Source organism: Urocitellus parryii, chromosome 6, assembly GCF_045843805.1.
Source record: "Urocitellus parryii isolate mUroPar1 chromosome 6, mUroPar1.hap1, whole genome shotgun sequence".
Taxonomy (NCBI): domain Eukaryota; kingdom Metazoa; phylum Chordata; class Mammalia; order Rodentia; family Sciuridae; genus Urocitellus; species Urocitellus parryii.
This window is the reverse complement of record NC_135536.1, coordinates 31,766,606-31,895,441: the sequence shown is the minus strand read 5'-3', so window position 1 is coordinate 31,895,441 and position 128,836 is coordinate 31,766,606. Positions and strand designations below refer to the sequence as shown.

Sequence of the window (128,836 nt, the reverse complement as noted above, 5' to 3'; positions counted from 1 at the left end):
TACATGAAAAAATGCTCACCATCGCTAGCAGTCAGAGAAATGCAAATCAAAACTACCCTAAGATACCATCTCACTCCAGTAAGACTGGCAGCCATTAGGAAGTCAAACAACAATAAGTGCTGGAGAGGATGCGGGGAAAAGGGCACTCTTGTTCATTGCTGGTGGGACTGCAAATTGGTGCAGCCAATTTGGAAAGCAGTATGGAGATTTCTCGGAAAGCTGGGAATGGAACCACCATTTGACCCAGCTATTCCCCTTCTCCGTCTATTCCCTAAAGCCCTAACAAGAGCATGCTACAGGGACACTGCTACATCGATGTTCATAGCAGCTCAATTCACGATAGCAAGACTGTGGAACCAGCCTAGATGCCCTTCAATAGATGAATGGATAAAAAAAATGTGGCATTTATACACTATGGAGTATTACTCTGCATTAAAAAATGACAAAATTATAGAATTTGCAGGGAAATGGATGGCATTAGAGCAGATTATGCTAAGTGAAGCTAGTCAATCTTTAAAAAACAAATACCAAATGACTCCTTTGATATAAGGGGTGTAAACAAGGACAGGGTAGGGACGAAGAGCTTGAGAAGAATATTTACAGTAAACAGGGATGAGAGGTGGGAGGGAAAGGGAGTGAGAAGGGAAATTGCATGGAAATGGAAGGCGATCCTCAGGGTTATACAAAATGTCATATAAGAGGTAAGGAGGGGTAAGTCAAGAGAATACAAATGGAAGACATGATTTACAGTAGAAGGGGTAGAGAGAGAAAAGGGGAGGGGAGGGGAGGGGAGGGGAGGGGGGATAGTAGACAATAGGACAGACAGCAGAATACATCAGACACTAGAAAGGCAATATGTCAATCAATGGAAGGGTAACTGATGTGATTCAGCAATCTGTATACGGGGTAAAAGCGGGAGTTCATAATCCACTTGAATCAAACCGTGTAATATGATGTATTAAGAACTATGTAATGTTATGAACGACCAATAAAAAAAAAAAAAAAGAGAGAGAGAGACAGAGAGAGAGGGAATTTTTTAATATTTATTTTTTTAGTTTTTGGCGGACACAACATCTTTGTTTGTATGTGGTGCTGAGGATCAAACCCAGGCCGCACGCATGCCAGGCAAGCGCGCTACCGCTTGAGCCATATCTTCAGCCAGAGACTTGTTTCAAAATAAAAAATAAAAAGGGCTGAGGATGTGGCTCAGTGGTTAAGTATCCCTGGGTTCAATCCCCATTTAAAAAAAAAAAAATCACAGATATAAATCCCTACATCCATAATTCTTTTTCTTTCTTTTTTTTTAAAGATTTATTTTTTAGTTGTAATTGGACACAGTACCATTATTTATTTATTTATTTTTATGTAGTGCTAGGAATCAAACCCAGTGCCTCACAAGTATGAGGCAAGCATTCTACTGTTAAGCTACAATCCAGCTCCAAGAAGGTATTTTTTAATAGCAGAAAAGAGAAGGGGAGAGAAAATAGTTTCTATAGCTGCTGAGGCAGGAAGATGGCAAGTTGGTGACCAGCCTGGTCAACTTAGTGAGACCCTATCTCAAAAACAATTAGAAAGGTCTGGGTTGTAGCTTAGTGGTAGAGCACTTGTCTAGCATGTGCAAGCCCCTGACTCTAATCCCCAGTACCACACACATGAAAATGAAAGAAAGGAAGAAAGGGAGGGAGGAAGGGAGGGAGAAAGACTGAGTTAGGTCCTTAGGCCAAAGTAACTCCATTTTGAAAATCAGCACCTGTCCACCCAGGCATGACTTTCAGGTTAGGCCCACCCCCAAAGAGTCCCTAACTACTGAAACCACAATAGAGTAACAATCACAGGACCAGATGGGTTATTTTATTTTTATTTTTTTAAAGAGAGGGAGAGAGAGAGAGAGAGAATTTTAATATTTATTTTTTAGTTATCAGCGGACACAACATCTTTGTTTGTATGTGGTGCTGAGGATCGAACCCGGGTCGCATGCATGCCAGGTGAGCACGCTACCACTTGAGCCACATCCCCAGCCCAAGATGGGTTATTTTTTTAACTACTCCATTGTACATGACTATGTAGTTAAGAATTTTTTTTTCCAGCATGTTGCTGAGCCTTGCAGAAGGGCAGCCTGGCGGATATTCTCTGTCAATAAACTTTTTCTTGAACTCAGAGATGTGTCTCACATGGATAAAAGAAAGAAGAAAAGATAATTTTATGTGCTAAACCATGTTATCCAAAGTGGTAATAACTAGGCACATGTGGTTCCTGGATATTGAACATATAGCTAATTTGCAGAGTGGGATGGAGCATGCCTATAATTCCTGCAACTCTGAAAGCTGAGTCAGTAGGATCACAAGTTGGAAGCTGTTTTAGCAACCTACTGAAAATAAAAAATATGGGCTGGGGATGTGGCTCAAGCGGTAGCGCGCCCGTCTAGCATGCGTGCGGCCCGGGTTCGATCCTCAGCACCACATACCAACAAAGATGTTGTGTAAGCCGAGAACTGAAAAATAAATATTAAAAAAAAAAAAAAAAAAAAGAAAATAAAAAATAAAAAGGGGTGGGGATGTGGCTCAGTGGTATGACAAAAAAAAAAAAAGAAAAAACAAGAAGAAAAAGTAAAGAAAAAAAAGGGAAAAAAAAGCTAGTTTGACTAAGGGACTGAAATTTTAGAGTCATATCCTTTTTATTTCAATTAAAAAAAACTTTATTGAGTTATTGAGCTATATATTTAACCTCATTCATTATATCCATTTCAGATGTACAATTTTTTTAAAAAGTAACTTTACTATTACAACCATCACCAAAATCATTTTTAGTACATTTTAATCTCTCATTTTAATTCCTTTAAATTATTTAAATCTAAAAACAATATTGATTTAATCATTGGAAACATTTACTCACATTGGCTTAATAAAGCTTCCTTTTGTTTTTGAAGACTGAAAAGATGGGGCCTTAGTGACCTCTGCTCTAGTGCTTGAATGCCAAATAATTCCAATGTGCACTGCCATGCAGTTTAACTTTGTTTGTGATATTATTTTCTTTACATTCCCCATACTTGGTATTCTTTAACACCTATTATAATATCTTTACCACTCCCCCAAAGGGGTGGTAGTCAGAGCTCTTTGGACAATGAGAAAGTGAGCAGGGGAGTATTCTCTGGGGCCTGAGATCTGAATATAAATTGAGATGACAAGAAAGCAGTATGTGGGAGGGCTGTGGACTGATTAAAAATAGAGAATAAATCATCTTATTGGAAATCTTTCTCAGATGTTCAGCAAATTCTCCAAACCCTTTTAAAAAAGTCCTTATGTAAATTTTATAATGGTTAGTCACATGAAAGATAATTGCTTTGTAAAATATAATTTCATATTTGAAAAGATATGGGCCAAAGAGTTTGCAAAGTATTTTTATAACATTTAGATGTTTGCTCAAAAGGTCAGTCTCTAGCATAATAATAAAATAAGGTCTAATCATGAAATGTAAGATTCATCAACTAAAAAGCACTTTGCAAGCTATGAAAGAGTAGCTTAATGAAAAATTATCAGAGGATGAAATCTTGTACTTCAGAGCCAGAAGGAGAACAGATGGCAAATGTGTTAAAGAGGGCTTAGTCTACAAGAAGCCAGATTTAGGTCATTGCTGGGATGAAAAATAGAAGAAAAGCAAGGGAGACAAAGGAGAAGTTGGAGAAAAACTTTCAGTATGAAGGGAAAAAAAGAAATTAAGGAAATAAGAAATAAGAAGTCTTTTGAACAAAATCAGTTATTTTTCATACTTTTCCTTCTAAGAGGCTAGAAATTTATATTACATAGGTCTCAAAACACTCTATACTTATTTTTAGTAGGACTTACAATTTATTATAGATACTTACTCATTATTCAATTACTATTTGACTGTTTTGAAGAATGAGGACATGTCTGTTGTTCACTTTCACATACTTGTAGCCTGGCATGGTACGTAGCACAAACTTATTATATAAAGGATATACTTAATAAATCATTGTTAAATGAATAACTGGTAGAATTTTTCCACTTTGGCATAACTTATATAAGTATATATAACACATATACACAATAACAGTGTAGTTAGATGTACAAACTTTAGAATCAGATCTTCTAGGGTCAGATATACGGCTCCAGGGGCTGGGGATGTAGCTCAAGTGGTAGCGCGCTCGCCTGGCATGCTTGCGGCCCCGGTTCAATCCTCAGCACCATATACAAACAAAGATGTTGTGACCACCAAAAACTAAAAAATAAAGATTAAGGGCTGGGGATGTGGCTCAAGCGGTAGCGCGCTCGCCTGCCATGCGTGCGGCCCAGGTTCGATCCTCAGCACCACATACCAACAAAGATGTTGTGTCCGCCGAGAACTAAAAAAAAAATAAATATTAAAATTCTCTAAAAAAAAAAAATTAAGATTAAAAAATTCTCTCTCTTTCTCTCTCACTCTCTCTTTAAAAAAAAAAAAAAGAAATATGTCTCCATCAAAAACCAACTATGAGCTGCACTCAGTGGTACAAGCCTATAATCGAAGCTGCTCAGGAGGCTGAGGCAGGATGATCCCGAGTTGAAAGCCAGCCTCAGCAAAAGCAAAGCACTAAGCAATTCAGTGAGATCCTCTCTCTAAATAAAATACAAAAAAGGGGCTGGGAATATGGCTCAGTGGTCAAGTGCCCCTGAGTTCAATCCCTAGTACCAAAACAAAACAAAACTGTGGGGGCTGGGGCAGCAGGTGTTGTGTGAAGCACTGAATTCAATCCTCAGTAGCACCACATAAAAATAAATAAAGTAAAAGTATATGAAAAAAAAAAAAAAAACCTGTGGGATCTTAAGTAAACTTTTCTATGCTTTAGTTTCCTTATCTTTATAATGGGGCAATAAAATTACCAAATGAGTTAATTCATGTAAAACATTTAGAAAAATGCTTGACATATAGCATCTGCAGTAAATATTATCTATTATTTCTACTATTATTATAAGGGTAAGCATATAAAATATATCCAGCTGCTTGCTTGTTTTTTAATTTTCAAGCTCAGAGATTTCTGTTAAGAAATGATACTAGGCACAGTGATACATACCTGTAATCCCAGTGATTTGGGAGGCTGAGGCAGGAGGATTATAAATTCTAATCCAGCCTTAGCAATTTAGTGAGACCCCACCTGAACATAAGAAATTAAAAGGGATGTAGCTCAACAGTAGAGTTCCCCTTGGGTTAAATCTCCAGTACTACAAAAATTAACAAATAAACAAATAATATGCATATAAACAATATATACCTATAAATAATATATATTCATAAATTATATGTATATTCATTATGATCATTATACCTGAAAGTGGACAAACTTTACTATTCATTAGTAATTTTTTTTTTAAAGAGAGAGTGAGAGAGGAGAGAGAGAGAGAGAATTTTTAATATTTATTTTTTAGTTCTTGGCGGACACAACATCTTTGTTGGTATGTGGTGCTGAGGATCGAACCTGGGCCGCACGCATGCCAGGCAAGCGCGCTACCACTTGAGCCACATCCCCAGCCCCTCTATTTTGTATTTTATTTAGAAACAGGGTCTCACTGAGTTGCTTAGCACCTCGCTTTTGCTGAGGCTGGCTTTGAACTTGAGATCCTCCTGCCTCAGCCTCGAAAGCTGCTGGGATTACAGGTGTGTGCCACCATGCCCAGCCATATTTCAAAGTTTTACAATAATCATGTACTATTAGAAATAATCCAAATAGGTTATCTCCATTTAAGAAGCATTAAAATAATGGAGCAGGGGGCTAGGGATGTGGCTCAAGTGGTTGCGCGCTCACCTGGCATGCGTGCGGCCTGGGTTTGATCCTCAGCACCACATACAAACAAAGATGTTGTGTCTGCCAATAACTAAAAAATAAATATTAAAATTCTCTAAAATTCTCTCTCTGTCTCCCTCTCCCCCTCTCCCTCTCCCTCTCCCTCTCTCTTTAAAAAACAAAATAATGGAGCAGGTAGGGAGGGGGACATTGGAAGCCTTGACATGGTGCATAGTCAAAGGAGGTAACAATTTTATTAGCAGTGTATAAAATCTTATTTGGAGAAGTTTTATTCTCAAAGATAAAACATCAGTAATCTATTCGCTGGATGCTACATTCTAAACTCCTCATTATGAGTTTACCCATTATCAAAAGCTTTGGGATGAAAAGGAGCAATGGGTGTAATGAAATGCTTTGTCAGATAGCTATCAAATAATCAATCTATTAAATGTGCTTCACACACAAACACCAAGCACAAAATGGGGTTCAAAAGTAATTGGATTACAAAATAAACAGTGCCAGTCTATTATAAGGGAAACTGATTATGAAATGAGTTTGTGAAAGGATGCAAAGCTGGAGGACTAGGACTGTTGTCACAGTCTGGCTGGGCACAAATCAGGAGCCACTCAAGCAGGAACAAACTTTATTTTCGGAACTCCCACAAAAGCCACCCACATGGCCCTTCTCAGGAACTCTCGAAGCTCTCACCTGGCTCCACCCCAACTCTCTGGGAACCTGCAAGAACTCAGCTGGAACTCCAAAGTAGCGGGCAGCAGGAATCACCCTATTTCCAGAGCCACCCTATTCCTAGAGCCACCCTATTTCCGGACAGCAGGGGTCCATATACAACTCAATACACAGCCTGTCCCAATCCAGCATCATCCAGTCACAGCAATTATAATTTAATTATCATCATCTTAATGGCTCCCTAGCAGTCACCTCTTAACCACTCCTTCTGGTGCCATCCCGACTGGGCTGTGGCTCTCAGCAGACTGTTATATGTAGTTTGTGGTATATCTGATGTTTAGATCAGTATGTTGAATATAAAAAACACTTTCAGTTAAAACATATTTAAAAGCAAAGTTTTGGCTGATTGGATAAACATTTGAATAAATCATTATGTATCTTCAAAAAAGATATGTAATGATTTAATTATGTTTAATTATTTAATTAAAATTAATATATATATATATATATATATATATACATATATATATTAATTCAAAAAGAATTAATATGGCTGGGCATGGTGGCGCATACCTGTAATCCCAGCGGCTTGGGAGGCTGAGGCAGGAGGATCTCCAGTTCAAAGCCAGCCTCAGCAAAAGTAAGGCACTAAGAAACTCAGTGAGACCCTGCCTCTAAATAAAATATAAAAAAGGGGCTGGGAATATGGCTCAGTGGTCAAGTGCCCCTGAGTTCAATCCCCAGTACCCCCCCCCAAAAAAAAAAAAAGAATTAATTGGGACTCGAGTTAGGTATGTTGAAGTGTGGACAGTAGGGTCTTGGGGAAGGGATAAAATTGGTAGGTAAGGAGGAGAATAGTCAGAGACATAGCTATGAATGAGACAATAAAAACCTAGGACTGGGGCTGGGGTTGTAGCTCAGTGGCAGAGCATTTGCCTCACACATGTGAGGCACTGGATTTAATCCTCAGCACCACATAAAAATAAATTAACAAAATAAAAATATTGTGTCCATGTATAACTAAAAAAAACAAAAAAAACAGAAAACCTAGGACTGGTCCACTGTGCCACTGTGGTGGTACAGGCCTGTAGTCTCAGCAACTTGGGAAGCTGACAGCACAAGGATCAAAAGTTTGAGGCTAGCTGCAGCACCTTAGTAAGATTCTGTCTCAAGATAAAAAATAAAAAGGACTGGGGATATGGCTCGTGGTACCCCTGAACCCTTGATTCAATTTTCAGTACCTAGGGTCAGGGGGAAGCTTAGGACTGGAATAGAGAGTTATTATAGGACTTTAGAGTGGAAGTTGCACAGTAAAGGGAAATGTTTTCACATGATTGCCACGACAGCAGTTTGCAGGATCTGCATGGGGGCACACTTAATGTGGGAGAAATAGAATGCAGTAATTAAAGAATCTTGAAAGTGGAGGGTAATCCCTGCACATAGCAGATAGCTTGCAAACAGTCAAAAAGGTGTCTAAATTAAAAATAGTGCTGAATAAAATTATAAAACTGCAAAATTTTAAATGTGCTTTGTTTAGATTTACCCATGACCACTTTCTCACTTTCCAGTGAAAGATGCTTATGACGTCCTTGGAAGATGGAAGGTGCAGAGGAAGGAAGCAATGATAATTATACTAGAGAGCTCTATTTGGTTTAAAAAAATTTTTAATTGTCAGTGGACCTTTATTTTATTTATTTATTCATACAAAGTGCTGAGAACCGAACCCAGTGCTCTCATGTGCTAGGCAAGCGCTCCACTATTGAGCTATAGCCCCAGCCCCATTTGATCTGAATAAAATGGGGTGGATGATTAGATAGGCTGAAGTATTCAGAATGATAGATATCAAGGATGTTATTTAGTTAATATTTGTAAGATAAAAGGTAAACTAAACCGGGTACAGTGGCTCGTGCCTATAATCCCAGCAGCTCCAGAGGCTGAGACAGGAGGATTACAAATTCAAAGCCATCCTTAGCAAAAGCCAGGCATTAAGCAACTCAGTGAGACCCTGTTTCTAAATAAAATACAAAATATAGTTGGGGATGTGGCTCAGTGGTCGAGTGCCCCTGAGTTCAATTCCTGGTACCAAAAATAAATAAATAAATAAATAAATAAATAAATAAATAAATAAACTAGCCCTTCCATAACAGTAACTGCTTTGCTCTTCTCCTCCTCCTTCTTCTTTGGTATTTGGGATTGAACCCAGAGTTGCTTTACTACTGAGTTACATCCCTAGCCATTTTATTTATTTATTTGATATAGGTTCTGGCTAAGTTACTGAGGATGACCTGGCACTTGTGATCCTCTTTGCTTCAGTCTCCTAAGTTGCTAGGATTACAGGTGTATGCCACCATGCTTAGTTTATATGTCACCTTTTCTTTATTCATCTGACTGGCACATAGGCTGATTCCATATCTTAACCATTGGGCACATAAATGGGCCTACAGGAATCTCTTTGGCAGGTTGACTTCATTTCCTTTGTGTATCATATCCTTTACTTCTAAAAGAGAACAAGGAGTTGTCTAGAGGCAACTTCTTGAAAACATGAATGCTATCTCTTAAGTACTTATCTTGCAACAAATACAGTGCTGGTTAATAGGCAAGCCATGGCAAAGTTCATGCAGTAAAACTGCCTTTTTGCTTTTTGGTAAGGGGGATTGAAACCAGGGGTGCTTAACCACTGAGCCATATCCCCAACACTTTTTTTTTTTAATATTTATTTTTTACTTCTCGGTGGACACAACATCTTTGTTGGTATGTGGTGCTGAGGATCGAACCTGGGCCACACACATGCCAGGCGAGCGCACTACCGCTTGAGCCACATCCCCAGCCTTGCCCAACACTTTTTATTTTTTATTTTGAGGCAGGGTCTCACTAAGTTGCTGAGGCTAGCTTGAACTTGAGATCCTCCAACCTCTGCCTCTCAAGTCACTGGGAATGCAGGCTTGTGCCACCATGCCTCACACTAAAACTGTTTTCTGGTAAATGAAAACAGGTAGTTTTTATTAACATGTTATAAACATGTTTATTCTGTGAGAACAATGAGGAACAAATATACATCGGTGTTTTGTTTTGGCTTTCTTAGGTTAAGAATTATAGAATTACATGTCACCCATGCCTCCTAGCCCTGGGCCTGAATAAGTGCTATAAAAAGTACACAATGAATAAAGGACAAATTGGGGCTGGGGTTGTGGCTCAGTGGCAAAGCACTTGCCTAGCATGTGTGAGGCACTGGGATCCATCCTTAGCACCAGATAAAAATAAACAAATAAAATAAGAAAAGACAAGTCAGTTGTGTTGGTGCAGGCCTATAATCACAGTGATTCAGGAGGTTGGGGCAGGAGGATTGCAAATTCAAGACCCACCTCAGCAATTTAGGGAGATCCTGTCTCAAAATAAAAAGGGCTCATGGTGTGGCTCAATGGTAGTCATATACACACAAAAGGAAGAAAAAAGAAAAGAAAGAAAAACAAAAATAAAAAGAAAGGACAGTCTATTTGTCTCAGAAAAATAGAAATTTCCCCTGATAAATAGTTAAGGACTAATTATTTTTTTTCTTATATTTATTTATTAGTTGTAGTTGAGCACAGAATTTTTATTTTATTTACTTATATGTGGTGCTGAGGATTGAACCCAGGGCCTCGCATGTGCTAGGCGAGTGCTCTACCGCTGGGCCACAACTGCAGCCCCTGGGATTAATTAATTTAATACATATTTCAGGGCTTGAGAATAGTAGCTCAGTGGTAGAGCACTTATTCAGTATGTGTGAGATCTTGGGTTGGATACCAAGCACCAGAAATATAAGAAAACAAAACAAAACAGAACAACCTATTTCAGCCAGGCATAGTGTTGCATGTTTGTAATTCCGGCTGTTTGTGAGGCTGAGGCAGGGGGATTGCAAATTCCAGCCCAGCTTTAGCAACTTTGAAAGCCCATATCTCAAAAACAAACAAACAAACAAACAAATAAACAAACACCAAAAAAATTGGGCCAGGGATGTAACTCAGCAGTAAAGCACCTCTAGGTTCTGGTTCTGTCCCCAGTTTCACACACATACACACACACACAAAAAAAAAAAATCCAACAGATTTCTCACTATGTTTTCTTTTTTCTCTTTCTCTCCCACTCTTTTTTTTTTTTTTTTTTTGTGTGTGTGTGTGTGTGTGTGTGTGATTCTTGGGCTAGAACCCAGGGCCTTTCATATACTAGGCAAAAACTCTAAAACTCTACCACTGAGCCAATTTTTTTTTTTTTTTTTTTTTAAGTATGTTTCAGTATGCTGCCCAGGGTGATTTTGAACTCCTTGCCTCAAGTGATCCTCCATCTCAGCTTCCTAAGAATGAGGATTACAGGTTCAGGCCATCAAACCCAACTTTACTTTCTATTTAAGGCCCTATGCTAATATACCTAGCCTAGTTATCTCATTAGATCAGAAGCCAGCTTGTCACAAGTTATGAAGGATTCATTTCTGTTTTCTGTAAAAATATCAGGATGTCTGTATGGCCTGGCCATTAGTTGATGTTGTAAAGCTGATTGGAATGCCTGCCCGTGCCCTGAACTCACCCAGGTCCGGTTTTCCCTGACCATATAACAACCCTTTCCTAAACCTTAGTGATGCCTCATAAATTCTGGCCTTCCCTGGCCGGATAACGACCCTCTCTGAGTCTCTAAGATCTCCATAAATTCTGATGCTGGGGCCAGCAAAAATGTAAACTTGTGTTATGCTCTTCAGAGTGTTGTTATCTGTAACCCCCCTTTGTGTAACTTTTTGGGCTATAAAACTGGGCCACAAAGAAGCCTCGGGGCTGTCCTTGGCTCCCACGATTCTGAGGGGCAAGGCAGCCCGGCCGGTGGAAATAATAAGCTTGCTTTAATTTGATTTTAATTGGAGTCAGTGGTCTTTTCTTGCTTCGTGGTCCAACATATGCCAGGTAATAAGCAAGAGAAATATAGAGAGGAATAAGAATTAAACTCTACTATGAAAAAAAAAAACTTACTCTCCAGGAGAAGAGAAGAGTGTAAAATTAACCACAGTGTTGTTACAGAAGAGATCCCTGGAGGAGTTCCCAGAGAGAAGGAGGAATTTGACCCAGGGTATGTAGCACCGTTGGGTTACTTAACAGAAAAGAATTTCAGCATGCACTAGTAAGAGTCATAGTAGACTAATATTCAAGGGAAAACACAGACAATCTCAAGGGAGGGGTGTCTTTGGGGCTACAGCAAGAAATACACACATTAATGGGTAAATGCCAGCCTTCTCTAGAGTGACAGTTGCATTTTCTGTTTTCCTGGTTGTTCTTTTAAGGGGCAGGTATGGGAGAATATGTAGAAATAATAGTCTGGTGATGTCAATATGATTATGGTGGTAGGGTCAATCTCAGGATCTTTAGGCCAATGTGATCTCTATCATCTGAGCAATAGATAACACTGCAAATCCCCTAAATTATATATTTCTCAAAATTTTGTACCTCTCTTTACTTAATATATTTATTGGGGGTTAACTAACAGTTTACAGGTAGATTTACAGATTTCTGAGGAATTTGGGAGTTAAAGGTTGGTAGTCAGACTGGTGTTAGGAATGACAGGCCACCAGAAGTACAAACTTCTGAATTAGAATGTAGGTTTTTTTGGTCCTTTTTTAAAAATGTTTTTTAGTTATAGATGGACGCAATATCTTTATTTTGTTTATTTATTTTCATGTGGTGCTGAAGACCAAACCCAGTGCCTCACATGTATGAGACAGGCACTCTGCCACTAAGCCACAACCCTAGCCCTTTCTTGTCCTTCTTTTATGTCTCTACCTATTTTTTCCCTCTTCCTGCCTCATGCCAGTGTTATGAAGTTCTTTGAAATAAACTGCAATGTGGCAATTCAGATGAGGCTTTAAGCACTTGTCAGATGTTTCCCTACTGATTCAAAATAAATGATTAAGAAAATATAAAAAAGTGTGCGCGCACACTGTCATATGTCCAGCATAGTGGCTGGACAGCATAGTGGCTCCTGCCTGTGATCCCAGCTATTGGAGAGGCTGAGACAGAAGGACTGCAAATTCAAAGATAGCCTGGGAAACCCGGGACACTCCATCTCAAAAGAAAAAGAAAAAAAAAAAAAAAGAAAGAACAAACAAAAATCACATATAATAGCCCCATCAGGTGAAAACCACTCTTAAGCCTTTAGTATATTTTTTTCCTCCCATGTTAAGTCGAATCCTCCTGTCTCAGCCTTCAGAGTCGCTGGAATTACAGGCAAGGGGCACCACATCCGGCTCCTACCAAGTCTCTTGTTTTTACTTTTTAGTTTAACGCAATATAGGGGGCGGGGGCGGAATCCACATGGTATGGAAAGGGATACCAATGAAAAAGTTAAAAAGTTTCTCTCCCCCAGACTTAAGAGCTAGTCAGGTGTGGGGCTGCATGCCTGTAATCCCAGCGACTAAGGAGGTTGAGGCAGGAGGATCCCAAGTTCAGGGCAATTAGCAAGCAATTTAGCAAGACCCTAATCAGTTTAAGGAGAACCTGTCTCAAAAACAACAACAACAAAAACAACATACTGCGAATGTGACTCTGGTTAAATGCTCTGGGTTCATTCAATCCTTGCTTAAAGGGGAAAAAAGAAAAAGAAAAAAAAAAATAGAGCTAGCCTTCTTTCTCTGGAATTTAGAATTAATGCAAAACGAGCACATATAACTGCCTTCATATATGTACACATGTCTCTCAACTTAGAAAGACCCTGTCTCAAAATAACAAAAATAAAAAGGGAATGGGGATATGGCTCAGTGATTAGGCACCTGAGTTCAAATAGTGGGTTCAAAAAAGAAGCATACAAATGAAATTACACTACCCAGACAGTGCTTTGTATCTTACTGTATCTACTTAATAATAAATGAAATCTTCCCTAAGAGCAGCACACAAAAGGCTTCCTTTTCTGAGCAGAGCAGGAGCAAGTCCAATGTGTGCAAGCTTCCTAAAATATAACAAGAGGGACTGGCAGGAGAGAACAGAAAGCGGGTTAAGTGGGAGACAGCCCCATTTCAGGATGAGAATTAAGAGACCACGTTTGGAGAGGTAGGCCAAAATGGTTGGTTTGTATATTCATGAGTGAAACAAGTTAGACTAGATTAGGGGCTGGAGTTTGGGAGGCCAAACATTTTAAGAAGTCCAGGAGGCAGCTGAGTTTGGAAACGAGAAGGGATCTGGCATTGGAAAAACTGCAAGTCTGGTTAGTTTTCTCAATTTTAACACGGTCTAGTTATCAATGCTCCCTTTTGACTCCAAAGACAGTGTTTTTTTTTATCCACGCGGCATGGCGGAGGCCTCATTTGGCGCCTTTTCTTTTTCCTATGCCCGAGGCTAGGGCAGGTCCTTTTGCGCCCGGTACCTGGCTACACCCTAACCCTTCCCTGCCCCCGCGCCGCGGGAATTCTGAGATCTGGGCGGACCTTTTACTAGGAACTCTAAAAATCAGAGATAGGACAATGCGGCCGCCAGTCAGAGCTCCTGGATACCCGGATGCGAAGCGGTACGCTATACAAAGGCGAGTTTCCACCCGGCGCTTCGTCTGGTACAGTGGCCAATAAACATTCCTCAAGCACTAAATGACAGGAATAGTAGCCAGTTACAAACTAGTTTCTGTCACGCATGTGGAAATTCTCCGACTTGGACTAACCCACTTCTGATTGTGATTGGACAGAATTGTGAAAAGCGGTAGTACTGTCTATTTAGGAGCAGGAGCGAGAAGAGGAACAGCCAATAGGAAGGTTCTTGGGAGGGAGGCGGGGTTTAGGTCTTCGCCTCGGCGGCAGAGGAGACTCGGGGGCCATTTTGTGAAGAGACGAAGGCTGAGCGGTTGCGGCCGCCTTGCTGACCTCGAGCAGCGGTCGACTTCTTCATATAGAATCTGGGAGTAGGAGATTCAGAATCGAATCTCTTCTCCCTCCCCCTCCTGGTAAGTGGAGGGGGTGGACGCAGTGGGGGCGCTGGGTTTTTTAGGGAGACCGAAAGGGTGTGGGAGAAAAGACGAGGGAACCTTCCCCTCCGCAGAGTAACCAGGCCCGCATTTATTTTTTCTGCAATGGGGATTAGGTCTGGAGCGGGAGAGAGTTTACGGGCCTCAGCCTCTGCGTAGATTTAACCTAGTGTCCTTTAGGCTACTCTCGGCAAGAAAAATGTGCTTTTTTCGCTCTAGTGTGTTTAACGGCTTCTTTCCCTTTCATTTTCTACGACCGTCAGGACTCCCGAGATAACGAAAGTGAAGACCGAGAGGCTCATAATATAATTGCAGTTAATGTATAATTGGTGCTTTTTAATAACATTGCCTTAAATTTAAAAATTGGGCGGGGGGGGATGAGGACGGGTAGAGGTATGGCGAATTTTATAAATTCCGGAACATGCCACATGGCATAGGAATAATATTTTAACAATAGATTTAGTATTTTTACCGGTTACTTTTCATTTTTCGCTGAGCAAATGCTGGATCTCCAAGTATTTACTTATAACTGTTTGTTAAAGGAAATATTGTTTATATTTAACAGTAATAATTACAGCTGACTTTTTTATCTGCAGGTTACAAATCACTTGAAATATATAAGTTAGTGGATCTTTGCTGAGGTAGGTATTAATATCTTTCTCAGACAGGAACTGAGGCATTAAGAGTATTGGTTGACAGTATTATATTAAACCAGTAGCAGAACTACTAAGGAATTTGATGTTAGGTAGGTCAAGTAGTTTTACCTAGTTATTGGAACACTAGGTACTAAAACCCTATATTCTATTTTTTTTTTTTTTAAAGAGAGAGAGAGTGGGAGAGAGAGAGAGAATTTTTTAAGTGTTTATTGTTTAGTATTTGGCGGACACAACATCTTAGTTTGTATGTTTAGTTTTTGGCGGACACAATATCTTAGTTTGTATGTGGTGCTGAGGATCGAACTCGGGCCGCACGCATGCTAGGCGAGCGCGCTACCGCTTGAGCCACATCCCCAGCCCCAAAAACCCTATATTCTAATTCAGGAGAAACAGTTACAGAAACTCTTTGGTAACTGGAAATTCCTAAAACTCCTGGACTTGGGGGGAAAAAAAATTACCAGACTTTGGTTTGTTATTAATGTAACTTGCTATGACGACAGAATTAAAATTTGACCCTTCAAGATATTGTCCATTAATTCTGTACATTTGAACTTGGGCAGTAATGCACAGCTACTTTTTATTAAGCCAAGTATTGTAGTGCTTATTATCTGCCAAATGCTGAAACCTCATTGTAATATTGGCTAACATAAAAAGAATATGGGTCCCAGGTGTAGTTCAGTGGTAGAGCACATGCTTAACTTGTAGTACACCCTGGGTAAAGTCCTCAGCATCACCCTTTAAATAATAACTAAAGTAGTATCACATTGGCCTATCTGGGAAATCACATTTTAAAAAAATCCTTGCATATGATTTATCATTACTTTTTTTAAACAAAAACTAATATCATTAATCACAGTTTAAGCTAATACATTAATTTAAGGAAACAGTTTGATATGGGTAAGGGCGAAGACTTTTTGAAAGCCTAAACGTGTATTATTCGTGGGCTTAAAAATTTATCACTGCTGAATAGTCAGAAACCAAGGTAAGGTGTGGTCTTGCCTTCCTTTTACCCTGTCTACTGGGGAGGCTGAGATGGGAAGATCCAAGTCTGCACAACTTAGGAGAACCCTCTCAAAAAGGGCTGGGGATGTGGCTCAGTCTTAAAAGGGCTAGCCTATACATGTAAGGACTGGGTTCAATCTCTAGTGCTGCAAAAGAAGAGAAATGAGGTTAAGGGCTGTAATTGATTACCTATCAAAAATATTGGTAGATGTCAGAAATTAGAATGTAAGAAAGTTGCTGATAAAAATTGAAATTAATTCAAGGGTACTTTTCTTCCCTTGACTTGTTAGAAATGGATATTCACATGTAATCAAGGAAAAAAAAGTATATCAGGAGCTCTAGCCACAGACTATCGAACCATTCTAGATGTTTTCTCAACTAGGTAAGAATCTGATTGTACTCAGAGGAAGGGTTTAGGAAGGATGACAAGTTGTAGGTCTTCAGATCTTGTTATGCTTGAGTCATTCTTGGTAATAATTAATGGTGGTTGCTATTACTTCTGTAGAGAATTTAAATATTGCTTATGTTTGTAATTAGATCTCTAGAGGTTTTGACGTAATATGTGATATCATTTGAGATAAAATGACTGTTAGGAACAAGCAAGGAATAAATTCCGAAATAGCTAGTTGTAAAAGATCAGTAGTTAAATTGCCAGGTTCAGGGATGCACGTTTGAAATCCCAGAGGTTGAGGCAGGAGGATTGATTACAAGTTCAAGGCCAGCCTCAACAACTTAAGACACTGTCTCAAGAAAAAGAGAGGGGTGCAATTTAGTGGTAAAGTACTACAAAAAGAGGGGAAAATGAAGTGTTGATTGTGAGAGATTTTAACTAGGGAGTATAACAGTGGAAAGAATCCTGGCTTAGGGGTTTGGAGAACTGAATTTTATCTTGCTCATCGCATCTGTTATGTCAGGCATATCAGTGGAACTTCTAGATTTGAGTTTTATAGCTGTTAAATCAGGGGGCTTAGACTGTATTTTAATTTCTTCTTTTGGGGGGTACCAGAGATTGAACTCCCTGGCACTGGACCACTGAGCCACCTCCCCAGCCCTATTTTGCATTTTCTTTAGAGACAGAGTCTTAAGTTGCTTAGCACCTGGCTTTTGCTAAGGCTGGCTTTGAACCTACAATTCTCTGTGTGCCAAGGCGCCCAGCTCTTATTTTAATTTCTCTAATGCAAATCACCTTGTTTCCAGAAGACTGGAAAGTGGAAAAAGTTTTTATTAAAACCAGTTTTCTGGTTGGGTATAGTGGTATTCCCGAGGCTATCTTCAGCTGAGACTCTTAAAATTTAAAAAGGCTAGGGTTGAAGGTTGGTAAAGCACCCCTGGGTTCAATCCCCAGTACTGAAAAAATAAAAGCAATTTTCTAAATTAGTAATTAATATTAGCAACTGACCATAAAAACTGTATGTCAGTCTTCGAAATTTTATTAGGCCATTTTGGAGGGGGGTGACCTGGGATTGAACCCAGGGTACTTAGCCACTGAACTACAACCCCAGGGTTTTTAATGTTTTATTTTGAGACAGTTTTCCTAAGATGTTTAGACCTTCACTAAGTTGCTAAGGCTGACCTTGAAACTTTGTGATCCTCCTACCTCAGCCTCTGAGTATCTGGAATTCTGGTATCATTCCAGGCTAATATTTGTTTTTGGGAGCATTGTTTGTTCTTGCTTAATATTTATGTGTTCATTGTCATTGGAAACAGGAGGTTATAGTTTGCTTGCATGTATTAGATTTATTTTTCTGATTTGTGAAAACCAGAAATGTTAGGTATAGCATAACTGCAGGTACTGTTTTAGATGCTGAAATGTTTGCATTTATAAAAGGAAAAAAGATTACCATTGGGTTTTGACTCCTCTGGTATATTTACTGTGAAAGGAGGGTTACATTTTTGGGGGTTTGTTTATATTAGATCAGGAAAACATTTCAAGCATTGTGACAGTTGATACACTGGAAAGGTAAGGCACTTTAAGGAATTGATTAGGGGGTAAGGTTTCCTCAAATATTCACAATGAATCTCAAACACAGGATTAACTAGAAGACAAGTTGAAGACAAGTTGAACTGCTGGGTCTCCCACCAGTTTCTAATTAATTCAGATGGTGCCTTGTAATTTGCATTTCTAGTGAGTGCCAAGTGATGACATTCATGCTATTGGTTGGCATAAGTCACTTTGAGAATACCATTTTAGAAGAAGGAATCCAGACTTAATGGGTTTTGACTGATCTGTGATAACTCCTAATAGAAAAGCTTTGCAATAGATTTTCATGGTATGGTGTGGTGGTGTCTTGATTAACATATTAAAGGACGGTATTTTCTTGGCATTGAGAAATGTAAATGCTTTCTTTTCATGCTTTTTAAGGGTGTGTCTTGCAGTGTTTGTGGACAAGCCATAAATTTAACATTCTGACAAATTTTTTTACCAGGTTCAGAACATGATTCCACACAGGAGTGTTCCACAGTAATTTCAATACTGACTTGAAGGGGATAATATTCAAACGTACATTCTCTATAGTATTTAACATTTTCTATAGTATTTACATTTGTACACTATTACCCATTAAATATAAAAGTATGTCATATGTAAACATGTCTGCTTTTTAAAAATTTAGTTAAAAATCTGAATTTTATTACCTGTTCTGTTGCTGTAGTCTTTCATTACATATTTGGCTCAAGGAACACATTTTCAAAGGTCAGGTTAAAATTTTTATAGTTTACTCAAATTTAGGGAGAACAAGACCATATGACAGTATGGAAATATGACTGCAACCAATTCATGCTTACTCGTATTAGCTACAGTCCAATTCCTTTAACTGATGAAACACCCATTGTGTCATGTGTAATTTATTTTAGTATGGTATTATGTATCAAGAGTCTTCCAATTCACTATACTAGATAAAAAAAACACACAGAACCATTCTGTAAAGACCATAGTTTTATTTCACATGTTTTATTACATTAAATATTCAGTAGCCACAATAGTTAATTTTTTTTCCATCTGTATCGTTTTTCATTTGTCAGTGAGTGGACTAAATGGGCTCCTTATTTAAAAATACCTTTCCCCCTAACTGTAGAACCTCATTAGGCCTTTTGGTTTGATCACTCATTGGTTTTGAGAGTAGGTAACTCATCTTTAGTTCATATCTTCATGATAGACCATTCACATTCAGTCCATATTACTCAAGAAAAGTACATGAGTCTGCTTACCTTCATAACCTCAGTATTTGATATTTGCTCACTTTTTCATCTCCATTTGTTGGCCTACTTTTTTTTTGTATTTTTCGTGCCCAAACTGAAGATTATTGAGATGACTTGTTCATATGTATACTCTCTTCAGAGCCCCCTAAGGGGACTCTGACATGTATTTAGTTATTTGGCCATCTATTGATGTTGAACTGTAAATACAGTCACTGGTAGCAGTGATAATGCTTATCAAGGCTTACCCCATTCCAGTGAAATGTTAATGCTTACCAAAATGTGTTAGATGCAATAGACAGATGTTTCTGTCTTGGGGGTTTAGGGCACAACATTTCTGAGGAACTCTGACTCAATCTGTCCCTTCTCCTTTCACAGGGCAGCAAGGCGAACCCCATCCCTACTCACTGGAGCTCAGCTTTGATTTTTAACCTCCCTCCCCCACCCTTCCAGAACACACACATTCCCATTCCAAAATGATTTTATAAAGACATTTTAAACATAAGGATGCAACTTGGTGTGCACTACAGCAAATTTACAGGTGTTTTTTTTAAATTTCCAAAAACGGGACCTGGATTTCAGATGTAATTTTTAAAATTTCTATTTCTATTTTTTCTGCAGCAGTTGGGTTAGAGGAGGAGGAGCCTTTTAGCCTCTCATAAACTGACCTCTATACTTCCTCGCGTATTTTTAAGATTGATTGATGATGTGGAAAGGGCTTTGCTTGTCTGCTACTGAGAACATTACCCTTGCGGTTTTTGTGGAAACTGCTTTTGGAAAGAAAAAAAGAAATGAACTTTACTGACTTAACATTTTTGCACCTCCCGTTTTTCTAATCTGGGCTATTTTTATTTTTGTTTTTTTACAGTGAGATTTTTTTGATCTTCAGCTACAGTAAGTTATTCCAATTTTTTTTTTACATTTTTCCTGACTTTCCGCTGATTTCCTTTTTATTGTTGTTACTAGTTATTATTATTATTATTTATTATTATTATTATTATTATTATTATTATTATTATTATTATATACTTATGATGGTGATGATGATGATGATAATGACACTGATGATTTTTAACCGGATTAAAATCGAGTTTTTCTGAATGTTCATAAGAATTTCTTCGGCCTCCTGATTGACTTTGGAGTTTTGTATCTTGGGAGAGAGAGTGAAGGCATTAGCATTTTTAAGTGGATTGATCACATAAACCTTTTCTCTCCCAACCCCACCCTTGTCCTCAACCCCTTCCCCACACTGGAAATAATTTTACTGGCTGTTAAGTCTGTGACCTTATTTTTCCTGATCTTTAACTTAACTGTTTTAGAGCATCTCTGGACGTCTGTATTTTTAATTTTTTTTATTTTTGTTTTTTTATTTTTAATCTTTAATTTGTTAAATTTTTAAACTGTGCTGCAATAAAATGTGTGTGGTACTACTTAACACCTATAATGATGATGGCATTTTCCCAGAAAGCCATCTTCCTCCTCTTTCCCTTGAAATCCCATCCTGCTTTTCCTGTACACTACCCCTCACAAACCACAAGCTGCAGCAACATGGATGCCCAGCCTGGAGCAGCATCAGCCAGGATGACCTGGAGCCAGGGGGGCCTTCGGATCAGATGCACACCCTTCCTGGGTGATGGTAAGAGGTGTGAGGTCCACTTGGTTTCATGCAAAGAATAGGAAGTAGAGATTTAAATTTAGTGGATGTGGTGTAGGTCAGTGTCTCTGGAAGTGTTGGGATAAGCCCTTAGTGTGTATAGCTTGATATGACTCCCAATGGAGGCAGCCTAAGTTATTTGTAAAACTAATAGTTGAATAATGATGTATTCATAATTTGGGCTGATTGGAGAAATTTTTTTTAAAGAGAATTTTTTAATATTTATTTTTTAAGTTTTTGGTGGACACAACATCTTTATTTTTATGTGGTGCTGAGGATCGAACCCAGTGCCCTGCGCATGCCAGGCAAGCGCGCTACCGCTTGAGCCACATCCCCAGCCCAAGAATTTTTTGATAAATATGACAGCTGAAGTTTACCTGTAATTTACAATGAAAATGACTTGTTTTAATGATTAATAACAAGATGAGGACATTAGGCAGTCTTTTTCTTAGATAACTGCAAATTAGTGAGGACAGTCTGTCATTTAGAGCAATCTGGGTTTATGACAGTAATTTTGGACTGCATTATCTCATTTACATTTAACATGAATCAAACCACGAGATAAGCTCTAATGTTAGGAAGCTATCACTGAAAAGTTTTTAAGAATATGAGGAAAGGGGCCAGGTATGGTAATTCCAACACGCCTGGAATCCCAGCAGCTGGGGATTTTGAGGCATGAGGATCTCAAGTTCAAAGTCAGCCACAGCAACTTGGTGATACCCTGTCTCTAAAAGGGCTGGGGATGTGGCTCAGTGGTTAAGTGCCCTCGGGTTCAATGCCCAGTACCAAAAAAAGGATCTAGACTTCACCCCTTTTCCAGTGAGAATTGAGGCTCGGCAGGCTAGTGGGCAATCCAATGTGTTCCCTAATGTAATAGGAAGGGATGAATCCTGAGTATTTATAAGAATAACATTTAATAAAGACATGAATAATGGGAGTTACAACTTTTAAATCATTTGTAGTGGTACGCTTGTTAACACCAGTGACTGGGTAGAACAGCAAATTTGAAACCAGTTTGAGACAGACATTTTTCAAAAAGGGCTGAAGAGTCTTGTGTTGTGGCACATGCCTTTAATCCCGGTGAAATGGGAGGCTGAGGCAAGAGGATTGCAAGTTCAAAGCCAGTCTCTGCAATTTAGCAAAACCCTGTCTCAAAGAGTTGGATGTGGCTCAGTGGTTAAGTCCGTGGTACCAAAGAAACTGAAAAGGGCTAAAGTTGTATATGAGTGGTAGAGTTCTCTGGATTTAATCCCCAGTATGGGGAGAAAAAAAAGTTAATTGATGTGTTTTGCTGATTACAGCAAAATATTTTAATTTTTAGAGTTCTCACATATTTTGATGTGGAGGATAAGTAGAATGATATATTTTAAAGGACTATACAGTGCTGTGGTGCTAGGTCAAATTACATACTTGTTTCCTTTTTTACATACTTTTCCTTGTTTACATACTTGGACCTAAAGAGGAAAACAGGTATAAAGTGAATACATTATTAGATAGCCTCAAAGCAAAATAGAATGGGAGAAAGTCAAAGCAGAAGATCCTGAGGTAGGGAAGCAAAATGGAGTGTTTCTGTGTGGTGCTGGGGATTGGTCCCAGAGCCTTGAGTATGCTGGGCATACGCTCTGCTACTTTGCTACACACCCAGTTTGGAATTTTTTTTAGAGGTCCAAATTTTATTGATATTGTCCATTGTATTGAAGTTATCACTTCCTTCTGATGTGGCACACGATTACTATAGATTTGGTTTGATTTATTTCTTGTTAGCTTTACAAATGCATTCGTTTTTCCTGGTTTTAGAGATAAAAAAGTATAATTCCTGTTTTGGGATAGTCTTGTTAAGGGAGACACTTGAACTTAGTAGCAACATGAATAAGAATGAGCAATACATTGTGTAGAAGCATGTGAAAATGCATACCTGATAGAATATTAAGAGATCAGGGAATGCTCTTAGAGGAAGTTAAAGGAACCGAACTTTAAGGCCAGATCATAAAAATTTTAGTACATTGCCAGGAGTTTGTATTTTATCCAGTAGTGAGTCAGTGAAAAATTCTGAAATGGGAAGTCACATCAGGTTTTTATTTTCAGGAATGTAATTCTTTTTTTTTTATATATTTTTTTTTTTTAAAGAGAGAGAGAGGAGAGAGAGAGAGAGAGAATTTTTAATATTTATTTTTTAGTTCTCGGCGGACACAACATCTTTGGTATGTGGTGCTGAGGATCGAACCCGGGCTGCACGCATGCCAGGCGAGCGCTTGAGCCACATCCCCAGCCCTGTAATTCTTAAAGTAGTGTGGAGATGTGTTTTGAGGAAAATGAGGCTGAAACTCCTTGGTCCAAAGGGAAGCTCTTAAAATCCAAGAAAGCAGCTTATCACAGTGGCACAGGCTTGCATTGAGAGGCCAAGGAAAGGAGGATTACAAGTGGCCAAACACTGCAATTAAGTGAGACTATCTCAAAATAACAAAAAGGCTTTGGGATGTAGCTCATTAGTAAAATGCCCTGGGGTCAGTCTCCAGTACAGGGTGGGATTACCTGTTACCTGGCCTGGCATGTCAAAGGGATTAGATATCAGAGGGTTAACTGTGAAGTTTTGGTAGTGGATCTAATTGGAAAAGAAAAAGTAAAATTTGATATGACTGGGATTCTAACTTCCAATAAGGGGGTAGAGAAAGAAAACAAGGTGAGCAAGTTAGAATTACAATCAGCCCATGCCTGTAATCCCAGGAACTGGGTAGTTGAGGCAGGAGGATGGCAAGTTCAAGGCCAGCCTCCTCAATTTAGTGAGAACTTAGTTCAAAAAGCACAGGGCATGTGGCTCAGTATTAAGCACCTCTATGTTAAATCCCCTATTTGCCAACCCCCTCCCTCCCTCTAAAAAATAGGAAGGTGTGGAAAAGTCTAAAATCTTTTTTTTGTTGTTAATAAATTTGGGATACTGGGGATCCAGCCCAAGGGTGCTTTACTATTGAACTATATCCCCAGTCCTTTTATTTTGAGATAGTATTGTGCTAAGTTGCTGAGGCTGGTCTTGAACTTGGCATCCTTCTGCCTTAGCTTCTGAAGTCACTGGAATTACAAGTAATGTGCCACTTTGCCTGGCTGTCTAAAATAATTGATTTTGGGCGGGGTTGTTACTGGGGATTGAACTCCAGCACTAAACCATTGAGCTACAACCCCAGCCCTATTTTATTTAGAGATGGGGTCTCACTGAGTTGCTTAGGACCTGGCAGTTTCTGGCTTTGAACACAAGGTTTTCCTGTCTCAGCCTCCCAAGCCACTGGGATTATAGGCGGATGCTACCATGGCCTGCTGTTGGTTTTTTTTTTTTTAAATAATATCTGTCCCATAGTTATGTAGGTGGACACAATATCTTCATTTTTTATGTGGTGATGAGGATCAAACCCAGCAAGCACCCCATGTGTGCTAGATGATTTCTCCATCTCTGAGCCACACCCAAGTCCCTCTTCTTTTTTTTTTTAAGTATTCATGAGATATTAAAGTAGAAATGTTGATTCATGAAACAATTCAGAGTTTTTACACTGAAAATTGTTAGATTTGGGCATATAAGCAGCTGATTAAGCCTTTTCCTCTTGGAGATACAAACAATAATTATTGTAGTTTTGATCCATGGAGAGAGAAGAAAATATGCTATTTTTTTTTATTCTTTTTTTTTTTTTTTACTTCTCGGCGGACACAACATCTTTGGTATGTGGTGCTGAGGATCGAACCCAGGCCGCACGCATGGCAGGCAAGCGCGCTACCGCTTGAGCCACATCCCCAGCAGAAAATATGCTATTATGGATGAGAAAATAGAAAAACAAGTGTAGGTAACAGAAGTGGAGGGATGATGGTAAAGGAGCTAAGGGTGAAGCTTGAGGTCTGGAATATCATGAGAAGGCACAGATAATGGGGAGCAATAATTAATTCCTGAAAAATAGTAGCACACAGCTGCATGAGATCCCAGCTACTCTAGAGACTGAGGCATGAGGATGGCAAGTTCAAAACCTGTCAGAGTGACTTAATGAGACCTTGTCTCAATAAAAGGCCTGGCTGTGTAGCTCAATGTAGAGCATCTCTGGGATTAGTTTTTCAGTACCACAGAAGGAAGAAAATGCATAGAATAAGAGATGCAGGAATCAGATATTCATAATATAGGGCCTTGGAAGGTCAAGTTTCAGGTCTAGATTATCTGTCAAAAGAAGAATCAGGAGAGATTTTGGAGAAGAGAGATTTATTTGTCAGGAACTACATTCTGTCTATAGTCTGGGAGATGTTAGTCATGAGGACTAAGTGTAGATAGGCATGGTAGACATACAAAAGTAGGCAGTTTTAAACTTTTTATAAAAAAATTTACTTTGTTTTAGGTATTTTAATTTTACTTTTATATGGTGTTGAGGATTGAACCCAGTGTGTCACGCATGCCAGGCAAGCACTCTACCACTGAGCACAACCCCAGCCCTATTTTATTTTATTTATTTTTTATTTTTTTTTTTTAATATTTATTTTTTAGTTCTCGGCGGACACAACATCTTTGTTGGTATGTGGTGCTGAGGATCGAACCCGGGTCGCACGCATGCCAGGCGAGCACGCTACCGCTTGAGCCACATCCCCAGCCCCTTATTTTAAACTCTTGAAGAAAATAGGACTAAGCATACTGGGTGGTTTTTCTTCAGGTTTTTTTTTTTGTATTATCAGCAAATGTAATTAGTGATGGCAGAGAAGGTGACAGATGGACAACTGATAAGACATTAGGAGATTACTAGTTATTTTTGTAATACCCAATTAATTGCTTTCTGATTCAGGAGAACGGTAATAGAATATGCATTGCATCCTGAGGAAAGTAATAACAGGTTCAACATCCCTTTTCTTAAAACCTGAAAATCCAAAATTTGAAAAGTTTGAGCCTAACATGATGCTTAAGCTTTTGGATTTTCATATAAAGTGTACTGAATTGATGGTCTGTGCAAGAATTTAAAAACCCAAAATCTGAAGGTCCCAAACATCTTGGGTAAGGGATATTCACCCTGTAATTGAACACTTTATTGTATCTGTTACTACTAGCAATTTTTTTATTGGTTGTTCAAAACATTACAGAGCTCTTGACATCGAATTTCATACATTAGATTCAAGTGGGTTATGAACTCCCATTTTTACCCCAAATACAGATTGAAGAATCACATCGGTTACACATCCACATTTTTACAGCAATTTTTAAAAATATTTTTGTTTATTTTTTTAATGTGCTGAGGATGGAACCCAGGGTCTCACATGTGCGAGGTGAGCACTCTACCACTGAGCCACAACCCCAGCCCCACTATTAACAATTCTTAATTTTTGGTAACATAATTTTGATTTTATCCTTCATATTTTAGAATGTTGAAGTACAGAATTTAAATAATTTGCCCAAGATTTAGACATAATGAGTAACCCTAAGTGGAGCAGATTCAACCTAGACAGTAAGATTACAGATTGGATTACTTTTGACATGTTGAGTAGAAAACAGTCTTAATTAAAGGACCACAAAAACTGTTACTTTAGATTTTGCTTGCTATTTTTGTGGTGCTTGGGGACTTTTTTCTTTTTGGCACCTGGACAGGGTCATGACAGTATACTTCTGCTTTTGAAGAATTTGTAACTACCATATTCATAATGTTTGTCTTTAAATTTGCATCTTTTACAGTACTCCTGGGGATTGAACACAGGGCCATACATGCTAGATGAATGCTGAGCCATGTATCTAACCCTTTTTATTTTCATAGACAGGGTGTCAAGAAAGCTGTTCCTTCTGTGTCAGATTGCCCACACTGGCTTTGAACTCTGAGATCACCTTATTGTAGCCTACTGAGTTGCAGAGATTACAGGCAGTTGTACCTTGTTTGTCTCCATGAAATATTATTTTTGGTACCAAGGATTGAACTCAGGGCACTCAACCACTGAGCCACATCGCTAGCCCTTTAGGAGGCAGGGTCTCACTGAGTTGCTTAGCACCTTAATAAGTTGCTGAGGCTCACTTTGCACTTGCAGTCCTCCTGCAGCAGCCTCCAAAGCCACTGGGGTTACAGGTTTACACAACTGCACCCTGCTGACTGAATTTTTTTTTTATTGTTCTCCCAGATTGTTGTTTTTGTGGCTGTTCCTTTTTCTGTTTGAATGTCCTGTGGCTTAGTTCTATTTTTCTGTATAACTTCATTGGTTCTTATAATTTTATGTATTATATAAGCAGATGATCTCCAGACTTGTATCAACAGCCTGTACTTCTCGATTTATTTCTCTTTTTTTCCTTTTTTTAATATCATTATTTTAGTTGTAGATGGATAAAATACCTTTATTTTATTTGTTTTTATTTTTATGTGGTGCCGGCGCCTCTCGAATGCTGGACAAGCGCTCTACTACTGAGCCACAACCTGGGCCCCCTCTTGATTTATTTCTTAACGGAGTTACTTCCCTGACATCTCTTGAATACCAGATATATCAACCTAAAATTAAACTAGACTGTTGTTATATTCCTGAAGTTCCTTTTTCCTTTTTCAGTTAATGAATCTTTAATATCATGTTACTTAGGCCTAGTTAGTCATCTTTGACTCTTTTAATCAAGAGGCCTTTGGCCTTTTAGAATACCAGGCCAGCAGCTCTCTTGTTGGAATGGAATTAAAGCATGGCTTGGAGGTATACAACATTCATACCAGCAACTCCGGAGGCTGAGGCAGGAGGGTCACAGTTTAAAGCCAGTCTCCACAATAAAAGGGTCTTAAAGAGTGATGGGATGTAATTCTGCTAAAGTGCCACTGAAAATGCCATCACTTACTGCAATTTCAACCCACCATTGCCTCCTTTTTTTTTTGAGAGAGGCAGAGAGAGACAGAATTTTAATATTTATTTTTTAGTTATCGGCGGACACAACATCTTTTGTTTGTATGTGGTGCCGGGCCGCAGGCATGTCAGGCGAGCGCCCTCCCGCTTGAGCCACATCCCCAGCCCCCACCATTGTCTCTTGTGCTTTATTATCTTTTGCAGTAGGTTTATCTTTCTTTTGTTTGTTCTCAAAGTGGTGGCTAGATTGGTCATGTTAGGTTGTCATGTTAGAACCGCATGTCATATTGAAATAACATGTTTGTTTGAGTCTAATCCCATCAGGAAGCTGAGGCACAAGATTCACATATTGGTGTCCAGCCCAGTCAACGGTAATGAGGCCCTTCTCAAATTTTTTTAGAAGGAGGGTCTGACTGTGAATGTGGCTTAGTTGTAGAGTGCCACTGGAATTACTCCCCAGTACTGCCAAAACACTATTGGAGAAGAATGAATAAATGTTTTCTCCTTTCTCAGCCTTCATAGTACCTGGGTTATAGGTGTGCACCAGCACCCACAGCTCAAAAAAGTTTTTTCTTTTTTTTTAATGCCAGAATTATGTCATCAATTGTGTTTAAAGTTGCTGAGAGCCATTAGCCAAGTAGGTATGACAATTTCCTTGCCAGTGTACCCCATGTTGCTTAGAGGAAGGACGTTTGAAGTGATATTGCATGTATGAGAAAGGTGACCCTGCTCAAGGACCAGGGTGGATCCGGGTTTAAGGAGGATCCTACTGGATTAGGGCGGATCAGGTTTTAGGGAGTATGCTGCTCCTTGGGTTTAGGGCCGGTCCAGGTTTAAGGTTATTCCTGCTGGGAATAGGGCTTATCCTGCTGCTTGAGTTCAGAAAATATTTGGGATTCAAAGTATGGTGGAGTACCTGAATTTTGCAGCAGAACGTGGATTTCCCCAGAACGTGTTGTAGAGGGCCTGTGTGAGTTTGGGAATAAAGAGTTGCTCTTTGAATCTACAAGGTGTGTGGTGTTTTGTGCCCAGCCAGACTGCGGCATTAAGTTCTATTGAAATTAGAAGGGAAGTGTAAAATGCATGTGTATATACACGCATGCAGGTGTGTGTATATATTTGTATGGTAGGAAGTACCTCTGTTTTACTGCCAACAGTTTTTAGCTGGTTATGGTGGGGTACACTTGTAATTACAGTGACCGGAGACTGAGGCAGGAGGATGGATGACAAGTTTCAGGCCGGTCTCAGCAATTTAGGCCCCATTTGAAAATTTAAAAAGAGCTGAGGAGGTATTTCACTGGAAAGTGCTCCTGGGTTCAATTCCCAGTATCCCTTTCCCTGAAAAAGCAGTGTGTAAAAAGGTATTGCTTTGCTTGGTGTGATGACAAGTCAATTTCTTTAATCCCAGAGACTGAGGCAGGATGACTGCAAGTTCAGAGTCAGTCTCAGTAATTTGATGAGGCCTTAAGCAATTTAGTACAAGATGCAGTCTGAAAATAAAAAGTAAAAAGGACTTGGAATGTAGCTCAGTGGTTGTACTGCTGGTATAAATCTCTGGTATTTAAAAAAAAAATTGAAACTCACTGGGTGTGTGTTTTTATACTAAAGTCAGATTTTACTGGTTTTAGAAGACACAACCCTACATGATCTGTTGTGCACCTTCTACTTTACTGTTGGTATGCTGTATTCCAGTCAGCACTGGCTGGCTTTATGTATTTTAAAGACATGTTCATACATCAGCCTTTGTTTTTCTTCTTACTCATTTGCAAGGGTCCCCCACCCCCTTTGGTGGGTAGGTAGCCAGGGATCAACCCAGGTTAACACTTGAGCCACATCCCTAACCCTTTTTTGTTATTGAGAGTGAGTCCAAGTTAATTAGATCCTCAACAATTTTCTGAGATTAGCTTAGAACTTTCAATCATCCTGCTACAGCCTTTGCAGCCTTTTGGATTACAGGTGTGGGCCAACACATGTGGCTCTGTTCTTCAGGTTTTTACTCAAAGCCATCACCTTGGTGATTATCTTATTTAGTCCTTAAAGCTTCCTGATACTTTTTTTAAAAAAATTTTTTTAGGTGTAGATGGACATAATACAATGCCTTTATTAATTTATTTTTTTCTGTGGTGCTGAGGATCAAATCTGGGTCACTCCCATGCAGGTCGAGTGTTCTGAGCCACAATCCCAGCCCCAAAAGATTTTCTTTTAAAGGGGATATTATGCTCCAAACATTCTTTTATTTTTGTTTTTATGTGGTGCTGAGGACTGAACCCAGTGTCTCACATGTGGTAGGCAAGTGCACTACCACAGAGCTACAACCCCAGCCCATCTTCCTAATAACTTTTTAATGTGAATTACCAACCAGCTCACACCAATTACAGAGTTTATTTGTATGTAAAGGTATAGAGAGATTTCTAGAAAGATGGGTGGTAGATAATTAACATGGGCAAGAAAATAGGTTTTAAGAAGGATGAGGAAACATTTTGTGTAAGTACCTAAAGACTGAGTATTAAAATAAACAACATAGTATTGCTTCTAATTTAAAAACTTAAAACTTCCCTATTGTATATATGGTATATATGTATGTCACCTTTTGATTCTGTGTTGTATAAGTAGCATCTATGGTCTGCATAGGAGAGTTAGTAAAGAATCAGTGTTACTACTTGAAACGAATAGCCTTAAAATTTGATTTTGTTGAAGTTAGAATTTTCATATACATGCACTACAAATTTGGTCAAACCATGCTATTTTTGAAAAATTATTCGCCAGTGAGAAAGCATGGCTTTTTCCTTTTTAAATTTAATTTTTTTTTTTCTACTAGGAACTGAACCCAGGGACACTTAACCACTGAGCCACATCCTTGGCCCATTTTTTATTTTGAGGCAGAGCCTTGCTAATTTGCTAAGGCTCACTTTGAACTTCGTATCTTCCTACCTCAGCTTTCTGAGCTGCAGGTATTATGTGTGTGCCACCACACACAGCAAGAATGCCTATTTCTGGGCGGGGGATGTGGCTCAAGCACTAGCAGGCTCGCCTGGCATGCGTGCGGCCCGGGTTCGATCCTCAGCACCACATACCAACAAAGATGTTGTGTCCGCTGAGAACTAAAAAATAGATATTAAAAAAATTCTCTCTCTCTCTCTCTCTCTCTCTCTCCCCCCCCCTCTCTCACTCTCTTAAAAAAAAAGAATGCCTATTTCTTTTTAAAATTTTCTTCTGTTTGATCTAATTGGTTTGGCACATCATACATAAGTGAAGTAAAATTTCTCATTTATCTGCTTGTATATGGTATAGGGCTATACAGGTCAAAGCCTGCCTGTTTCTAAGAGGTAGCTGTTTAAGATTCAAGAACATCTTTTTTTTTTTTTTTAAAGAGAGAGTGAGAGAGGAGAGAGAGAGAGAATTTTTTAATATTTATTTTTTAGTTCTCGGCGGACACAACATCTTTGTTTGTATGTGGTGCTGAGGATCGAACCCGGGCTGCGTGCATGCCTCCTGGGGAAGGTGGTACACACCTGTAATCCCAGTAGCTCTGGGAGGCTGAGGCAGGAGGATCCTGAGTTCAGAGCCACTCTCAGCAGTGGTGAGGCACTTAGGAATTCAGTGTGACCCTGTCTCTAAATAAAATACAAAAGAATGTTTGGGATGTGGCTCAGTGGTTGAATGCCCCTGAGTTCAATCCCTGGTGAAAAAAAAAAATAAAAAAAATTTAATATAACTCTCAAGCCAGAGAGTCTTTTCTAGACATTCTTGAATAATATCTAGGAAGAGTTTTTTTTTTTAAATATTTTTTAAAAAATATTTATTTTTTAGTTTTCGGCAGACACAACATTTTTGTATATGGTGCATGCCAGACAAGCGCGCTACTGCTTGAACCACATCCCAAGCCCAGAATTTTTTAATATTCATTTATTTTTTTAAGTATTTGGCGGACACAACATCTTTGTATGTGGTGCTGAGGATCGAACCCGGGCCACACACATGCCAGGCGAGTGCGCTACCGCTTGAGCCATATCCCCAGCCCCTAGGAATAGTTTTGAGTACATTTTAAACAATTTTTGCCCCAGCATTCTAAAAAGCCATCACTTTGGTGATTATCTTATCTCATTTAGTCCCTAAAGCTTCCTAATACTTTTTTAAAGGTTTCTTTTTAAAAGGGGATATCATGCTCCAAACATTGTTTTGTTTTGTTTGTTTTTATGTGGTACTGAGGATTGAACACACCTGTGCCTCATATGTACTTAGGCAAGTGTTACACCACAGCCACTGTAGTGCACAGTTCAAAGTTTTCCTTTTTGTTATGATCCAGTCTCACTTGGTTGCTTATAATCTTGCTAAATTGTTGAGGGTGGTTTCCAACTTCAGATCCTCCTGTCTCAGCCTCCCATCCTGCTGGGATTACAGTGGTGTTCCACCATTCCCAGCTCAATTATGCTAGAGTTGTCATTTGTGTAGTGTTTAAACTTTAGTTTTACTGAAATTTGAAGGATCAACTAATCACATGACTTAATCACATGACTTGTTTAATGTGAATTTAATGAAAGCTATCCCATCTTTATTATAACTTTAATCCAAATTAAATTATTCATAAACCCTTAGAAAATGTAAATGAGTCAAAAACTGACATACTTAAGTCACCCAAAGATGAAAGTTTTTTTTTGTGTGCGCTCTTCTGTTCTAGGTTTCTTTGTACATATTTGAGAATCTCATGTGGCACATAAATATTATTCTTTTTTGATGCATGGACCTTTATTCATTTATTTATGTGTGGTGCTGAGAATTGAACCCAGTGTCTCACACATGCTAGGCATGTGCTCTACCATGTGGTATGTTTTGCTATTTAACCTGAACATTTGTGTTAGTAAATTCAGATATAAAAAAATAAGTTAAATTCCATAGCATCATTACATTATTTTATCAACATTGTATTTTACTCTATAGTTGGACCCTAGGGGGGCCTATTATAAGATTATTATATATTATTATAAGATTATTATAAGATTAGGAGAAAATTAAGACTGACTTTGTTAGCTTCATTTTATTTTTTTTGTTAGCAACACTGAGCCACATTTCCAGCCCTTTAATTATTTTAGAATCAAGCCCCAGAAGTGTAATTGATGAAGGTCATATAAATCTTTAAAACCCCCAGTTCTTTGCAAGTTGATAAGAATTTACCTACTTATTGACAGTGGTCACTTATACTTCTTGTTTTGTCTTCTACTTTACGATTTGATCTTGTCTTGTTAATAGTCTGAAGGGTTTTGTCATTGAATAATAAGATGTTTTCAGAGAAGGACATGTTCCTGGATTTTCTAAATACAGCTATCAGGTTGTCTCTGGGTACAGTTTGGGATTCACATGTGTACATGAATATATTTGGTGTTACTTTTTTGTGGTGTTGAATTGATCCTAGGGCCTGGCAAGCACCCTGCCACTAAGCTACAGGCATAGTCTTTGTGTTCATTTGGATGGGGGGTGTGGATACTAGAGATTGAACCAAGGACCTTGCACATAATAGACACGCTATCCTAACATGGAGTTACATCCCCAGACCTTTTTTTTTTTTTTTTTTTTTTTTTAAAGAGAGAGTGAGAGAGGAGAGAGGGGAGAGAGAGAGAGAATTTTTAATATTTATTTTATTTAGTTCTCGGCGGACACAACATCTTTGTTGGTATGTGGTGCTGAGGATCGAACCCGGGCCGCACGCATGCGAGGCGAGCGCGATACCGCTTGAGCCACAACCCCAGCCCCCTCCAGACCTTTTTTTTGAGACAGTTGCTGACATGCCCAGGCTGGCCTTGAAGTTGGCTGTTCTTGTGCTTCCTCCTACTGATAATCTTGGGATTAGGCCTGTGCCACCATGCTGTCTCCTACTATTCTTTTAGTTGTGGAAAAACTTTATACATACACAAAAATAGAGTAGTATGTGAATCTCCATGGACTTTACCAACCTTAACAAATTTTAGTGAATCCTACTGCATTTACACTCTATTATTTGCTTTTCTTTTTCTTTTTTTTTTTTTTTTGCACTGGGAATTAAACCCAAGGGCAATTTACCACTATAACTATCCCATTTTTTTTTTTTTTTATTTTGAGACAGGGTCTCACTAAGTTGCTAAGGGGACCTCCAACTTGGAATCTTCCTGTCTCATCTTCCCTGAGCTGCTGGTAATTACAGATAGGCACCACCATCACTGACTTCAATAAATGACTGCAGTCATTATCACTGTTAACAAATACAAATTATAGCCCTAAAATCCTACTCTTGAGTATTAAGTGAGGAATTCCATAATTCTGTAGTGTACTTTTCGTTCCTAAGACAAGCCCCCGCCCCTTTTTTCCTTGATAGTTAGTACTGCTATCCTTTTTCGTGGATTGAGGATAAATAAAATGAGATTTTACTAAGTAATGTCCATAAAATTATGTCGTGCTAAAGATTGAACCCAGTGCCTCACACCTGCTGAGCAAGCCTTCTGCTACTGAGGTCCAGTGCCAAGCAAATGTTTTTGATTGTTTTGGAAAAAATTTAAGGACTATTGTGTACACGTCTTATTTAATTTTGAAGTAGTGGTTTATAAAAATAACCTACAAATTTTGAAATGACTTAAAATATACAAAGATAATTAATACATTTAAGCCAGCTGGATAGGAGAAGGTAAAACTGAAAGCTAGTAATCAGAAATGTGTGTACCATTCTGAAATGTGCATAGGTTAATTATCTGAGTTTTTTGTCTTTGGGACCAGGCATTCAATCCAGGGACACACAGGAACTTAGCCACATCCTGTTTTTATTTTGACACATGGTGTTGCTCTAGATTGCTTTTAAATTTGTTTCACCTACCTCAAATACCACTAGGATTATAGGTGTGCGCCACTGCATTACTTGAAATATATGCTTTTAGACAGATACTATTTCTTGGCGATGACCAGAATCTGTAATCATTTGTGAATCATGGTAGGTGCAAAATTTGGAGGATTCCGAATTCAAGGCCACTCTAGCCAATTTAGGGAGACCCTGTCCCCCAAAACAAGGTCTCAGTGGGTAGCTCACTTGTAAGAGTGCCCATAGGTTTAGTTCCTATTACCACAAAAATACAAATAAAAAGCATAAAAGTGTTTTCCTCCCTTGCTATTCAGACTAAGACCTCCGTATTAACATTCTCATTTTTTTTTAGTTTTTTAAAATCTGTTATTGGACACAATACCTTTATTTTAGTTATTTATTTTTATGTTCGTAGTTGTAGATGGATTGCTGTAGATGGATTCACATTAAGAGAATGTAATTTTTCATAAAAGCTCTGTCACAATAACTGTTATTTTTCCTTTTTTTATGTAAAAGAATTCTTATAAAGCGAATTCCTGTGTATATACTATCTAGATCAACATATTGCTTTGTTTTTCTTTATTTCTAGATTATGATCTTAAAATTTTAGTAGATGGATCTCAAGTGTAAAGCTGTTTTCCTCAATAGGGGCTTTTCATGGTACACCATGTTTTTATTGTCATTCACACAGGTTTCCAGTTTTCTTAGAAATGATAAAGTGTGGTAGCACAGGTCTGTAATCCCAGCAATTTGGGAGGCTGAGGCAGGAAAAAAAAAGTTTGAGGACATCCTGGGGAATTTAGGGATATCCTGTCTCTCAAAAACAGAACAGGTGGGCATGGTGGTGTAAACCTTTAATTCCAGGGGTTCTGGAGGCTGAGGCAGGAGGATCACAAGTTAAAAACAACAACAACAAAAAGCCCAAGTGTGCAACCAAAAATCTGCCTTAGTTAAATATATGATGAAGTCTGGTTACTTTTAAGCTTGATGCAGCTCTCAGATATGCATGCCATTTAACTGAAAGTTGAGAATGTAGAGAGAAATGTTTGTTGGGACTTAGTGGAGTATAATATTCAGTGAACTTTTTGGTGCCCTAGAGATACTTACTCTTCCTTGATTTCATATGTGAATTGTTTATGAGGAAGGGAAATGTTCAACTTTCCCAATTTATATTTTGGGATTTATAGAAAAGATTTTTTCCACTTTAGGCTAGGTGTATATCATGATCATTAAGTTCCAGATAATATCATGTTATCCTTAGAGAAAGAAAAAATTACATAGTGTAACACTAACATTTCACCTCATTCTTTGTTAGCACCTTGGTGTATAATCTAGATAATTTAGATATTGAATATGCTCTTTAACATCTTGAACATCTCTCTGCCAATATGGTGTCTATTTTAAATAATTGTATTCCATTGGATTGATAAACTGGAAATCATTTAATACTGATTCACTTCTGGGTCCTTCTATTCTTTTGGTATGGACACAGGGACACTTAACCACTGAGCCATATCCCTAGCCCTGATTTGTATTTTATTTAGAGACAGTGTCTCACTGAGTTGCTTAGTTAGAGCCTTGCTAAATTGCTGAGACTCGCTTTGAACTTTTGATATCCTGCCTCAGTCTCCCAAGCTGCTGGGAATACAGTTGTGAGCTACTGTGCCCAGCCTTGTTTCTAATTTTTAAAAAAATTTTTCTTAGTTTACATGGGCACAATACTTTTTATTTTATGAATTTATTTTTATGTGGTGCTGAGGATCGAACCTAAGGTCCCACATGTGCTGGGTAAATGCTCTACCACTGAGCTACCTCCCAAGCCCTGTTTTCTAATTTCTTTATTCTTAAATACATATTGTTTTTTTTTTTTTTTTAAGAGTGAGAGAGGAGAGAGAGAATTTTTAATAATTATTTTTTAGTTCTCGGCGGACACAACATCTTTGTTGGTATGTGGTGCTGAGGATCGAACCTGGGCTGCACGCATGCCAGGCGAGCGCACTACCGCTTGAGCCACATCCCCAGCCCTACATATTGTTTTCTTCAGAAGAATTCTTTTTCTTTAAAGTTGTTGATAGACCTTTGTTTTATTTATGTATTTATATGTGGTGCTGAGAATAGAACACCGAGCCTCACACATGCCAAGCAAGTGCGCTACCTCTGAGCAGTTGAATTTGACCTCCTGCCTCAGCCCCCAGAGGCACTGGGATAACGTGTATTCCACTGAGCCCTGCATGAAATTTTTTTTTTAAATACCGTTTTTTTGTATTTATTAATCACCTGTTTTTATTGGTATATAGTAATAATATCAAATGATGAAGTACTAGCAACTGTTGTACAAATCATGAGTGCTGTGTGCAAGACACCATGTTTAATGTTTTATTTACTGTATTTTAGGGCTTTTTTTGTGTGTGGTGCTGGAATTAAACCCAGGGCCTCGTGCATTCAAGGAAAGCCTTCTACCAACTGAGCTATCTCCCTAGCCTATTATTTACTGTATTTTGTTTTAAAAATATTTATTAGTTATCGATGGACACAATGCATTTTTTTTATGTGGTCCTGAGAATAGAACCCAGTGCCTCTCACATGCTAGGCAAGTGCTTTACCACTGAACCACAACCCCAGCCCATTTACTGTATTCTAAATGTCATGTTGTGATTGTAGTTGCACACTCCTGTAATCACAGCAACTCTAGGCTGAGGCAGAAGGATTGCAAGTTTAAAGACAGCCTCTGCAATTTAGCAAGGTTTAAGTAGCTTAAACCTTTATCCAAAAAAAAAAAAAAGATCCTTGCATGTTTCAGTGTTTAAATGCCTATAGCTTATATTCCTAGTAACCCCGGGGGGGAAAAAGTGTGTTGACAGAACTGGGTTGAATTTGTGTGAATAGGTATATAATTGAGTAATATGGAAAGAAATCAAATTGTGAAATATACAGGTTGGACCTGTGTTCTTTAGGGTCTGTGAACTAGATTTTAAATGAATTTTTATGAAATGGACACTCCTGCATGATGTGAACAAAAAAATTGGAAGAATTGAAGACAGTTATTATTACATTAATAAGTAGAAAAGGATAGGGGATTTATCTAATCAGGATTTATGATGTGCATGTGTTGACAGTGCTAACATTTGTAGAAATAATTGCTTCTGAAGAACATCGAAGTTATGTTCCATTCTTTTTTTAATCTTTGTTTATTTTTATGTGGTGCTGAGAATCTAACTCAGTGCCTCATGTGCTAGGCAAGCTCTCTGTCACTGAGCTACAACGCCAGCCCCATGTTTCACTCTTAATCATTGTAAAAGCAGCCAAGTTTGGACTTGTGTTAAAAGGGATATTATTATTATTATTATTATTTTATATATTTATTTTTTAGCTTTTCAGCAGACATCTTTGTATGTGGTGCTGAGGATTGAACCCGGGCTACCGCTTGAGCCACATCCCCAGCCCTAAAAGAGAAACATTTCTTATTTTCACAGATTATGACCAGAATGAGAGCAGTTTCAATAAAATATTTTGTCAGTGAAAAATTTAATTAGTAATAAGTAGGCAGACATTGAAACCAAGGGTAGCTAACTTAAGAGATGAAGTAAATTTTTGGTTTTAGTATCTTTAGGTTGTAATTTCCAGGCTTTTATGGCATATATAGGTTCTGTCAGGGAATTGGAGCATCCTATTTATGTTGAGTGCAGTAAAACCATATGTGATTTAGTGTACATTCTGGAAATATTTGTAACACTTATGATTTTTGGTGAGGGGGTACCGGGAGACACTCAACCACTGAGCGACATCCCAAGCTCTTTTTTGTATTTTATTTAGAGACAGGATTTCACTTAGAGTGCTCCATTGTGCCAGGCTTATTTTCATTTTTATTGTAGTGTTACTTATTCATGCTTTATTAGGGAACTGTTTATTAAAAATGTTTAATTAGGAAGATTTGAAAGAAACTGATAAGACATAAAGGAACTACTCCTGGTGCCAGCAGATGTTCTAGAAAAGTGTTGGCAAACAATTGTAATCTTAGCTAATTAGAAGGTAGAATCAGGAGGATCACCAAATTAGCAAGACTGTCTCAAGGACTATAGCTCCTGATAGAACACTTGACTAGCATATGCAACACCCCGGTTTCAGTCCCTTTTACCCTACCACCCTACCCAGAAAGGTAATCTATCAACATTTGAATGCTTTTGTCTTTTCTCTTTCATAGAGTTTACGTATGTATATATTTTACTAGTGTTGTATAGTTTTTAGACATTCTATTGTAAGCGTTTTTTCACTTATTTAGTACTCTAAAACATTTTTGCCCAATGCCTATTGAATGCTTCTTTTCATCCGGATTTACAACAAAGTTTACAGTCTTCAATTCCAAGCAAACGGGATATGACAGAAATTCCACATTAATATGGATCTACCATCTTACCTTTTACCTGTTAGTAAAAATTTTCAGGGATGGTATTGTACCTCAGTATGTGTGAGGCTGTGGGTTCAATCCCCACTAACACTCCTTTCTCCCAAGAAGGACATTTCAAATGATAATACAGGAATATGGAACATATACTAGGAAGTAGAAGTGTCTTCTCCTTCCCCCATTAAATGATCATCTGTTCATTAGCTTTTTTTTTTCGGTATCAGAGATTGAAACCAGGGGCACTTTACCGCTGAGCCATATCCTTATTCCTTTTATATATTTTAGTTTGAGACACAGTTTCACCAAGTTGCTTAGGATCCTGCTAAGTTGTTGAGGCTGGTTTTGAATTTGCTATCTTTCTACCTTGGCCTCTTGAGTTGCTGGAATTACAAGCCAGCACCACCATGCCCAGCCATTAGCAAATTTGACAGGAGAAAAAGATGATTTTGGTACTCTCTTGGAGCTTGCTTAAAGTGAGCTGGCGTGTATCATTTTTTGTTATAGTACCAGATGTAAAAACCACCCCTATTCCCCGAAAGTTTATGGATAGAACCCATTAAAAGCAGAGCTTCATCCCTTAAATGGTCTTTTATTTTTAGTAAGAGTTGAATTGTCCAGACTGACCTTGAAGTTGCTGTCATCCCTCAGACTTTTGAGTTGCTCTCTACAAAGCCACCCCCCCCCCTTTGGGTAGTTGGGTCAGCATTGCTGGGGATTAAACTCTGGACATCAAGCATGTTAAGCTACGTCTGAGCCATACCCAGCCCTAAAAAGTTACTTAGAATGTCATGTTTTTGGCCCCCCTTTCTTTTGATAGCAACTGTGTAGATTGCTGTTTTTGCTCTCCAAACAGTTTTTTTCTTCCTGAAAGGTTTTAAAGTTAATAGACATTTTGGTTACAAATGCCCATGGCTGTGTCTCAACAGTAAGAATACTGAAGTAGTCACCCAAAAAATGTGCTTCCTCCATTCTAATAAATAAGGGTTCACACGGCTTTCTTATTGAAAGTGGCCCCCCATTGGCTCTTTTGGTATAGGGAAATCCCAACCATTAATTCTTAATATTTTTTTGGGGCGGGATGGGTACCTGGGATCGAACCCAGGAACACTTAACCACTGAGCTACATCTCCACCCCTATTTTGTGTTTTATTTAGAGACAGGGTCTCACTGATTTGCTAAGCATGCCTTGTGGTTGTGTACAGTGGCTTTAAAACCTTGATCCTCCTTGTCTCAGTCTACTGAGTCCTTGGGGTTACAGGTGTACTTCACTGTGCATGATGTAACGAAAGCTTCAAGTTGTATTTTTCCCCATTCTGGATTTAAGTTGTGAATATAGTGTAGTTAGTGGTATGTGTTTTTGTTGTCACATGAAGAGGCATATAAGGTTTACATATAATTACTGATAGTTTTGTTGGTCACAGAGTTTAGGTGGTAATGTATTTCCATTGTAGAAGTGCATTCACATTCCCCACCTCCCCCAATAGTGAATAATTTGTACTGGGTAATTCAAGTCCTGGTTCATGCTCAAGAAGCACTTGGTGAGCATACTTTGACATTTTTCTCCATTGTGAAACTGGTTATCATATAGGTTAAGAAAATGAGGGTTTGTGGCTCCGTGGTTGCCTTGCACATGGGAAGCACTAGGTTTGATTCTGAGCCCTACATAAAAATAGATAATAAAGGTATTGTGCTCATCTACAACTAAAACATTTTTTTAAAAATGAATCCTTGAAATTTTGGGGGTTGGGTTGGTTGCAGGGGATTGAACTCTGGGACACTTGACCACTGAGCCACAGTCTCTTAGCCCTGTTGTTTAATTTATTTAGAGACAGTGTCTCACTGAGTTGTTCAGCTTGACGTTTTTTTTTAAACCTTGAAATTTCTTTAATTTTAAACTCTATTTTTCATATTTAATTGCATTTGTTTTAGATTTTGTGCCTTTTGAAAATTTTTTTAAAAATTTTTAAATTTTTTTGCTTTAATTAGTTATTCTTTTTTTTAGTACTGTTTTGTATCATTTGCATTTTGACAATTGTTAGATTTACACTGTGTTTGAGAGAGAGAGAGAGAGTTTTTTTAGTTATCGGCGGACACAACATCTTTGTATGTGGTGCTGAGGATTGAACCCGGGCCAGGCGAGCGCGCTACCGCGTGAGCCACATCCCCAGCCCCCCCCAGTCCTTTTTTTTTTTGTTTTTAATTTGTGCTTTGTTATAGGTGATAGTGGGGTTTATTGACATGATCATATGCATGAAATATGATTTGTTCCTTTTTAGTCCCTAATGTTTGGTCTTTCCTTTTTCTCCTTCCTCCCTTTTTAATTCACCTTTCATGAAAGTTTTGAAATATCTGTAATTTATTTTACTGTTTAAGAGTTGGATTTGTGGCTGGGTACTGTGGTATATGCCTTTAATCCCAGAAGCTCAGGAGGCAAGTTCAAAGCCAGCCTCAGCAATTTAGCGAGGCACTAAACAACTCAGTAACATCCTGTCTCTAAAATAAAAAATAGTCCTGCGATGTGGCTCAGTCATTGAGTGCCCCTGAATTCAATCCCCAGTACCCTGTCCAAGGGAGAAAAAAAAAATAGGTTTGTGGGACTGGCATGGTGGTGCATACTTGTAGTCCCAGTGGCTCTGGACACATGAAGCAGAGGGATTGTAAGTTCAAAGCCAGCCTCAGCAATTTAATAAAGCCTCAAGTAACTTATTAAAACCATGCTTCAAAATAGTGACTGAGCTTTTAATTTTAATTTTTTGACTTGGTGGTTAAAAATGCCCTCCAGGAGGGGGGAGAAACACAAAACAAGTTAGATCATTGGGAACTTTTTAAAGACAGCTAACTAACAGTTGAATTATACGTTTCTACTCATTATTTTACAGCATCTTAAATACTCTCTTAGGTCTCATTCTAAATTTGCTGTTAGCATAGCTTGTTTAAAAATACTCAGCTTTGGCAAGGTGTAGAGGTGCACACTTGTAATCCCATGACTCAGGATGTTGAAGCAGAAGGATGGCAAGTTTTAGTACAGTCTTCGCAATGTAGACCCTGTATCAAAACTGATTAAGTGGTTATGTGGTGAAACTCCCCTGGGTTCAATCTATGTATGGTACCATTTAAAGTATAAAAGAAAAAATAAAATAGCCAACTTTGTTTTTTTATGGTTTGAAAATGTACTGGATTTCCATGCTAGAATTCAATCTATACTGTGAGGTCATGTCAGTATTTTTGGTACAGAGCCTTGGGAATAGAACAGATTAAAACATCTTTCTTCCTCTATCCCCAAAAGATTATGGGCCATTAATTGGATCTGGAGAGGTCAGAAGGGAGATTTTGTTGATAATGCAGTAAGGGATCCATTGGAGGATCCATTGGAGACCCAGTACAAGGAACAGGCCCAGAGAGGTAAAAAGTAATATGGAAGTAGTATGAGAAAGAATCCCAAAAAGAATAATGGCAAAAATAAGAGCTGAAGTATGTAAAGACAGTTTAACCCAGATGATAATGTTGTAAGACGTTAGAGAAATTCATTAATACTATTAAATTGAAAAAAGATCAAACATCAGACAATATTATTCTTTTAAAATTTTTGACTCACTGCTGCCCTCTAGTGATGTTATTTTTTAAATTCTCTTAAGAAATGAAGGGAAATGGCGTTTACACATAGCATGTTGGGATTGTGGAGTTGTATAGCTTTTAGGTTTTAGTTTTTTTTTGTTTTGGGATACCAGGGATTGAACTTCAGAGCATTTATCCTATTTTGTTTAAGAGACAGGGTTACTTACTTAGCCCACGCCTTTGCTAAGGCTGACTTTGATCCTCTTGTCTCAGCCTCCAAGTGCTGGGATTACACAGTGTGCACCACTGTGCCAGGCTTAGTTGCAGCTTTTAAGAGATAGGAATGCATAAAATTATATAGGAAGGTTTTGAATTTCTTAATCTGAAGCAAGTTGTATGGTTCAACAGTGGAAAAGTCAGTGTGATGCCATCTTTAGTCTCTACCCCATAGACCATTGTATGTCATTAGCTATATGGTTAGGTGACTAGAGGACTACTTGAAATGCCCAATTGGAAAATAACTTGTATCTGCCTCTTTGTAGTATATACTTACAGGAAAAACAGCCTGTGGTTTGATGACCTGCAACTCTTTTTGCCATTAAAGGTCTAATTCTAGTGTTCCAAAAAGGCAAAGGGGTTGATGACTTGACCAATTTTAAATTGATTTTCTTTCTTTTTTTTTTGCCCTGATTCTAGGAAATGGAGGACTTATGTATGTTTCTAGTTCATTTGAACCTTTTTTCATTTTCCTAGATGTTGCAAACTGCCATAGCTTTTCCCTGCAGAGTTTACCTAAGATTTTGTTTGAACTTAAGAGAAGTACATTTGTTATAAACATTGGAAAAATTTTATAGGTGTCAGTCCAAGATGGATTTGCTTCTAAGAGGGCAAAGAGGAATGATAGCAGCTCAAAATATTAATATGAGTATTTGGAAATAAATTAGTAGGTTTGCTTGCATTTCATCCACAAGTGGAATTTTGGGGTGGACGGGTCTTTAGATTTTGGCTATCTAAGAATGTCCATATTTATATCTTCATAGTTCCAGTAATATTGTTGCTTGTATTTCTTCACTACAAAGTATTTCAGGTAGATAAACATTGTATACACCCAGATTCTTAGTGTAAAAGGCAGTGAAAGTATCTTTTTTCTTTTGTACCTGGGATAGAATCCAGGGTTTTTTTACTCTAGGTTTTTTAATTCTGTGAGTTTTTGGTTTCACTTTTGGATGGACACAATACCTTTATTTAACTAATTAATTTATTTTTATGTAGTGCTGAGGATTGAACCCAGTGCCTCACTTACTAGGCAAGTGCTCTACCACTGAGCCACAACCCCAACCGCTAATTCTGTGAATTTTTCATTATGTATATCTTATATTTTTCAGAACTGAGTTTAAATAAGAATGAACTTAACCTGAGATAAGGAGCGCTGGAGGATCTTATTTTGTTGAACTTATAAATAATAAAACCAGTGTGTGTCGTGGTAAATATACCTCTTTTCCCAGTGAGGGGAAAGCAGGATGATGCTTCAGCAACTTAGCAAGATGCAAAGCAACTTAGCAAGGTCCGAATGAGCCTATCTTAAAATAAAAAATGAAAGGGCTGGGGGTGTGACACAGTGGTTAAGTGCTCCTGGTTTTTATCCCTGGTACCACAAAAAAATATGTATATAATCAATACTTCATCAATCAAGAATTATGGAAACTTTAATGTTTCTAATTTTTTTTTTTTTTTTTTTGGTACAAGCAACTAAACCAAGGGATTCTTAACCAGTGACCCACATCCTTAGCCCTTTTGATATTATATAGAGACAGGGTCTTACTAAGGTGCTTAAGGTTTGCTACATTGCTGAGGCTGGCTTTGAGGTCACAATCTTCCTGTCTCAGCCTCCTGAGCTGCTGGGATTAGAACCATGAACCACTGTGCCTGCCATGTTTGTGATTTCAAAAAGTGGAATAAGGGGCTGGAGTTGTGGCGGAAGTGGTAGTGCGCTCCCCTAGCATGCGTGAGGCACTGGATTTGAATCTCAGCACCAAATAAAAATAAAGATAGTTTCCACCTAAAACTAAAAAATAAATGTTAAAAAAGTGGAATAAAATAGAGGATATAAACTAGACATTATTCTCCATCATGATCCTAAGAAAAAATACTTCATGTAGAGTCACATCACTTTAAAAAAATGTTTTTCTCATAGGTTTGGAGGTCGTAGTCCATAGATGGTGTACTTTATTGCTCTGTCCTTGAGGTGAGGCAGAGCATGGCAGAAGGCTGACAGGAAATCTCAGGATGTAACAATCAAGAAGCTGAAAACAACTCTCATTTTTTATTAAACAAATGAATTGTAGTAAATGATCATAGACAGTCTAATTTGATTCTTAAGTGGGAAAATGATATTTAAGTCTCAAACTACATTAGAGGAAAAAGCTAATCTAGAGATACAGACATTGTCAAAATGTTATGTGGTTTTTAACAAATTGAGACCGGAATTGTTATTAACTAATATGACTTGAGTTTTTTGTTCTTGTTCTGGGGATGAACCACATCCCCAGCCCCTTTTTGTGTATTTTATTAGAGACAGGTTCCCCCTCAGTTACTTAGGGCCTCACTTGCTGAGTTTGGCTTTTAATTCTATCAGCCTGTCTCCGCCTCAAAGCCACTGGGATTACATGTTTTCATTGTTAATTGATTTTTCCCATCAACGAAATTTGAAGTTATTGATTTATGGGAATTTAGGAAAAATGTGAAAATTGAAAGCATTGTTTTTGAGCTCATTTTTTTATTTTTTTATTTTACTAGTACTGGAGATCAGCCCTGGGTTTTGTATAAAGATTAATGACAAACAAGATCATTAAAAGACATTAGCATTTTTCTTTTCTGAGCACAAAATTCTTACATAATTTCTGTGCCTTATCATTTATCATTGCTTTTTTTCCCTGTGCTAATATTTGACTTGGACATTTGATTATAATCCCTGCATCATTCAAAATTATTTGTAGATTATTTTAAAGATAGCAGTTGCTGGAAATATCAGTTACCCCAGAATCAGAAAAAAATGCATGTGAGATATATCCAGTTACCACCGATCTTTTTAAAGTGATTCTTGTTTGTTCTTAGAAAACCTCAGATAAAATTATCTGGGTTTTTGCACAGAAAAATTTTAAGGTAACAGATGGAAGGAGGAAACTTCTGGAAAAAGCCTTAAAGGGTATATTAAATTTCTTTTATTACTAGGCAACATCGTATTTTCCAATATCATGTTTTATTTAGTTATTTTTTATTTATTTTTTTTTTTAAAGAGAGACAGAGAGAGAGTGAGAGAGAGAGAGAGAGAATTTTTTTTTTAATATTTATTTTTTAATTCTCGGCGGACACAACATCTTTGTTGGTATGTGGTGCTGAGGATCGAACCGGGGCCGCACGCATGCCAGGCGAGCGCACTACCGCTTGAGCCACATCCCCAGCCCCCCAATATCATGTTTTAATGACAGTTGTTTTAAAAGGAAGCTGTTACTGTCAAAGAATAGTGGTTAGGTTTTTTGTAGTTTTTGTATTCGAGAGTTGATCCAAGGAAGTTTTACAACTGAGTTACATTCCCAGCCATTTTTTAATTTTTCATTTTGAAAAAGTCTCCTTAAATTCCTGAGTGGCTCAGAGTTTGCATTCCTCCTGAGTTGTTGTGGTTACAGGTGTGTACTACTATAAAAGGTAGTTGAGTACTTTTCTTGGGGAATGGGTTGTAGAGACTTAAGATCAAGTATCTACAGAATTTGCTTTCTTTTTTCAGTACTGGTGATTGAACTAAGGCGCACTTGACAACTGAGCTGCATCCCCAGCCCTGTTTTGTATTTTATTAGAGATAGGGTCTCACTGCCTTGCTTAGACCCTTGCTATTGTTGAGGCTGACTTAGAACTTGTGATCCTCCTGGCCCTTCCTCTGGAGCTGCTGGGATTATAGGTCTGTGCCACCAAGCCAGGCTATCCTTCAGAATTTTTATTGAAGTGCCTAGTTCATACCCATTATTGGCATAGGAAAGACTCTTGACAGTTATAACTGCTTTAAAAATTCGTTTTCTTTTGCTTTTTAGTAAATATTAGCTAATTATTTTGGAATTTTTAAATTTCAAAGTGTTTTAGACCATGAATTTGAACATTTACCTTTCTTGCTTGGCATTTTGGAATTCTGATGTGTTAAGAGCTGTCCATCAACTTTTGGTTTGGCTACCTTAATTGCTTTTTTGTGGAGATTAAGGTAGATTATGCTACATATGCTGTTGGTGCTGTATCTAGAGTGGTGTTGATGATCTTTGGCCTTCCAGGGACTCCAATTGTATTATATCAGATGTAGGATGAAGTTTCACCTGAGATCATGTGGTAATTTGAACACCTTTAATTAATCACTCTTCAATAAAATTTTTAAATGATACCATTAGAATGTAAGCTCTGGGGACAGTATTTGGTACCATGGTATATTATGCATGAGAACTGGTTTTTCAAGATTGACTTGAGGATTGGATGGTTATCAGGTAGAAGACTCTGCTCCTTTCTGTGATGTGAGATTCTTCAGAATGTTTCAAAAGGATGAAAGGGTAATAAATTAATCTTATGGTATTCTTGAAACCTTGTTTAAAGATTGGAGCTTATTAGAGGAGGAAGGGGCAGCTGACTTAAAAGATAAAAGACACTGTGAAATAAAGGTTTGCACTTAAAAGCATTTCAGTGGAGTTAATAGAAGAATTGATCCTTTAACATCTATTATTTATAGGTTTTAAATAATCAGAGAACAGTTGTATTCTTTGGCTTAGTTCCCCTGGTTCTCTTTTGTTTATGACATCTTCCCCCAACCAGTTTTATCATCATCACCATCGATTTTAATTATTAAATGCCCGACCTCATTCAAGGTTATCATATAAAAGTTAGTTTAGGGTCATTATGAGTTGATTGCTATGTATTATCACATGATAAATCAGTGGATAAATCTAGAGGGAATGAATTATTTATTGCATTTTGTATAAAAAGACTAACTTCTGCCTAAGTTTCTACATTGCTGTAGCTCAAGAATGGTTTGTGGTAGAATCTGGAATTTTGTCTATTAGGGGTAATGAATGAGACTTAGTAAAAGCAATGTAGCTAAGACTTCTCATAAATGAGAATGATAAATTCAGAATTCCGTAGTGAACATAGGAATTCTAATTTGTTTAAGGACTATTTAAATTACAGAAGGATTCAATGGAATTTGAAGAGGGTTATGTTGACAGTATTCTGTGAGGAGGATTCCTCCTTCACACCTTAGATGTGACAACTAGAGCTCTTGGAATAACCTGGAGCAGAAGTTTTTATTTTTTTAAGGATATATTGAAGGGCACTAGTCCATGAATAATAATATTCTAGATGCTATCAGAATCCTTTAAGTTGACCAGTAACTCTTGGTATTCACGGTAATAGTACTGAGAACATTTTTTCAGGGAATATTATTTTTAGCCATTTTTTCACCTGAAATTTTTTTTTCCCTTACAGTTCTTCCGCCTTTGTGAGGAACCTTATCAAACACAATGGCTAGCAACGTTACCAACAAGACAGATCCACGCTCCATGAACTCCCGTGTATTCATTGGGAATCTAAACACTCTGGTGGTCAAGAAGTCCGATGTGGAAGCAATCTTCTCCAAGTATGGAAAAATTGTGGGCTGCTCTGTCCATAAGGGCTTTGCCTTTGTCCAGTATGTTAATGAGAGAAATGCCCGGGCTGCTGTAGCAGGAGAGGATGGCAGAATGATTGCTGGCCAGGTTTTAGGTAAGGCCTGGATTGAATTTTTATTTTCATGGATATTATGTAGGCCAGAATTTTTCTATTTTTTGTTTGTTTTTCTTTACCTCTCTATACAGTTGAGTCTAATACACTCTTTGGATATTGTGACATAACTTCAACAGTATTCTGTTTATATGTATAATGGGTTAAAAAGGTATTTGTAATTTTGAGGTAGAACCCAGACCACCTTAAGGTAGAAGTCTTGTTTGGTCTGGTAATAACATTTTATATGGAAATGTTATTTAAATGACCATATTCTTTTTCTCATTGATTGGAAGTCACAGAAGAGCTTAGTGGATGGCTTCAGGATATCTTGTTAATTATAGACTGCCTTAGCTTTGAAGTTTGTCTTTGTGAGTTAAAATGTAGATAATGATTGTATTGAGTTACACTCAATAAAAAAGGTACACTGTAGTTATTGGGAAAAAGTTTGTTATAATCATTTTTTCTACATTCTTAAGAATCCACAAAGTGTATCCCTTTTACCTCTAAAATGATTTGTGGTAAAAATGAACTTCAATGAGTTCTGCAAAAATGTCATAAAATGAGCTGGGTGTGGCGGCACATGTTTATTATCCGCAAGACCTGGCAGCTTGAGGCAGGAGGATCACAAGTTCAAGGTCAGCCTCAGCAACTCAAAGACCTCAAAATAAATTTTCAAAAAATAAGTTTCAAAAAAGAATTATAGTGCCCCTGGGTTCAAGCCCTAGTAATAAACAAAAGTCTTAATATGAACATTACATGATTTATGTTGAAATTTTTTAAAATAAGTGATGATAGATATTTCTAACCAAATGTAATCCAAACTGACATCATAGGTAACAATTCATAAGAATTCCATCCACATTGATTTTTTTTTCCCTTTATTGTCTCAAATATAAATTATTTATTTTTACTGTACCGGTAATTGGACCCATGATCATTGTATCATTGAACTACACCACTACACCAGGCATTTTTCATTTGGACACTGGATCTTGCTGGGTTGCTAAGACGATCCGATCCTTGAACTTACTATAGATGGGGCAAAGAATACCTTTATTTTACTTAGGGTTTTTTTTTTTTTAATTTTTTAATTTAAATTCATTTTTTTATGTGGTGCTGAGGATTGAACCCAGTGTCTCATGCATGCTAGGCAAGTGGTGTCTCAATCTCTCAAGTAGCTGGAATCACAGATGGGCACCTCTGCTTACTGCTTTCAAACTTCAATCCTCTCTGTCTGCCTAAGAAATTGACTAGGTACCTTTTAAAAAGATTTTCCTTTTTTCCCATGCATATGAAGTCAGTGTTAATATTATAATCAACAGCACATCTGAATGTAGTCTTAACTACATTTCAGATATCAGTAGATCAATAAAGGTTAGTGGCTTATTTTAGTAGGCCTTGTAGAGATTGGAAGTAAGGTTCAATTTATATTGATTAATTTGCTACTTGAGTATTTCATGAGTAGAAATATGATTATGTACATCTTATGTATCAGGTACATTAGCATGGTTGTCCCATTCTTAGTAATGTTAAGACTTATCTTGTGGGTTTAAGCTCTATAGATCCCCATTCATTATATAGCTTCCCAACAATTTTTATCTTGCAATCCTGCATTGATGGTCATTCATTGGATATTTTAATAGGGATCCAAAACATGGGTTTTCTAAGTCTGCATACAGTAATTTTCCCTAAATAAATTCCTTCTGCAAATACCAGATAAATCTTTGTTTTAAATCCTGGGTCTTTCACATTCTGATATGTGGAACAAATATTTTTGCAGACTCTAAGTACATTGCATTTATTATCACTATGAATATGTATTTTTAAAAATTGATGGTTTAGTTTGTTGCAGAATTTTTTTTAGATCCCATGAACTGTTTTATTTATTAAAAACTTTACTTGTAATGTTACATAACATACATCCTTGCTTTAGTCAGTACAATAAGCCCCGTTCTCTTGACTTTTGAGTTGAGATTGGAACACTTGTTCCTTTTCATGGAAAGACTTCAAAACTAAAACTCCATATCCTAGGCATATTTGTGTTTCATTCCTTCAGGCCAGTTTAGTGAGGCATACAGAGGCATTTTCTTGAAAAGAAAATATATAGGAACATTGGGTGACAGAAGGTAGTCTAGTGTGTTTTTTATCATCTACTTTTGAGAATATTTTATAGAAGTATGCAGCTGATCTTATTTGTAAAGGAAGTAAAAATTTAACTTTGGATGAGAGTGTCACACTTGAACTATGTTAATTTTTTGTGATTTTGACATTTTATCTCTTGTTAGTCACACATTCTAGTAGATTTATTAGAAGAGTTGAGTTTTGAAGTTGGAGCTGAGGTTAGAGATTGCCAGATATATACTTGGGTGATGTTGGGATAATAATTTTGGTATAGAACAGTATAACTACTGAAAGGTTGAATCATAGCCCTTTATGTACCTTATAAGGGAAGTTTGAGACAATGTTGTTAGACTTTTGCTTGATATGATTGTGTTTCAAAAACTTAGTTTGTGGATTCTTTAATATCCAGAGTTGTCATTAAGGTTCTTCTTTTTGTTTTTGTGTTTTTCAGATATTAATCTGGCTGCAGAGCCAAAAGTGAACAGAGGAAAGGCAGGTGTGAAACGATCTGCAGCGGAGATGTACGGGTCAGTACCAGAACACCCTTCTCCGTCCCCTCTACTCAGGTCCGGAACTTTATTATTTATAACTGCATTGTGTCCATCAATGGGCATCTTCTCTATCTGTTTTCTGGATGTGGGGAGGGTTTAATGTAATGTGTTTTATTAGTACAAAAGTAATTCTTTAGTAATTATTTATTTTGTGTTAATGTACCTCATTTTGCCCATTTCCTAGAGAATTATTATAAATCCTGACTTGTTTGCAATTAAAGAGTATTTTTGTATTCATAGAATAAATTAAAATCTGTCAAGTGTTGTTTAGATTCTTAGAAGCTGGGAAATATTAAAGGGAAAAATAGTGATATAAGCTTTATTTATTATTGTAATGTTCAGTTTTCTTGTTTTAGCTGATAATGTTATATGTTAGCATTACTGATTTTGCCATTGCATGTGCAGTGGTCTAAAATGTTTAGAATTTAGTGATTCATTGTTTGAATGTTTTGTAATTATTCCATGATAATTTTTAAAATCTGTATGTTGTGATTTGTTTGGCATGTTTTTCCCCCGTCTGCTGTAGTGAAGTAATTTCAACAGCTCCAAATTAATTTTCCTTGTTATTTATTTTTCAGCTCCTCTTTTGACTTGGACTATGATTTTCAACGTGATTATTATGACAGGTATGTTCAAGGTCTTTTTTAAACTATCAGTAAATACCATTGTGTTTTGACGTAATGAATAGTGTTTTTGAAGAGATAAATCTCTCTTCATCAAAATAAAATGAAGTAACCTCACCCCCAATTGTCAAGTATACTTGGTAGAGAATCATAACTGGTTTTTTTTTTATATTTTATTAGTTGTTGATGAACCTTTATTTATTTATATGTGGTGCTGAGGATCGAACCCAGTGCCTCACACATGCTAGACAAGCATTCTATCACTGAGCCACAGCCTCAGCCCGAGAATCATAACTGTTGATTCCAAAGAATCAGCATAGTTAGGGTATCAAAGCAAAATTATTAAGTGCTTTTTAAAAAATACTTTTGAAAAATCCAAAAGTCTGCTTTGAACATTAATAAAAAATAAAGTGAGCAGGAGGTCAAGAATGAATAGTTTCAATTGGTATAGAAGTTAAAATATTTTTTTTGTGTGTGTAGTATAGTTCTAAAAGATAAGATTGGTAGTATAATGATTAAAATTTCTTTTTGTGCTTTTAGAACAGGATTAACGTTTGTTGGAGAAATAACATTTGACGAATTGGTTTACTTAATGGTTTAAATGTAGATAGATACAGTATTTGTTTATTTAGGTAAATGCTATACCACGGGGCTAAAACCCCAGTTCCTATGAATGGCTTTTAATGATGAGTTTTTTGCTTTTTCTCAGTAACCTTTATAAAAAAGTTAGGATTTAGAATTAGTATAGGACTGTTCTGACAGGGAGTGAATTAATATGCTAAAAAATGTGGCCACGTTGACATTTAACTCACTGTCTTTTACTATCTGTAGTATATAGAAAGAAATGATGTATACTATACACATAATTAATATATACTTTAAATTTTACAGATAGAGCATGGTACTAGTTTTTTCACTTCAGAATGCCAGTGTTCCAGACATTAAGCAAGCATGGTAGCTCATATTTATAATACCAGCTCCTTGGTAGGCTGAGACAGGAGGCTTGAGAGTTCACTGCCAGTCACGGTAACTTAGTGAGACCATGACTCAATAAGAAACAATAAAGGACTCAGGCAGAACCCCCATAGATCAAGTGAAAATTTCCATGTTCGTGAAATACCACACATTATATTATATTATAATATCAGAAGGATAAGGTGGGGAAAATAGTTGTTTCATTTTCCCCTAAGTTCTTGAATTTATATATGTTCAGTGCTAAGAATTGAACCCAGGGCCTCACAAGTGATAGACAAGTGCTCTATCAAATCTATTTATTTTTATGTGGTGCTGAGGTTTAAACCCGGTGCCTAACCCATGCAAGGCAAGCGTTCTACCACTGAGCTGTGGTCCCAGCCCAGTTAAAACCTGTATTTTGAAAACCAGTTTTCTTATGTTAATTCCTGAGAAAATTTGGAACTTACCATGACTTTCTGGTTGATAGAATACATTTGGACATTTCTTTGCTATTTAAAATTTGAGCCTGTTGTGGTAGGGGTATACCTGTTTTATTTGTGATCAGGGTCAGATGACATAGGAGGATGAAGAGTTCTAAGCCAGTCTTAGCAGCTTAGACTCTATCTGAAAATAAACGGGCTTTGAGTGTGCCGCTGTGGTAAAGTTCAATCCTCAGTTAAAAAAAAAAAGCCACACCCAAAATTGAAGTCACTCTTTTCAGTGACTTGCAGGCATTGAAACCTATGAATTATTTTGAAGCAGCCACATTTAATGCTTATGATAATCACTTGGTTTCCCAAATACTCATACATACCTTTAAGGGATTGTAAACACAGCTGATTAAGACTCTAAGGTGCTGCTTTTTGCCTTTTTTTTAAGCTTCCCAACATGTTGTTGTTTAGTTATGGCTGGCAGTAACACAAGAATAAGGAATGTAGCTGGACTTGTGGCTCAGTGGTAGTACTGGGTTCAATCCCCAGCACCACATAAACAAACTACATAAAACAAAATCAAGCTTATTGTATCCATCTACAATTGAAAATATTAAAAACTCAAAAAAAGAATTAAGAAATGAATTTATTTCTTGGGGTATTATATTGTGTTTATGTCATGGCGGTTTTTAAGAAAATTCTAGAATGTTTTGATACAATTTGGGAGATATCCCCATCTCAAGCTTGTGATACAGTTTATATCTTTATGAAGACAACCAACCTCATGGAAAAGTTACTTTTGGGCAATCATTGTTATTGAATCTGGAGGTGTTTAACCACCTAGTCACACCCCTCAGCCCTTATTTTTTATTTTTAGATAGTGTCTCACTAAGTTGCTGAGGCTGGCCTGAATTTGGCAGCCCTCCTGCTGGGATTAAAGGCAATATGCCATTGTACCTGGCACTTATTCTTCTCTTCATGTGTGATTAAGCTTCATATTATCTCACTATAAGTAAATAAGTTTGAAAACAAATGTTCTTCTGAGATATTTTAAAAAATTAGTTAAGAGTAGAAACAGACTGGGGCTTGGGCTGGGCCTCAGCAGTAGTGCACTTGCCTGACATGTGTGAGGGTTTGATTCTCACCACCGGATATAAATAAATAAAAGTCTATCATCAACAACTAAGAAAATAAAATTTAATAAAAATTAGAGACAGACTGCAGAGAGTAGTTTAGAAATTACATATATGCAGAATTAGTTTTAAATTTCTTAAAATTGCTGTTAATCTTAATGATTGATGGTCCTACTCTTCAGTTTTTCAAATATCTTTAAGATATTCTCAGCTTCGTACATTAATCTTCTTCTATTTTAACTTCAGCCAACAGGAAAAAGTTTCTGATGACTGATGTAGCCAATAGGTGTAATATTTGATTGCCCTGAAGTATTGAGCTTTGTAATGGGGAAGTAAACATGTTCATTCAAGATTTTTTGATAACCATACATTTGTGAGTTAATTGGGGAATTCAACTCATGTTTAATAGTGTAGATATGTAAAAAATGGAAGTGTTCCCTTAGTCTTATACGTGAAATATTCAGTAGAAGAGTGCTTATTTGAGAAATAAGGTGTTAAGTAGGATCTTAGAAATATTTGGCTCGATAGGAATTGGTAGGGAATCTAATCTTTAGAGCAATGTAAATCATTCTGAAGATACTTTTATTTATTTTTTAGTGGGGGGTTTGAACTCTTGTTATTATTTTTAGACAGGGTCTTACAAAGTTAGGGGCTCAATAACTTGACGCACACTATCCTGATACTTGTATTCTTATTACCTAGGCCTCCCAAGTTGCTGGGAAATTAGGTGTGTGAATTCAGGTCTTTGATGTTAGTAGTTAAACATGAACCCTGGGTTCTATCAAAAAATATTTTTTTTAATGGTGAATTCACCTTTTATTTATACTATGGAACATTTGACTTTCTAAAATACACATCAAATATGTGTAAATGCTAATAGTGTAATGAGTTGCCACAGAATGTCATCCAATACCTGATCAGTTTTCTACCAGTTGATTGTATTATTCTGTCTTGTGTATTTCCTGAGAATTGGTAGATCAGTCTGTAGGGTTTATTAGATTTAGGTTTTTTTTTTTTCTCTCTCCATTGGTATAGTTGGGAGAGGAGGCATAATACTTGGTGCTTTAATCACGAATGGCCTACTTTTTTGAGAGGAACTACAAGAATGTTAAGTATTTTGCATGGGGAAACTTCTGTTTTACCAACTAGAAAATAGATAGTTATAACATTGCATTTTGTTTAGGGAATTCATGATTTATGGTTTGGTATTTTTTTGCCTTTTGAGTGGTCAAGTACTCAAACTCTAAATTATTTAAATTGGGGGGTAGTAAACAGTTAAAAACTTAAATATCTTTGTGTCATAGTACTAGGAATGTAGTTCATTATGAGCTCTTATCTAGCATGTCTCCAACACTGAATTCAGTCCTCAGAATTTTAAAAAATGTGAGTCATTTATTTTCATAATGTGCTGTTTTAAGAGAAGGCGATCATTCAATACAGTGATGCATTCAATACCCTTACATGTTGCAGTGCAGTAGGGTACTGATTTTTGTTATTACCTATTTTACACTTTATTTTCTTATCGTGTAGTGATGGTATATTCCAATGTTTCTTATTACGAAGTTTTCCTTTCCATTTGTCATGACACTGTTTCTTAAATTACTTCAGTAACTTATTTAGCTTGCAACCGCATAAAAGTTCTTAGATGCATAATTTGCCAGTGTATGGCAAATTACTGTTTTAGACTTGCTCCTTACTATATCAAGCATAGTTCATTATTCTCTATAGATTTGTTGGGCTGGGGTTGTGGCTCCGAGGTAGAGGGCTTGCCTACCATGAGTGAGGTCCTGATTGGTTCAGTCCCCAGCACCACATATAAATAAATATTTTAAAAAAGATTTGTTACTCCCTGTAGATTTGTTACCTAACATTTTTCTGTTACTTATAAGAGCCTATAGTAGCTTTGAACTTTTGACATATATATTGATGTCTTATCTGTAAGTTACTTATAGATATATTTATATGTAGATGTATGTAAATATTTATCTAAAGGCCACCTGTATGCCTGTAATCCCAGCAACTTAGGAAGCTGAAGAAGAAGGATGGCAAGTTCAAGAGCAGCCTCAGCATCTCAGTGTTGCACTGAATAACTTAGGAAGACCCCATCTCAGAAAATACAACGGGTGGGAATATGTCTAATTGGTGTAATTTCTTCTACCAGTATGTTTGGCAGAATGGTAAACAACAGGATAGGCTGTGCGTTGATTATTTGAAAATCGTTGTAACTATGAAACTTTGTTCTTATAGGACCAGTGTCAGTAAAATGGCTTTTTAGTCATTTCAATTAATTCACTTTAAAAATTACTTCTCAAAGAGTATTATACATCATTCCAGTAGTGTTTGCAATAAAAGTATGTTTTGTGTCCCCAACTTTATTTAGTATACTGTAAACTTTTGAGTTATAAACCTTAACTAAAAAAGAAATTTAACAGCTCAATTATGTGCAATGTTATTCTGATTCTTTTTCTCTTGGGGAACTTGGTGAAACCAGGAAGTATGATGGGTTTAGTAGGTTTGAGAAAAGGATGTCTAGTATGATATCTGAGAACATGGCAAACAAACCTGGTAAGCAAAAGACTTAGCTCAAAATGATTTTGGTTTTGAGTACTTTTATTATAAAGTACAGCAAATATTGCACTTGGCACTTAATAATGTATGCCTAGAATGTTTAATTCTTTCATTGGTGCTTTGGAGAGCTGTTATTACTCCATGTCTAATCAGGTATGCCAGCACATAATTAATAGAAAGATGAACTACACCAAGAATTCACAGTTTTCCCAGGCATGGTCACCCACTACATACCTGGAGTTCCATTGTCTAGGAAGCTGAGGCAGAAAGATTGTAAATTTGAGGCTAGCCTCAGTAACTTAGTGAGACCCTGTCTCAAATTTAAAAGGAGAATGTGTTTTTTTGTGGTTAAATGCCCTTTGGTTCAGTAACCAGAACCAAAAGAAAAAAGTAGAAAAAAGAATTCACAGATTGGGTGCAGCCCAATGGTAAAGTGCTTTCCTACTGTGCTCTGGCTTTTATTCTCCAGCACCACATACAGCAAATCGTGTATTATAAGTCAAAGAAAGAGCTAAGAACTGAATAGGGGCTGCCATTTTATTTTGTGCACAATTTTTCATAGATAAATTGTTTTGCCCAAAGACTAGAAACCTTCACTATTCCAGCTTGTGGAGCTTGGCTAGGGTATGTTCAAATATATGAGTATATTTGAAGTATTTTGAGTTTTTAACCTGAGAATGGAATAGGACAGATCTATGAATTGAAGGAGTAGTTAAGGGAGCAGTCAAGCTACCTTTTCAAAAAAGAAAGTTGACACGTCGGTGTTATAGGAATTGACATCTTAGAAATAATACCATAGGGCTGGGGATGTGGCTCAAGTGGTAGCGCGCTCGCCTGGCATGCGTGCGGCCCGGGTTCGATCCTCAGCACCACATGCAAACAAAGATGTTGTGTCTGCTGAGAACTAACTAACTAAATAAATAAATAAAAATCTTTTTTCCTACCCCTATGCCCACTCCCTTCGCCTCTCTCCCCTTTTCCTCTTTGCCCTATATGCAGTTATAATAATACCATAGTCATAAAAATGAAACTTGGAGAAAATGGTTAAGTAGGTAAGTTTTCTAAATGTTGGAATGGAGAGAAGGTAGAGAAGATATCCTGTGTGTGTAAATCCTATGCATCTCACTGCTGTTTGTTAACTCAAAGGCTCTTGACCTATGTTTCCCAGCCCTATTTTTTGTTTGCTTTAAATTTGTGATTCTCCTACCTCAGCCTCCAAAGCTGCTGAGATTACAGGCATGTGCCATTCAATGCGCCCTGACTGAAGTAATAGTGTTCTTGATTTGATTGACTAGGTTAAAGACTAAGTGCTCGTAGGGCAGAATAATCAAAAAGCTAAGGTTTTATTTTACGACTAGGTGACAGTTTATGTAGGTTTAGGATACATGAAGGATTTGAAGAATTGTTCCACTATTGGGGGAAAAATAGGTTTTACTCTAATCTATAGGGCTTTTCCAGTAAAGAGTATTGGTTGCCAGCAGAGAAAAGGAATTGATGAAACTTGAAAATGCAAGATATATCTCCCCACTTGTCCCATTCTGGCTGCTTTACAATTGAACCAAATCGGGGCTGGGGATGTGGCTCAAGTGGTAGGGTGCTGGCCTGGTATGTGTGGGGCCCGGGTTCGATCCTCAGCACCACATACAAACAAAGATGTTGTGTCCGCCAAAAACTAAAAAAAAAAAAAAAAAAACTCTTTTCTCTCTCTTAAAAAAAACCAAAAAAACTAATTGAACCAAATCCTCAGGCCTTTTGAATTTTTAAAAAAATTTGAGAAAGGGTATTGCTCAGATGCCCCATGCTCCCCTCAAAATTGTGATCCACTAGCCTCAGCCTCTGAGTAGCTGAGGTTGGGATTGCAGGTCTACACCACTATGGCTGACATTTTTTTCTCTTTTTAGAAATATTTAAAAAAAATATTTCTAGTTATACATGGACTCAATGCATTTTTTTTAGGATCAAACCTAGTGCCCCCCATGTGCTAAGGAAGCACTCTACCCTGAGCCACAGTCCTCAGCCCTCTTTGGTTTTTGTTTTTGTTTGATACCAGGTCTCAATCGCTTAGGCTAGCTTTGTTCTTGTGATACTCTTGTCCTAGTTTCCCAAGCCTGGCTGTGCCTGGCATTTTTAAGAAATAGGTAATATTTGAACCTTTAGTCTCTTCTAGACACACAAAAGTCAACAAATCAAAACAGCGAATATGGGTTGAGCAAGAATCCAAATAATTTATTTATTCATCCCAGACACAATATCTTGTTTTGCTCCTCTTCCATTATTATGATATGTATTATTGTGCAATATGGGACTTGAATAATGGTTGTTATATCTGTATAAAGGGCATTGAGATACATAATTTGTGAAGTTTTGAGAAAGTGGGGTGACTTTGGATTGGCATGTGAGAAGAGAGAGTTGTGGGAAATTATTATAATTAGTGTCCTCCTGTTGGTTGTCTGCTTCATTCTTTTTTAGTTATTTTTTACTATGTATTATTTTTTGGTATGGAGGATTAAACCCAGGAGTCCTCTACCACAGAGCTATATCCGTCACCCTTTTTAATAGAAGATGAGCCTGGTCTTAAACCAGCAATCCTTCTGCCTCAGCCTTCCAAGTTGCTCAGATTACAAGCATGTACCACCATTTCTCGCTCGGTTTCTTTTGTTGGGTGAACGTCAATATTAGTATGTTTACATAGTATCTTTTTATTTATTTATTTTTAATATTTAGTATAAGTAGTTGTACACAATACTTTCATTTATTTTTATGTGGTTCTAAGGATGGAACTCAGGACCTTGCACATGTTAGGCCACAACTACTGAGCCACAACCCCAGCTCCCCCCACCCCCAGAATTTCAGATGCTGACCTACATATTAGTAGTATTGGTACACTTTGTATATCTATTATTATTGGACTTCAATTTTTGATATTAATGCTGCTGACTATTCATTTTTTAGGTAGCTTCCTTTTTTATTTTGTCATATACTACTTTTCTGAATGTGGTATATAATTCTTTGGAGTCTTTTGAATATGGATGAGATACTACCATAACTCTAAATTGTGACATACTTATCTAATTCCATGATAGCCTTTATTTTATTTTATTTTTGGCACTGGGGATAATGCTTAACCACTGGCCCACATCCCTAGCTCTTTTTATATTGACACACGGTCTCACTAAGATCATGAATGTGGCTTCAAACTTGTAATCTTCCTTCTTCAGCCTTTCCTGAGTTGCTGGGATTAGGGTTGTGTGTTGCCACACCTGGCTTTTGTTACTCCCCCCCCCCCCTTTTAAGTTAACTTATTTGAGATAAGAAATATACTACATACCTTAAAACTACATGATTTGTTTAAATATATTCAATTGTGCATATAATGCCAAGACCTAACATTTTGTCATTCCCCTGATAAACCTTGTATCAGTCCTTGTTCCTCCCCTGTTCTTAGGCCTAAATAAACCACTAATTCATAGGTGTGCTTATTATGGTATAGAAAGGATAATATATGTCCTGTTGTAGGCTTTCTTCCACCTTAGAGAAAAAAAATTTTTTGGTGTTAATCCTTGTATCATGCATGAGTAGACTGCATACCTTTTATTTGTTCCTGAAGTTCATTGTGTGAATAATACCATTTTGTTTGTCCAGATTTGTTAGTTACTGGGCATTAGGTTGTTTCCTGAGTTGCGAACACATTATATATGGCTCAGTTGCTGAGATTACAGGCACCATGTTGCTTCAGCTAATGATATTGAGTCTTCATTTTATGTCCTTATGCCAATTTATCTTCACAATATTTTCAAATCCCTTTCACTTCTCCTTTCTTTTTCCCTCCTTTTACTTTTTGGTACTGGGAATTGAATCCAGAAGCCCTTTATCACTGAAGTACATTGCCAGCTGTGTGTGTCTGTGTTTGTGTGTGTGTATGTATGTGTATGTGTATTTGCACGCGTGTGCACGGCAAGCACTCTACCAACTGAGCTATGTTCCCCTCCCAGCCATTTGTTTTTTTAAGATAGTGTCTGAAGCTGTCTTTGAACCTGCAGTCTTCTTGCTTCCATATGAGAGTTGCTGGTATTATGGGTGTGTGCGCCACTGTGCTCAACTCATTTAAACCACTTTTACATTGGGTTGAAGTACAGATTGTATCCAGAAACAATATCTTATAATAGCATTCTTTTTTTTTCCTTAAGCCTTTTTTTTTCTAACTGATTTCACCATCTTTCTTTGTCATGAAAGGAGTTGTATTACTGTCAATTTGTATTAAGAATTTAAGAACATGTATTATAATTTGTAAGAATTTTGGTTTTGCTACATAGAATAAATTATAGATGAATGGGTTACCTTTTGAGTTTATAAGCAGTAGATGATTATCTAGACATAAAAAACAAGAGTAGGGGTGGGTTGGTGGTTCAGTGCAGAGTGCTTGCCCAGTATGTGTGAGTCACTGGGTTCAATCCTCATCACCACATAAAAATGAATAAATAAAATAAAGGTTTTTTAAAAAAGAGCAGTATTATCCATTATGATTTTCTATAAAGATGTAAATATTCTATATGTAGTATATATCTAATACTCAATTACTAAATTAAATTGGATTCAGTGAGTTGAGTCAGTTAAAGTGATTGATTAAAGCCTGGACTTTGAGTACGAAATTAAATAATGCAGATTGCATATTCATTCATTCATTCATTCATTCATTCATTCATTTGCGTATGCTGGGGATCTAAATAGGACCTGTACATGCTAGGGAAACTATCATTTTGCTATAAGTTTTAAAGCAAAGCTTATAAGCAATATTGAAAGTATTAAGGAAACAAATGTTATTTTGCAAGGAAAGGGGAAAAAAGTAGGTAGCGCTATTAATGTGCGGAATTATAGTGTTTAATAAAGAGTATAGAAGTAGAAAGTACAAAACACTTATCTGTAGAAATGTGCCTTCATGGTTTCCGTACAGCAAACATGACATGTTAGCTACACTCAGTCACTTACATCATAGGCACAAGATTTTAATCAATGTCTTAATGGCATTCTGGTTTTCAGTATGTTAATATATACAGCCTTTTTCTGCTTGTCTCAGGGAGAAGACTTCAATAGTCTTCATCAAGTTAGAAAATAGGAACACCAGTTCTGCTAACATTCCAGCTATAAATAGTGTTGAGTTTGTCATCTGTTGTTCATTGCATAGTTTGTGCTAAATTTTTTCTAGAAGACTATGTATAACTAATGTCACTTATTTACTCAACACATATTGCTATGGTCTCTGAGGATTCAGAAGTTAAATCATAGAGAGCATGTTAACACATTTTATGTCCCAATGATAGTGGACAAGTTTCGAGCAGAGCAATAAGAGGTTCTTAAGTATTTTTACAAGCCAGGCATTGTGGTACAGTCCTGTAATGCCAGGGGCTTGGATTGCTGAGGCAGGAGGACTTAAAGGTCAAAGTCAGCATCAGCAACTTGGGGCCCTACACAAGAGGTCTATACTAGAGACCCTGTCTCTAAATAATATACATTTGTAAATAAAAGACTGGGAGGCTGGGGGTATAGCTCATGTGTGTACTTGCCTTGCACAAATGAGGAACTGGGTTCGATCCTCAGTACTACATAAAAATAAATAAATAAAATATTTTGTCCATCTACAATTACAAAATATTTTTTAAAAGAATGGGGCTGTGGCTCAGTTTATTAGTACCTTTTTAAATCCCCAGTGCACACACAAAAACACATAATTTGTTTTATAAGATCACTCTTATTATAGCTAATAAGTGACTAATAGAATTAATCCAGGCACAAAAGGGTATTTTTGGTGGGACACAAGTTGGTAGTAATAGGAATGGAAAAAAGTAGTTGGATATAGAAGTTAGTGCTGACATTTGTGTAGATATTCAGCATGCCTTTATTTTTATGTGGTGCTAAGGAACTAACTCAGTGTCTCACACATGGTAGGCAAGTGCTCTGCTGCAGAGCTATAGTCCTAACCCTATATGTAATTTTTGAGAGTTGAGAAATCAGGAGAAGTAGGATGATGGCTGTCTTTCACAGATCAACTATGGAAATGTAAGATTCAATCTCCTTTTTAGACATCCATTTGTAGATATGTTTAATAGGCAGTTTGGGTTTTTTGTTTTTTAAATCGGGTCCACCTGTGATCTGTTTAGATTGTAATTGGGTGAGTAGAGATAGCAGTAAAACTTTTGGGGAGGGGAGGTACCAGGAATAGAGCCACATCCCCAATCCTATTTATTTATTTAGAGACAGGGTCTCACTGAGTTGCTTAGTTTCTCAGTTTTACTGAGGCTGCCTTTTTTTTTTTTTTAATATTTTTCTCTTAGTTGTTGATAGATCTTTATTTTATTTATTTATATGTGGTGCTGAGAATCTAACCCAGTGCTTCATACATGCAAGGCAAGTGTGCTACCACTGAGCCACAGTTCCAACCCTGAGGCTGCCTTTGAACTAGTGATCCTCCTGACTCATCAGTTTTTCTGGTGGACACAGCATCTTTATTTTTATGTGGTGCTGAGGATCGAACCCAGCACCCAGGTGAGTGCGCTACCGCTGAGCCACATCCCCAGCCCGAGTACGTCTTTTATATGTGTACTGGCACATGCTTCTGGGCCCATTGGCTCAGAAAACTGCAGAAGGCTCTCTATTTTGAGGCCCTAAGCAACTTAATGACCCTGTCTCAAAATAAAAAGGGCTGGTGATGTAGCACCTCTTGGGTAAAACCCAGTACCAAAAACAAAAAAGAAGATGAATGAAAAATGGCCAAGGGGACTAATAAGCAGGAAGTATTCTGGGAAGTATGTGAAAATATCTTCAGAGTAGAGGCATGAATTGTGTCACAAATTCTGTTGATAGTGCAGTAATATGCTTTGGTGGTAGTGGCAGGAATTGAGATTTAAATTATTAATGGGAAAGTTTAAATTGGAAACAAGATGGAAAACCAGGGATTGAACCCAAAGATTCTTTACCACTGAATTATATCCCCAGAAGTTAGTTTTTTCTTTTTCTTTTTCTTTTGTCCAGGACCTAGGTAAGTTGCAGAGGCTGCCACCCCCCACCCCCTCCTTTTAACCATTTATTTTATTTTTATGTGGTGCTGAGAGTTGAACCCAGGTCCTTGCATGTTTGAGGCGAGCATTTTACTATGAGCCCCACATAGGCTGGCTTGGAACATGTGATCCTCTTGCTGAAGCCGGGGGAGCAGCTGGGATCCCAGGCATGTGCTTCGCCACCAGCCCTATAATTTTGAAATAAAATTTGGTGCATAGGATTGATAATCATATAACTATCAAAAAAGTACGATAGAAATCATTATAAATCTCCCCCAAATTAGCTAATTATGCCCCTTTGTAGTCACCCTCTCACCCCAGTCTAATGTGGCAAATAGATATTTGCTGATAGATTATTATAATGGATTTTATCCTTAAGGAGAAAAATGTATTCTGCTGGTTTGAATTCATAAAAACAGCAATATAGGAAAGAATTGGATGTATATATTTTTATTACCTGGGGTTGAACCCAGGGGCACTTAATCACTCAGCTAATGGCCTACATGAAGTTTCCCCCCTCCCCATTTCTTAAGTATATATTTTGAGACAAGGTCTCCCTAATTTTCACCTTTTTATAAAATAAATATCATATCAGGCCTGGTGGTAAATGCCTGTAATCCCATCAGCTCTGGACACTGAGGTAGGAAGATCATAATTCAGTCTGGCTAGCTTGATGAAACCCTCAAATAAGGCCTGGGTTGCAGCTCAGTGTGCATGTCTTGAGTTCAGTTTTCCAATACCACAATAAATAAAAAGAATAAAAATAAAATGGAACTATGGTACAGTTTAAAATATATATTTTGGGGAAGGGGTTCTTGGTCCCAAATGGAAGTATCATTTTTTTATTTTTGTGGGGTGGGGAACCAGTAACCTTATTTAAGGCTAGGAAATACTGTCACCATTGAGGAAAGCTTAGTGTATGAAAGCAAAACCAGAGGGGGTGTGTGTTCATTTTTTTGTGAGGGTGGGTTCTGGAGATTGAACTGGGTCACCAAGCCTCATCCCCAGCCCTATTTTGTATTATAGAGACTGGATCTCACTCAGTTGTACCTGGACATTGCTGAGGCTGGCTTTGAGCCGCTGATATTACAAGCATAGGTCACCATGCCTGACTGTGTGGTTTCCCTTCTCACCACAGTCTTGTTTGACAAATTATCTAGGAGTCAATAGAAACCTTCATCATCGTCCAGTTTGCTTTTGTCTTACAATGTTTTCAAGTGAATTTTTAAATTGTCTTCCCTTGAATCATTTAGTTTTTTGTTTATAGACCTTTCCAAAGAGTCCATTGGAACAACTCACTATTTGTTTTCTTGGGTGGTTATTTATTGTCACCATGTAGTCTACACGTGCACGTTTTGATTCTTTAACACCTACATGGTAATGGGTTATTTTTTGTTGTTGTTGTTGTACATGGACACACATTTTTTATTTACTTATTTTTATGTGGTGCTTAGGATCGAACTTAGTGCTTCACGCATGCGTGGCAATTGGTCTACCACTCAACTCCAGCCCCTCACATTTCTTTCCTTTTTCTTTGTTTCTTAAGGTCCGGTGGGTGGGGCACTGTGCATTGAATTCTGGGGCATTGGACCACTAAGCCACATCCCCAGCTCTATTTTGTATTTCATTTAGAGAAAGGGTTTCACTGAGTTGCTTATTGCCTCGCCTTTTAAAGACGCTGGGTTTGAACTCGCCATCCTCCCACCTCAGCCTCCTGAACCATGGGATTACAGATGTACACTAGTGTGCACCCCCATCTCCCCCCTTTAATGTTAAGAATTTTCCTTAAAGATGGTTACCACTCTGGAAAACAGTATGCAGATTCCTCAGAAAACTTGTAATAGAACCACCGTTTGACTTAGCTATTCAATTCCTCCTTATATACCCAAAGGACTTAAAATCAGCATACTGTAGAGAAACTGCCATATCAATTTATATAATAGCTCAATTCACAGTAGGTAAACTATATTGTACTAGCCTAAGTGTTCTTTAAGAGATGAATGGATAATAGATATGTTATGTATATATAAAGTAATATTACTCGGGCATAAAGAGAAAATGAAGTTATTGCTTTTGCCAGTATATGCATGGAACTGGATACTATTATACTAAGTGAAATAAACCAATGACCAAAGGCCAAATGTTCTGATATGAGGATGCAAACTCAAAAGAGGGGGGGGGAGTAGAGAAGAGTAGAAGTACTTTTTATTATTTGCAAAGGGGAATGGAGGCTGGGAAACGGGAATAGGAAAGATGATAAAATGAATCAGACACTACTTTCCTATGTTCATATAGGAATACATGACCAGTAGAATTCCTCATCATGTACAACCACAATGGAATATTGTATTCCCTGTATGTATAATGTGTCACAATACATTGTTATGTATGACTAAAAACAATAACAAAAAGAATGGAGTACTGATGTATGGTAGAATATGGATGGAGCTAAAAAATACTAAAGAAATAAGAAAAGAATACATTGTAAGGTTGAATTTATATGAACTGTATAGAGTGGGTGAATCAAAGTAGATTAGAGGAAGGACAACTATTAAATGGTATAGTCTTTCTGTTTAGTATAATAAAAATGTTTTCAGTTGATTGTGGTGACAGTTACATAACTGCATAGTAAAAACGAATTGTGGAATAATAGACTTTAAATGGTTCGTATGGCATAAAAGTTTTATCAGTAATTACAATAAAAATCTCAGCATTATAATAAAATTAAGTTTATATTTATTTATATATTCCTGTGCTTGTTTATATCATTTAGTCCATTTATGTTTCAGATAAAGAGCTTGCAGTTTAGTTCTAACGAAATTCCACCCAATGTAGCATGTTTTTTATGCTTAATTACTTGTGAATAAACTTTAGGAATACTCTATAAACTAGAAATTATAAAAATCTAGCGGGTTGGGTGGTTTTTTAATGATCTATTATGAAAAGTTGGGTTTGTGTCATCTTGACAATTGTGTTTGCATTTTGTTGTTAACCTGTTTGTTGTTTAGCCCATCTTTTAAGGCAAAATCAAAAGCCCTACTCACTTTGAGAAATAAAGAAATATCATCTTGTACATTAATGACAACATCAAAGTTATTTGGTTTCAGAAATGTAATTTTAGTGACTTAGTATAGTGTGGTGCTTGATTGTAGGATGCCCAATATTTTGGTATAAGATTGCGTGGTATTTTTATATAAACTATATATGATGCTAGGGTAGAACTCAAAAGATCTTTTAGAGAACAACAAAGTATGTTAGGTGAAGTTAAATTTTTCCTGATTCCATTCCATAATTCTTTGAATTTACAGTCTTTTGAGGAGATGTGTGTTTTATCGAATTGTGTGCAGTTGTATTGAAAAATTATTTGGAAATTTGTTGTTTCAATTATTCATGTTAGTGTTTTCTCTTTCTTTCTTCCTTCCTTTTTTTTTTCTTTAATGTTTGGGAATGAGATATCCAGGCAATGATGATGATTACCATAGGCCTCAACCGTTTTTAGATTGACTTGGACCATGTTTCAGGAGGCCTATGATTTAAACACTAGTAATTTTCAAGAAAAAGACATACAAACATCTAAATAAGCACTCTAAAATATCATAGACGAGGAATTAGTAATAGGATGAATAGATTGTCATAAGTTGGAGTTTATTGGCAGGAGCCAGAGTCACAGCTGCAGAGTTAGGTGCCTGTCATCAATTGGTAGTTCATTTATCAAGTAGTTTGTGCAGCTATTTTGAAGAAACCTGTTCCTGGGCTCTTAATCAAAGTCACCCATCCTCTCAGAGTTACTGGGATTATAGGCATGTGCCACTATGCCCAAATTCTTTAATACTCAATCTGTGATTTTTAAAATTTTTTAAATTTATTTTTTATGAGTTAAGTATATTCAAAGATTTTTAGCAACACCGTGCAAATGAGTTCTTCCTAAGACTTCCTAAGACTGGACATATGGCTCATAAAATCTCTTCCTTTTTCATGAAAAATCAAAAGTAAATGGGAAGAAATTTGATTTAGAAAATTTTCTATTAAGATTAAAAATAAAGGAGGTGAAAAAACCTCCTAATGTTGAGATTAGAATTCAGTTGTATATGTATACTGAATTTGATAAAAACCAGTGTTGTACTCTTTGGGAACTAATTGTAAAATAAATGATATTTGAAAATATAAATAAGCAATTGGAGCTACTTTTGAAACTAAGAAATGCTGATATCTGTTGTTTATGTTGTGTATATCTGCTAATTTAATTACAGATTAACAATATTTGGGAGTTAAATGTGTCTGTAGAATTTTCTGTTATTTATGTAGCTTTTGTATCAAACTAGAAATGCTTCAAAGTATGTAAGATGTTCACATAATTCAGGTAGTAATAAAATGAACTCCCATTTTTTCAGTTTTGTATACAGAGGGTTTTTAATATTTATTATTTAGCTATATATGGACACAATATCTTTATTTTTATGTGGTGCTGAGGATAGAACCCGGTGCCACACGGTAGGCGAGAGCTCTACCTCTGAGCCACAACCCCAGCCCCTACAGAGGGGTTTTGGAGCATTTTTACCTGTTAAATGCTGAAGGAACTATGTTGTTCTGAACAGTGATACTGAAATGAACATGCCTAAAACATTATTTGTAATGAAAAGAAACAGGTGTGGTAATTAAGAAAACATTCTGGAGGGTACAGATTATTGTCATTTTTTTTGTTCCTGGGGATTGAACTCGGGTGCTTATCCACTACATCATATCCTGAGCCTTTTCAATTTTGAGACAAGAGTTTGCTAAATTGCTGAGGGTCTTAGTAAGTTGCTAACACTGGCCTGGAACTATAAATTCTCTTACCTCAGCCTCTTTTGAGTTATGGGAATTTCAGGCAAGGGCAACTGCGACCTATAGATTCTAGTTTTCCTACTACTTTGGTTTAATGAATGAAATATGTTAATAACCAAGGAGATTTTGGTGACCCAGGGATTTGGAGTCTATATTGGATATATTGCATTATAAATATTTAATTTTTTTTTTTTAAGAGGGAGAGAGAGAGAGAACTTTAATATTTATTTTTCAGTATTTGGCGGACACAGCATCTCTGTCTGTATGTGGTGCTGAGGATCGAATTTTTAATTTCTTTCAAAATGTCTTAATTTGTAAACATTTTTCTTATTTTGCCTTTCTTTTTTTAATTACTGCTCAAGTGTCCATATTTCAGATTAGGTTAAATCATCATTCTCCTAGGGTTTAGTGATTGTAGCTTTTGTACAAGCATGTGCGAAACGAGTGTTTTGCTGTCACTGAATTACAGCCTATTCCTTTTTTAGTTTTTATTTTTTATGTCTTAGTAAGTTGTTTGTGCTAGCCTTACATGCCTCAGTAGTTTTAACTCTAGGCATATACTTGCTGAAATTGATGTTTTCACTTTACCTAAGATGGAAACTACATTAGTACTCAGCCACTGTCATATATAGAAATGTAAGAGGGACATGTGGACTTACAGATGATTTGTAAAAGATGAAATTGTTAAATATATATCACCTTTGTTCTTTAAAACCTTTGGAGTTAAGCAAACCAACTGGATGGTAGTGGTGGCTGGTTTTTTCTTATTTGTCTTGTGTTATTGTTTTGTTAACTGTTTTAAACTCCTAGTGAGCTACCTCCCCATTTCTTTTTTTATTTTGACAGGTTCTGTGTAACAGTTTGTTGAAGTTTTTCTTTAGGAATGTTAAAGAGTCAGTTTTTAATTCATTTTGGAATGTTCCTAATTGTGGCATACTAAATCTATTAATGGGATGTTAAATTAGATTAATAGATAATCTATCCATTTTTTTATTGATTGGTAAATATATTCCATGAAATGAATATAGGCAGTGGTGAACAAGGCAGGCTGACAGTATTACTCATCTGCCTTGTAGTTTTTTCTTTTGTGGTTGGGTCAGGCTATACCAGGGTTGAACCCAGAACCTTGCATGTGTGAGGTCTCTACTGCTGATACATGCCCCTGCTTCTGTTTCTAAAATTGTTATTTTGAATCAATCTCACAAGGAGAGTTGCCTATGCTGGCCTGAAGTCTTCCTGCCCCAGCCATCCGATAAATTGGTATTTTAGGCATGTTCTACCATATCTGCCTCCTTGATTGGAACTATGAATGTAGTTAGATTACCATAAATGTAGTTAGAAAATTGAACGTGGCATATTCATGTCAGATGTTTAATATTAGTGGTATTTGTGCACAGGTAAAGCATTTTATGGGGAAACAGCTGTGGGGTTTTATAGGTCAGAAATTACATTAGTGAGACGCATGTGTGGTTGTGCATGCCTCTAATACCAGTGACTCAGTAGGCTGAGGCAGGAGGATCTCTTAAAGCCAGCTCCAGCAAATTGGAGAGGCCCTAAGGCACTTAGCCAGACACTGTTTGAAAATAAAAGGCTGTGAAGGTATTGCTTAGTCGTTAAGCGCCTCTGAGTTCAATACCTCTGTTTGAACCATTTGGTTTTAATCCCTTTTTGTGAGAACCGTATTTGTTTTATGTGAACTATCTATGAAATGTAAGTCTGTTTTTATTTCCAGGACTTAAAAGCCAGTCAACCACATCATGACACATCCATGTAATGGTTTCTTGAAACATTGAAGTGTTAAAAAAATATACGAAATAATTGAGGTTTTAAGTTAATTTTAAGTGTGAAAGAATTGTTTCTTTTATCCAATAGGATGTATAGTTACCCAGCACGAGTTCCTCCTCCTCCTCCTATTGCTAGGGCTGTAGTGCCCTCTAAACGCCAGCGTGTTTCAGGAAACACCTCCCGAAGGGGCAAAAGTGGCTTCAATTCTAAGAGTGGACAGCGGGGATCTTCTTCCAAGTCTGGAAAGTGTATGTATTGTTTTTTCTTCTTTGTGGATTTGATGGGTTTTTCTTTTTCTTTCCTTATTTTTGGTATTAGGATTATCTTTTAAAATAAACATGTTGCTGGGCATGGTGGGCGCATGCTTGTAATCCCAGCAGGTTGGGAGGCTGAGACAGGAGGATCCTGAAATCAAAGCCAGCCTCAGCAATGGCAAGACAGCTAAGCAAATCAGTGAGACCCTGTCTCTAATTAAAATATAAAATAGGGCTGGGGATGTGTCTCAGTGGTTGAGTGCCCTTGAGTTTATTTATGTCACCAGCCCCCCCCCCAAAAAAAAAAAAAAAACAACCCAATCATGTAAATCTGGTTTGGGCTGCTGGTATAGTCTAGTGGTAGCTGGTAGATTCTGGTCCATTTGAATATAATCTAAGACTTTGTTTGTATTAAAGTGAAAGGAGATGACCTTCAGGCCATTAAGAAGGAGCTGACCCAAATAAAACAAAAAGTGGATTCTCTTCTGGAAAGTCTGGAAAAAATTGAAAAGGAGCAGAGCAAACAAGCAGGTAAGCATCTGTGTGAAATTGCATTAGTTACCTAAGGTAGTTGAAAGTATGTTCAGCTACTGGTATATAAAGCAATTGTAAATGTTTAGACTGGGAGCCACTTGTGTGGGAGGATTTAGACATAAGTGTTGCAGTTCTGCAATCATTATTGGGGATTGTCTACATCTTGTGTACATCACTTTCCTGTAGATAGACTTGTTAGATAGACTTGTCCTTCTCATCCCCAGTAGAGACGAAGAATGATAAGTCGGAAGAGGAGCAGAGCAGCAGCTCCCTGAAGAAAGATGAAACTAATGTGAAGATGGAGTCTGAGGGGGGTGCAGATGACTCTGCTGAGGAGGGGGATCTACTGGATGATGATGATAATGAAGATCGGGGGGATGACCAGGTGAAAACCACGGGAAAGGAAAGAAAGAGGTGGTGGAGGGGGGACCAGGGACACATGGAGTGCCTCTAACTCCATCCTGTTTGTGTCTGTTTCTCACAGCTGGAGTTGATCAAGGATGATGAAAAAGAGGCAGAGGAAGGAGAGGATGACAGAGACAGCGCCAATGGCGAGGATGACTCTTAAGCACATAGTGGGGTTTAGAAATCTTACCCATTATTTCTTTACCTAGGCGCTTGTCTTAAGATCAAAATTTCACCAGATCCTCTCCCCTAGTATCTTCAGCACATGCTCACTGTTCTCCCTATCTTTGTCCTTCCCATGTTCATTAATTCATATTGCCCTGCGCCTAGTCCCATTTTCACTTCCTTTGACGCTCCTAGTAGTTTTGTTAAGTCTTACCCTGTAATTTTTGCTTTTAATTTTGATACCTCTTTATGACTTAACAATAAAAAGGATGTATGGTTTTTATCAACTGTCTCCAAAATAATCTCTTGTTATGCAGGGAGTACAGTTCTTTCCATTTATACATGATTTCAGTAGTTGCTTCCCTAACTGCAAAGGCAATCTCATTTCGTTGTAGCACCTGAGAGCAGCTTTGAGTTTTAGAGGTATGTGTGTTATCCCCCACATAATAGTCTTGTGTGGGGCTGTTCAACACAAATGTAACAATGTATTTTTGTGAATGAGAATTGGCATGTTAAATGCATCCTCTAGAAGAATAATTAGTGTAATAGTCTTTTATTTGTTTTCTAAAGTTGATACTGTGGGTTATTTTTGTGAACAGCCTGATGTTTGGGACCTTTTTTCTCAAAATAAACAAGTCCTTATTAAACCAGGAATTTGGAGGAAAAAAAACCTGGTTTTTTATTTTTGTATTTTATAATTATTTACTTCAAATTCTTTGTTTTGCAGCAACTTCCACAAAACCCTTAGAATATATTAAATATATTTTTCTTGGAGTATGATCATTATGCATATCAGCATACACTACTCAAATTTCATCAAGATGGATGTTGCATTAAGGAGTTAATTATCTGTGACATGGAATGGAGATTCTTTTAATAACTGTTTATAGCCCCAGGTACCTTATCTGGATTCTGAGTCTGTGCCTCAGTGTTATTAAAAATAGGAAAGCTTTCTTTCCTTGTCTTCTGTAGTTTGTGCCTTCCCATATAACTTAGAACATAGTAAAGGTTATACATTTATTTTACTGTATGTGACTTGTTCTGTGTGAATTGATCCTTTCCCCTTAACCCCCAATTTGATTACTTAGTCTCCTTTGGCAAGTAGTCAATGGGAGGATATTGTACCAGTCAGCAACAGCTGTAAGAATTGATGCTTTCTCAGTGCTGAAAGGTCTAATTTCTTTATGCTTTATCTTTTGGGTTTTTCCAATATAGGGGAAATAAAACCTGTGTTTGTGTGTTGTGTCCTCCCCCTTGCCTCCCAAATACACACATGGACCTTGGATTCCTCCAAGTTGGCTTTGTTTCATAGCATGCAGCACAGGCTTTTTTTCTATCTTTCATCATGTGACAATTTACAACATAAGGAAGAGAACTGTGGACTACCCTTGGAGTCCACATGCATAGTATAAAAGTAGCTTCTCATATTTTAGTCAAATATTTGTCACTCATTACTAGAAAGTCAAGTAGATGCTAAGAAGAAATTGTTAGAAGCCTATGATGCTGACTAAACCTGCTTGACATTATGTTTTAGTGTATACTGGACAGATCCAGAATTCAGTGTGTCCACTTTTCATTGTAGGACCTCTTTCACAGAACTGAGTTTATCTATTGTGTTCTTTCACATACGTGGTTAAATTTTGTTTACACTGGAAAGCATGTATTAAGAAAATAATAACTAGAAGCATGGTCACACTCTTCAAGTCTGTACACACATGAATGTATAGTTTGTCTTGAATAGAAATCATCACACTAGGTCTCCGAGTTAAATTATACGTTTTACCTGTATTTAAGAGAACAAATACAGTGCTAGGTATGTTTAATTAATACTTCAACATTCAGGCTGATATCTAAACAATAGAAAAAGGTACATGACTTAAATATAGCATATGGTAAAACATCTTGAAATTTTGAAGGTTTTTTTTTTTCTTTAATTAATGGGTAATTGTCTTTAATGTATGACTCTGATTCAGGTAGGTTTATAGTTCTCATGATGTCACTCTATCCTGGACCCTAGAAGACATGAGTGGAGTCTGCTGCACGCTTAGTTAAAAAACAGACATTCACCACATTTAACAATTATTAACTTACATTCAGTAAACTACACAATCTTGTAGACACTACACTATATTTGGTGTGGGAATAAGATTTAAAGCAAAGTAATAACAGGAGGATGCACATTTGTTTTGATTCCATGTATAAAACTCAGAACAACAACAAAAAATGAAAAAATCTTATAGGAATGCAGTTTCTAGACACAGAATACTGGATAGAATGGGAATGATTAAAAGAAATCTTTTAAAACATTTCTGATTACTACAGAGTTTCTAATAGGGAAGGTATGTGTAGTCCACTGTCCTAGGGTATTTTCTAGTATGTGGCTATAACCAGTGGAATAAGCTAACTGAACTGTTAAGTTGGAGTGGATGATGAATTTAGCACACTTAAGTAGTTGGCAACCATTAGATTTCTGTCACTTGTTGCCACAACACAAGATTGGTAGAAAAGAGAAACAATACAAATAGAAACATCATTGGTAATTTGGTAGGGAATTAATTAGAATCAAAGGAAGACGCAGAAGAATGCAATGGAAGGAGTATAACAAATGTCACCATTATAGATATTTTAATCTCAAGTCTGATCCTACCCCATCAGAGTTCAGAGATCAGTAGAACAGTATACTTTGATCTCAGGAATATGTGACTGTGATACCTCTGATTGCACTAACTTCGTATGCAGGAGAGAACCAGGGATGCATCATTAGTAACTTTGAAAAACTGGACTTGGCCACACACACTGAATTTGTGACAAAACTTTTTCTTTCATATGAGGAAATTTTAGTGGTACCGTTTAAAGTGGGGTTTGAATTCATGGCTACTGATAAGGTTAGTTTAGTCAAGAAAATTCCTTATGTTGTCAAGGCATCTAAGAAAATCTACTCTGAAGAAATTTGGGCATAATAAGGAGATATTACATAGAAGTGTGTTACCAGTAAATGCAGTTTGTGAGCTGCTAAAGTTAAAGCACATCACTTGTTTTAACAGTGCTATCCCTTGAAAAGAACAGGGATCAGATAACACCAGGTCATAGGTATGCAGTGTTTGCAAGGACCCTGGAACAAAATTAAAATTGTTTTAAAATTAAAAGTTTTTATAGGGATGGGAAATAAAACTAGAGGTATTGGAAAGTTTCATGTTGGAAATTTCATGAGTAGATGATGAGTTGGGCATATAGACTTTTCCCTTTCAGGTGGCACACAGGAATAAAGGGTTAAGAAATTATGAAATACTTAGGGTCTGTCTGCCCTAATTACTCCTACAGTCCATTACCAAAATCTATTAAAGTTATAGTTAGGATAATTACTGTGAAGTGAGCTTTTAATATCCAAATATCCATGTGTGCACTCAAGACCAATTATATCTCTGTTTGTGACCTAGCAGTATATTTTTGAATTGCTATCATTCCAACTCCCTCCCATGGTGTAGGTAACCACATTACCAAGAGGCAAAAAGCTTCCCATGGGTAAAGAGGGATGGCAGAGGTAAGTGATGGTGGTGGATGAGGAAAAAATATAAAGCATTACAATTTTTACTATGGTTCCTATGTGACTGGCTAGTAAGGAATTTGCATGCTGACAGGGTAAGAATACCTGGTCTGAACTATCAAAGTATGGAAAGCAGCAAGGAGAGAGACTACCATGTTATATGAGAAGGTTCTCTTGTTCTGAGGTTGTAGATGGCTCATTAAAGTAATCCAACTGATTTGCCTTCCACAGCTAAGACTTAATAATGCCAAGGAGACTTTGTGACATGGAAATGTTTTAAAAATAGGGACAGATCTTGTCAATTAGTTGTCCAGGCTTCAGACAGATATGGACACATTTAATATAGAATAGGTAGTAAGCGTCATATTTTACAGGTTAGGTACTTATTTGAAAGCCCTAAACAGTTTAATCTGTGGTCTGGTGTATCCACTGATTTGGGACATTAAAACAGGAAATTGTCTTGAACTCTTTCTTAAAAAGAGTTCACTATTCCCAAACTGCAGGTAATGGAAGAGCATCTCTCCACCTTTATTTAAGACTGGGTTGCACCTAGTCATGTTTATATTGCTTTTGCCCTATTTGTGATACTTGCCTTGCAGGTCACTGAAAAATGTTCTAAAAGATAGGTTCTACCCAGAGTGATTTATTAATGGGAAGGATATTTCAGTAACATTACTGTGCAGAACCAGACAAGCTATAGTAATGAACTTCTGTAGACTTTTTGTCCCTTGAAAATGTCAAGCTCAAGAACCCATCTATTAATAACTTAAACCCAACTCGTTTACATTTATTCCTTGGTTAGACCTTTATTCCCTTATAAGCTTAGTGGGCCATGAAGTTTTCTTGTCACTTGTCCCTTCTCTAAAGATAACTTCCTCAATATTCTTTTCCTCTTGACTCCAATGGAGAAAAACTTGCCAGCCAGGTAGTCTGCTAAATAGCAGCTTCAGCCAGCTACCTGACCATCCTCACCCAAAACTACAATATCCAGCTTCCTGCTTGGAGCCTGTTAAGTTTGTTGGTTTCATTGCCCAGCCAAACATGCCCTTTTCCAAAACTTTAGCTTCACTGTACAAAGCTGGTGTTATTCCCAGGTATCAGAAGCTGCTGGAGACTACAAGAAAGTTACCTTCCTGATTACTAGAAATGCTTGTACTTTAGCATTATCGGGCCATAGTCCTGTGCCGGCCTTAAGCATTTTTGAGAGTATCCTCTCTCTTACACTTGCAACATGAGGAATGGACCTAGGTAGAATGTAGTATCCCACAAGAAATCCTTTGTTTTTCTGCAATCAGCCTCAGTATTTGCTTTCATGGAATGAGCCTTCGATAGCATGTGGATCAGCACATGGCAGCACTCTGCAATGTAGTTTATACTTGCTTGTCTTTAAGCACCCTTCTGAATGTAAAGAATCTTTCCTTCAAATTATTAACTCCATCAGAATCCCTTAAAGTTTATACTCTGCAAAATGAACACACATTTTCCCTGTATCTTAGGCCAAAGATAAGTCTGACACCCAATCTGTCCAGCCTCTACCCCTCCCTTTCCCTCTTCCCATCACATTGGATGCTGTGTCCACCTTTGCCAATTTAGTTCCCTCTAAATGCCATTCATCTTTCAGATTTTAATGTATATGGCACTTCCTCCAGGTAGTCTCCCCTGCCTTGACTGGTACCAGTGTTCTCTTGATGAATCTCTTGATGAATATTAAAGTGAAACTGCAGGGACCACATTAGTGTGTGTTAATATATCTCCAGTGCTTAGTAGTGTCTTAAATGAATATGTTGAATTAATGGATGGGAAAGGGAAAGGAAAACGGTATGGGAGGGTAAGCCCTGTATGAGGCCATTTTGGAAAAAGCAGAAATGGAAAGGCTGACAACTGACCTCAGGGTGCACAAGGATGGATTTCGCTGCGCTTGCTTGCATTGTCCAAAGTCTTAATGTCAGCTTCAAGAAGTCCCTCAGGAATCTACATCTCATGCTAAGGGTAAAAAAAGGAGTATTACCCACACATACAAAGGAAGTTCTGATTGCAGTTAACCTGTTAATAGCTCCATTAACCTGTTTTCCTTTAAAAAGCCAGATCTAGTGAACAGTTTCCTTATTCTTCATAACCTGTATTTTTTTTAACATGAAAATATACATACTAAGAAACAGACACATTTTAAGAATTCTCCTGCCCAGTTATCCAGGATTGAAACCAAGGTTGCTTAACCACTGATCCACATTGCCAGCCCTTTTATTTAAATATACATTTTATATTTAGAGACACGGTCTCATCGAGTTGCTTAGGGTCTCCTTAAATTGCTGATGCTGGGTCTGAACTCTGCAATCCTGCTTTAGCTTTCTGATTAGCTGGGATCATGGGTGTGTGCCAACATGCCTGACTAAGCATACAGCTTGAAGATTTGCAAAGTGAACATGCCTGTTTAAACACCCCTCCAATCTGGAGCATCACCCCAGGAACCTCCCCTGCTCTCCTCCTATCACTGCTCTTCCTCATTATCATAGGTAGCTTTTGCACTTTTTTAAAGCTATAAAACTATATACAAACAGTAGTGTTGAAGCTTGACTGATTTTGAGAGAAAAATTTGGGTTCAGGAAGAGGGATGGACACAGTGTGACAGGAAAAACCAATATAAGAATTTCTTGGATACTAATACTACCCAGAATTGTCTGATAGTATTTTATCTCCTGGCTCTTACTCCAAATTGAGGAGTGTTCCCAAGAAGGTTAGTTTCCCTGCAGTTAGCTATAACTGGTATTAATAGTCTCTAGCAGTATTGAAAGACATCTGGATTTTTTGAAGTTCGGCATAATTCGATGAATGTTATGTGCTTACGAGAACATCTGTATACATTTCTGTTGGGTATGTAATCAGGGGTAGAATTGTTGTGTTAGAGTATGTATATATATCAGCTTTCATAGATATTGCCAAACATTTTTCTAAAGTGATTGTACTAAACATTCTCACTAGCTGTAAATAAACATTTTATTTGCTCCACATCCTTGCTAGTACTTAGTATTGTCAATTCTTTTAACATTGCGGTGTTTTTTTTTTTCCTGAATATGTAGTATTATTTAATTTTGTGTGTGTTTGCTTTTTGGTAAATTTTATTGAAGTATAATTTCCATAAAGTACACAAATTATGTGTAAGCTTGGTTTTCACTGATTGAAAACATACACAGAAAGCAAACAGAAGGAAATCAAGTATTGGGCTGGGCATGGTGGTGCATGCCTGTAATCCCAGCAGCTTGGGAGGCTGAGACAGGAGGATCGTAAGTTCAAAGATAGCCTCAGCAACAACGTGCTATGCAACTCAGTAAGACCATGTCTCTAAATAGAATACAAATGTGGGCTTGGGATGTGACTCAGTGGTTAAGTGCCCCTGAGTTCAATCCCAACCAAAAAAAAAAAAAAAAAGATGGAACGCCGACAGCACTCCTGAAATCCTTTGCATGACCTCTTCAGTTATTACAACACTCTCATAGATATCAATTATCCTGACACCACAGATTTGTTTTGCCTGTTTTTGAAATTTAAATAAATGGAATAGTATATTATGTAGTCTTGTGCCTGGCTTCTTGATTCAACAATATGTCCACACAGTTCATCTGTATTGTTGCATGTTGTAGTTTGTTCATTTGTACTACTATATATAGTATTGCATTGTATAAATATACTACAATTTATTCATTCTGCTAATAGACATTTGGGCTGTTTCTAATTTTGGCTATTATGAATAAAATTGCTATGAACATTCTAGAGGTGTCTTTTGAATATGTCTATATTTCTGCTGGGTGTAAACTAAATGTGAAATTACTGAAAAGTAGAGAATTGCTTCTCATTTGTCAGCTTCCTGCTATTTTTTTAACTTAGCCATTTTGATACATACGTACCAGTATCACATTTTTAAAATCTTATTTTTTAAATAAAATTATTATATTGGGATAATGTTAGGTTCACAGAACAGTTACTAAGACAATACAGAAAGTTTCTTATGTACTCTTCATCCAGTTTCCCCTAATGTTATTGTCTGAATGCTATAGTGGTAATTCAGACCTTATTCAGATTTTATCAGATCTTTCTTACATGCACTTCTGTGCATGTATGTAGTTGTGCACTTTGTCACCTGTGTATATCCATGTGTCCATTACCTCAATATGTAGAATAGTTCCATTGCCACAAAGGAACTCTTTATCCTACTCCTCATCACACCATATCCCCCATCCTACCACCATCCCTAACCCCTAAAAAATTTTTCATCATAATTTTGCCATTTTAAGAATCATAAATGGCATCAATATGGAATGTACTCTGTTGAGAATGACCCTTGTCTCTTACAGCATAATGTCTGAATTTTTTTTAATATTTAGTTTTCAGTGGACACAACATCTAGATTTTATTTTTATGTGGTGCTGAGGATGGAACCCAGCGCCCACTTATGCCAGGCGAGCGCGTTACCGCTTGAGCCACATCCCCAGCCCATAATACCTGAATTCTGTCCTAGTTTGTATACATATAAATAATTTGTTCCTTTTTTATTACTGTGGATGTACTAGTTTGCTTAACCATCTGTTAAAGGACATTTGGGTTGTTTGTAGTTTCGAGCTATTACAAATAAAGATGCTAGAAATATTTGTCTATAAAATTCTGTGGACAAATTTTCATATCAGATAAATATCCAGGAGTTTGGAAAGTGAATATATCAAATGGCAAGTGTATAATTTTGTAAGAAATCACCAAACTTCCTATTTCTATTCCTACCACCAATGTATAAAAGATCAGTTCTCTGCATTTTTCCAGGATTTAACTTTGCCAATAGTTTTTATTTTAATTATTCTAAATCATATAGTCTTAGCTCCTTTTAGGTTTTTTGTTTGTTTGCATTTTTTTCCTCATATTTTTTTTTTGTTTGTTGTGGTACTGTACTGGGGATTGAACCTAGTGGCACGGTACCACTGGGCTACATCCTCCCACCCTTTTTTAAATTTTGAGACAGGGTCTCATTAAGTTGCTCAGTCTGGCCTCAAACTTGCAATCTTCCTCCCTCAACTTCCTGAATAACAGGCGTTGCCACCACACAAGACTATATGTATTTTCTTAATGGTTAATGATATTGAACATCTTTTCATGTGCTTATTTGCCACTCATATGCATGTGCATGTGCTCATAACTTGTCACGCATATGGCATCTTTGCTTAAATATATATTCATGCCTTTGGCTCATTTTATAATTGCAATTTTTAAAAACTTGAGTTTTGAGGGTTTTTTTTTTTTACATATTCTAGATACAGATCCATTGTCAGATGGTTGTAAATATTTTCTCTCAGCCTGTAGCTTTTCTTTCTTTCTTTCTTTCTTTCTTTTTTTTTTTTTTTTCTTTTAGTACTTGAGGATTGAACCCATGGGCGCTTTACCACTGAGTCATATCCCCAGTCCTTTTTTATTTTCAGACCAGGATTTTGCTAAATTGCTGAGGGTCTCACTAAATTGCTGAGGCTGACTTTGAACTTGCAATCCTCTTGCTTCAGCCTTCCCAGATAATTAATTACAGGTGTATGCCACTGTGCCCGGCTGTCATATAATTTTTAAATTGGTTGGCAGTTTCAAAAAACTTCTGGAAGCTGGCAATTTCAAAAAAACTTCTGGAAGCACAGGCCTGTAATCCCATTGGCTGAGGAAGCTGAGGCAGAAGGATCCCAATCTCAAAGCCAGCCTCAGCAACTTAACGGGCCTTAAGCAACTCAGGGAGACTAGTTTTTAATTAAATAAATTACGAAAAAGGGCTGTGAATGTGGCTCAGTGGTTAAGTGCCCCTGAGTTCAATCCCTGGTACCAAAAAAATAAAACAAACAAATAAAACAACAACAACAACAAAAAAAAAACCTGCTGGAATTTTGACCATAATTGAGTGTTCACAACGGAATGAATTTTTAGAAATTCAAGTCTTACAATATACTGAAATGATGTAACTCTCCATTTATTTTGGTCTTCTTTGTTTTAATATTATTTTGTAGTTTTCTGCATAAAATTCTTACACATCTTTTATTAGATTTCATTTGTTTTGAAAACTGATTTTTCACTTTCCAATTATTGTTTATGTGTTGACTCCGTAGTTAGGTTATGGCTAAGCTTGCTTATTAATTCCAAAGATTGATTTTATATTTTTTATGAATATAATCATGCTATCTGTGAATACTGAAGTTTTTTTTTTCATTGCCAATTCTTCCGCCCTTATTGATTTTTCTTACTTTATTGTAGAGTTGACCTAAGTAATAATAGAATATTGTGAAAATAACTTGTGCGCCTTTTGAGATTTCCAAGGTCATAAAACACATTGTGGCTTCCTTCTTTCACTCGTTGTTTACTTCCGATTTGAGGAATCAGTCAACATGTGATGAGAACACTCAACCCTGTGGAGAGATCCATACAGGGAAGAACTGAGACCTTCTTCCAACAGCATCAATACCAGCTATGTGACTGAATTATCCTGTAAGCAGATCCTTCTTGCATTGGATTGACTGCAGTCCCTGTGGACATCTTAACCACAACCCCTTGATCAGGCCATGAAGACAACACAGCTATACATTCCCAAATTTCAGACCCACAGAAACTGTAAATTTTAAAATGTTAATTGTTCTTTTAAGCTATTAAAGTCTAGGGTAATTTCTTACACTGCAATAGATAACTAATACAAATTTTTGAGGACTGGGGATATATATCTCAGTAGAACACTTGTCTAGCATTTGTGAGGCCCTCGGTTTAATCCCTGCATTACAATAAAAAAGATGAAAAATGCAGAATTTTTGTATATGAATGTAAGATGTTCTCATAGCAAAAATCCACAAAGCTGTAGGGGACAGTGTCAGTGGGACAAATCTGGGAGGACTTTAAGATAAATGTCATTGAAAGCCTAAAATTCCTTGAAAAGACATAGAAAAATTCTGGTAGTTTTGAGAAGGCTGCCAGTGTGGACTTAAAGAATTGTGAGGAAGGTGATATTGGAAATAGGAGAAACAGAATCCTTGTTATATAATGGTAGAAAGTTCAGCTCTACTGGTGCCTATAGCAATGTGGAAGATAGAAAGCTTATCCAAACAAATAATCTAAGGACCTTTCTAGAAGAGTTAAAAGTCCTTCCCAATTTTTTTTTTTTAGTTTCCTGGAGTAAATATAACAGAAAAGAGACAAACTACAGCAACAACTATACCCTATTCTTGGGTCAGAAAATTTCTAGCCTCTTCAAATAAAGCAAATAGTAACAAATGGCAAGTGGGATCCCATCCAACAGCAGCTGAATACACACTCTTTTAAATCACAATGTGGAACCTTCTGTCTTAACAAATTTAAGTAGATCAAAAATCACATTAAGTATCTTTTCTGACCCCAGTAGTGTACAACTAGAAATCAGTAATGGGAGGGATTTCAGGAAATTCACAAATAAGTATAAATTAAACAGGCTTCTGAACAACAAATGGGTTAAAGAAGAAATGAAAGAGAATTTTTTTAGATATCTATTTTTTAGTTATAAATGGACACAATATTTTTATTTTGTTTATTTTTATGTAGAGTTGAGGATTGAACCCAGTGCCTCACATGTGTGAGGTAAGCTGAGCTATAAACCCAGCCCTGAATAGAGAAATATTTATATCAAGAGAAATGATAAGGCACACACAAATCAAAATTTATGGGATGCAGGAAAAGCAGGTCTAGGAGAGAAGTTCATAGCAATAAACATTTACATCAAAAAAGAAGTACAGATTTCAAATAAACAATCCAATGTTACTTTTTTTTTTTTTTTTGGCTTCTAGGGATTGAACTCAGGCATGCTTAGCTACATCCCCAGCCTCACTGAATTGCTGAAGTTGGCTTTGAACTTGTGATCTTCCTGCCTCAGCCTCCTGTTCTGCTGGGATTACAGATGCCACTGCACCTGGAGTAATGTCACAGTTTGAGGAAATGGAAAAAAATAGACTAAGCCAAAAGCTAGTAGTAAGAAGGAAATAATACATATCAGAGTGGAAAACAAATGAAATGGGGACTAGAAAAACAATAGAAAACAAAAAACTAAGATTTTTGTTTTTCACAAAGATAAACTAAATTATCAAATCTTTAGGAAGACAAAAAAAAGAAGATTCAAAACCAGAAGTTAAAAAACATTAAAAATGATATCACAGAAATTCAAAAGATCATAACAGACTACTATGAATAATTGTAAAATCAATAAATAGGATGACCTGTAAGAGATGGATGAATTCCTAGAAATGTGCCACTTACCCATTGCATTATGAAGAACTAGGATATCAAAACAGACCAATAATGAGTAAGAAAACTGAATTAATAATAAAAGTCTCCCATCAAAGAAAAGCCTAAGACCTGAGGCTTCACTGATGAATTTTACCAAACATTTAAAGTGAATAAATACCAATCCTTCTCAAACTCTTCCAAAAATATTGAAGAGGAGGGAATACTTCCAAATACATGTTATGAGGCTATTATTGTCCTGATATGAAAGCCAGACAAAGACAGTACAAGAAAAGAAAATTAGGGCTGATGATGTAACTCAGTGGTAAGAGTACTTGCCCAACACGGGTAAGGCTGTAGATTTAACCCCCTCCTCCACCCCACAAAAGAGAGAGAGAGAGAGAGAGAGAGAGAGGGGGAGAGAAATATGAATCAATGAATTACAGGTCAGCATTCCTGCTAAACATAAATGCAAAAATCCTCAACAAAATACTACCATACACATTCAGCAGCACATTAAATGGATCATTACCAATATCATGTGGGAGTTCTCCCTGGAATGCAAGGATGGTTCAACATAAATGAACAATAAATGTGCTATGCCACATGAGCAGAATGAAGGACAAACACCATACATTCATCTCAATACATGGAGAAAAATAGTTAGACAAAATTCAAAATCCTTTCAAGATAAACTTTTAACAAATTAGGAATGAAAGGAGTATTTCCCAAAGGTATCCAAGTAGAAAAGGAGGAAGTCAAATTGTCTCTGCAGATTACATGATCTTATATATAGATGCCCTAAAGACTCCACTGAAAAACTACTAAAACTAATAAGCAAATTCAGTAAAATTTCAGGATTAAAAAAGTATCATGCAGGGGCCGGAGTGGTGGCTCAGCTGTAGAGCACTTGCCTCATAAGTGTGAAGCACTGGGTTTGATCCTCAGCATCGCATATAAATAACTGAATAAAATAAATGTCCATCAACAATTTAAAAAAAATATTTTAGATCAGCATGCAAAAATTAGCAATGTGCTAAGTGCAATGGTACACATTTGTAATTCCAGTGGCTTGGGAGGCTGAGGCAGGAGGATCATGAGTTCAAAGCCAGCCTCAGCAACTTAGCAAGGCCCCATGCAACTCAGTAAGACCCTGTCTCTAAATAAAATACAAAATAGAGCTGAGGATGTGGCTCAGTGTGGTTAAGTGCCCCTGAGTTCAATCCCCAGTACTAAAAAACAAACAAATAAATAAAATTAGCAATGCTTGTAAAAAGACCCAAACTATATAAACAAACAAACAAAACAAAAACAAGAAAACAATTCCATTCATAACAGCTACCAAAAAATGTAGGAATAAATTTAACTAAGGAGATGAAAAATCTATATACCTAAAACTATAAAACATCAATGAAAGAAATTAATGAATACAGAAATAAATGGAAAATTATCCTATATCCATGGATTGGATTATTAACATGTCCATACTACCCAAAGTAATCTACAGCTTCATTGCAATCCCTATCAAAATAATAATAATATTTTTCAAAGATAGAAAAACAATCCTGAAAATGCTCATATGATACCACAGTAGCCATTCAGCTATGCATTCATCAACCAATTATTAATCTGTTGATTAGGTTAACGAGCTCATGATCCAATCACTCTCTAAAAGCCCCACCTCTGAACAGAGTTGAACCAAATTTTCATCACATGAGACTTTGGGAGACATTCATGATTTAAACCAGAATATCATCATTGATTATTTATTGGATCATCTTATTATTATTTTCCTACAGATAATTTTTAAGGGAGTGAAATTTTCTTTGTTTGTTTGTTTCTTTCTTTTTCTCTCTCTTTCTCTCTCTCTTTCTCTTTCTCTCTTTCTCTTTCTCTCTCTCCTTTCTTTCTTTCTTCTTTCTTTCTTTCTTTCTTTCTTTCTTTCTTTCTTTCTTTCTTTCTTTCTTTCTTTCTTTCTTTCTTTCTTTCTTTCTTTCTTTCTTTCTTTCTTTCTTTCTTTCTTTCTTTCTTTCTTTCTTTCTTTCTTTCTTTCTTTCTTTCTTTCTTTCTTTCTTTCTTTCTCTATCCTCCTGCCTCAGCTGGCCTGGAACTTGCTATCCTCCTGCCTCAGTCTGGGTGTACAGGTATTAAAACCATGCCCACCTGAAATTTTATCTTCTTATTTAACTTAGTTTTTTCTTTTAGCTTTTCCAATCTCAGAATTTCCCCCATCTTCCTTTCTTTGAGGTAGGGGGATAATTTGATCTGTCAGTAATATTTTGATACAAATTCATTTTCTTGGTCATTGTAACTTTTCAATGGTTAATATATTTGTTACCTTCTAGTGGCTCCTTTACTAATAAGAAACAGTAAATTTTTAAAGTAGAGTTATTCAAACTATTCAAAGGGGTCCTTATAAATTGCACAGGGACTACATGTTTCACTGTGAGGGAAGAAATCAAGAGAAGCTTTCATTCTGTTACTTTGAATATTGGGACACCTGATTAGCTTTTGTTTGAGGAAAGATAGAAATTCTCAAACATTAGAAAAAATACTACCTTTTAAAAAAATAACCATAGCCATCACAAATTTTAGTACTCCTTAATATTTCATGTAGATTACCAGTAAGTAACTTTTAGATTCACATAGAAGTTAAAATCTAAAGAATTATGCATGATTGATTCCTAAAAACCATAACTTTCATTTTTAAAAAATTCATGGTCACCTAGGAACATATTTTGTGAATCACTGATTAAAAAAATAATAATAAAATTCTGAGATAAGAGAAAGGGAGAAGAACTGTTGCTGCCTAATTGATATGGTCAAGGAAGTAAAAATTTTAATTCTCAGTTATAATTCAAATTCTCCCTGAGAAGTATCTTTAAAATAGGCAGTACAATTTTAGATCAGACTGTTTTCAAATTCTTTTTCTTAACCACTTATTAGCTAGGTAACATCTAGAAAGTTTATTAACTTCTGAATATTCATTTTCCTCACCTGTGAAATGTGGATGATATTAGTACCTACCTCATTTAGTTGACAATAAGACTGAAGTTCGGGCTGGGGATATTGCTCAGTTGATAGAGTGCTTATCTTGTATGCACAAGGCCCTGGGTTCAATCCCCAGCACACACACACACACACACACACACACACACACACACAAGACTGAATTTAATAATAGCTATAAAATAATGATCCCTGTAATAAACATTTCTATTATTTATTGCTGCTTAACCAGACACCTTAGCTGGGAATGGTGGTGCACACTTGTAATCCCAGTAGCTAGGGAGATCTAGGCAGGAAGATCACAAGTTTGAAGGTAGTTTGGGCAACATAGCAAGATCTTATCTTGAAATAAAAAAATAAAATGACTGGGGGTATATTTCAGTGTTAAAGTGCCCCTGGGTTCCATCCCCAGTATTGCCAATAAGTAAGTATGTAAAAAAGAAATCACCCTATAGTGTTTTAAAGTAACCACATATTTGCTCACTTATCTGCAATCTTGACTAGGCTCAGTTGGGTACTTCTAATGCCAGTTTCACCTAGAAATACTCATGTGGCTGCAGTTATTGCTAGCCTTTACTGGGACTGGAAGGTTCAATATGGCTTTACTCACATACTTCAGCTTGTGTAGCTGAAGTCCTGGGGCCTAACTTACCTCTCTCTCCATATGATTTCTTCAGCAGAATAACCAGATCTTTTTTTTTTTTTTTTTCCACACAATGGCTCAGAGCTCAAAGAGAGAAACAGCTAGCCTCTGTAATTTACCAAGGCCACTCATGCAGCATTCCACTCACTGAAGAAAGTCACAAGGACAGTACCTCTCTTTTATCTCTCTCAAAAATCTTTAGTGAAGTCTGTACCTGAATGCTTTGTGTGAGAGTGGTGTGTATGGTTAGAAAGAAGATATGTGATTTCCTGTTGGATCAGTGAAGATGACAAGCAGACACAAAAACCACGAGCTAGAGGAGACTATGCTAAGCACTCCACAATTTGCAGAAATTATAGTCTAACTTTTTTTAGTTGTCAATGGACATTTATTTATTTATATGCAGTGCTGAGAATCGAACCCAGAGCCTCATACATGCTAGGTAAGCTGTCTACCACTGAGCCACAATCCCAGCCCTATAGAGTCTAATTTTCCCATATAGACTTTGACTTCTGACCAAAATGGAATAGTAAGAATAAAATTTACCCTCATGCCTAAAATGTTATGATGAGATTGCAATAAATCACTGAGCCAATCTTTAAGCAGGAGACAGAACATTTATTCACCAGCTGGCAGGCCAAGGGGCAGGCTGCAAGTCTACACCCTTCAACTCCCTCTAGGGATTAGAGTACACCTTTTATACCACAAGTAAAGCGTGTCAGTTCATTAATCATAAGTGGCTGTTGTTAGGATTCAAGACCATAAACAAACATCATGAGATCTAAAATCATAAGAAGAAGGGGAAGTGGGTCAAAATGACCCTAGTTGAGTACAAATTAAAGAATGGTTACTAACACCTAGACAATCATTATCTGACAGGGTACATTGTCCAAGAAAAATGGGAACAAAAAAGAGAATAATTTTATATTGCATAAGAATTGCCATTTTGTGTTGCCAAACATACTATGCCAAGCAACTGTTGATGGGTACAGAAGTGGGGTGTTTTCCCATGGGAGAAGCATTTCTTACATGACATGGAGTCTCAGGGTAAAATGGAGTCTGTTTAGTCATTGCCCACATAGCCTGGCCTATAACAACATCAAAAATAAAATAAATACATGAAACAATTTTAAAGACATTAGATATACAACGCAATGAAAGACAATGATCCCTGAGAGGTGAGAAACAAATGAATGAGTTTGAGAGTTTCCCCAATGAACTGCCTTTGGAGAGTTTCCAGATCACAGAGCAAGAAGGGGGAACTGAGGAGAAGCCTGGAATACCTCCTGAGTTGAAGAGGAACTGAGAATCTAAGGAGACCTACAGACTTCCATGCATATTACAAAAAGCCTCTCCACAGAGAGAAAGCCTACAAAGGGCTCTGGCTCAACTATTCATCAGAGTAGTGATGGATACATCATATGAAGCAACCACCCTAGGACAAAGAAGAAACAGTCTAAAAAGAATGGGAGAAAACAGTGTCTAGTGCTTACAAAGGGTCAAGTAGAGTTCCGGTTCCCATCAACCATATTGGAAAAATTCACAGTTCATGGTTTGGTAGAGTGTTTGGGAAGGTCTTCCTTAAGCAGTGGGGAATAATTATCCCTAGATTGAGCACTGTTGTGGACTTGCCTTAAAAATTATAAAAGCAAGACTGAAAAGTATTAAAGAATTCTAATTGTACCAGAAAATTCTAATTGCATCCTAGAAGAAAAAGTATTTTGCTGTGACCAGAGTGGCTAATCTTTCAGGTTGCAGTGAGGTTGAAGCTGATAAGAAAACACCTCATTTCTGTACCCATCAACAGTTGCTTGGCATAACATGTTTGGCAACACAAACATGGAGATTAGAAAATAAAGACTCACAGATGCAGATTTTGAAGGTAAATAGCTGGGATCAGATGTAGTGCTGCTCTCTGATGGAGAAGCAGATCTAAAGAGTTCACCAGCAATCTTTATTTATATATGTCTCATTATCAGGTTAAAGACTATGCAAGCATTACTCTTTGTACTCACAAAGTTACAGGGCTAAAAACATCTTTTCTGCAGTTGTAATCCACAGTTGCAATGTGCAATGTTAGGATCTTTGTGTATTGCTCAAGAAAGTCCATTGTTTAAAGTTACTATTAACTGGGAAGCATCAGAAGTAACAGAGCTGGTGAAACATTGTGGTTGTCTAGCAAGAGAGTTCCTCTATTCCCAGGAGCTATGTGTCTGAGATCAAGGTCAAAGCTGATAAGACTCTTCTGCAGAGTCTCCACATGCAGGGCATTACCACAGCAGCTAGTCATCCTGCACTGTTGCACAGGAACATTCACAGGCACCAGGCTTGCTACAGTCCTGATATCATTAGAGACCCCAATCTCAGACACTGCTCTCCCTTTCTCTGTCACCATTCTCCACAGTATTTATAAGAACATAAAAATATTCAGTACCAAATAGGATACATACAGTAAATTCACAACATCTAATATCCAAAGATTATTAGGCATGTATAGAGATAGGAAGCTGGGCATGGTGGTGCATGCCTATAATCTCAGTGGCTGGGGAGGCTGATGCAGGAGGATTGCAAGTTCAAAGCCAGTCTCAGCAATTTAGCAAGGTCCTAATCAACTTAGTAAGACCATGTTTCAAAATAAAACATAAAAAGGGCTGGGGATGTTGCTCAGTGGCAAGCACATCCTGGGTTCCTGTACCCATCAATCTTACTGTGGGAGTACAGCTCACTAATGCTTTATTTATTTTTCCTTCTTTTTGAGTATCATTTTGGATAGTTTAATGCCTCCAAGTTCACCATTTTTTTCCTTCTGCAATGTCTAATCTGTTGTTAAATCACATCCAATGTATATGATATTATAGTTTTCATCACTAGAAGTTTGATTCCAGTTTCTTTTCTACTTCAAGTGGCCCAATGTAAATTAATTGAATTAATTAATTGGAGTTCTTGAGGTGAGGGGAAGGGGAGAATGAGAAAATAATATTTGAACAAGTAATAGCTAAAACTTTTCAAATTTGATGAAAACAATATCTCATAGAGCCAATAAGATGAATGAACCCCAAGCACAAGACACATGAAAAAAAACTACATAAGGACATACTGTAGTCAAATTGTTCAAAACCAATGAAAAGAGGAACTCTTAAAAGCAGCCAGGCAAGGTGGTGCATACCTGCAATCCCAGCAATTCAGGAGGCTTAGGCAAAAGAACTGCAAGTTTGGAGCTGGGGCTGGGACTCAGCGGAAGCACACTTGCCTGATATGTGTGAGGCACTGGGTTGGATTCTCAGCACTAAATATAAAAAAAAGTAAAATAAAGGTATAATAACTACAAAAAGTATTTAATAAAAAAAGAATTGCAAGTTTTAGGCTAGCCTCAGCAACTTAGAGAGACCCTATCTCAAAACTTAAAAAAAAAAAAAAAATTTAAGGACTGGGTATGTAGCTCAGTGGTAGAGAATCCCTGGGTTCAACCCCTAGTACAAAGAAAGAAAGGAAGGAAGGAAGGAGGCAGCCAGAGAAAAATTTTATGTTCCATAGAGAGAAATAAGACGCAGATTTCTGTTGGAAGTGGTACTACAAGCAAGAAGACAACATACTGAAGAAAAAGAAACTGTCAATCTGGAATCCTGAACATTCACTAAGATATACCATGATCTGGTTGTAAAACATGTCTCAATGAATTGAAAAACATTCAAGTCTTACACAGTATGTTCTCTGACCACATAAATATAAACAGTAAAATAAAGCACTAAGCCTCATGTTACTCAGTAGGAAATTGACAGCTGAAAGAAAGATCCCTAGAAAATTCCTTAATATTTGGGAACTATATGGCATATCTCTGATTTTATTATAATCTTGAAAAACAAGGTCCTCGGGTCTAACCTAAGGCAAAAAATATACACTGAGTAACTGTCATAGAAGAAAGAAAAACTTGATTTTCCAGTATAGAGTGCACACGGTTGATATTCATGAAGGAGTTAAGTTTAGAGTTAAGATACAGCAGTTCTTTGAGGCTAACAACCTATCATTAGGGGGATTTGATGTGGATCCATTCCTGTCATTTCCACTTTCTCAGTCACCTGATTCCATGGGGGCAAAGACTCTTGGGAGAGACTAACTTTGCAAACACTTTAATGGGTCTACCAGGGGCCAATTATTCTCATTTCCTCATTTGCCTCCTAAAATCTCATCAATGAACACATCCTTCTTCTTAGTTGTGAGCTGCCCCAGGGAAAAGATGGCTCTAGGGTGTCCTCTGTGAGCACAAGATAAGTTGTGAGGAGCTCACAGGGAGTGTGGGGTCACCATACTACTCTTACCACGTGAGAGGTTAAAGCCAGTAGTAGGCTCTGGTCCCCAGGCTCAGTCAGTGCACACGAGGAGTCTGGCTTTGTCTTCATGGATCTTCCACTGAAGGCAAGTGTTATGAGTACCAGAGCAACAGCTCTACTACCATGTCATGTGCATGGCTGGAATTACATGGTTTGTTTAAGAATATCTTGACTATTCTGAGGAGGAAATTCTCTGGTGTTGGATTACCATCAGGAGTCTGAAAGTTGTTAACTATTGATAGATCTTCTGGAGCAAAGACAAAGTCCAAGACATCCTACTCACAGTCTGACTTCCCAGGACCCAAAGAATTCTGGCAAGTTAGGAAAGAATATTTATTTGCAGTTTAGGAAGATTTGTCTGCTCCTTCAAGTTTAGTCTTGGTTTAGTCTTTCTCAACGTGTGGTTCAGAGACTACCTGTTTCCAAATCACCAGATTTTGATGGATCAAATTCTCTGCAATGCAGACCTGCAACCTGCACATACAAGTTCCTCAAGTGAACTTTGGGCAAGGCACTTTATTGTTTGATAATCATTTTTTTGGAATCATTGTTGCTTAAAGAAACTCCCTGGATGCTTGCCCTTCATATGTTCTCTCACTGTGCTATCACAGGGAGGAAATCAAGGAGTCGGGGGTAAATAAAGTCCCCTGCCTACTCCTCATGCATTGCTGGCTGCAGGCATTTGCCCTAACTCCTAGAAAGTTCACTCCTCCATCTATTCCCTTATGATAAGTTTTTCTTTAAGTTGTGTTTATTTATTTATTTGTGTGTGTGTGTGTGTGTGTGTGTGTGTGTGTGTGTGTGTATGGTGCTGGGGATTAAACCTGGGGCTTTATGCATGCAAGGCAAGCACTCTACCAATTGAGCTATATCCTCAGCTCCACCTTTAAGTTTTATTCCTACTTTCACTCACGGGTATGAAGTGCAGTCAACAGAAAACAGTGATTATTCCAGAATTCTTTGAAAAACTGTCAGAGACAATAATTTCTCCATAATCTCTTCCATAACTAATTCTATAGTTTGAAGAATTTTGAATTTAGTGTAGATTGGAGCAAGGAGATGAGGGAGGAAAGGGGAGGAGAGAAAGTAGATTTAAATCAAGTAATAAATCTGGAGACTCTGATCAGCTATCTGCTGTACTACCCAGCACACTACCCTAACCTTTCCTATCACTCCATCCCAGCACAGAGAGATACTTGCAGGATTGTTGCCTAAACTGAAACAGTCTATTGAGGAAAGAAGATGAGAATCTGGGTCTCTACTCTTAATGACAATCTGATTATTTTCTTAAAGTTCCTGTAAGTTATTTCTACCCTGAGAGCTCTGCCGTCCATTCCTCTGAAGTCCTGTAATTTACCTTGTTGCTGAGTTGGCCTTAGACACCAAATAGGGCCAATGTATTTGCATCCCAAATCTAGTACTGCCACATTCTACAATATTAGAATTTATATAAAGTATCAGCTGCCAGAATCTTCGCTCAATAAAACTCTTTCCCCTCCTGAATCCTCATAATTTCTTTCAAGGTGTGCTATTTACTTATTATCCTCGGGGCCAGAAGAGGTGGCTCAATTTTGTCCTTCTCTGTCTTTCCCAGTCATGCTTTCTGGTGTTCAAGTCTTTACAACTGAGGGTCCTCACAGAAGAGGATTTAACCCACTGCAGGACCCAGAGGTGATTCAGGACACAGTGGAAGAGGAGCCAATGGAGCAAGGGAGAGTATAATACTTAAGTGGTGCTTGTTCAGCTGTGTCCATTCTGAACAGAAAAGGCATTTTGACAGAGCTTTAGTCTCGGAGAGGGGCTGATCCTTCCCTGTGTCTCAATAGCCTCTGCATCCAGGGTAGTTATATTCCCTGGGAATGACTGGTGCCTTCATGAACAATGGGTGGTGATTTCCTCTTGGTTGATGCTCCCGAATTCACAATCTCAGCTTGTTCTTTACATCACTCTCATTCCTCCACATCCTCAGCCCTGTGAGCTGAGCCAGCGAGCCACCTTCAGCTCCTCTGAAATCCTTCTCAGTCTCTCTTTTTTTGTTAATATTTATTTATTTATTTATTTTAGTTTTCGGCGGACACAACATCTTTGTTGGTATGTGGTGCTGAGGATCGAACCTGGGCTGCACGCATGCCAGGCGAGCGCGCTACCGCTTGAGCCACATCCCCAGCCCCTCTCAGTCACTCTTGATTGGCACATGTTTCTTTGTCTATATTGTTTGGTGGTTGGTTACTTGCTAAATTTTGTTGCTGTTTTATCTCATTTATTATGTTTATTTATGTATTAGGTCTATCTCCCCAAAAAGAACAATGGTAGCTAATACTCTTTGGACTTTCTCAACATGCCCTTTGTTCAAGGGCTCATTGAATTTTTACAATATTTTGAGATAAGTACTGTTGATTCCTGTTTTACAGATGAGAAAATGCAAACTTGGGGAGGTTAATTTACATTTCCAAATTCACACAACTACTTAGCTAGTGATAAAGCCCCAGCTTTGAACCTTGACAGTTTGACACCAGAACCTTTGTTTACATAAAATACTCTATCTCTAGAATACAAACTTCCAGGGCTCAGGCACTCTTGAATTTCTGATAGGGAGAACACAGTGCTATGCATATAGAAAACTGAGAATATATATTTGGTGAGTGAATGTTTTATTATTCAGACATTTTTAATATCTCTGTGAGACCAAATTGTGTATATTCCTTTTATAGTTTTCTGTTGTTGCTCAAGTAATGCCTACTAATATAACCAAACAACCAATCCCATAGAGAAGACCCCATCTATGACAGAGTCCTATCTGCAAAGTCAGATTTCTTCAGAAAGACTAATCTCAAGAAGGTGGTCCTTCGGGCAGAACTAAACCCAGTAAGAGCCCCTGGGCGTTCAATCTCACTTACAGTAGTGCCCACACTTGTGGTGCTTCCTGGAGCACAATCCCACGCTCACTTCAGAGCACTAGAAAAACATGGAAGGGAGAAACCTGAGCCAAGGGACTGAGTTTGAGCTCTTGGGTCTCACCAGTGACCCCCAGCTCCAGAGGCTGCTCTTTGTGGTGTTCCTGGGGATCTACACCATCACTCTATTGGGGAACTTGGTCATGTTCCTCCTGATCCATGTGAGTGCCACCCTGCACACGCCCATGTACTCCCTCCTGAAGAGCCTTTCCTTTTTGGATTTCTGCTATTCCTCCACAGTTGTCCCCCAGACCCTGGTGAACTTTTTGGTCAAGAGAAGGGTGATCTCCTATCTGGGCTGCATGGCTCAGATGTTCTTCTATGCGGGTTTCGCCACCAGCGAGTGCTATCTCATTGCAGCCATGGCCTATGACCGCTATGCCGCTATTTGTAACCCCCTGCTCTACCCAACCATCATGTCTCCTGAGGTCTGTGCCTCTCTGATTGTGGGCTCCTACAGTGTCGGGTTTCTTAATTCTCTTATCCACACAAGCTGTATCTTCAGTCTGAAATTCTGTGGTGCTCACGTGGTCACTCACTTCTTCTGTGATGGACCACCCATCCTGTCCCTGTCCTGTGTGGACACTTCACTGTGTGAGATCCTGCTCTTCATTTTTGCAGGTTTCAACCTTTTGAGCTGCACTCTCACCATCTTGATCTCCTACATCTTAATCCTCATCACCATCCTGAGAATGAGCTCAGCCCAGGGCAGGTTCAAGGCATTTTCCACCTGTGCTTCCCACCTCACTGCCGTCTGCCTCTTCTTTGGCACAACACTTTTTATGTACCTGCGTCCCAGGTCCAGCTACTCGCTGACCCAGGACCGCACAGTTGCTGTGATCTACACGGTGGTGATCCCGATGCTGAACCCATTAATTTATTCTTTGAGGAACAAGGATGTAAAGGAGGCCTTAAGAAAGGTTTGGAGCAGGAAAACAATGGAATGATCTTCTCAACTCACTGTCACGTGTCTTCGGAAAGCAGAGGGAACTTACTGTATGTGGTGCTTCCTGGGCACAGTACCTGCCTCAGAAAGAATAGATGGTGTCTTAGACACTAAGTGGGAAGGGACTGTCTGTTTGTTGCACGACTAGACCCACTGGCAAAATGTAGTTATGCTTTTGTTCTGATGCTTCCTTTATATTTCAAGGTTTCTGAATATAGATCACAAATGAATATAGACATTTGTACTCTTCATAATAAAGTTATTCCTTAACTAACTGGAAGATATTGGCTCCTTGAGGAAAACTTTCTTATTCTTTACAATCTTCACCTCATAAAAAACTGCCTTGCCGGGCACTGTGGTACATGCCTGTAATCCCAGAGGCTTGGGAGGCTAGACAGGAGGATCCCAATTTCGAGGCCACCCTCATCAACTTAGCAAGGCCCAAAGCAATTTATGGAGACTCTGTCTCAAAATTAAAAATAAAAAGGGCTGGGGATGTGTCTCAGTGGTTAAGTGCCCCTGTGTTTAATCCTGGTACTAAAAAACAAAAACAGAACAACAACAAAAACCCTACTAGCTTTCATCAAATGCCTCTTTAAAAGCTCTTGACAATCCATATGGACTTTATTTTTGTTTCTGTGGTGAATTGAAGACAGATTTCTTAATGTTAAACCTTTCTTGAATCTTTTTTTTTTTTTAAAGAGAGAGAGAGAGAGAGAGAGAGAATTTTTTAAAATATTTATTTATTTTTTAGTTCTCGGCGGACACAACATCTTTGTTGGTATGTGGTGCTGAGGATCGAACCCGGGCCGCACGCATGCCAGGCGAGCGCGCTACCGCTTGAGCCACATCCCCAGCCCCCCTTTCTTGAATCTTGACATTCTTTTTTATTATGAAATAATTTCATTTTAATAGACTGTTAGATTTGATTTGTGTATTTAGACTCTTGGCCTCTGTATTCAAAGATAAAATTGATTGTTTTGTGTTATATTTATAATGTTTTAATATTAAAAGCAAGCTAGTTTTAGAAAAAAAAATTGGAGTTTTTTTTCTTCTTTTCCTATAGTGTGGAATTATTTATTTATTTATTTATTTTTGAACAGCCATATATGGAATTTTTATTTTTCATTACTGGTAATCGAACCCAGTGGCACTTTACCACTGAGACACATCCCCAACCCTTTTTTTAACCTGCTAAGGCTGGCCTGCTTGTGAATCTCCTGTCTCAGCCTCTGGAGTAACTGGACTTACAGGTGTGGGCCACCACACCCAACAGTATTATGTCATTTTTTTTTTTTTTGGTGGGGCGGGTACCAGAGATTGAACCCAATGGTGCTTAACCACTGAGCCACATCCCCAACCCTTTTTAAAAAAATTATGTTTTAGTTGTAGTTGGACACAGTACCTTTATTTTATTTATTTCTTTTTATGTGGTGCTGAGGATGGAACCCAAGGCCTTGCACATGCTAGATGAGTGCTCTACCGCTGAGCCAAACCCCAGCCCCCTTTATATTTTTTATTTTTATTTTTTGGTACTAGGATTAAAGTCAGGGGTTCTCAACCACTGAGCTACATCCCCAGCTTTATTTTGTATTTTATTTAGAAAGGGTCCCGTTGAGTTGCTGAGTGTCTTGCTTTTGCTGAGACCAACTTTGAATTTTGCAGTCCTCCTGCCTCAGCCTCAGATTACAGTTATGGGCCACCATGTCTGGCTAGTAAATACAATTTAAAAAAATATATTTATTTATTTACTTTGTGGTGCTGAGGATTGAACCCAGGGCCTCACATGTGCTAGGCAAGTGCTCTACCACTGAGCTACAACCCCAGCCCCAGTATATATCATTTTATTTTTATTTTAATAAAATTGGTGCTGGGGAGTGAACCCAGGGGTGCATAACCACTGAGTCACAACCTAGCCCTTTTTTAATTTTGAGACAGGGTCTCCTAACTTGCCTAGGACCCCCCTAAATTGCTGGGGATGGCCCTGAACTTGTGATTCTCCTGTCTCAGCCTTGCAAGCTGCTAGGATTACAGGCATGCGCCACAGCACCCAGCATATATACCATTTTAGAAAAGCAAATCTTTCTTTCTTATTTCTTTCTTTTGTGGTACTGGGGCATTGAACCCATGGGGTGCTCTACAACTGAACTACATCCCCAGCCCTTTTTATTTTTTATTTTGAGACAGCTGTAAATATTCCTTTCCTATTTAAATTACTCCAGGCCAGGCATGGTGGCATGGACTGAAATCCCAGCCACTCAAAAAGCTGAATCAGGAAGATTACAAATTTGAGGGCAGCCTAGGCAATTTAGCAAGACTTTGTCTCAAAATTAGAAAGGGGTGGGATGTAACTCAGTGGTAAAGTGCCCCTGGATTCAATCCCTATACCAGAAAAAAAAATAAATACAAAAATAAAGATATATAGTCAATTGTAAAATAGTATCTGAGATTGATGCCTTTTTAAAAGGTAGATCTCTAATTACTTTTCCAGTATCTTATATGATTATTAGTTCTTATTTTAGTTCTTTCCCTCCTAATTAAATCAATTTGATTATGTGCATTTTGCTGTAGAATTGTTTCCTTTCTCTAGCTTTTCAAATTTATTGCCATGGAGTTGCACATAATGTTCTCTTAGACATTTTGTTCCTGCTTTCTAGGTCAATACCATCTATATTGGCTTCCCCAATTTCCTGCAGATCATTTACTACATTTTTTAGAACAATTTAAAAACTTTCTTCCATAAAAAGGAAAATACATTCAGTGGCTTGTAAGGGTCTTCTGGGCTCTAATACTCCATGAGATGACTGAAAACAGGCAGTGATGAGGAAGGACTGACAGATACACCCAAGTACTAGACTCACTGAATTCCCACACCGCTGTGTCCTTACTGACTTTCTTGGAGAAGTTCTACCTCTCTGGCTATGATATTTTCATTGGGGAAATGGGAATAACAATAAAATTTACTTTATGTATGGAATTGTGAAAATTAAATAACATACTGTCTAAAACAGTGTGTGGTACATAGCAATTCTTTCAGAGATATTAACTCCTGTTATTTATTTTGTTTGTATATGTTATGAGATTGTATTATTCATTCTTCCTATTTTTGTTTGTTTTCCTTTCCTTGGTAACGCTGGACAGAGAGTTTCATTAATATTTTGCTTTCGAAATTTTTTTCCTCATTTCTGCAAACTATCAGTTTCTCATTTTATGAATTTTAAGTTTTTCTTTTTGATTCCTCTTTCCTCTTTTGGGGAGTTTATTTTGTTTTTCTTTTTGTCAGGTTAAAATGTTATCTATGTATATTTCTATATTGTCTTACAATGCTTCTAATATGTCTAAATTTCCTATCTATTAACTATCTGCCTATATTATAAAGATTAAGCAAAAATGAAAACATTCACAATCCAGAGACAATATTATCAATACACTGAGAGCCATTCTTGCTTTTATAGGGTGTTTATTCATGTCTTTTTCTTTTTGGTTTCTAGTTTAAAATAATATTTCGTATGCTGAAATTGAACTTTTCTTGATTAAGTGTGTGGCAGATATCTTCACCTGATCTGTCTTTTAAAAGTGTAATTGAGTCAGAGTTTTCCAAGAAAATAGAATCAATAGGATACATATAAATATATAAGAGAATATTTATTGTGGGAATTGGCTTGCATGATTATGAAGGTTTAAAGGTACTACAACATGCCATCACAAACTTGAGAACCAGAAAAGTCAATAGTATATGTTAGTCCAAGTCTAAAGGCCTGAGAATTAAGAAGGATGGTGGTTAAGTCCTGGAGTCCCCAAGGCCCAAGCAATAAGAGTTCTGATGTCAAGAAGATGGATATGCCAGCTCAAGAAAGAGAGAATGCACCCTTTCTCCACCTTTTTGAACTATTGCTGCCCTTGATGGATTGGATGCTTGCCTACATGAAGTAGGATCAGCCTACTGATTCAAATACTGAGCTTCCAGAAACATCCTCACAGACTCACTAGGAGCACCGTTTTACCTGCTGTCTGGGCATTTTGTAACTTACTCAAGTCAACACATGATATTAACCACCACAGTCATTTATTTTTACTGTTTCTGTGAGGTCTGGAGAGGTAGCTCAGTTCTAGAGCACTCTCCAGCACACAAGAGACTCTGGGTTTGATCTCTGGCACAGAGGGAAAAATTGTGCAAATTCTATGATGTCTTGGTTAGAAGAAGGTCTTAATTTTAATATCAGAATATTTTCCAATCATTTTATTCTCAGTGAATTTATTTATTTATTTATCTATTTATTCGTTCGTTTATTGAAGTACTGAGGATTGAATCCAGGGGTACTCTACTATTGAGCTACACCCCCAGTCCTTTTTATTTTTTATTTTGAGACAGGGTCTTACTGTTGCCAAGGCTGCCCTTGAATTAGCGATCCGACTCAGCCTCTGAAGTTGCTGGGATTATAGGTACACATGGTGCCCAGACCTACTGTGAGTTTTAAAATATGTGTCTTAAGAATCCTTCCCAGGGCTGGGGTTGTAGTTCAATGGCAGAGTGCTTACCTAGCAGGTGTGAAGAACTGGGTTTGATCCTCAGCACCACATATAAACAAACAAACAAATAAATGTCTTGTGTCCATCTACAACTAAAAAATATTTTTAAATAAAAGAATCCTTCTTAACCATAAGGTCATAAAAATATTCTCTTATGTTTTCTTCTAAATGTTTTCCAAAAGTTTTGCCTATACATTATTTTGTTACTAGGTTGGATTTAAATTTATCTTTTCTTATTTCAAAAGACATGCCCCTCAGGAGGCTGAGGCAAGAGGACTGATGGTTTAAAGCCGGCTTCAGCAGTTTAATAGGCCCTGAACAACTTATCGAGATCCTGTCTTTAAATAAAATATAAAAAGGACTGGGGATGTGGCTGAGTGATTCACCCATTTGTATTTCTCTGTACTGACTAGATTACAACAGGTTAAATATTCATTATCATGAAAGCTTTGGACTAGAATGTTTGGGATTGGGGATTTTTTTCCCCAGATTTTAGAAATTTACATATACATAACAGTAATACCTTGGCAACAGGACTTCAAGTCAAATATGAACTTCATTTATGTTTCACCTACACTTTAGTCTGAAGATAATTTTATACAATATTTTAAATTATTTTGTATGTTAAATGAAGTTTGTATATCTTAAACTATCAGAAATTGAAGGTGAGCTGGTGTGTTGGTGCATACCTGTAATGCCAGCAGCTTGGGAGACTGAGGCAGGAGAACTGCAATTTCGAAGCTAGCCTCAGCAACTTAGTGAGATCCTGTCTCAAAGTAAAACATAAAAAATAAGAATAAAAATAAAAATTAAATAAAAAATAAAAGGACTAGGGATGTTGCTCAGTGGTTAAGCAATCTGAGTTTAATCTTTAGTACAGGGTCGGGGGTGTGGAAGAAGGAAAGCAAGCAAGCGAAGGTGAGGCTGAAGATGTAGCTCTTTGGTAGAGCACTTACCCAGCATGTGAGAGGCCTTGGGTTTGATCCCTTGCACCAAGGGAAAAAAGCAAAAATGTTACTATTTTCAGTGGGTAATCTGTGGTTGGTAGGTATCACCATTATTCCTGACTCTGAATGTATAGACTACTAATAAGCAATTATTTACATATACTTATTTGCATATAAGTATTTAACAGAAAAACATGACATACTAGGGTTGGCGCAGTAGCTCAACCCTTTGTCCCAGCTACTTGGGAGGCCAAGGCAGGGAAATCCTTTGAGCTCTGGAGTCTGAGGCCAGCCTGGGTGACATCGCAAGACTGGTCTCAAAAAAAACCAAACCAAATCAAACCAAACCAAAACATATGACATACCATTAATGCAGGAAAACTAGGATGTGTTCAGGGTAACTAAGCAGACAGGGACATCACCAGCACACCTATATCTGCTGTTAAACAACATCAACAACAAACAGCAGCAGCCTTCTGTCTCTGCCTACAATGCTAGACTACATTTTTACTAAGAAGCTTCAGTGTGCTGGATTTTATTTACTTATTTATTTATTAATTTATTTTATGGTGCTGGAGATTGAACCCAGGGCCTTGGGCATTCGAGGCAAGCACTCTACCAACTGAGCTATATCCCAAGCCCCCTAGATTTTATTTTATTTTTTAGGCAAGAAGAAACATCAGGAACAGTGGAGGGACCAGTATGTGGGTCTTCTAGGGAGTAGGAGGCGTTTAGCAGGATGGCTTTTTAAAATTTTTCCTTCAAATCCATCTGGTGCATTAACAGTTATTGTCTTAGAAGTCTTTCTTTGACTCTGTAAGCCAACATGACTTCTTGTTGTGAGTGCACACTGCCCTAGTCCTTCAATAATCTGTCTCACATTTTTACCGTGTTGTGTATGTTCTCTGCAGTATTATCATCTTCATCATTTACTATTTTCACAGTCACTTTGTGCTTTAGTCTGCTTTTTTGCCATTGAGACCAAAAGACATGACAAGCACAATTTTAGAGGAAGAAAAATTTTTGTAGGGCTCATGGTTTCAGAGGTCTCAGTCCATGGATGGTTGAGTTCACTGCTTTGGTCTGAGATGAGGCAGAACATCACTGCAGAAGGGTGTGGCAGAGGAAAGCAGCTCAGGACTTTGTACCAGGAAGTAGAGAGAGAACTCCACACACCAAGAACAAAATATGTATCCCAAAGGCATGCCCCCCTCCCAATGACTACCTTTTCCACCCACACTCTACCTGCCTACAGTTACCACCCAATTAATCCCTATTGGGGAATCAATACAATGATTAGGCTAAACCCAATCATTTCATCTCTAAACTTATGTTGTCTCCCACATGAGCTTTTGGGGAGCACCTTATATCTAAACCATCACACCTTGTTTCAGAACTATATTGGCTATTCCACGATCAGTCAATGAATGAACAACTGGAACCAATCAATGTTAAAAAAAAATAGTTCTTTGATATCTACTTCTTCCAGCTTACTGACAGACTCCGAAGGTACAGTTTGGGCATATATCAGGAGGTCAGACATCATTCCCCCCTTACTTGACATTCAGAATCCTTCAAAAGTCACTGCCTAGTTCACCATCATCACTGAACAGTTTTAGGGCAGAGGCTGGGCCAGGCATGTACGACTGTGTCTGCAGACACTGTTCTGGCAACAGCATATAGAACATCCCTCATGCTAAACTCCTTTTGAAAACCCTTTCCACCTACACCTTTGTACACTGCTGCTAGCATGCTCTTCAACAAAGTGTTTCTACATGTAGTCTTAATTGATCTAGGGATACCCTAGTTACATGACTGAATTAATGAATCACTTTGGAGAAATTATAAAGTAGAAAAAAAATTTTTTTAAGAGAGAATGAAAACTGTGAAATATGATATATCAAGTTAGATGTAATGTTTTGAACGACCAACAATAAAAAAAAAAGAGAGAGAGAATGAGAGAGAGAGGGAGAGAGAGAGAGAATTTTTTAATATTTATTTTTTAGTTTTCGGCAGACACATCTTTGTTTGTATGTGGTGCTGAGGATCAAACCCGGGCTGCACACATGCCAGGCGAGCGCGCTACCGCTTGAGCCACATCCCCAGCCCCCAAGAAAAATTTTTAAAAATTTATTTATTTATTCTAATTTGTTACACATGACAGCAGAATGCATTTCAATTCATTGTACACCCATAGAGCACTATTTTTCATGTCTCTGTTTTGTCACAAAGTAGAGTCACACCATTCATGTCTTCATACATGTACTTAGGGTAATGATGTCCATCTCATTCCACTGTCTTTCCTACCCCTGGGCCCCCTCCTTTCCCCTTCTTTCCCTTTGCCCTCTCTAAAGTTCCTCCATTCCTCCCTGCTCCCCCTCAATTATGGATCAGCCTCCACATATCAGAGAAAACATTTGGCTTTTGGTTTGGGGGGATTGGCTTATTTCACTTAGCATGACATTCTCCAACTCCATCCATTTACCTGCAAATGCCATTGTGATGGTAGAAGCAAATGTGACTCCATTTTGTTTTATGACTTCATCCTGTAAAACAACCAAGCCAAGTAGAAGGGTCATGACCAGGGCAAGATGTTCTTTTCCTTTTGCTATAGAAACCTTTAAGAACACGGAACTATCTAATGGGGCTTTGTTTCTGTAATTAGGGTAACAGGGCTCTGTTTCTGTAACTGGGGTGACTGGGCTAACTGTGATTGGTTAGGCTTCCTGCCACTTGACTGCACTCTCCCGCTTCTGTAACCTGGCTTGCTTGCAATGGCTAGACCCCCGAACATCCCTTTTTCAGTTTTCAGGCTTATAAGGATTGCTCTTGCAATTGCTTGGGGCTGATCAGGGGAACAGCTTTATGTTTTGGTCAGCCGCCATTGGTGTGCTTCAATAAAGGCTTGATTCGATTATATGTGAGTGGTCTGGAAGTCAGTTTATGAAACCCCGGGACAAAGCTTTAACTGTAACACCATGATTTTATTCTCTTTTAATGCTGAGTAATATTCCATTGTGTATATATACCACAGTTTCTTTTTCCGTTCATCTATTGAAGGGCATCTAGGTTGGTTCCACAATTTAGTTATTGTGAATTGTGCTGCGATAAACATTGATGTGGTTGTGTCCCTGTAGTATGCTGTTTTTAAGTAATTAGGGTATAAACTGAGGAGTGGGATAGCTGGGTCAAATGGTGGTTCCATTCCAAGTTTTCCAAGAAATCTCCATACTGCTTTCCAAATTGGTTGCACCAATTTGCAGTCCCATCAGCAATGTATGAGTGTGCCTTTTCCCCCACATCCTCACCAACACTTGTTGTTTATATTCTTAATAGCTGTCATTCTGACTGGAATGAGATAAAATTTTAGAATAGTTTTGATTTGCATTTCTCTAAATGCTAGAGGTATAAACATATTTAAAGAGAATTTTAGGGACTGGGATTGTGGCTCAGAGGTAGAGCACTCACCTACCATGCGTGAGGCACTGGGTTTGATCCTCAGCACCATATAAATATAAAATAAAGATATTATGTCCACCTATAACTAAAAAATAAATATTTTTTAAAATAGAATTTTAAGCCTGGTACAGTGGTGCATGCCTGCAATCCCAGCAGCTTGGGAGGCTGAGACAGGAGGATTGTGAGTTCAAAGCCAGACTCAGCAAAAGCGAGGTGCTGAGCAACTCAGTGAGACACTGTCCTATATAAAATAGAAAATAGGTTTGGGGATGTGGCTCAGTGGTCAAGTTGGATCCCTAGTAACCTCCCCACCCCCCCCAAAATAGAGAATTTTAGCTGGAGGATGAACAGAATGGTTGTCAAGGAATATCAAAATCTTGCAGTTACTATCCAGTCCAGTTTCCATAGGTATAGCTTTGTATTTGTGTGTTGCTGGGGACTGAACTTTGTATATGTTAGCCAAGTGTTCTACCAGTGGACTACATTCCAGTCCTCCAGCTTCCTTTAGGTGTCTATGGGCTGCTGGTACAAAATGTTTGTGAAACCACTAAGAAAAGATGCTTCTTCCAGGAGTAGTGGTAAGAACTTAGTGAGACTGTCTGAAAATAAAAAGTATAAAAGGGATGGAAATGTAAGTCGAGTGCTAAAATGTCAGTGGGTTCAATCCCCAGTAAAATAAAATAAAATAAAATAAAATAAAATAAAATAAAATGTCTCTGGTGTCATGCCTTTCTTTAGCATATGAATGGACTGGTAATAGATTCACTTTCATGTGGTATATATACACAATGGAATACTACTCAGCCATAAGGAAGAGTGAAATTATGGCATTTGCTGGTAAATCAATGGAACTGGAGACCATCAAGCTAAATCAAATAAGCCAATCCCCCCAAAACAAAGACTGAATGTTCTCTCTGATATGTGGATGCTAATACACAATAAGGTTGGGAGAGGGAAGAATAGAAATTCATTGGATTAGACAAAGGGTAATGAAAGGAAGGGAGAGGGATAGGAATAGGAAAGACAGAATGAATTGGACATAACTTTCCTATGTTCATATAGGAATACAAGACCAGTGTAACAATACATCATGAAGAACCACAAGAATGGGTGGTATAATATACCAAAATACCATATTATACATACCATGTGTGTATAATATACCAAAATACATTCTACTGTCATGTATAATTAAAAGTAACAAAAAATTCATTCTTATGACAGTGAGAACACAAGCTTTTGCTTTGTACAGCAGGCTTACATTTAGGCATGCTTGCTGCATTGCATATCCCAGCACAATTGTTTTTCTCTCTCTTCTTTCTTTCTTCCTTCCTTCCTTCCTTCCTTCCTTCCTTCCTTCCTTCCTTCCTTCCTTCCTTCCTTTCCTTGTGGGTGGTGGTGGTGATGGTGGTGGTATACCAGGGATTGAACTCAACGGTACTCACCACTGAGCCACATCCTCAGCCTATTTTGTATTTTATTTAGAGACAGGGTCTCAGTGAGCTGCTTAGTGCCTCTCTTTTGCTGAGGTTGGCTTCGTACTGGAGATCCTCCTGCCTCAGCCTCCGGAGCCGCTGGGATTATAGGCATGTGCTTCGATTCTTGATTCCTGTAGGGACCGTCTCAATTGCTGTGGTCATTTTGTTTCTGGGACAACACCACCAAAACAGTGCTGTTTTAACAGCATTTTAAACTTGTTCTGATGTCATCAGCGATGTCATCTTCGGCAAACATGTCAATGAATTTCTCCACAGCTTTGTGATCAGCCAATGCTTTACCACCACCAATCTTTAGAAATTTAATGCCTGCCAGGAGCGATGGCATGCACCTATAATCCCAGCGACTTGGAAGGCTGAGGCAGGAGGATCGCAAAGCCAGCCTTAGCAACTAAGGGAGGCCCTAAGCAACTTGGTGAGACCCTGTCTCAAAATAAAAAAATAAAAAGAGCTGGGATGTGGCTCAGTTGATTAGACAAAGGGTAATGAAAGGAAGGGAGAGGGATAGGAATAGGCACTGGGTTCGATCCTCAACACCACATAAACCACCACATAAAAATAAAGGTATTGTGTTCAGCTACAACTAAAAAATATATTTAATATATTATATATATATATAATATATATTTAATATATTTAATAAATAAAAAATAAAAGGAGCTGGGATGTGGCTTCAATCACCAGTACCAAAATAAATAAATATCTCCTGTGTTTTAAAAGTTTTCTGCAACCAGCCTGTTGAGTATTCACACCCAGTTCTCTTCAATTTCAGTTCCTGGTGATAAAACTTTGCTTGTTTCATGATCAGCATATGCTAAGTGGCACATGTTCACTGCAACACTGAGGGATCTACTCTTACCATACACAGGTCTTCATTTTTAGCCTTATGCAGAGTTTTTCTATCTTTCATTAACTTTCAGCATAAAACTTCAACACTCTATTGTTTCTTCAGGCCATCCCCTGATCATTTCAACACCACACTCTTCTATAAAACATTCCACACTTACCATTGTCCAGTTTCTCCAACAGCTTGACTTTCTGTGCTATAGACAAACATACATTTTTCTTCTTTTTCTTGTTATTGTTATCCATATGGTATCTGCAGGCCTTTTGGATATTTTCAGCAATATATTTACACCACAGAGCAAAGAATAAGCAAAAACCAAACCAAACCACAGTGAGAAATGCATGAAGGTCTCAGCCCCAGGTCATCAAAGCCTGTTCCGGTGCATCTGGCCTCGGCATGGGCCATCTCATTGCCCTTTCTGGGCATGCTTGTGTGGGAATCTGGGCATGCACAGAAAAGATATTTTGAGGCTGAAGAGGGCTGGGAGGGTCTTTTCTCCTTGGGAATAATAGGTAGACTGTGTGCTATGGACCTGAGTTTTGACTCTGACCCTCCACATGAGGACAAGTGTGTAATTCTTTTACTTGTGGTGGTCAGATATATGTATATATATATAACTTTTAGTTGTAGATGGCACAATACCTTTATTTTATTTATTTATATTTATGTGGTGCTGAGGATCAAACCCAGTGCCTCACACATGCTACGCAAGTGCCCTACCACTGAGCTACAACCCCAGCCCCATGTCAGTTTTATATTTACTGTGTTTTGATTTTGGAGCATTGGAGATGTTTAGATTTCCAGACAAGAATGTTCAACCTGTGTATCTTCATAATAAATCTGTCATGTAGGGCATATCCTTCAAACCCCAAATCATCTGGCTTCTAGTCTAGATGTTTCTCTTTAGGAATATCTCAGAAGGGCTGTGGTTATAGCTTAGTGGTAGAGTGCTTGCCTCAGGGTCTCACTGAGTTACTGAGTTGTTTTGTGCCTTTTTTTTTTTTTTTTTGCTGAGGCTGGCTTTGAACTCCAGATCCTCCTATCTCAGCCTCTGGAGCTGCTAGGATTACAGGTGTATGCCACCACACCTGGCAATAATAATATTTTTAAAAATACTATTACTCAGATATTTATTTTTATTTGTACAGTAGTAAAATTTTTTAATAATGATTTTTGGGCCCAAAAACATTCCTAAACTTTATTTATTAATATCAAATTTTATCTTTAGATTGGGGATATCTTATTCCTTTTGGGTTTGTATAATAAAATACCATACATTGGTTGGCTTATAAAAACCAGAAATTTATTTCTCACAATTCTTTTTTTTAACAGTTTTAAAATTTTTTTTCAGTTTTTTAAAATATACTTTTATTTTGTTTACTTATTTTTATGTAGTGCTGAGGATTGACCCCAGTGTCTCACACGTTAGTCAAGTGCTCTCCCACTGAGCCACATCCCCGGCAATTTCTCACAACTCTGGAGGTAAAGAAGTCCAAGATCAAGGTGTCAGCAGATTTGGTGTCTGAATTTGGTTGTTTTTTCTGATTCATAGAAATTGCTTCTTGCTGTGTCCTCACGTATGCTCACATAGCTATTATTCTTTCTTGGGCTCCACGTAAGGGTACTAATCCCATTTGTAAGGGCTCCACCCTAATGGGGTGGTCACTTTCCAATGGTCTTTTTTGTCTTTCTGCTACTGAGGATTTAACCTAGGGGCACTTTACCACTGAGTTACCTAGTCCACTTTTTTTTTTTTTTAAAGAGAGAGTGAGAGAGGAGAGAGAGAGAGAGAGAGAGAGAGAGAGAGAGAGAGAGAGAGAGAGAATTTTTAATATTTATTTTTTAGTTCTTGGCGGACACAACATCTTTGTTGGTATGTGGTGCTGAGGATCGAACCCGGGCCGCACGCATGCCAGGCGAGCGCGCTACTGCTTGAGCCACATCCCCAGCCCCCCTAGTTAAATCCCCCTAGTAGATTTAACCTAGGGGCACTTTACCACTGAGTTACCTAGTCCACTTTTTAAAAATTTTATTCTGAGACAGCGTCTCACTAAGTTGCTGAGGTGCTGAGGCTCATGCTATGTGGCTGAGGCTGACCTTGAACTTGTGATCTTCCTACCTCAGCCTCCTGAGTCACTGGAATTATAGGCATGTGCCACTATGCATGGGTACATCCCATAACTTTTGAAATACCACATTTCCATTAAGTTCCATGAAATTTTGATTCAAACCTCACACTATATAAAATTTCTAGGTTTTATTATGATATAGTCTGTAATTTATGAGTGGATTTTCCCCCAATTTTCTTAAATCTGGGGCATTTATGGAAAATCTATAGGCAGTTACACTTAATGATAACTTTGCTTTTAGATCAGAAACAAGGCAGGATGCCATGTCTTGCTACTTCTGTTAACATTGTGCTGTAGCTAAAACAAAACGGGGGTGGGGAGGGGGCAAGGGGAAGCATCTAGATTGGAAAGGGAAAATGAAAATTGTGTTAACTTCAGATGACATGATCCTATATGTAGAAAATCTTAAATAATCTTTTAAAAAACCTCATTGGAACTAATAAACAAGTTCAGCAAAGTTCCAGGATACAAAACTCAATGTAGAAAAATTACTTGTGTTTTGTTTTTACATTCTAGTGAGGAATAATTTAAAAATGAAACTAAGGAAAAACAGTGATTTCACAAAAGTAAAATGGATAAAATAATTAAATACTTAGAAATAAATTTGATAAAATAAAAAAGACTCATGTACTGAAAATAACACAGCTTTGCTGAAAAAGTTATAGAAGTTCTAAATAAATGGAGAGAAATTCCATGTTCATGGATTGGAATAATCAATATTGTTAGCATGGTGTTGCTTTTCAAAGTATAATCTAATTATAATCTATTTGTAGATTCGATGTAATCTCCAGGAAAGTCTGAGCAAAATTTATCTTTAAAAATTGCCCTAAGGGGGCTGGGGATGTGGCTCAAGCGGTAGCGCGCTCGCCTGGCATGCGTGCGGCCCGGGTTCGATCCTCAGCACCACATACCAACAAAGATGTTGTGTCCGCCGAGAACTAAAAAATAAAATATTAAAGATTCTCTCTCTCTCTCTCTCTCTCTCCTCTCTCACTCTTTCTTTAAAAAAAATTGCCCTAAGATTTATATACATATGCAAAGAAACCAGAATAAACAATTCTGGAAAGAAGGACAGGATTGAAGGCATACATGCCAATTGTAAAACTTCTTATAAATCTGTAATTATTAAAATGGTGGGAATAATGGCATAAAAATAGATACAGAGATAATGGAACAGAATTAAGAATGCAGAAATAAACTCTTGTATTTTTGGTCAATTAATTTTTGAAAAAAATCTGACAAAAGTCCTGAAACAACAAAATACTTCTTAGAGAAATTTTTAAAAATCTAAATAAATGGAAGATATATATCAAATTTTCTGGTTACAAGATTTAATATTTTTATGATGTGAATATTCCCCATATTAATCTTTAGATTCAGTTACATCCCAATCAAATTTTCACAGTTTTTTTTAATAAACATTGACAAATTGATACTAAAATTCATATGAAAATGCAAAGGACCTAGAATAACCAAAGCAACTTTGAGGAATGAGAACAAAATTAAGGGTCTAACACTATCTAATTTTAAGAGTTATTGTAACGTTACCATAATCAAAGTTACATACAATCAAGCGTTGTATTTTTATAAAGATAAACACATAGATCGATAGATCAGGATGTCCAGTATACTCACAATATATAAATACACTCACAAATATGTGGACAGCCAATTTTTGACTAAGATACCAAGCAATTCAGTAGAGAAAGAATGGTATTTTCAACAAATGGTATAGAAATATTTGGTAATTCATATACATAAAAATGAACTTTGATTTGTACTTCATACAATATAAAAACAATTATGACTAGATGGTAGACCTAACTATAAAACCAAAAACTAGGGCTGGGTATGTAGTTCGGGGTAGGGGCCCTGGGTTTGATTCCCAGCATTGCCAAGACATAAAGTTTTAAAACTACAAACATCGCCTGTCTATAAACAGTTGATTTAATTTTTATTTTTTAAAATATCATGATTTGGGGCTGGGGATATAACTCAGTTGGTAGAGTGCTTGCCTCGCATGCACAAGGCCCTGAGTTCAATCCCCAGCATCACAAAAAAAAATAAACAAACAAAAAAACATTATGGCTTGTCTTTTTTTTTTTTTTTTTGGCACCAGGGACTGAACCCAGGGTACTTAATTATTGAGCCACATACCCAGCATTTTTTATTTATTTTTTTAAATTTTCAGACAGGGTTTTGTTTAGGGCCTCAATAAATTGCTGAGGCTGATTTTGAACATGCAATCCTCATGCCTCAGCCTCCTGAGTCACTGGGATTATAGGTGTATGCCACTGCACCCAGCTCTAATCTGTTCTTAACATTTTTTTTTTTTTTTGGTACCAGGAATTAAACCCAGGAGTGCTTAACCACTGAACCATATTCCCAGCACTTTTTTTATATTTTATTTAGAGACAGGTTCTCACTGAGTTTCTTAGGGCCTCACTAAATTTCTGCGGCTGTCTTTGAACTGGAGATCCTCCTGCTTCAGCCTCCAGAGCCACTGGGATTACAAGCATATGCCATTGCCTGCCCTGGCTATTCTTAAAATTTAACTAAAGTTGGTAACACTGATTTACAGGCACACCTTAGTGCTGCCTCCTCATTCATCTTATCTCCTGGGTATTTCCTCGGAGCTTTTCCTCCAGAAACTCAGATCTCTGTGTTTCCCAGAATATACTAAGCTTCCTTGAGCCATTTTCCTTTATCTCACACTGCACTCTTTGCCTGTAACATTTTCCTTCTATTTGCCTTCTTCAAAAATTTCTGAGGGCTGGGATTGTGGTTCAGTGGTAGAGTGCTCACCTAGCATGCAGGGACACTGGGTTTGATCCTAAGTGTTAGAGTCTGTAAACAAGTCAGGATGGTGCCTGGTATTTTGCCAGGGGGAGTGGTTTGTGAGGTGGCGCCAGTGAGCCATAAAGTGTGGAGATTCCTTATTGGTTGACTGTTGTATCTAGTTTATGTTAATTAAGATAAGCTGTGTGGAATGTATAAATACCTCTGTTGTCCTACAATAAACAGCTCCCACTCCTGCTGTATCAATCTACACAAGTTGCTTGTCTCCCCCCCCCCCCCCCAGTTATTTTGCTGCAGCCGGACTGCGGCACCTAAGCACTACATAATTGTAAAATAAAGATACTGTGTTCACCTAAAAATAAATATTTAAAAAATTTTTCTGCACATTCTTCCAATTCTCTGTTCAAATGCTACCATTATGTGAAACCATCCTTTTGACAAAGTTCACACTCTTAATTACCTTGCAGATAACTCATTTTACAGTATTATAAGATAGTCTTTCTCCTCTACAAGAGGGCAGGGTCGGTTTCTTTAGTTTTTATTTCTAGCACCTAACATTGTGCCTGGCTTATAATAATTACCCAAGTATTTGTTTAAATTAATTAAGATGAATTTTAATCCACAATGGATTCCAGATTCATTCCTGGGGTTGTAATTATTGTAGTGATGACAGCAAATCAGCCTTCTATAAGGTGTGCAATTTGAGATTTTAAAAAATCTGTAGGCTAGCCTGGCACAGCAGCACACACCTGTAATCCTAGTGACTCTGTATGATAGGCAAGTTCAAGCCCAGCCTGGAAAACTTAGTGAGATTCTATATCAAAATTTTTAAAATGAGAAAGGCTAGGGATGCAGCTCAGTGGTAGGGCACCTCGTGGTTCAATTCTCATTGTGGAGGAAATAAGTTAAATCTGTATAGGCCATTCCTTCCTTTCAATAATGACATAGCCTCTAGTAATTGCAGAAACTTGTGAAGAAACAGAACACACCAGAGATGACTGAGATGGCAGATTAGATCCAGCTGCTAGCTGCTTCTTCTAAAATCAGACCTGTAGAAAATCGAAAGAAGGGAGCATGGACTCCAGGAATTTCCTTCATCATCCCTATCTCTGTGAGAAACTCCAGGGGGAAATGGAGTCTGTGTTGAACTAGAGACTGTAGAAAGGACTGGAGAAGATGGGAGGTGGAGGGAGTAGGGGAAAACTGAGGATCGGTAGAACATAGCAGGGGAGAGTAGGTGGAGAAAAGCTTCTTAAAGTTCTGTCCTCATCTTTCTGCAGGTTGCTTTGGCATAGTCATTAACGCTTCACAGTAAAGCTAATGGCCACATCGTGGACCATTGGGGACGGTGTCTATACAGGTTGTATAGAGCAGCTCCCACCCAGCACTTCCCACAACCACGTAATACTCCATTTCCTCTGCATTTTATAATCTGCTCTTCCAAAGCCGTGCACCAGTTTGTCTTCAAATCCCCTGCCAATATTCCTCCAAAGAATCTCTTTTCTGCTTAAATCAGTCAATTTCCGAAATTTGTAACTATTGACCCTGACCATTAGTGAAAACAAGACTGGAGGAAAGGAAAGGCTTAGGAGGTCAATACAATAAACCAAACAAAAGATGATAATAATGGTGTGGGCAAGAATACTGAGGTATAGAGGTTGTTGTATTGGGGATAGATTTTGGACATGAAGAGGAGGAAAATAATAATCAAACATGACTCCTAGGTTTGGGCCAGAGCAACACACATATTTCTGTGTGTTTATTTTTATGTCAGCACCATGCTTCATAGTATGGTTACAATAACTTTTTTGAAATCAGGTAGTATGATTTCTCTAGCATGGTTTTTTGTGCCCAAGATTGCTTTGGCTATTTGGGGTCTTTTGTGGTTTTGTGAAAAATGTCATTGGTATTTTGATAGGGATTGCATTGAATCTGTAGATTGTTTGGATAGAATGGATATTTTAACAATATTAAGCCCCGCCCCCCCAAGGTGAACATGATATCTTTCCATTAATTTATATTTTCTTCATTTTTGTTCATCAGTTGTGAATAGTTTTCAGTGGTGTGTAGATCTTTCACCTCCTTTGTTAAATGAACTTCGGGCGCGTCTGAGCCAACTCTAAAGCATAGGTAGGCACCCCAGAGAACTCTCTGTGCAATTTCCCCCCGTCTGAAATTATTCCGTTGCTTCGGCAGACATCCTGTTCAGAAAGAATTCTGTGATACCTCAGAATTTATTGGCTTAGACAGCCCTAGGTTCAAACACAATTCCCTGGAGATAGAGATACTAGTGTCCTAACTAGCCTTGGGGCATCGGCTGCCTGGAGGAGGAAGAATTACTGCACAAGTGATAAGTTCCCAATCAAGCCAACTTCCCCAGAGCTTCTGCTTCTTATTGACCTTGAAGAACCACTCCTTACAATAACTTTGTCTGGGGTCTGGGGTTGTGGCTCACAGGTAGAGTGCTCGACTACCATGTGTGGGGCACTGGGTTCAATCCTCATGCACCACATAAACATAAAATAAGGATATTATTTTCACCTATAACTAAAAAAATCAATAATGTTCTCAGCACCTTCACCAGGAGTAGATCACATTTTAAGAGAACACTTTATTTGCTAATCTATGAAAAGCAATTCTTCATCCATGAAATTTTTATTGTGAGATTATAATACTTCAGTCACATCTTCAGTTTTTACTTTTAATTCTAGTTCTTTTACTATTTTCACCATATTCGTAGTTACTTTCTCCAATGATGTTTTGAAGCCATAGAATTTATCCAAGAGGGTTGGAATCAACTTTCTTCCACACTCTAGTTAATATTAATATTTTTACTTCTTTGGCCTTTGCCCTCTAAGGTCAGCTAGAACCTAATGAACAATGGGACTGCTCTAAATGTCCTGCAACTCTGGGTGAATCACTTGACCTCCTGTTCAGGGGGATCAAGAAGACCCTAGAGAACAGGAAGCCAACAAATGCACATTCTGGAAAGAGGAGGGTCATTGGAAAGGGAAATGTCCCTGATGCTTCCAAGGGAAGCCACATGTGGTCATCAAGACCCTGACCTATCCTGGCAGATGGCACAACTGGTAAAAGAAGATTGAAAAAAGCAAGAGGCTTCAAACAAGCTCCCAAAAGTGATCCCTGAGGGTTCTCATCTGACCTAGCAATAGATAGAACAAGGTCAATTTTTGACCAACTTGGTATTATACATCTAGCAGGAAAGTATAACTAAAGAACAATCATAAGTGGACATTAAAAATACTTGTCCTGGGGCTGGGGTTGTGGCTCAGGGGTAGAGTGCTCACCTAGCACATGTGAGACGTTGGGTTCGATCCTCCGCACTGCATAAAAATAAATAAATAAAATAAAGGTATTGTGTCCAACTACAACTAAAAAATTTTTTTTAAAAATACTTGTCCTTTTAAATGTAAATTGATGTACATTTGCATCAGTTGTACCAAAAGTAAGTAAAGGATGTAGAAAAATAATACAGATTCTGAGATAAGTACAGATAAATAAAACTATTAATGCTTACTTATCTACCCTCACTTGGCTGTTTCCACTGTTAGGACCTCTTATGACTATACTTCTGTTCCTATTGCTTAGTCTGGGTCCTTTTAATCTAATAAAGCTTGTATCTTCCAGATTACAATTCCATGTTGAGAAGTTGGCAACGCAGAATATCAACCCATCCCTGCAATTGAGACCAGTGTCTATCTCCTTTAGATAGTTAGGATGAGACTTTTGATCCCTGGCTAGGCAGGGTCATCACCCCTTGCCAGCCTGAAGCAGCCATAAAAGAATGATCTTCACCCCTCACCAACCCTTAAGATTAAGGAATTAAATCTGGTGGGGAGGATGAGATAGAGATTTAGGATAAGGAAAGAGAAATAGGAAATCTTAAGGGATACCCCCTCAAGCCTTTGAAACGCAGAATCAAGCCATCGAGATGCAGAAAATGCAGTTCCAAACCTTAGCCCCTTGTAAAATGAGGGAGATATACAAGTGCAGAAAACTGGTGCAAAATTGCAAGTCCACCCTGAATCCATCTCCAATCCAGACCCTGATACAGGTTTTCTATAAATATTGGACTCCCAGCCCAAATCAGGGCTGCTTCTCACTCTGGAGACAGCCAGTATTCTTCCTTGAATGTGTATCTACCTTCCTAAATTAACTTCTGTCCATGCCTGAAGATATATATATATATATAATTTTTTTTACTTCCTCCAATGAATCACAAATGTTTTTATTTTGTTTTGTTTTTTTAAAAGACAGGGTTTTTCTATGTTGCCCAGATCGGCCTTAAACTCATTTGGGTTCAAGCAATCCTTCTGCCTCAGCCTTCTGAGTAGCTGGGACTACAAATGTGTACTACTATGTCTGGCTTACAAATGTTCTTAATGGTATCTGAAATAGTTAATCATTTTTAGGTGTTCAATTTATTTTTTCCACATCTATCAGAGGAATAATTTTCTATGGCAGCTATCTTTTAACAAAATGTATTTCTTAAATAATGAGATTGGAAAGTTGATATTATTCCTTGACCCATAGTTTGCAGAACATATATTGTATAGCAGGCATGTAAACTACATTAGTCTTATTAAATAACTTCATTAGAACCCTTGGGTAACCAGGTATATTGTCAATGAGCAAAAATATTTTGAAAGAAACATTTTTTTCTGAGTAGCAGTTCTCAAGAGTGGGCTTAAAATATTCAGTAAACCATGTTATAAATAGATGTGCTGTCATTCAGGTTTTGCTGTTCCAATTAAAGACCACAAACAGAGTTTAGCATAATTCTTAATGACCCCAGGATTTTTAGAATGGCCAATGAACATTGGCTCTGACTTAAAATCACCAGCTGTATTAGCTCCAAACAGGAGAGTCAGCCTGTCCTTTGTGGATTCAAAGCCAGGCATTGACTTCTCCCCTCCAGCTATGAGAGTCCTAGATGGCATCCTCTTCCATTATAAGGTTACTTGATCTATACTGAAAATCTGTTTAGTGTGGCCACCTTCATCTATTACCTCAGGTCTTTTATTTTTTATTTTTTAATAAGAGAGTGAGAGAGAGAATTTTAATATTTATTTTTTAGTTCACAACATCTTTGTTGGTATGTGGTGCTGAGGATCAAACCTGGGCCGCACGCATGCCAGGCGAGCGCCCTACCGCTTGAGCCACATCCCCAGCCCTACCTCAGGTCTTTTAGATAACTGACTGCAGCTTCTCAATCAGCTCATGCTGCATCACCTTTAACTTTTTTTATATATTTATTTTTTAGTTGTAGTTGGACACAATACCTTTATTTTATTTATTTATATGTGGTGCTGAGGATTAAACCCAGGGCCTCGCATGTGCTTGGCAAGCACTCTACGGCTGAACCACAACTCCAGCCCACCTTTAACTTTTATATTATGGAGATGACTTCTGTCCTTAAACTCCATGAACCAACCTCTGTTATCTTTGAGCTGTTTTTCTGCACCTTCAATTCTCTCCGTCCTTGTAGAATTGAAGAGAATTAGGGCCTTGCTCTACATTAGGCTGTGGCTTTAAGAGTGTTGTGGCTGGTTTGATCTTCTATTTAGACCACTCTTTTTTTTTTTTCATATCACAGTGATGCTGTTTCACTCTCTTATTATATGCAATACCTTCTAATTTCTTTCAAGAACTTATCTTTTGGTTGGGCATGGTGGTGCACACTGGTAAATCCCAGTGGCTCAGGAGGCTGAGGCAGGAGGATCACAAGTTCAAAGCCAACTCAGCAATTTACTGAAGCCCTAAGCAGCTTAGTGAGACCCTGTGTCAAACAAACAAGCAAAAACAAAAATGAAAACCCCCCAGAGGCCTGGGGATGTGGCTCCTCGGTGGTTAAGCACCCCTGGGTTCAATCCCTCTTACAAAAAAAAAAAAAAAAGAAAGAAAGAAAGAAAAAAGAACTTACTGTTAGCATTCACATCTTGGCTAACTGGTGCAAGACACCTTTTTTCAGCTATCTTGACTGTTGACATGCCTCCACCCTAAGCTAGCTTTTGATTTAAGGTGAGAGACATGGGTTAAAGATGTGCTTAGTGGTAGAGCACTTGCCTAGCATGTGCAAGACCTGGGTTTGATTCCCAGTACTGCAAAATAAATAAATGAATAGAGTGAGAGACATTCAGCTCTTCCTTTCATACAAACACTTTTAGGCCACTGCAGGGATAATAATTAGCCTACTTTCAATATTTATGTGTCTTAGGGAATAGGGATGCCTGAGTAAAAGGAGGGAGAGGGGAATGGCAACTCAGTGGAGCAGTCAGAACAAACAAATTACATTTATGAAATTTGCCATCTTTTTTTTTTGTGTGTGTGTGTTAGGGGGAGACTAGGAATTAAACCCATAGGCACTTAACCACTGGACCACATCCCTAGCCCTTTTTATTTTTTGATACATGGTCTCACTAAGTTGCTTAGGACCTTCTGAATTTGCTGAGTCTGGTCTTGAACTTCCAATCCTGCCTCAGCTTCCCATGTCCCTGGGATTACAGGCAAGTGCCACTGTATCCGGCTGTAATTTTCCATCTTATATGATCTTGGTTCATAGCTCCCCAAAACAACAGTAGTAACAACATTGATCTGATCAATTTCTGAGATGTAGCTTAGTGATAGAGAAAGTGCTTAGCATATGGGAGGCCATAGGTTTAATTCTCAGCACCCCCCCCCAAATCACTGATCACCGATAACCAAAAGAGATAGAATAATAATGGGGGGAAGGAATGGGAGAGAGAAGGGGAATTGCACAGAAGATGGAAGGAGACCCGCATTGTCATACAAAAATACATATAAGAGGATGTGAGGCGAAGGGGAGAAAAAAAAACAAGAGAAAAAGAGAAATGAGCTATGATAGATGGGGTAGAGTGAGGGGAGGGGAGGGGAGAGGAGTGGAGGGGAGGAGGGATAGGAAGGGGATAGGAAGGGCAGCAGAATACAACAGACACTAGTATGGCAGTATGTATAAATGTGGCTGTATAACCAATGTGATCCTGCAATCTGTACACGTGGGAATAATAAGAATTCATACCCCATTTGAAACAAATGTATGATATATGATATGTCAAGATCAATGTAATGTTTTGAGCAACTAATAAATTTCTGATGTTTAAAAAAAGAATAATAATGGGAAAGGTTGAAATACTGTGAGAATTATATGTGACACAAAGATGTGACGTGAGTCCCTACCCTTGGAAAACTGGCACCAACAGATTTGCCTGGTGCATCGTCGTCACAAACCTTCAATATGTAAAAAAAACACGGTATCTGTGAAATGCAATAAAATGAAGTATGCCTGTACTCTGAATTTGTGTACTTACTTTTACCAGTGAGATTTAAGTTTTTGTCTGTTTCTTGTTAGTAATCAGCATCTCTTTCTTTCAGCTTGAATAACTCTCTTTTAAAAAAAAATTTTTTTGTAGTTGTAGTTGGAAAAAATATCTTTATTTAATTAGTTTATTTTTTTTAATGTGGTGCTGAGGATGGAAACTCATGCCTCACACGTGCCTGGTGAGTGCTCTACCACTGAGCCACAACCTCAGGCCCCTAACTCCCTTTTGAAATGTGTTTTTTAAGAGATGGAAGATACCATAACATATTTTGGGGCTGATAGATGTAATCCTATTGAGGAAGAAATTGTTGATGCAGAAGAAAGAGGGTATAATAAGCTTGTGAGTAAGGGAGAGAGATTGGAGTTTGTATCTAAATGAGGAGACTATCCTTTGGTGAGGGTAATAGTGCATCCCATCCCATGAACCAGGTTAGAGGTGAACGGTGTACAGATCTAAGTCGTTTGTTACCTTTGGTGAGGAAAAATGAAGTTGTTTTCAATTGGATTCTTCTGTTTTCTCAGTGAAATGTGAAATGAGTCATATAATTACTTTAATTATAGTCGTCTCTAAGATGAGAATAATAGTGTTTGTTTCCAAAGGTTCATGTTCATGCTTGGAGGCCATATAGATATGCAGGCCTTGGCTGGGTTTGCTCTACCGAAATATCTAGTGGGTCCAACAGCACAGCAAGAGATGAACCTTGGAAGTAGCCAAGTTATAGAAGATATTTCACAACTATGTTATTGTTCTATGACATAAAAATATACGAACCTATCTAGGAGCAATGAATCCCATCTGTAATCCCAGCAATTTGGGTGACTGATGCAGGATGATTATAAATTTGAGGCCAGCTTCAGCAATTTTGTAAGACCCTGTCTCAAAATAAAAAACAAAAAGGGCTGGGGATGTAGCCCAGGGGTAAAATGCCCCGATTTCAGTTCCTGGTACCAAAGGAGGAGGAAGAAAAGGAGGAGGAGGAGGAGGAGGAGGAGGAGGAGGAGGAGGAGGAAAAGGAGGAGGAGGAGGAGGAGGAAAAGGAGAAGGAGGAGGAGGAAAAGGAGAAGGAGGAGGAGGAAAAGGAGGAGGAGGAGGAGGAGGAAAAGGAGGAAGAGGAGGCAGAAGAGGAAAAATGAATCTAAAACCTAGTTAGGGTCACCATGCCTGATAGATTCACTCTCACAAAGGTCAAGAAAGGATGGCGGGAGGGCCAGGCACCGTGGCACAAACCTGTAATTCCAGCAGCTTGGGAGGCTGAGGCAGGAGGATCCAGAGTTCAAAGCCAATCTCAGCAAAAGCAAGGTGCTAAACAACTCAGTGAGACCCTGTCTCTAAATAAAATACAAACTACGTCTGAGGATGTGGCTCAGTGCTCCTGAGTTCAATCTCTAGTGCCTAAATAAATAAATAAATACATAAAATGACAGGCTGGACGCTGTGGTGCACACCAGTAATCCCAGTGGCTTAAGAGGTTGAGGTGTGAGGATAACAAGTTCAAGGCCAGCCTCAGCAATTTGGCAAGAGCCTAAGCAACTTAGCAAGACTACCTCAAAAAAGAAAAAAAAATGGATTGGGGGTGTTGCTCAGTGGTTGAATGCCCCTAGGTTCTATCCCTGGTACCAAAAATAAATAAGTGAAGATGAACAACCAAATAATAAATATTCCATTTTTTCATATGTGTATATACCACATTTTGTTCGACCATTTATCAGTTGATTGACATTTGAGCTGTTTCCATCTTTCAGCTATTGTTTTTTTAATATATATTTTTTAGTTATTGATGGACATTTATTTATTTATTGTGGTGCTGAGGATTGAACCCAGGGCCTTGTGCATGCCAGGCAAGCACTTTGCCAACTGAGCTATATCCCCAGTCCCTGACCCTTTATTTTATTTATATATGGTGCTGAGAATTGAACCCAGCCTCCCACATGCTAGGCAAGTGCCATAATCCTAGCCCACGATTATTGTGAATCTCGCTGCTATGTACATTCATGTGCGTGTTCTTTTTGAACACCTGTTTGTTATATGCCTATGAATGCATTTGCTAGATCCTATGGTAATTTCATGTCTAACTGAATGAAGAATGCCAAACCATTTTCAACAGTGTCTGTACCATTTTACATTCCTACCAGCAATAAATGAAACTTGAAATTTCTTGACATCCTTGCCAACACTTGTTATTTTCCATTTTTTAAAACAGCTATCATAGTGGATATGAAACATTAAAGTGATAGCTCATTGTAGTTTTGTATTGCATTTCTCTAAAGACTAACCATGTAAGCTGAGTGTGGCACATGCCTGTAATCCCAGCAGCTCAGGGGGCCGGAGGATCGCCAGTTCAAAGCCAGCCTCAGCAACTTAGTGAGGCCCTAAGCAACTTAGTGAGAACCTGTCTCAAGATAAAAGGTAAAAAAGGGGATGGGTAAGTAGTTCAGTGATAAAGCACCTTTGGGTTCAATCCCCTATACAAAAAAAAAAAAAAAAGGAAGACGACTAATTATGCACAGCATAATTTTTATGTGCTTCTTGGTCAATTGCATATCTTGTTTGGTTTTTTTTTTGCCCATTTCCTTGCATACTCATCAACAATGGGTTTTATGCATTTAAAAATGTGACTGGCATAAAATGGCATCTCATTGTTTTTTGTTTGTTTGGGGAGACTAGATTGAACTCAGGGGCACTCGGCCACTGAGCCACATCCCCAGCCCTATTTTGCATTTTATTTAGAGACAGGGTCTCACTGAGTTGCTTAGCACCTCGATTTTGCTGAGGTTGGCTTTGATCCTCTTGCCTTAGCCTCCAGAGCTGCTGGGATTACAGGCCACCGAGCCCAGCTCTTATTGTTTTGAAGTACTCTTACTAGCTGGCCACAGTGGTGCCTACATGTAATCCTAGCAACTGGAGAAACTGCAGCAGGAGGATCCTAAATTCAAGGCCAGCCTTAGCAACTTAGCGAGGTCCTAATAATATATTGAGACCGTGTCACAAAATAAAAAATAAAAAGGATTGGGAATGTAGCTCAAGGGTAAAGAGCCCCTGGGTTCAATTCTTAGTATCAAACAAACAAAAAAACCTTTTACTTACCTTTTCTGAATGTAAATAATTTTTCATAGATTTTTATTGGCTATTTAAGTTTTTTTGTTGTTGTTTAATTGGTTGTTTTGTTTTCCTCAGTAATTCTATTTTCTTCAATATTAACAATATTTTGGTAATATGTTACTCTTTGTTATCCTTCTTCAATTTTCATTTGAATTTTATGCTTATTCTGATACTTTTTACATAGAAAGCTCAAGATTTTTAATACAAAAGCTCTCAGTCTTTCACTTGTTAGTCTGGTATTCGTAGAAAGCTCATTTGGGCCCAGATTATATTTTTACCTTTCTTTTTTTCAGTACAAGGGATTGAACCTAGGAGGGCTCTACCACTGAGCTACATTCTCAGTTCTTTTTATTTTTTATTTTGAGATAGGATATCACTAAGTTGCTTAGGGCCTTGCTAATTTGCTGAAGCTGACTTCAAATTTATGATCCTCTTGCCTCAGCCTCTTGAGTTGCTGGGATTATAGGTGTATGCTGCCCAGTTTAATGCACATTTATTTCTCATATTTTTATGGTTTTGGTTTTTCCATTTAATCATTTAGCTTATTTTGGTGCAGGATGTATGATAGAGGTGTGACTTGTTTTATTTGCAATTAGTTATCCAGTTGTTCCCACATCATTCTTTAAAAAAAAAAAAATCAGTCTACCATTAACTAATAGAAAATAGTGCCATTAAAATATATTCAATTTAGGGGGCTGGAGTAGTGGCTCAGTGGTAGAGCACTTGCCCGGCATGTGTGAGGCACTGGGTTCGATTCTCAGCACTGCATATAAATAAATAAAATAAAGGTCCATTGATAACTAAAAAATATTTTTAAAAAATATTCAATCTTACGAAACACTTGGACTTTTTGTTGGACTCTGTTCTTTCCCATTCATTCATCTGTCCACTCTGCTGCCAATATCATGCTGTTGTAATATTTAAAATCTTTTTGATAGGGGCTGGGGATGTGGCTCAAGCGGTAGCGCGCTCGCCTGGCATGCGTGCGGCCCGGGTTTGATCCTCAGCACCACATACAAACAAAGATGTTGTGTCCGCCGATAAAATAAAAAAATAAATAAATATTAAAATTCTCTCTCTCTCACTCTCTTTAAAAAAAAAAAACTTCAGTAATCTTAGCAAAAAAAAAAGAAAAAAAAGATAAAATCTTTTTGATATACATTAAGATCTGAGAAACCATGAGTTATTACTTTTTAAAAAAAAATCTTCATTTTACTTATTTATTTTCATGTGATGCTGAGGCTCAAACCCAGTGCCTCACGTGTGCTAGGCAAGTGCTCTACCACTGAGCCACAACCCCAGCCCCTATACTTATTATTACTCTTTTTGTTGTACAGGTTCTGTTTAGTTTTTTAGTTTTCATCATTTGTTTATTTTTTCAGATGTGTTTTAAAATAACTATTGAGAACACAGAAAAAACCTGAAGTATGGGCTGGAGATATAGCTCAGTTGGTAGAGTACTTGCCTTGCATGCATAAGGCCCTGGGTTCAATCCCCAGCACCAAGAAAATAAAAACAAACAACAACAAAACCCCACTTGAAGTATATGGAAATTGAGAGTCCACTAATAGTGTACCATGATATAGCTTTTAAGTTCTTATAACAATCTGAGACCATGAATTTGTTGTGGCACCAGCTTCCTAGTTTAAGTGATTTTCTCCAGTGGTACCATTATTTTCAACGTTTAAGCAGACTAGTGACGACTGTTAGAAAGTCTGTTTGTTCTGTTTTAACAAAATACCAAAGACTAAGTAATTTTTTTCCTCTTTGAATTTAATGAATTTACATCAAAAACTTAGGTAGAAAGACTGAGTAATTTATAAACAATTGACAATTATTTCTCATAGTTTTGAAGGCCGGAAGATCTAAGATCAAGGAGCCTCAGGTTCAGTGTCTGGTGAGAGCCTGGTCTCTGTGTCCAAGATGATTCCTTGTTTCTGCATGCACTCCTGCAGGGAAGGGTGTTGTGTCCTCATGTGGCACCAAGGACAGAAGGCAAAAAGGGACTAGCTAGTTACTTCAAGTCCTTTTGTAAGGGTACTAATCTGAAAGGTTGTAAAAGGACCTAATCACCACCTAAAGGCCCCACCTTTTATTACAATCACCTGTGAGTTTAAGTGTCAACATGAATTTTGGAGACACATACATTCAAACCATAGCAGGTACCTTTTTATTGAATCTACTTATTCATTCATTCATCATTTATTAGATGTCTCCTATATTCCATTTATTGGCTAGGTTCTAAGGTTATAAAAATGAACAAACAAACAAACAAACAAACAAAAACAAAAAGATAAACACAGTGGCACACATCTATAATCCCCAGTGGTACATATCTATAATCCTGGGAGGCTGAGGCAACAGGATTGCAAATTTGAAGTCAGCCTCAGCAATTTAGTGATACCTTGTCTCAAAATAAAATAAGAAGGGCTAAGGATATAGCTCAGCAGTACAGAGTCCCAGTCCCCCGACTCCCAAAGAATAAAACACAGTTCCTGCTTCAAAGGTCAACAAATGATGGGGCTGGGGATGTGGCTCAAGCGGTAGCGCGCTTGCCTGGCATGCGCGGGGTGCTGGGTTCGATCTTCAGCACCACATAAAAATAAAGATGTTGTGTCCATCGAAAATTAACAAATAAATATTTTTTAAAAAAGGTCAACAAATGAATGATAATTTCAGTAAAATATTAAGAGTATAGAACTGTATATGTAGCACAAAGAGAGCGCTGAAGAACACAATTGTGTTGGTGGGAGAGGTCAGCAAAACTTCCCAAAGTGGGTGAGGACTGAGAAGATGACTCTTGAAGGACAAGGCAGCGGTTAGCAACACATGGGACTGAGGTGGAGCCAATATTGGATGCAACAGCTGAATAGGGCATGGGAATAAATATATACGCAAAGTAAGATTTTTTGACTCAGCCATTTTAACATGATATGACTTTGACTTCCCCTTAATGGTTCTGTATGTGTGTGAGCGCATGCACGCATGCATGCACCCATGCACGTGAGCTGTATGTTGCTGAAGATGGAATCCAGGGTTTCACACATGGTAGGCAAGCACTCTACCATTGTGCTTGACCTCCAGCCCCCTAGTGTTTTGCTTTGACATCTCACTAATGTGAACAACAAACATCCCTGACCCTCACCCAGCCCACCACTGAGTCATTGCTGTCATCATCAGCATCATCCTTAGGCTAATCATAAAGAAGAAGGAGAGGAAGAATTTGAAGCCTCAAGGATGGGGTGGAAGTGTTTGTCATACATATTGATAATTTTTTAAAAATCTTTTTTTTAAAAGTCCATACATTAATGCTACCTTCCTCAAGTTGCTGTCCCTGTACTGTGAAGTGCAAGGGAAAGGATGTGGAAGATGGTGCTGGAGGGCTGGGCAGGAGCCAGATCAAAAGGTCAGGGTACCCTTTTAAAAGAGAATAAAAATCATGCCATTTGGAGGTAAACAGATGGAGTTGGAGAATACCATGCTAAGTGAAATAAGCCAATACCAAAAAATCAAATGTTCTCTCTGATAAGTGGATGCTGATCCATAATGTGGGGAACATGGGGAAAATGAAGGAACTTTGGGCAAAGGGGAAAGCGGGGAGGGGAGAGGGCATGGGGGCAGGAAAGATGGTGGAATGAGATGGACATCATTATCCTAGATACATGTATGACTGCACATACAGTGTGATGCTACATCGTGTGGGACCAGAGAAATGAAAAGTTGTGCTGCAATTGTGTACAATGAATCAAAATGCATTTTTTGTCATATATAACTAATTAGAATAAATAAGTAAATTTTTTTAAAAAGGCTTAGACTTCATCTTGTGGTTGATAGGGAGCATCAAAGGGCTTTTAAGCAAGGAAGTGATGTAGGGATGTGGAAGATGCCTCTGAGGGGGATAAGCCCAGAGGCACAAAAGCTAGTTAGGAGGCTTGGGATGGCAGTGGAGAGAAGAGGACTGATTCAAGAGAAGGAGGAAATTGTAGAATGTAGGTGTGAGTGTTTGGCTATAGAAAATGAGGGAAATTCAACTTGTGTGACTGAGTGATAACAAAATTAAAATAGTTCAGAAAGAGGAGTAGGAAGTAAACATGGGGAGAAATTTAGATTTTAGACATGGTGTTTGATTCTTGTAGGTCTCTTGAAATACAAGAATCTTGAGAAGTTAGACGTTAAGTTCTTAAAACTTTTCTAGTCATATCCTTTTAGTGCACTGCTTTCCAAGGTTGGAGGGGGTGATGATTTTGCTCCCCAGGGGCCATGGTTATTATAATAGAGGGGAAGGGGGATACTGGCATCAAGCCAGTAGAGGCAGGGGATATGCTCAGCTTTTTACAATGCACAGAACAGCCTTCCACAACAAAGAATTATCTGGCCCAAAAATCAAAATGGCAAGGTTGATAAATTCTTTTCTATAAACTAGAAGAATACTAACCACCTTAATTTTCAATATTGTCCAGGGCTAGTCATTCAGATTCGAGAATATGGGTGGATCAATTAAAAAACATCACCACTGCTGAGAAACCAATGAAAGCTGAGTGTTTGAAGAGAATAACTGTCACCTAATTCAACCATTCAGCTGGTATTTGAATAGTTGCTTCAACAACTTGTCGGTGCATGAAAAAGTACATTGCAAAAAACAAACCTAACACATCAAAGTCCAACTGAGAGTCCAACTTCAAAGCAGCTTGCCTTTAGAAATGTGTTCAGTTTCTCTCTCTCTCTCTCTCTCTCTCTCTCTCTCTCTCTCTCTCTCTCTCTGTCTGTCTAAAATTGGCCTCTGACAGCAAGTAACAATTGGACTTGGTTTCACTTCTCAGGTTTACCAAAAAAAGTTTCTCTTCTTCATAATTTTCTTTCAGGTTTAAAAAGGCACAAATTCTTTTTCTTCTATGCCATGACTTATACCTAATGCGTAAGAGTGGTAACATAGCATTTTTAAATAAAACATTTGGGAGCACATAATTAAAAAGAACAAAACAAACTAAATTATTTCTTGGGAGCTTGGTCATAGGAGAAAACACTATAAACAGTACAATCTTACAATGACTAGGAAAATAAAAAGAATCAATAAAGAAAATTAATTGTCTCTGGACAGAACTTAGGAAAAGTTTATGATAAGAAAAATAAACCAATTGGTTTTGGTGGCATGCCTCTAATCCTAGCAACCTAGCAACTGGGGAGGCTGAGGCAGGAGGATCAAAAGTTCCAGGACAACTTAGCAAGCCCTTGTCTCAAAATAAAAAATAAAAAGGGCTGGTGATGTAGCTCAATGGTAGAGCACTCCTGGGTTCAATTCCTAGTACTGGGAGGGGGGGGGGAAGAAACAAACAGAAAAGCACACAACAAAAAATATTAATAAAATTAGGCAAGAAAAAAAAAGTAAGCAAAGACTAAAGAACATTAAAGAAATAGAAGATGACTCCCATGAAGTAAACAGTATATGGGGCCAGGCGTGTAGCTCTGTGGTAGAGTGCTTCCCTAGCAGGCAAGAAGTCTCATTCCAGAGTGTGCATGCAAACAAACACACAAGAGGAAGAGGAGGGGGAGAAGGAGAAAGGGTAAATGGCCTCTAATTATCTGATTTTGATTTTATTGATTGAACCCAGGGGCACTTAACCACTGAGCCACATCCCCAGCCTTTTTAATTTTTAGGTTCTCTCTAAATTACCTAGGGCCTTGCTAAGTTGCTGAGGCTGGCTTTGAACTTGCAATCCTCCTGCCTCAGGCTCCCTCAACAGCTGGGATTATAGGCATGAGCCACCATGCCACCTGGCATTTATTTGATTTTTATGAAGTAGCACAGGCCACATTAGTAGTAATCTACCTCCAAGTATGGCTGTTCCTGACCTAGCAAATTGTATAAGCAGGTCCTTCCCGCTGAATTATTATAAAGGGGAATGCAGGCTAAGATAATCAGGGTAGTCAGGCCCCTTCCTCCTTGCTTCCTCTTAGGTTAGGTGTTATTATGGGTGTTATTACAGGGCAAGGATGTATTCAGGGGAGGACACGGTTCTACAACAAGCTCTTGTTAGCAACTGGAAGAGTGTAAGCTGTATACATATGAGAGGTAGGCATTATTATAACGGAAACAAACAAAAACCAAGCACAAACTAAAAACGTTTTCCTGCCTTTCCTTCTGTGCTGAGTCACTGCTCAGTTGCAAGCATTCCAGCTCAAGGCAGTTCCTAGATTCCCTCTCCGCTGGAGATGGACCTCCGATCCCTAGAGCACAGATCCCATCGTATTGAAGTAGTGACTGCAGCACGGCCACGGTCCTGCTCGGTCCACCAGTTCATTGTCGAATTTGAGGTAGCACAGTTAGGCCCACCAAGAGAAAACACATGGACCTAGAGAACACTAACCCTGCCTACACATGAAAATAGAATCAGGAAACCCGATGGGGGGTGTCTCCACTTCTCATTGAACTGAACAGCATCCTAGCCTCAGGTGGCCAGTGACAAGAGGCTGCCGAGCAGACATAAGGCCAAGCTGGCGAGGTCAGCTCCGATTACTGCTGGGCAGTTGAGTTCACTGATTTTCGTGGCTCCTGGCCAGGATTGCATAACAGTCCCAGAGGCCCATGAGGGCACAGATGACTAGGAGGGAACCTGCGCCTCCCGCCCCTGCGCTATGCCCAGGGTCCACGCCCGGGCCGCGAGCGTCGCAGCTCTCTGCCGACCCACTGTAGGGGAAGAATTTGCTGAGGCCCCAGAGGGTGCAAGGATTCTTTGCCCAAGTAAACCACCACTAAACGCCATTACCTTGAAGGAAAGCGCTTCGTGA

The 128,836-nt window shown here is 37.8% G+C and overlaps 2 protein-coding genes across 9 annotated transcripts; both read left to right on the top strand.

The window, feature by feature from the left end:
• Positions 1 to 14,285: 14,285 nt before the first annotated feature.
• On the top strand, positions 14,286 to 77,831 carry Hnrnpc (heterogeneous nuclear ribonucleoprotein C). Of its 8 annotated transcripts, XM_077800191.1 has the most exons (11): positions 14,286 to 14,404; positions 15,022 to 15,066; positions 16,374 to 16,465; positions 20,147 to 20,172; positions 48,034 to 48,309; positions 50,882 to 50,996; positions 51,560 to 51,607; positions 70,439 to 70,599; positions 71,023 to 71,136; positions 71,364 to 71,524; positions 71,624 to 77,831. In XM_077800191.1, the coding sequence occupies exons 5-11, from the start codon at positions 48,069 to 48,071 to the stop codon at positions 71,705 to 71,707; spliced, it is 924 nt and encodes a 307-aa protein (XP_077656317.1). In that variant the 5' UTR covers positions 14,286 to 14,404; positions 15,022 to 15,066; positions 16,374 to 16,465; positions 20,147 to 20,172; positions 48,034 to 48,068; the 3' UTR covers positions 71,708 to 77,831. The 8 variants fall into 8 exon arrangements, with proteins under 8 accessions (XP_077656317.1, XP_077656319.1, XP_077656320.1 ...); XM_077800193.1 differs by lacking the exons at positions 16,374 to 16,465; positions 20,147 to 20,172; XM_077800192.1 differs by lacking the exons at positions 14,286 to 14,404; positions 15,022 to 15,066; positions 16,374 to 16,465 and adding an exon at positions 19,676 to 19,819.
• A 16,434-nt stretch (positions 77,832 to 94,265) lies between these two features.
• On the top strand, positions 94,266 to 95,384 carry Or5au1 (olfactory receptor family 5 subfamily AU member 1). Its single transcript, XM_026414245.2, has one exon. The coding sequence runs from the start codon at positions 94,449 to 94,451 to the stop codon at positions 95,382 to 95,384; it is 936 nt and encodes a 311-aa protein (XP_026270030.1). The 5' UTR covers positions 94,266 to 94,448.
• Positions 95,385 to 128,836: the final 33,452 nt, after the last annotated feature.

Bases quoted from the DNA above. Each gene is read 5' to 3' on its own strand.
- Hnrnpc (XM_077800194.1), top strand. From the start codon at position 48,069: ATGGCTAGCAACGTTACCAACAAGACAGATCCACGCTCCATGAACTCC. The intron at 50,997-51,559 runs GTCCGGAACTTT...TTTATTTTTCAG, and splicing joins TCTCCGTCCCCTCTACTCAG to CTCCTCTTTTGACTTGGACT. The intron at 71,137-71,363 runs GTAAGCATCTGT...TCTCATCCCCAG, and splicing joins GGAGCAGAGCAAACAAGCAG to TAGAGACGAAGAATGATAAG.
- Or5au1 (XM_026414245.2), top strand. From the start codon at position 94,449: ATGGAAGGGAGAAACCTGAGCCAAGGGACTGAGTTTGAGCTCTTGGGT.